The sequence below is a fragment of the Polyodon spathula genome, chromosome 30 (genome assembly GCF_017654505.1).
Source record: "Polyodon spathula isolate WHYD16114869_AA chromosome 30, ASM1765450v1, whole genome shotgun sequence".
Taxonomy (NCBI): Eukaryota; Metazoa; Chordata; class Actinopteri; order Acipenseriformes; family Polyodontidae; genus Polyodon; species Polyodon spathula.
Genome location: NC_054563.1, coordinates 7,928,886 through 8,069,644, shown reverse-complemented (window position 1 = coordinate 8,069,644; position 140,759 = coordinate 7,928,886). Strand labels below are relative to the sequence as shown.

Here is a 140,759-nt window from a genome sequence, read left to right as displayed (position 1 = left end):
CAGGACAAAGTCAAGGGAGCACTGGCAGGCCTTAATATTCTCTTTGCTCTTGTTGCGAGGACTTATCCAGTGAGAGCCGAGAGCAATGGACACCTTACCACCCTGTTTTTGTCGAAACGTGTTATCATAGAGACGCCAAACTGCTGCATGGGCCTAGAAAAAAACAAACAAACAAAAAAAAACTATATGAATCACATTTATCTGTAAAATACCCTTACCTTCTTTAATGGTATTGTACTACCACCACAATAGTAGTTCTGTTGTATAGAGAAATGGTAGCAGGAGGGCAGCATCATTGGTAGATTGGCCTCACAGCATTACGTTGTCACATTTTTACTTATTAATTTTACAGCAATGGCAGGAACCAAAGCCAGAGCAGTTGCTGTACATTGCAGTACCATTATTACCAGCTTGTTCCCCTGTCAGGACCACTGCACAACATTTGGTCGCAATCCAAGGTTGCACACAACAGTATGTATTTTTACTCTCTTTTTATTTGTCGAATTGCCAAATGCACTTTCCATGGCTATCACTAGATGGCAGCATCAAGTGAACGCCTCGTTTGAGAGGGAGTGTACAACACTCTGGTCCTGTGAGATGCTATACAGTTTAAACAAAAAAGAAAAGATCATTCACCAAAAATTGAAATGTCAAGTTGGAGGTAATGTCACAAGTAAATATCACCTGAGGGGGTTTATATTACTGTTCTTTTTCAAATCTGTCATTCAATAGCTAAACAAGTCTTACACAAATTCTTCTCATACTTTGTTATAACATTGTGGTTTGATCTATACTAGAGGAGGTGGTGTGGTCCATTGGTTAAAGAAAAGTACATGTAACCAGGTGGTCCCTGGTTCAAATCCTGGCTCAGCGACTGACTCATTGTGTGACCCTGAGCAAATCACTTGTGCTCTGTTTTTTAGGTGAGACGTTGTTGTAAGTGACTCTGCAGCTGATGCATAGTTCACACACCCTAGTCTATGTAAGTCACCTTGGATAATGGTGTCTGCTAAATAAACACATAATAATAATACTCCTAAAAACTAGATTCAATATTTACTCCTCTGCTAGTTCAGGTAAAATATCAAAATTATATGCAATCATTTTTAAACTTGGTAGACTAGACAATCAAGTGTAAGGTCTCTATTTCCAAGATAGATTTTCCATGGTCAGCAGCTAGTGACTCATTGCTCCACATGAGGCGGCTGCGTGGACTGAAAAGTGATCTGTTCTGTGTAAAAGCACCTGTGCCTTGTCTTATCTTGCACTGATTGATAAGCTAGAAAGAAAATGGAAAAAAAGGGCTCATAGTACCAAGCAGTAATTCGATTGTTACCTTTATATAAATAGCCTGCCCTCAATCACACCTATCAATAAAGCTTCTGTGCAGCAGGGCTTCAACATATAGATAGGTTGCATCCTATATGGAACACATAAAATCTAACCAAACAATACACACTGTTGGTTGACTGCTCTTGCTTGCTGTTCTCATTCTTGGGTCATGCATGTGCTTATATGATAGGGACCAAAACACAGAGGCATTGTGAACTATACACTTAAATTAACATATGAACGAAGGAATGAATGCTGTATGTAGTTACCAATGGCAATGCAGAAGCACAGGGCTAGCTACATTTTTGTGAGTACATTGGTAGAATGCTACCAATTTGAAAACACTCAGTAACTACTGTAAAATATCCTGTAGTGCTTCTTTTAAATTAACAGAACCAGAAAAATGTGGCAGTGTCTAAAACAACTGTTAATTTCTAACTACAAGCCTCTGTACATTACTTTCATTACAGGTATTTGCTCCAATGCAAAGCGTGCATTCGTTTTTTACTTTACAGTAAAGGTATTCCTTTTATGACACTTTAATGAAAAGTATGTTTCCTGAAGAGCTCTTTCATAGTTGGTGTTGACAGATTGTTTACAGGATAGTGAAGTAAACTTTGAACTGGAGTAAATGCTTACCGAATCTGTTTCATCCATATAATGATGTCCAAAGTCTGTGACAGATTCTTGTGAACTTTACTTTATATAGTTTACCTGTTAACCTGTTAAGCAAACTGGTTTCCTTCCAGCAATAAAGACCAAATATGTTCACATAATAATAAAACTGAAAATGCTCCCTAGTAAGAATTGCTGGCGTTGTACATTTCTCACAAACATGTATTAAGGTGCACTGACTGGAATTCAAACTGGATAGAGTCCAAATAACCCAGGAACAACAAAGCTCTGTTAGGTGCTTGTAAAGACACAGTAGCTGGACATGTAAAGCAGCGTCTCGCATGTGTTTATTGAAGGTTGTAGACAGGGACACAAACAGTTTGCCAGTGCAATGTTAGACTGTATCCAGACTGCCAGCGCTTACAGCAAGGGTCAGTATTACATGCATTCTTAATATCAGCCACTAGAGGGATGCTGTCACAAGACATTTACTGATTTGCTTTACATCACAACTCAATTCCATAATGTGCTTGAATCTTCCATCACTTTCGGCACTTGCTATGACAGAAAACTCATTGCTGGTGTTTAAGTGAAAAACAGACGTCTTTCGTTGTATTCTGCATTGGTACCACTGCGGTCATGGGATTACACATTAAAATCTTACTCATCCAATTGAAGGATAATTATTTTCACAGCCATACTAAAATCTTTAGTGAGCAAGGAAGGGAGTATTACATAAATGCCCCAATCCAATCATTTTGGGGTATGACTGCTTTGAAATAGTTTGCATATTTGCAAGAAGATTTAGAGATGACAAGATATTTACATTTGCATAATGTTCAGTCTAGCAGGGGAGACCAGGGCTGCCTGTCACACCTTTCACTCTTTATTATTTTCCTCAATCTGGTGCATGCTGTGAGGTTCTGTTCCTCGTTATATTGAAGAATAACTCTTCACATGCAAATTGATGTTTTTTATTTCAGTATAACTTTATTCCAAATATGATATTGAGACGGTTGAAAATGCGCCGGTCACCTGTCGCAACCTGCCTCATACTGGGGTTGGTTGTCACAAGATATGGGGTTGGTTGTCATAAGGTATGTTTTTGCCTTTACAGTAGACAATAATGCAACATTTTTAGTTTTTTTTTTTTTTTTTTTTTTTTTTTTTAATAACATAAAGTTTCTACTGTGTACAAAGACAGAAACAATTGTATTTTTACTTGTTATGTGAACATAAAAAAATGCAGACCTATATATGTTTGAAATGTTGACCCATGCTACAAAATAATACCACAGCCTCCATAGAACCAGAGGACAAACAGTAAATAATTTAAATAAACATTATATGGTGACATAGCCCACATTTTGGTGTAAAAAAGTTAAAAATATAAGACTTCTTCCTATAGGATTTACATGTGACAACCAACCCCCAAAACTATGTGACAACCTGCCCCAACCATACTTTAAATGTTAATTTAATTCTCTCAGTACTACTGGGAGGACCTACTGGTTTTGTTTTTACACCAAAAGATAGCCCATATCTGGTTCTAATTAACATGGCCACAAGTTCAAACAAACTCCCATACCACTAAGAGTTATAACATAAATAACAAGATATGCATTTTTTATTTTCGGTATGAAAAAAAATGAAATATGTGCTACCTTTATGTTAGATGGAATTGACCTCAAATTACAAGATGGTTGACTTCCAGACAACAGAACACACATTTCAGTGTTAGTATCACCTGCCTGCGCCATCTAGTTTCATAGCTATGAGCACTGTGACAACTAAGCCCGGTCTCCCTTATTTATTCTCCTCCCAGTACATCTATATCTTTTCTTCACTGTTCTACTGTCAGGAGTCAGTTGAGTGTGGTGACGTATCCCCTTGAACAAGTCTGAGATAAGATGGTGAAAGCAGACATTGTTGATGTAGTCAGTATATGTTCCACACATATTACTTTTTTGCAATGGCTATGATAATAAACTAAAGAAAACGTATTCATTGAGGATTTGTCCACAATTATAACAAAGAATTGTATAAATCCTTGTATGACAATGTCCCTATAGGTTTCCTATAGGATGATAAGACTATATATAAAAAACGTATAGCACTGCTGTCATTCCTATATAATAATCTAAAAAAAATCTTATAAAAAGTTCTGATATTTGTTTAGGTTTATGGCATATATTAAACTCAGTGTTTTCTGGATACCTCTTTGTGTAGTTAGTCGAAGTGATTGGGATTTAATTCAATACAGCACATTCTTGTGCTTAACAGTGAGAGTTAGTTTAATTGTTTTCGTTTTTGTTTTGTTTTTTTGTTTTTAATATCTGTTCAGGTGTCCATAAAAGCGAGTGTCGTCACTTACCTTAATAAGAGTATGACCAGCTTGGAATGGCAATCCCGGGTCACCTTTGATGCCTGGAGCAACCATTCCAGTACCATAGCCATGCCAGGCAACAACAAACGGATTGTCAATAGTGATCCAAAATTTCACATTGTCTCCAAAAGTCCTAAAGCAAAACTCTGCATAGTCCTTAAAAAGGTCCACTAAAATAGGATTGCTCCATCCACCATAAAGCCGCTGCAGTGTGTCTGGCAGGTCCCAGTGGTAAAGCGTAACAACAGGCTCCACTCCAATTCTCTTCAACCTGTTAATCAGGTTTATGTAGTAACTCGCCCCTGCTTCGTTATAGGGGCCGACTGTTCCATTCGGAAAGATTCTGGGCCAAGAGATTGAGAATCTATAATGTGTTACCTTTAATTTTTGGATCAAATGAATGTCCCTGTGCACATTGTGGTAGCTGTCACTGGCCACCTCGCCTGTCCCCCGATTTCCTGCGCTTGTGAAAGTGTCCCATATAGACAGCCCTTTCCCGTCCTTCTGAAAAGCCCCTTCGGTCTGGTAGGCGGCTGTCCCGACGGACCACATAAAATCATCCGGGAACATATCATAAAGAAACGCTTCGTCTTCTGGATAAGGAAGTTTTAAAAATCTAGCCCAAGTGCGGCTTCCATCGCCTGAATCGCCGCTCACACATAGGACCTGACAGCAAAGAGCAAAGCATAGAGATCTCATTCGCATGCTTGCTGCAGGCGTTTACCACCAGGTAGATTTCTCGTATTCAAACAGTGGTGGTCATCTGGTACACAGAGGGTAGACCTGTTCTCTTCTTACTCTTTGACTCACACCTCATACACAGGCTGTTATATACAGCTGCCGGTCCTATGAGAACACAGGTTCTATCAATAATTACCTAGTCCAGAGACTGCCCTAGGCATGCACAGCAGAACAAATGGAACAGAGACGGTTGGTACCCGAGGCAAATACTTTAGTTAGATGAGTATAATAAGGTGGGTTTTTTCTGTTTTTGTTCTGCGTCAGTAAAAATAATAATAATAATAATAATAATAATAATAATAATAATAATTAAGACAACAATAAAAAACCGTTAATGCTTTCATACGGTCATTAGGTGCTGCAACTAAAAAAGTGGACTTCGGTTTACATTTTTCATTTGTTATAATCGTAGCCTTAGTTGCGGTGTGTTTACTTAGAGACATTGGTGTTTTAAATGGTTTTATTGCCTAGCCATTGTGTAAGTAAAGATCAATACTTTACACCATTAAATTACATGGCAATATTAAAAGCTGAAATGTCGTTCTCCAGACAATAAAATGTTATTGATTTGTATTAGCTTTTGTAGAAAATAACAACATGTTCGAATCAGCATAGTGTAAATAAGTGGTGGATCGTTATAACCTGGAATTATAAATCACCCCTTGGGGGTGGGGGGGGTTAAAGAGTGAAAGTATTTAGATAAGCCGCTGCATCGAACATTCAAATAGAATGTGTTCAAATACTAGATATTTAGCTCAAATAAATCTCCTTCATATCTACACGTGTCCCCAGCGAGAGCCTCAGCTCCTTTTGCAATTAGGGGCACCGTCTTCTGCACCCGCCTTGAGGTTCTTTGGAATTTCTGCATCAGCTAATTCAGTAACAATGCTGATTCCATCTCATCAAATGTAATTAAAGGTGTCTGCCTTAAAATTGAATACCATTTCTTTATCACTTACCCAAAGCCATTGTACATTGTACAGTGCTTGGACCCAAACAAGCCTCAGACTCACTTTGAATGGTATTGGTAATGTGGATTTCCTATTGGCCTGAATTGTAATGCTGCCTCCAGAGAGCAGCCTATTTGCAACCTCCTTATATGAGCCAGTGTGGTCCAGCAGTTAAAGTCCAGGGCTTCAGATTTCACTGATGGTCACCATTTCAAATCTGACCTCTGTCACTTATCCACCTTGTGTTCCATCCTGCAGTTGAGGTGTTAAATCAATGTCCTATTGTAAGTGACTCTACATATAAAGCACAGTTCACAGCCTACCTCTATAAAGTGTTTTGTGATAGTTGTCCACTATGAAAGGCACTATATAAAGATATTATTATTATCAGCATGGCAACAATCTGGAAAGGGCTGGCACCAATACCCTCCAGCCCAGTTTATGTACCTTTGCCATTTTCCCATGCTTGGTATTTTTTTTATTCCTTTGGTCACAATACAGTTTCTGCTTGTATATTCTATTGCTGATGCAATGCCACTCATTGTAGATATAGGGATAGAATCACATAAACAAAATCATTACAATACACCATCCTGTGTTTATTGTTTATATTTTTTCATTTAGAAGAGGATTTTGCTTAGATGTATTTTGCGCATAAAATGTGTGACACTGCATATAACCAGGACTTAGGAAAGTTGAGGCTGCTGCTTTCTTCAGATCCAGAGGGACCCCAGTGAATCTGAAGGATTTGTTTAGGGTTAGATAGTGTTAGCACTATTTTAAGCAAATGACACCAACAGAAATCAAATTTTACTGGGGAGCTAATTCCCTGTGGCACCTTTGTCATAAAATGCATCATTAACTTATACAAATAATAACACAGATAATATGATGGATACTTAGAAAAGATATCCTGCTCAACTCGAAAGTGATTTGGGGTTGATTTAAAGACCCACCTATTAACATTACCATATACATTAAAACCAAATTAGCTTAAATGAGGACAAATCTGGATTATATATATTTGTGCGACAGTATGCTCAGCCATTGTTTAAATCTTTAAAATAGACCCCAGATACGGACACATTTTAGACTCTAATGTTCAATGTCAATGTTAAATAAACAGCACTATTGTTGTTTCTTATTTACTTTTACATTCTTGGACTGGGGTCTCTACAATATTAAACATATTAAACAAAAATGATATTGAAATAGTTAAAATGCATAATAGTGTCCACACAATTAAATTTTCTTTCAAAATGTCCCCTATATTTATAATCTGCGTTTATCAATCACACAAGACCATTATTTTATTATTATTTTTTTTTCTTACATATCCCCTAGGATACCAAATGAAAGTCTTCTGGTAACCTCACGGCAAGCAAATACATCTAACAAGAGACATGAAATGAATGATTTCCATTACATGAGAGTAGATGTTGAACATCATGCTGATTTGAACTCGGCTCTCGCCAAGGTAAGCATCAACTAAGACGTAGCTTTGTAGTAAACTAATGTGATCCATCTGCATCTCCATCCATTCGCGTTGTTTTCCATCTGATGATGTAGATATCCTTCTGTCTGGTGTTGATTGCTGAAGTGTAATGCTGGCTCCAGGGATCAGCACACTCAACGGCTGCGATGCTGGCTCCGGGGATCAACCCAGTGAGGTCCATCCTCGGTGTTTCGTTGACTAGCCCACGACACCTCAAGAGGGCTCAACAGTGATTCTGGCGTCCCAGGATCACCCCCCTCCATCCCCCACTCAGCTCAGCCCAGCTTACTTACCTGTACATGAGCATTGCTTTCTTTCTATTGTGCTTGAGATCCCAATCCAGAATCTTTCCGTCTCAACCACAGTCAGTTGCTGCTCCTTTCTGCTGCTTCAGATAAGTTCTTCACTGTGCGACGCAACTCTTGGAGAGAGAAGGCTGATCCCAATAGAGTGAGAATGTTAAATAAAAAATGATGTGTGCTCTTTTTCATTGTAAAAGGAACTTTTCAGCAATGTGTATATTTCATGAGTATATTATATGAGTTTAACTGTCGTAATCGCTCTCAAACGTAATTATTTACTGTATTATTTTTTTTTTTTAATTCTCATTTGAATTTGCTCTTACTTCAGATTTTATTGTATTTTATAACTGCTATTATCTGTAATTTGACACTTTGTAATGTCACATTTTGTAATGTGATTCTTTGTAAGAACTGTAAGTCGCCATGGATAAGGGCATCTGCTAAGAAATAAACAATAATAATCATGGCAAAACGCAGAGAACTGTGGTGTAAAGCGTGGTAAATACACCATTTGCGTATGGGAATAATACTGCATATTAAACTGCTAATTTACCACGGTTTTCTGTTTTCTGAAGGTATATTTAGGAAGGTGCATTGCAATCGACACACTCCAATAATACAAACATAAGCTATGAAGCAAAGAAACATTATTCACACTTCATGCTGTTAACGATTAAAGTGATGGAAAGAAATTCCAGTAATTTGTGTGAAACTTTAAACTGACTAAGTAAGTTACTGATTCAGAATGCTTTCACTCAGTGAGTGCAGACTATAAAAAGTATAGTAAAAAATGAGCAGGCTATGTGGATGTGGGAATTCTAGAAAGGTAAAAATACAAGGTATTATTTGTACTGTACAGCGGCTCTCAAAAGTATTCACCCCCCTTGGACTTTTCCACATTTTATTGTGTTATAATATGGAATCAAAATGGATTTAATTAATTGCCACTGATCAACACAAAAAAGTCCAAGTGATAAATAAAATCTACAAATTGTTCTAAATTAATTAGAAATATAAAACAGAAAATAATTGATTGCATAAGTATTAAAGAAAAAAATTCCTAAATATATTTACAAAATACAGCGATACAAGATACAGCTGTACCGCTGGTCTATTAATTTTTGAACGCCATTTGTTTATGCTTTTTTGGGCAAACTGAGTTAATTAATAATAATTAATAACTACTGTCTTCCATTGTGTATGACGTCAGTAGGACGACTCGGCTCTGCAGCGGAAAAAACAATACAGGCTCTCCTTAACCGCACCGCGAGGGCTCAGTACGGCACCCTGCGCGGCTCGGTGTACAGTGGAAAAGAGGCATTATTGAGTGACTATGTGACTCTGATAACATCTCCCTGTACTTCCTTGAACTTCAATTCATTTATCTGTAAATCACACATAAGCAGGGCCTTCAAATAAACACACAGCTCGTCTAATTTGACCTGTCCTGCGTCAGGCTTTTTTCAGTTTCCTGATCCAGAAAAAAAAAAAAAAAAAAAAAAAAAAAAAAAAAAAAACAAAGCTAGAACCTCCAAAGTGTGTGTCCGTTCCTTAAGTTCAATCACTGGTATTAGTCTAATCCATGTTTTAAACAGCTCAGAAACCCCTAAATGGATGTTAATCAAAGTTTAAGATATAATCTATTAAGTGTTTTTAATTGATCAGTTGCTTTAGCAATATAATCCCTGGTCCCCCTTTACTTTTTGGGGATTTGGGATTTTAAATCCAAATCCATGTCTTTCTTAGTAATGGTTCTTCTAGGATTTATAATGGGATCTCAACTATGTTTTAATAAGTGTTATGTGAGGAGAAGTACTACCTCACAGCAACATACAGCCATGACAAATCTCTGTTTGATTGAAGTGGTATTTGATGAGATATTTATGTGTCTGAGTCCATTTTTCCCATTTCTTCCTATTGGCAACTGTTGCTGCGTTTAGTGTGTGAACTGGCTGTGTGAATTGACTTCATTTCGGTGGGTGAGGAATTCATTTTGCAAAGAAATGTATTAAGATTTGTAACATAGAAAAAAAAAACTATTGTTAAAGTGTTTTGTAAACCAAAACATAAATGCATGAAAAAATCTATTAACATCATTCAAATACATTTTTAATTAGAAGCTCAATGGCTTAGTCTTTAATTCCTCAATAGGAAGTCCTGATGATCTTTGCAGAAAAGACAAAAGCAGACAATACGATAAATAATCAGTGCTCTGGGTCATTGAGTATTGGCAGAAGCAAAATGCATCTGTAGGGGAAACAAAGGAGTATAGATGAAGACATTAAAGAGATGTCCAGCTTTTGCAAGTAATCAGTTGCCTTTTTTTTCCAATAGGAATGTGTGGCCTATTGACCAAGCTTTATCTCAGTAGTTTTGTACTGAAACCCCATTTTTCATTTGAATTAAGGTTTGCACACCCCAAAAAACACCTCATCAGGCGATGATGTCCTAAAGTAATTGCACAACTACATTGACCACACATCTTTGTTTATTTGCAGGGGCAGCTAGTGGCTTATTTAGAAACGTTGCAAAAATTACGTATGATGATGTAAATATACTGATTTTATGTCTTTTTATAAATCCTAACACATTCTTTTAACTTTAAAAAACATTTCTAAACAGTGTAAACATCTGTCAAGCCAAATTTCCCCCAACACCCCCCCCCCCAAAAAAAACAATTTAAAGATGTTAGCAATCACTGGGTTCTATCGCTCCAGTATTGTGTTATTATCATGTTTCTGCCTTTAGCTGGCTCTGAGCACCTGAACAGCCTTTTTAATTTCATTCTAACTATGTGAAAATGTGATTTCAATTCTGCCCCCTTTACATAGGTCTCATAATTGAAATAGAATGTGGAAGTCTGTTCTCTGCCAGTAGATAAGGATTGTATTTCCTTTTACAAGAACTCTAACTCCCAGAACCTCTATGACCTGCACTTTGCCTCTGCGTTCCATGTGATCTCTTGAAAGAGAATGCAGGGATTTGGAATTGAAGCTTTGAAATACATTCCTGTAACACTTGGTTACAATTTGCTTCACTAATTGCTGTGAAAAAACATCCATTAAAAAAATAAATAAATACATGACCATAATCAGTGTGTCTTGATGGTAAGATTTACTTGAATTATTTTGGAAGCTCAAAATCTTTCAGTCAGTCTTATGAGATGTTTATTACTATACTAATGTTGTGTCAAAACACAACATTAATATAAATTAAATAATAAATTAAAATGTTTCCCTAGCCAACAAATTCTGAAAGAGTAAACAATTCTAAACAATAGTATTTACCTTTTAGATTTTTCTTTTTTTTTTAGTCCATTGCAGATCATATTGACTTAGCTGTAAACATGTTTTTAATTAAAGCATGCAGATATTTATTTTAAATTACAACCAACATAATGACTTTATAACAAACAAAGCTAATGAAAGGTCAGGGGTCCAAAGATTAAGTGCTTTGATATCATTTTCAGATGAATATTGTTCTGCAATCTGTTCATTTCTCAGGGGACAGGTTCTCGGTTAGAAGCAGCATTACATGACGATTAAGACTGGTTCAACCCTCCCGCACCTGGAGTGCCTAGTAACGCTGCAGTCACTGTTGCTAAGAAGCTCCATTAACAAATAGAAGGAAAACAAAGATTGCTGTAAATCGATATTTTTAACCTTTTAATTGCGTCGTTGAAAATGATGCAACCTGGAATGGAGGACCTAGATTTAAATGTCTTCCATTCTAAGTTTCCTGTGCTTTTCTCATGCTTATGCAGTATACATGTCATGACTTACCATACTCTGTTTTACCATCCCTTGCTCATGTTTTCACTACAGTTTCTGCCATGGTACACCATAGTAAACTTGTACAAGGGTAATTTAGAAGTCTTCAGTTTTTGTTTCTAATGCTGTCAGTATAGCACTCTCATTATATACTTCACTCCAGTAACTTAATCAATACATCAGTTAGCAATGAGAGATGTACGATAACGTGGTATCTTGAAAGGCCATTAATGAAGTCATGCCTGTCAGCTGGCCAAAACTCCCCTAACAGACATTAGGGTATTGCCTTCCAGTGCAATTGGGGCTTACTGTCTTACTATTCCTGTTGTACATGCTTTATTATCTATTACTTCAATACACAGTCACATATTCAAAAAATGATATGAAACACAATAAAAAAAAAAGGTTTAGGCATTTGTCAAAAATGTCTGTTTAAATTGTCAGCTCTAGTTAGAGCAAATTTGTGTGTATCCCAAAATAATTGAAGCGATGACCATCTTTTTTTGAACTCTATCAGTAAATAACATGTCATTGTGTCACTAAAAGGAGACATAAAAGTGGGATTCTTTACATTCAAAAAGCAGACATTCAAGAGAACTTTCATCTGTGTATTAAAACTAAATTGATCAATTCGAAAAACATAGCAAAGGGAGGCTAAATGTGCAAATTTGCTACAATAAATGTTTGGCGTTCATTTATAATAGAAACAGATTTATACCTCTAGCTTATTGTAAAAAGGTTTCTTGCAGTATGACCCTTTTTGACACTCATTCAGAATATCAGAAAATAATATGCTCCCACAGTGCTTTATAAATGCTATATCAGGATGCATTATGCTGTGGCCACCGAACTCATTTCAGCTGTGACCGAATGTGGATTTGAAGGATCTTATCTTATATAAATAATGTGAACAATAAGAAAAAATAACATATTTACGCACAAACTGAGTATGCATGATAGGCGCTGTCCGGATCTCAGCATGTTATTGTGAAATTGTCAATCTCATCTGGTAACACAGCGAGGAAAATAAGAATCCAGTTTGCTGGCAGTATCAGGGGGTGAAGGAAAGGAAGGTCCAGCCTGATGGCCCCTATCCCCCTGGGCCTAGCCAGTGATGCTTAAAAAACTGTCCTAAGAAAAGTGGTGATGTGTCACACATGTGTTTTTTTTTTTAAACCTTGGCAATCCATGGCTATGTTCTGGCACCCAGAATGGAATGTTCTTTTTTCTAGAATGTTGGTGTTATCATACTTTAGTTTTCTAGATTTAGGAAAAGCTCATTCCATGCCTGGAACACCCAGAGGGGGGTAGGCCAGTGCCAGCTTGGTAAAACCTTAAGTGTTAAGAAATACCTTGGTATCAAACAAACAAAACATGGCAACCAGGGAAAGGGCACAGAGCTGCATCAGGGCTTCCCCGTGATTCTACATTTTCTGTAATTTCAGAATGCTCTGAATAATGTGAATAATAATAATAATAGAGCATAGTTAAAAAAAAAAAAAAAAATTTTAAAACTTCAGCGGAATTAGCAGTGATATCCGAATGGCACAGCACATTAACAAATCCCTTTTGTGCTACGAGGGAATCTTAATGGAAATATTTAACAAATAATTACATTTAACCATCCTTGGAGATAAAACAAAGCAGAGGTGACAAGTTTGTTGTAAACCCATGTCAAAATAAAAGGGACCAGGACAAGTGCTTTTTTTTCAGGAATAATAGCACTATTGACATAGCGTGATACCTCTAGTAACCATAGCCAGTAATAGATTTCTTGAATAATGTTTTCTAATCTCACATTTAAAATATAAAACAGCCGTTGGAGGGTTTGGATCACAATGTTACATGTGTGACCTGGCTGTTTTGTATTGGTTAGAAAACTTTATTTGCTAATTGATGTGTTTGTCTGTCTTGCTTTACTTTCCGAACAGATTGCCATTGAACTTTAAAAAGCTCCATTAAAAAAAAAAAAAAAAAAAAAAAAAAAAAGAGTAGGGTTTTTATTTAGTTATGTAACCCTATAATCTCCTTTCCGACTAAGCCTTATTTATTTCTGAATACACAATACGTTTTCTGCATGAACAAAGCAACCATCTGTTTTAATTTTAGAATGAAAAAAAACAAACCATTCTGTCAGTGCCTTTTAAACTGCACCATGGTTAAATACTGGCTAGTGTCATTTCTGGGATTGAGAAGGTTAGCAACATATAAATTTTAATCAGTGTAATCAAAACACTCTTTACAATCTATGCCAATAAAACCACAACAGTTCAATACAGCAAGTAAACTGGTGACACAATGTTCCCAAGAACGTCATTCTATTTAATACCAGTTCACCTAAGGGATATGTGTCTGTTTACATCCAACACATTGTGTCAATTGATGCAACTGAAGATAGCAGGGGAAAACATCGGGTGTTTCATTCAGTTCAGGGACAATGCCTTTTAGCTTATTATGTTATGTGGACACATTAAAATGTCTTTTAAGATCTCAGATAACATCCTAGCGAGCCAAACTATAATGAACGACTAACAAGCTATTTAAAATCATGTATTTAATGATTAGTATTGTTGTGTTTGTTTGAGAAGACAGCAAAGCTATTGAAATAATACTTTTGAAATAAGGGTATCCACTGAATTTAAAAGATGTGTGGGGTCTCTTGTAAAGGCTTAGCTGCCTTGGTGAAGGTGTACTGTATTGTTTTTTTTATTATTTTTTCCTGTTCCTTAGTGATCCTAGACATTTAGGGAGGTCAAGAAATAATATTCAGTCAGCTGATTTTAACGAGCTTTCACAAGGATAAAATAAAAAGCTGAAATTCATATATTTAGTTCTGGAGTACATGCCCCGCTGTGACTTCAACTAAACCATGTCAACAGGTTGTATTTATTCTTGTTCATTACATCAGCTTTTTAAAATGATTATAAATCATTTATGAGAAATCAGCAGTCACTGGTGAGGTCAGTGTTCCAGTACATCTCTCTTGTGTATAAATAGCAATTAATTGCAATTATAATTGAATACATTGAGTGTAGGGGGGGGGGGGGAGTTATACAGGGAGCAGCACCGCGACAAAATGATAGGTGAATTTATCTACCCGACAACAATTACATCTTTTTGGTTGCACACAATGCTAAACAATGTTAAACACTTAAATATGGATGGTGCAATATGATAAAACAATGCTCTTCCCAAATGAATATTGATATGATGTACATTATTTAATTTGGACTGAGATGATAGATATTTTTATTCAGGACAATTCCCTTAACTGACGTACATGGAAGGACAAGATGTTGATGTGACTTTTGTAATGAACAGTAAGGTTGTATTAACATTGCACAAAAAGAATCAGAGTTGAGATGTTCATATCTTTATAATCTAATATCAAACGATTATGCTGCAGCCTGTCTTGTGGGGCAGGTTAAATTTTTTTTAATGTGGAAGTAAATCAGTATTTATGGCTTCAGCCACTGGATGAAATAAAATGATCTTGAAATTATATTTAAATCTTTGTGCATTGAAAAGGGCTAGGAACCTTCCAGAGTCACATTCACCTTTTGTGCTGGATTATCGTATTTACCACGTTTAACAGTGTTTCTAAAGAGACCCTTTAAACTTGGCTTTAGGGTTTTACATTTAACACGTACGCAATTTTCAAAGTACGGTAGCTTATGATGAGTTGGTTTCTTATAATAATGCTTTGGAACTAAAAAATGTATTTACATTTTTTTTTTTTTTTTTTGCATCATTAAAGTATGTAAACAACTTAGCATAACTGGGCACCACAAAACATTGAATTTAAATTGAAATACAAAAACAAGGCATAGTTACACATTGGAAATTTTATTTTGAATTATTGCCTTATTTGATATCTATATTAAAAAGGAAAAAAGGGGTCCCCAAGTCAAGAGAAGAGAGAAATGTCTTTCCACTGTTTCAGGCTCAAACTTTTTTTTCTGATATATTTATTTTTTCAATCGATTTAAACAATTACGAATATTTCGATTTACGTAAAGTTGTTATTTTATCAAGGGGAAGTTCTATAAATGAGGCTCTCTATAGTGTTTGGCTACTGAGATATACAGCCGTGAAAAAGGATGCAGACGATTTCATGCACCTCACAAAATGTCCGGCAGATTATAGTTTTTGGGAATGCAAAGCTGTGATTTTGGGTTACAAATTCCAATACTCCATGCTTTTGAAATAAGCCAGGTTTAGCAAAACTCTAAGAGTTTACTGACAGTCACCTTCACAGTTTGACATGGAATGCCCCCGTTGCTAAAGTGTGTGACTATTATGGTTAAATGGTGCGTGATGTTTTTCCCTATTCAGAGATCACGAGCTTGCATTGCAGCATCCCCACTCATGATTAAAACTAAAGGTGACCTTGAAGGGAGGTCTTTACGAAAGCTGGTGGATACCTCGGAGATAAGGAAAAACCTAAACATTCTTCACGGCTGGTTCACTGCTCACCAGCAGCTACTGTAGGTGTCTAAGAGAAACCATGAGGAGACACTATAGAGCAAGTGACTGAAATGCAATGATGCAAACCACACGGGTGGTCTCATCCAATCAGGTTTGCAGTACAGTTGATGCCCTCTTAAGTAACACAATTTTTATTTTTAAACTGCAACAGTGGGTACAGTTACAGCTTATACAGCAATAGCTTTCATAGCCTCCCCAGTAAGAATAACATGACAGATACTTGATGCAGTCTTCCATTAGAGGCTCTTTCATTCTAAAACCTCAACCAATTATCTGACAGCGCTGTAATGGATATATTAAAGCATAATTAGTTACCGTATTCATAATTAGAGTAAAAAAAAAAAAAAAAAAAAACAACAATTACTATATTTTACTATTAATCAGCTGGGTAAACAGCAAGAAACCATTATAGCTTTAACTTTCCAGCATTACTATACCTCTAGTAATACATTTTCTTTGAATTTAATTCAGTATGGTTAATAAATAACTAAATAAATAAATTGGATAGCAGTGATAATATGGCCTTACAGCTATGTAATATGCATTTTGGGTAATGACAAATAGACAAATGTGGCTATTGTTCCTTTGTACTTTCTACTCTATAATTAACTGGATCTCTCTCTCAACCCAAAGAAAAACCCACAAAAAAAACAAACAAAAAAAAAAAAAAAACAACTGGATCAGTTCAGTTCACTTTTGATTGTGAAAAGTGTTTTAAGAAAATATAAATTCATAAAATAAACAGAATGGGGAGGATTTATTTTATTTTTATTCAATTAAAACATTGTTGATTTTTTGCCTGGATTTCCATTTTCCTTTAATAATTTCTTCTTCTTTTATTGAATAGAACAGGTCAGCAATGTCTGCAGCATCCCGTAACGAGGCTATTATTTTTCCATTTACAGCTTGGGGAGGCCTGAAGAACTTTGTTCATTAAACTAGAATGAAAACCAGTTCCACTGGTTAAGCTTTGCTCTTAACAGTTGTACTTAAACTGCAGTCACGAGTTGCCTGCAGCACATGTCAGATGTTTAGAATGTCTCACTTTAATTACATTGTTTGTAGGGACCTAAGGTCTACATGTCTAAGGTGATCCCATGTTCAAAGTTGCAATTAAATCTTACAAAGCAAACCCTTCTAACTCTACACTGGCATGGAATTCCCTTGGCTGCTAACATGCCATTTTAGAAGTTCTTTATTGTCTATGATTTGTTTTTAAGTGGCTGGAACTGTTATACAGAATATTGAGATATACTAATATATTTTTATAGTGGTGAAAGATTTTACTAAGTTTTTGCACCACTGCAGTTTTCTAAAATAAAAATAAAAATACAAAAACCATAAATGAATCTCTGTATTTGTACTCAAACAGGAGTTTCTATAGCATCCCTACAACAGCGTCAAGATACCATGATGTGCTAATTAAATTAATGGATCTGTTTTTATTGTAGTGCAATACTATTACTGACAACTACTAAATTCGGCTAGTATTAGAATGTCCTGTCAATTTTATTTGTATTTCTTATGTCGTAACAAACCTTAAACGCTAGCAGTTATAACGCTGTCAGCTCTGTCTAGGATGCTAGCTATAATGCTTACTTGGTGGCTTACTTGGTTTCATCCACAACTGAAAAGCTTTTCCTGTATCTAAAACTTACATCGCAATTTAAATACCTAACCTAGGGTATACACTGTATACAATGCTCTAGATTATAAAATACATTACACATGTATTTGTAAAACTATGGCATGTTTCCTGACTTACCAAACACATTATAATGTATTAGTAGTTTATATACATAATTGTATCTAGTTCCATACTATATACCACAGTATGCATATTTTAAATGTGTGTATTTAAGAATTCACAAACCTCCCAATTTTAGGTAGTGGGTGGTAACTCCTGACATGTTGCTGCCTTATATGCAAAAGTTTACCCAATTCCCCAGGGAAGCCTCAAAATAGCAGTGTTGATTTTGACATAAGGGAGCATATTATAAAGTATGAGAGAAATAAATACCAACAGAAAAGGCAGCAGGACTAAAAATATATAATTGCAGTATTTTCAATTTCTGCAAAAGTGACAGTCAAGGCTGGTACAACATTCAGATTTCTGAACTAATTTGATACTATTGACTGGATTGTAAGGTTTGGACTGGCTACATGAAGAAGCACAACATGCTGTGGTCCACAATGGTCTGGCCACAGGCACCTGCGTATTTCTCAATAAGTTGAGTGCATGATCATTTTTTCACTCTTGATATATCACCAATTCCAAAACGTAAAATAAAATTAACATTAAACTACAGATTGATCAAAAGGCAGAACAGTAGAGTCTGGGAGCATAGAGAAGTAGGCTGTAATTAATTTAGTTACAATCAGTATTGCATTGCAGAATACTGTACGTCAGCTACCATCGCAGGTAAACACCCTGGTCTCTCGGGCACATCTTTGAGGGCCACTGTGTTAGGGATACAACATTTGACCATAACATCAAGTTTAGATATAGAATTTTATTGGTACAGCAGAATGATAAAAACTGACTGGGGGAGTAAATAAGCAAATTATTTAAAAGTGCTTTAAATCTAAATGCACGGTCGGTATTGAAATATTAAACCACAAATCCACCCCACCCCACCACCCCCACCCCCGTTTCCAAGACCTCTTATCAATACTGACGTGTAAAATGTAACTGCAAATACTTCTGAATGATTTTGTATTTCTTACATCTACAAACCTGTGTGCATTAAACAGCAGCACCTTCACACCCACACATAAAAAGGGTCACAAACAAAAGAAATACTTAACACATTGCCAAACAAAAGAAAATGCTAAAATACTTGTTCTTTAGATTTTGTTTCACAGTAAAAGATTACATATACAAAACAGACATATATTGGTTTAAGATCCATTCTTAATGTTTTTTTTACAGATAATTGGGTGATGAGTTAAAGCTGCAAAATAAAAGCTATACAACCCCCCCCCCCCCCCCCCCCCCCCCCCCCCCCCCCCCCCCCCCCCCCCAGGTTTAAACGACTATTTACAGTTTTTCTTTAGTTCAGATCTCTACATAGCCAGCGCACATCACAATGCACAACAAACCACGATTAATGATATTAATGTGTGTGGCTAAAGCTTGTGATATTAGGGACTGCAAAAGAACAGCGTCAGCTGATGCAAGGCTCCTCTCCATTCTCTATATCTGTTTCAGGATCTCCTGAAGCCTTCAGCACTGATGGCATCTCATCAAGCTTTCACATCCCTCTCTGACTGCTCATCTTCTGTCCCTTCTTGCGGGCCTACGCCGAACCTGAGAGAAAATAAATGGATTAGTAAAAAAGGATAAAAGCTGTATGCATCCATCCCATCAGACAATTACAAAGACGCTAAATTAGCCATTAGCAAAATATTATGCTTTACTAAACTAATACACTATTAGGCTTGCTACTTTAAAAAAAAAAAAAAAAAAATCAGTAAAGCTTGTTAAAAATCGAATGTAAAAAAAAGGTTCAGCTGAAATAAATGTACATAGGATAAACGTCGGTAAAACTTCAGATTTTATTTTTTACAAAAAATAATTATAAACCAGCGCTAGAATGATCTCAAATCGTTTAAAATGACTGCCAATCATCAAGACCTGCACCGACTGTGTACTTTCATTGGCCAGCTACAGAGACAGTCATTCAAAGCTCCTTCTGTGAAATGTTGTGTTGTTATTATTCGACTGTTTCATTTTCTGGATCCTGAGCTTGGAAGTAATTGTCAATTAAAGAGTGCTAATTAGTTAAAACCATTACACATCAGCTAGTTACTCTTGACTGGGTACTGTAAAATGTATTTACTTTTAATACTTCCTAAAGGTCTATATACTATGCAGGGGTGTGCAATTCATATTGCCCGAGGCACAGGACTACAAGATTTGTGCGAGGGACAACAAGTTTTGTCATTATACTTTGCCTTTGGAAAAATTGTTTTGATATTTTTTTCCTATGTTTGTTGCTAGAAAACTCATATTCAGGGTTCATACAGTTTTTCTGATGCAGATTTCAAGGACTTTTCATAACCTTCAAGGACCATTGACAATTTTCAAATACCTAATTTTAACCAATTTTCAAAGTTGATAACTAATAACCAACTAAAAATAAAGCTTTTGCATAATTTTATTTAACTGTATAATTAAGTCTAAATTACTCACTCTGAATGTACATAAGGACCAGAAAACTTTCTTATTCAACAGAGTCAGTTTTGGTACCTATACCTGTTTCATTCTAAAAGCAGTGCAACAACAATTCAGTGTTTTAATCAAATGTCAGAAGTAAGAGTAAAAGAATTGTGTCTCAATCATAGCCGCTTTTTTGTTAAAAAGTGGGCGGCAAATGGAAGGACTAACTGCAGAGCATAGAGGCAAATATATGGATTGATTAATTCAATTTTTTTTTACAATTAAGAAGCTCTAAGAAACCAAAACAAACAGTTTTAAAATTTGGTCAGGTGTTTCCGCATAAAATGCTCACTATGTACTTGCTGAGCATGCATTAACCCTTAGCGGTCCATTTATTCAGTGCTTGTCAGGAGTGTCAGGTCCAATTTATTTTCACACATGTGTTTTACTTCCATGCGCTGTTTAAAAAAGGCCCTGCATAGCAAAAGGACATCAGTACTGCATCTCCAGCAAAGCCCCACCACTTGTTCGCTGTACCTCTTTACAGACGTGCACACTAATATATCCTCTCCTGATCACTCGTTTATCACCAAACTCCTCAATAATGCGATCCAAGTCATTATTTTATTACTATAACATCTCAGCTCTGCAAATGTCTGCGATATTCTTTGTGCGTGGAAAGAATATCGCAGCTATCTCCTTTTTTTGTGTCCATGTTCTCTGTGGGGCTATGTATTGCTCAGATACTTGGTTTGATTGAATGAATGAATGAACACAAGAAACTTAATATGAAAGCTGAAATGAATTTCAATAAATTCAAGAATGACAAGTTCTTATAAAAACAAAATAAACAAAAAAAAAAAAAACAACATTCCAGCCTACTTCATTAGAGTAAAAACAGGCTTTGTTTTGAAACACCAGTGCTTCAGATTATTACCAGTACTTACCAACATTTTACTTAGAGGAGTTGTTAAGATTAAACCCGTTCATGACCCCGCAGCCACATGAACGTATTAACATACTTATTTAAAAAAAACACCACACACACACCCTCCCTCCCTCCTCTGGTTAATAAAGAACAAAAAACAAAAACTAAACAACTATCTAGCCTATATTTAACCATTTTTTGTAGTCTCCAAACTGCCCAGCAACTTCTCTTGCAGACATGTTGCTACGAACATCAGCTGTAGAAAGCAGTGCAGTTCGGACTACGGGTCAGAATCCTACAAGTTACATTCTACTTTTTTGCGTGTGTTTTGTGTGACGGGAAGGCGTCAAGTAGATTTTTCTAGCATTTTGTTCCTTTTTTTCAGAACTGTACATCCCTGCTATCTGTACCTGCACCTGAATTTAGGAGCTCTCCAGCTTTAGTATGTTTATAGTCTTTCACTATAAACATATGCAACACAGACAAGAAAAATAAGTTTAATTTGAAACTACTTTCTCTTGAATGTAAACTGTTTACAGCTATGATTACAATTGATTCTACGTGGACATGCTGTAGGTTTTAAGATTTCCATGTGGTCCCCTTTGGGGTCTAGGTACTTGCTTTAAGCGAGCTGGTTTCCTCCTCCTCCTCCTCCTCCTCTTCCTCCTGCTGCTCCTCTGCCGGCTCCTCCTCCTCCAGTCGAGTGTCTTCGACGCTCTCCTGAGACCCGTCCATCTCATCGGCTGAAGTGTTCTCCTGGCTGGAAGCTGCTCTTGTCCCGCGTCTAACACAAAAACAGGTTCAGACATCTAGCCCAGGCAGCTCTACATACACCAAAAGTTTCACTTTCCCAAGTCAATTTTAACACATACACAGATTTAGGTCTTCTCCAATACATAAAAGGGTGCTCTTTTTATATGCTTGCAATTATTTAGTGGCTGTGTCCCTTTAGTTAAATACTGAAATCTAATGATCTTTCGATCAAGAGGTCTCGTTTACAAGGACAAATTTATGCAGGATTCTTGCCTAGTAACATTCCCTTTGTTGGGTTCTGGTAAATACCTGCCACTTTACAGAAACACACATTTCCCAGGGAGGAGGGGGGGTGTTCTAATTCCTTTAGCAGTGCATGGTTACTTTATCCAGGCCCAGTAATTCAAATGACCCACTTTAATTTTAACCAATAACTGCAAAAAGTTTAACTTGTAGTTGGCGGAGAGTATAGCATGTCCTTATTCACACCAAAGGCAAGTATAATTACAATTATAATACACCACCCACTCAATAAATCGTGGGTGTCCAACATAAATACACTATATATCGAGTGACCCAAAGAAAAACAAATAGGCCAACAAATACTGTACAACCATTCCCTCGTTTTATCGGGTGTGTCAGGGTCCAGTATAAATCCTCTATGCAACCTTCTTTTTCTCATTTTTCTATAAAAAGTAGCACACCATTTTAATTCATACAGTGGAAGATAATTGCTTCTCATCAACTTGAGTCTCCAATTAATTTCATGAGTCTTCCTCTCCTTTCTCAAACACACAAACCCGCAGCACTGAAATAATCCAAAAACATAGGGGGCTTATTGCTAGGGAGCCGACGTCAGTTCCCCGTGGCTTTTGCTAGTGTATAGCTGCGACATGTGAACACCTTGTTGGCTAAAATAAAAACCCTTCAGCAAGGAGATATTTAATTTGTTTTGTGTTATTGTGCAATGCGTGTGTGTATGATAACAGCACGATATTAATGCTTTGCTTTTAATTGTTTTGTAGATTGTTGTTTGTGATGTGCAGTACGAAACAAAACGAACAGTAATTCTAAGTGCCTATGTATATTATAGCTCAGGCATGCGCAGTTAGACAGTATAAATGGGGAGCCAACTCCACGGCCGCAATATATATACAAATCCGCAGTATAGCGGGGGGCAATATAACAAGGGGTGTACTGAAATTCTCTCTCAAATTAGCTTTAGTTTCTTTTTGGTAACACACACTTGAAAATAAACAAATAAAAATAAAAAAACATGATTCGGATTATTAATGTGGTCAAGAACAACATGAAATCCAAGGCTAGGACAGAAAAAGACATCAATACTTTTTCCCTTGGCAACCAATTCATTTGTATATTCAGGTGTACTCAGGTTTTTGGCCTGCTTAAGTTCACATTACGACTGAAGACTATAGGAATTTACTTACACATTTTTCCTTGGCAGGGATTGTGGCGTTTTTGGTGGTCTTCCACGTCTCTTCTGTGGCGTCGACTCTACTGACTCATCTCTAGCCTCAGTTGCTTCCACCCTGTTTTGAACACAAAGGAAAGATGAAAGGCATATGGAAAGCACCATGGAAATTACTTTCTCTGCAACAGTGATTTAGCGTTGAATAATACAGTACTAGGAAACATCATAAATGCATTTTCGAGTTTAATATAAATGCAGTAAGTGCCATCTGGTTAGAAAATGATATATGATATTCTTCTGCAGGTCTGTCTGTACAAACCTCTGTTGTGACCTCCTTGGTGCTCGGGCCTGCTTTCCTCCTTTTTGTTTCTGCTCGACATTTTCACTGTACCCCTCCTCCTCTTCATCCTCCTCCACCTCTTCTGAAACAGGAGGAGCCGCCTTCTTCCTACCCCTCCTCCCCTTGACTGGCGCCTCCTCCTTGGGGGTGGTGCTGCCAGCTGCCTTGGACGGCCGCCCCCGCCTCACTTTCTTTGGTGGACTGTTCTGCTCATCCTCCGTTTCCAGTGCATCACCCTTTATCGTCTTCTCATCGGGCCACTGTTGCTCGTCTGCTTCAGCGGTACTGGTGTTCGCTGCCCTCTTACGACCTCGCTTGGGTTTCTGCTCCAGACCAGTGTCTTCCATCAGTGACCTCTCCTCCTGATCCACAGCTAGTGCCTTTTTCCGACCTCTGGGTTTATCACTTTCCTGTTGCAAGAGGAAAAATAAAAACTCTAATGAGTGTTTGGTTCATATTCCCTGTGGTTTACGATGGAACAGCGTTTTCTAGACTGTTTAAAACAGACTTGAGTGTGCGGACTGGTACCAATCACTCCAACATAGTATTTACAGTAAATTTGTAAACTTTGTAAAATACATCATTTTTGACTTGCTATGGGTTAAAAGATGGCAGATGACTATCTTAATAAATGACAAAAAAATATATAAATCATCATTGTAAATGTCACTAAGGGCATCGTTAAAGATTCGCTGCTGTGAAGAGCAATAAAACTAGAAGCCCTTGTGTGCATGGAGTCATACGGGCTCACAATTTAACCCTGATAGCCTGCTGGGGTTTTTTTATTATTTTTTTTTAGATCAGCTTGCAGAAATGAAAGTGAAAAGTTTAAAAAAAAAAAAAAAAAGCTGAAAACTAGCAGGAATCTGGGATCCACTGCCATGTTGGATTCTTTGCTCAGGAACCCAAATTGAATGAAGTTAAGATTCAGATTACACCTGAAATAAGAATGTATACCAAATAAGTCAACTTTAACTGCTGGTTTCACAAACCCAGAGATGCCAAATACTTGAGAATGAACAAAACAGCGCCTGCCAAGCAAAAATGAGGTAAATGTTTTTTGGGGGGGGGGGGGTTTTGATAGGTCAGTTCAATTGAAATCTATTTTTTCTTAAATAAATGCTGTACAGCATGCCATCTTTTTTGTTCTTGTTCGTTTGGATCTCAAATGCAACTTGTTTACATCAGAAAGTCACTCCCTATTAATTGTTAAAGGGCAAAAAAGAACTATGTACACTTTCAATTGTTCTTGTTAATTTCTATTTTTGTGGCACCTTCCTTTCCCCCGTTTGAGCTTTAACAATAACAACGCCTAAACACTGAACCTACAAAAAAAGCCACACAAAATATTTTCAGTGCACACACAAGGCAAGAGCTCTTGAACTTGAGCTAATCATCCACTCATTTGGGCCTACTTGCAATACTAAGCATTGAATATTGTAAATGTTTATTTTAAGCATTTTCCGCTTCATTTTATGATACAATAACAAAAGTACGAAAATGTAGCGTTAATAAAAACAAACACTAATTGCTTAAGTAAAAAAAAAAAAAAAAAAAAAGGTTTAAAAAGAATCAGTGTACTTTAAACAAATCTTAATATTCTGTTAATAAAAAAAGTTTAAAATGATCTCTTGATTTTTTCACTCTGTGTCTTCTACGGAAATCAAATTAAAATATTTTCCATACTTTATTATGAATATAAAAATGTATCTTTACCAACTACATTTTGAAGCAGCACTTATAAATTGTATTTTATTTACTTATTTTTACATTTAAACAAAAAGGAGAACTGGTTCATGCTAGGACACAAGAGATTTGCAAACTCCAAAAACAAAAACACTTTGCCAGAACTTTTTCATCACTAGAGGTCACTGGAGAGTGTTACTGGGCTTTGATTTGAAAGGATTAAGCATTTCTTGTGGAAAACTGTTTAGCTTCCCACAGTAAAAAAAAAAAAACAGTGCAGGGTGGACACATAGAGAGTGAAATAAACTGTCCAAAATAATAACGCCTGCTAAACAAACGTCACTATTGTGAACGCTGCACTGGAATTGGTACATCGAGCAGGCTGACATGTTTTTGCACACATGCATTTTTTTCACAGTAATTTCACTCCATAATAATAGGGTTGCTTAACCTTACCCTTGTACTTCATGCCAGGACATTTCAGTTAAGGGCAAAATCAAACAGAATTTAAAAAAAAACATGCCTATAATAAAGCTGCTCTACCAAATAATACATAGTCTAATGTGTTCACAGTATACAGAATAATACAGAACATGTTAGTCAATTGTAACATATAAAGCATACCCTCAAAAGATCAGAGTCGTCCCTCTTGTCATTCTTCTTCCCTGGCAGAGGAGAATTCCTCATTATTGTGATGTCTTCATTTTCAGTGTGATCCATTTCAGTGCTGTCAAGTCTTCAAGCAAGCAAGAAAAACATATCTAGTTACATTGTGTTTAGAGAACCATAAACAATTAAAGTAATAAACCAAGTCCAATCAGCAAAGTCAAGGTTCAGGAGAAAAAGCCAGATGTTAATGTTTTGTACAAGTTCAATATCAAGTATTCAGCCATCTTAAAAGTTAAAGCATTCATAAACACTCAATAGCCCGGTTAGCTCATTACAGCTTGGTGTTTCAGCCGAAGAATTTCCTCTATAGCCCAATCATGTCAGCCAGAGAGAAATTATTTGTCACAGTATATAATGATCTTACAATCTCCTACATATACTAGGAAGCACAATCCTGGAGTCAAGTACAGATTTTCTGGGTTTTAATTATTCTATGAAGAACAACCAAGCACATGTACAAAACAAGACTGCTACCTTCAAACAACAGATTGACCGTGATTACACTACCTTCCTTTATTTCTTCCAGGAGAGCTGGGATTGGAATTGCTGCTGGCATTGCTGATTGTCTCCATCCGAGAAGACTTGGTCTGTGACTGCTTGCCTGCAGCCACGAGGGGCTTGTTAACTGCACCAAGAACATTGGCAGCCTTTGGCTAGGATGTTAAATTAAAAAAAGAAAACAAATATTTTAATTCTCCCATGCCTATCTTCAGTACGTATAGAGTGGATGCAACTGTTTTTAGTAATACATAAATGGTATTTAATATTGAATTTTGCACTAGTTTATATACAAGAAGCGATCACTTTGTATTGCATCTTACATTCTTCATGCATCCAAAGAATGCATGAAGAATGTAAAATACAGCAAGAGAAAGAATGCTTAAGATTGCAATCCCTGATTAAAAAAAAAGGGGAATTAGTTCCATCATTTAGTTATTCACCAATAGACTCATCCTATTTGTTAGCTTAGAAAACCACAGACACACATCAAATGTAATGAATCTCAAGTGGTAGTATCTTACCTTTCCAGGTGTGAAAAAAGATTTCATTTCTGAAGGCAGATAATTCTTTGTATTGCTGAAATTCTGTAATTAAAATCATTTACAATTTACTAAATACATGGGATTAAAAAAAACAAAAAAAAAAAAAAAAACACATATGGTTTGAGTAACAGCAGCTAAAATAAAATATATGAATTGCATACAACTGGGTTCAAAAATCCAATGTTAAGTGTGAATCCCTTACTGTTTCTGACACTCTTACAGCAGCGAACATCGCACGGTGCGACGATACAGAAGTTCCTAAAAGACTTTCTGTAATACACATATTGAACGGAGCTTACTTGAAAGACGCACCTTGTCAGACTGAGTGAAGTATCTGGCTGGCAGAACTGGGTCCTTGGGAGATTCCAGGCTGTACGTTGTACTCTTGACCATGATGATGTTCATGGCCACATCACACACAGTGTACAGTTTCTAAAGGTAATTTAATGCAAAATTAGACAAATTCAATGCAAGGAGTTGTATTCATTGTCAGTATAAAATCATTGGGTAGTGTTTTATTGTTGCATTATAAAAAAATCTTTAATTCAAATGCCACAATATAGCACGTACCTCGTTTAATTTGGGATCATCTGGCCCTTGGGCATCTTTTGTCTGTTTAATGTTTTCCACCATTTTTCTAATGAAAGCATGACTGTTGTTTTCGTTTTTTGACATCAAGATTTCTAAAACAAACCACAAACACCTGGGGATAGAAGAACAAGATAATGAGATGAAGCTGAATGTTTTTAGTACTGCTGTGCATAAATGGCATAATGTTATGAATTACTGATATTTAGAGGTTGTGGTTACAATGTGAAGTTAATGCTGCTGAACAAAGATTAACCTCTTTACAAAAGGTATCAGTTCTACTATTGCGATTTGTTACAAGGAATTTTAAAACTCACTCTTTGACATCTTTAAGTTGCTCAATATCTTGAACCTTTACATAATCTGGATCATGTACGAGCAGGTGGATTGTGTATGGGACCACATATTCTGGCAGGAGTGAAAACAACTTATCTAGAATAATGAGGAGGAAAACATTATTAAACATTTTATGGCACTTTGTTACAAATGCATAGCCTTTTTAGCAAATCCAACTTTCCCAAAAAAGTGTGCCTGGTGGTGCATTTGTAAAGTCTAAATACCTAATATTCACTGAGGATTCAGTTTCACTTGTGATCTAAACCGGATAAAAATCAAGCTTTAACCCTTAGCGGTCCATTTATTCAGCGATTGTCAAGCGCGTCAGGTCCAATTTATTTTTACATGCACTGTTTAAAATATTTTTTTTCAGAGTAAAACAGGTTTAAAAAGCCCTGCATAGTAAAAGGACATCAGTACTGCATCTCCAGCCAAGCCCCACCACTTGTTGGCTGTATTTTCCACATACCTCTCTACAGATGTGCATACTGATAAATCCTCTCCTGATCACTCGTTTTATAACCAAACTCAACAATAATGCGATCCAAGTCATTATTTTATTACTATAACATCTCAAAAAGCTCTGCAAATGTCTGTGATATTCTTTGAGTGCTGGATGCGGAAGCAGCTATCTCCTTTGTTTGTGTCCGTGTTATCTCTGTGGTGCAGGGGCTATGTGTATTTCAGACCCGTGTGAATCATGCTTAAGACATAGTTTAACCACAAGCAAAAACTGGACAGGGAGTGACAGCTGGATAGAGCTGCGGCATATTCAATTCTCCCTCCCAATCAGGTATTGCCGTATCATAGTTTAGGGCAGGAACAGGAAACTCCAACCCCGGAGGGCCAATTCAACTTCATGATTAACAGGAACTATAATTACTGCTCCAGGATCTCAATAGAGGCTGAATTGGGTAAATAAAACTTCTAAGAACATCACTGTAAATAAGACCTGGCATGGAAGGGCCAGAGTTGCTCATTCCTTGCATAAGGTATTAAAATAATAATAATAATTCCAAAAGCTAAAAAATGATTTGCACTTCAATGATTTTGTCCTTACCACTGATTGCTGCATGTTGCTTCAGGTACTCCCTTCGGACATTTATGTTTTTCACTAGGCACTGCCTGGCATGTGCCCTTCTCTCCTTCACTGGATCTTTTGCACAAAGAGCAAAGATTGCCAAGTACTCCAGTGGTAGCCGTAACCTACAAAGGCCTTTGTGAAGCTTCTGTGCAAACGCTTGTCTCACTTGGTAACATTCATCCTACAATATAGACAAACATTATTCAACTAAAATTAAATATAAATGCTCACTGGATATCTCATTAATCCTGTGTTTATCCAGACCAGAAACTCTTAACCCCATGTAATTTACACAAACATCAACATCTATGTAGCATTTAATATGCCTACTTGTCACATAAAAATAAATGTGAAATTGGATTTATATTTTAACACATAACTAATGAGGGTAAAGTTTAATCCTGACAAAAATTGATTTCCAAAAGTGATAATACATATTACAAAGTGCTACATTATTAATACTGCATTGAAATGGGATGGGGGTATATCACAGAAATGTGTTTAATATAGCCTGATTTTATTACCGATGAAGTATGATAAATTAAAACACACATATAATAAAAGGATGAACAATTGGAAATGCATATAGTGCATATAAAATGATACAAAGGGTGTGACATTATATAGTAATTGCCTGGCCTGAACCACAATTACTAGTAGCGCTCCCAATGCAGTTGTGATTCATTGGGTAATTTACTCTCCAATTTAGACAATGTGAGTAAAATGCAACATTACCTTGAAGTCATGAGTGCTTTCAATAAATACTGTACTTGCTATACGGCCTATGCCTTACATTTTAACTGTAATGTTACTTTGTACTACTGTACAAAAACTTGGTCTTCCAATAAAAACAAAAAATGATTCACATATTTGCTTTATTCACCACAAACAGTACGTCTTTAAAAGCAAACAAACACAGAACAGAACTTTAATTCCAACACTGCAGATGGAACACACAGTACTTAACAAAAGGCCTGCATATATTTATATTTGTTTTTTAAAAACTTTACCCATACTGCACTAATGCAAATAAAGAAACGCATAGCAGGTGAGTGGATTCAACTTTTTTTTTTTTTTTTTTTTTAAACCCAAAAGTTATTGGTCACGTGATTCTAGCAATTCCCAGACAGGCTACATGTCCCAGTATTTCTATGCTCCTTTCTCTAGCTTCAATTCACAACTGAACATTGAGACGCTGGCTAAAGTACGTGAAGAGCCAAAAAAGTACATTAAGCTTGATAACATGCGAGCTGAAGCTGTGCAGCAAAATTGCTATGTGTATTCGTACATATCCTATAAGGCTCACTATAAGGCTCTCGGTTATAATGCGCCACGGATATGACGCTCCTATAGCATGTCCCCCCCAATTCCCTATACGAGTGATTCACGCAATATTTCAACAGTAAATACAGTATTGGTGTTGTTCAAACTATAAAATTCTCAGCCTAACTTCCGTTTCTGTCTCTCCCTTTTGATACAGTATCTGAACTGAAGAAAAGCTGCCCTGGCACTTTAACACAGACATCTTATTCAGCATTCGTTTTATAACTAAATAAAATTAGGCATATTGTGTGGTTCTCTTTCCTAATGTATTTAGTTTTTTACTGCGAGAGGAGCTACGGCTTTCTCCGGGAGATAAGACGCTTCAGCCCCGCTCCGGCTGCCAAACCTGGGGCGAGCCCATTCTCTCTTCCCCACCCCCTCCCCCATTTATAACACTCTTCGGATACAATGCTCATATTGTCCCGTTTCCCCCCAGAAACCTGCGTTATAGCAAGTGTGCTCTGTATCTGGGGGGGGGGGGGGGAATCACACAGTACAAATCAGGAGTCTATAAAAGGAAAAAAGCAATCAGCTGCTCCCTTACGTTAATGACTAAAGCACACAACTGGTACTGCTCCAAGGTAACAATTTCATGATAACATGGTTCTTGTGCTAACTTCAGGACAGCACATCCAGCCGCCAGCCTCAGACGTGACATATCGGGTTTGCTGCAAGACAGTGTGCAGAGACAGATGAGTTAATTTAAAGGAAATAGCTGTTCCATTGTGCTGCACTGCCTTATGTTTTAACAGGCGATTGTGTGCATCAGGAGAGTGCAGCTTGCAATCTGATCAAATTCAATTCAAGCTTAATTTAATTTAGACATTAAGCTGGATGTTCACTTTATCACCACCAGTGGGTTTAAATTATCATTCCTGAGGGGGAGATAATGTTTTACTGTTATAATATCTTGGAGTTTTGTTAACTATTCTTATGGATAACAGGACTGGTATCATTTCAACCCAGTAGGCGATTATAAAATTTGCCTAGCAGTAGTACATCACTTCACCATTATTCCTCCTTATCCACTTAGTACACATACCTCATTTTCCCCTGCTCGGTCAAGTCGCCATCACTGTTTAATATTGCAGTTAGCATCCTCAGTGTGGAGTTTCCAGACTTGCTCAGGTTGTTTTTCATTCCCAACAGCCATCGTACCATCAGCTTAATACCCTGGATCTAGCAGGTTTAAAAGAGATTTCAAATTTTAAATAGTTAAGATTACAATAATATTAAATTCATAGACATTACTACATTTAATAATGTTGAAAACAGACATATTTCAACGCTAAATAGTTTATTATGCTTCAGCTTGGTTGCTACTCCAATGGCCAGGCTGGGATTCTGTCCAAAATGTCATTGAGACTGAGTGAGGGAGGTGTATAGCACTGTGCTTTGAGAGGTTAGCTTTTTGCAAAAGACGGTAAATAAATCAAAGAATCAATATTCCAAACCTGCTTGTATCTACCAACTCCTTTGTGCAGTGAGCCAAACATCTTATTACTTTAACAAACTCACTGTTGCAAGAGGTCATACATTACCATTTTGGTCATTCAGGCTTGCCCAGAGATTGGGCAAAAAGCAAAACATGCTGCTGAATTCATTAAACATGGCAAATATATTACTCATGAACACAGAAATAAATGATGTATTAAGACATTACAAAATGGCAGAAAATAAAGATTTAAATATTTGACTAATTCAGGAGGGTAAATAAAACCAGCCACCAAAAAAAAAAACAGACAACTATATCCTCTTAAAACTTTAAAAGAGTCTGATCACTGTAATGTATCTTTTTTTTTTTTTTTTTTTTTTTTTTTTTTAATAACATTGAATCACAGCAAAACTCACATTGCTAAATGAAAATACTTACCTTGACCAGCGTTTCTGAGGAGACCTCATCATCAGGAACCCAAAGCTTAGTTGTCTTTTTGCAAGGAAGCTATTAAAAACATACACTTAAAAAAATTAACAAATACAGCATGACACACAGCTACCTCAAACCATTACTGAAGGCTTTGCATTTTCTGAACATGGTCATGTTAACTAGGCTCTCTAACATACTAAAGTGGATTACCACAAATACAGTATAAAACAGGACACACTTAAGGACACAGTAAGTTTTAGGTGTTAGGTTGCCATATACCTCTTAGGCCAGAGTATTCTTGGTTTCTGCTTTTAATATAAACACAGGTTAGGGCAGACCTGTTCAGCTGCTAGTCTGGTTACTTACCCTGTCATTCATTAACAAATCCTTTACTATGACATTTGCTACCAAGGACTTCAGGGGACCTGAAAACTGTTCTGGTGCCAGCATAGCTAAGTGACCTATAGTTGTTAAAGGTGTAATGAGTTGATCAAGATTTGCAGGATCCAGGCTTTTATGCAGTGGCTAAAAAAGACAACACAAAAAAGAGACCAATGATTAAATACATGCACTTAAAACTAACAACATCTGCAGTGCTGAAGTTGAACAAAGACATTTGTAGTCAACTAAAATGATGTACATGGATTTACATTTGTCAAATTTATGTATTTACTATTTTAAACAAGCAGATAATACTACTACTGCTACAATAACAACCAAGTTGAATTTCAATAGGACTTACCTCAAATATCTGTGCAAACTGTGTGTCTCTTGAGGAGAATATTGCATGTATACAGTAAATAGCATATTTAGCCTGACGAGGTGGGCCCTTTTTAGCCTTCTGTTGTAAAACTGGAAGCAAAACCCTGGGAACAAACGGCAAAAAAAAAAAAAGTTATTAAATGTCTCTATTGACTGGTAAACTAAGAATTCTAAAACAGATCACTTCATGCAAAACCCTCCCATCTCAAAATAACTTTTACTCTTCCTCTTTCTAATATCAGCAATTAGTCTCTGACAGTATGTTTACATTATTTCAAGTCATCAGAGCATTATTTCTATAGCAACTGCTAGCAGTGCTTCCTTGTGAAAAGGTTTTTTTTCTTGTTAATTAGAGGCTAGGGCTTTTCACTCTTACACAAGAATTACAAATGCACTGTACTTGTAGCAACATTTAGAACAATTTACATTAAAAAAAAGCTATCATAAGGTTATTAAAATATATACAGCAGCATGTTGCTTTTATAACCAATATTGGGGACACATACTGGTCATGAATGAATGGTTTGGCGCTATTCCTGATAAATCTCCTAAAAAGTCACATCTTTTTTTCCATTTGGAAGAATACTCACGATTTGATGTGAGGAAAGCTCTCTTCCATTTTGCCACCCGTGTTTTTAAAAATCTGCAGTGCAGCTTCTGCCACCTTTTCATCATCCATTTTCAGGCAACCAAGTAGGGACTCAAAAGTTTCCGCAGAATGGAAAGAGACAGGGTGAGTAAATGAGAGCACCTGTAATGAAAGGATGTGCACCAGCTGTTCTCATGACAAACACCCATATTCTATTTTTATTCAAAATAGAAGGTCAGAAGATTGAGCTAAATAACAGCAGAATCACGCAAGGAATTGCAATCCTAAAAGTTTACCTTCAACAATTCAAGGCCTGCCCTGATTGCCTGTTCTGTAGGTACTCCCTCATCCTCATCATCAGCTGTGCCATCTATCGACTTGTTGACTTGTTTGACAAGGGCACTGAGAGGAACACAGAAACATGGCATTAGCAGTCTTCTATGTGTTGCGATAAGTGAACAGGAAGGAAAGGTATAAACTCAGTAAAATGTACCTAATAGATCCAGTGTCTATGTGCACCGGAGCAATCCTCTCCAGGAGGAATTTCACCATTTCTAGAAACGGGTTGCTTGGTTGTTTGGGACTTCCAAGTTTTTTTGTGATTTCACGCTGCAGAAGAAAAAAAAACAGGAGGATGCAACTAAAACATGCATACGTGCTCAAGGTATTTAACATATTGACCGCAGGTCTATACACATTTTGAACAAAAGCACCTTTCCAGACCTATAGATTGACCCACTGTACTACAAACACATATAGTCAATAGAAGTTATTTCTATATAGCAGTAAATGTGTTAGACATGTGTGTATTGAAACCAATACAGCATTTATTAAGGTTTACAACATGCCTAAAGCTACTTCAAAACTTACAACACAGCCCTCAGCTTGCTTGCACGAACATTCAGGGCTAACGAGCGTCTCCAGGTGGTTCTGAATTCTTTCATCCTCTTCTAAAACCTGAGCAAATTTCTTCATGAAGTCTTGGGCCTTCCCTGGGTCTGGCAGATTTCCTATTAAATAAGTAAATACACTTTTAATTTTACTTTCTGCAGCATTTGCTTAATTTAAATAGATTGATGTGGTTCACAGAAAAAGGTCAAGGGAAGCTTATGCAAAAAACTTACTTGTAATGACCATCACTTTGGAAAACACTGCTTTGCTAGAGGCATCAGACTGAAATGTATAAAACAAAAATTAGTCAATAAATCTCAAAACCAAATGTTTCAGAAGGGTTGTACTGCAGTCTGCAGAAGGATTATATGACATTGCACAGACAACAATTGTTTTTGTCTAACCAACTAGCCCGCATCAGGCCACAGTGGAATTCCAAGGTGTTTATGCAGCGCGTTGTCAAGGAAAAAAATTCTTAGCATTCACAACAATAATCTGCAAACGCAAATCTAGGATACACAGGTTCCCATATATTCATGGACAGATCAACTTCCTATGCACACTCCAGATGCTGACTGTTTAAGAAATTTTACATCAGTAATATTTACATGCCAAAAAAAGAAAGAAAAAAAATTGGCAAATAAACCTGAGTTAAAACTTTATACACAAGCCCTTCTTCCTACAATGAACAGCACATATAGCCATAGATCTGCAATAAGTAAGACACCCAACTTACTTTTGGTTGTTTTATTAAGTCAAGCAAATCTTTAACTTGATTCCTCAACATGTTTTGGCATTTCCACATTTCATTCAGAGCTCTGAGAGAAAGAGATGGGATTACACTTACTTGTGTGAAACAGAACACAAGTAAACCACTACTTTTGAAGGATTGATGGGTTTACCACAAACACAATATAACAAAACAAGTCGTTTAAGAGCAACTTCCCTTACAGCAGACAGACATGCGATGCCACTACATATTCTACAACAGCAACAAGAAATCACTACTCTTCATGTGTAACTTCAAAATGAGACACTTAAGCTAATCACTACCCCACCACCTTGAGATCGATACATCTTTCTTAACGAATACTGTGCAATAAATAATTAAATATACACACACATTAACACAAAACAGCCTATTTAAATGCACATGCACTTAGAAGAAACATACTTCACGGCATTGAAGTCCAGTGTTGCATAAAGGTAATAGAGACACTTCATCCTCTCTGTTGTCTCCAGATTATGGGGAACCATGTACTGGGCAAAGATACGTTCCACAAGCAACCTGGAGGAAAATATGTGAGGATCAATTGAAACAGACTATAACCACCATAAGAGTTTCCTACTACTGTTCAAACTAGAATTTCACAGAAATAATTTCCTTAATTGCTGTGGAAACACTGTAGGTGTGACGTTGTTTAGACTCCACTTGGCAGAATTTCTTTTAACGAGCCACATTTTCCAACAAGTCTATTCCATGGAGAACCACACTAATGTAGAAACTGCTTTTCTTTTATTATTTTATACAATGTAGCCTCCCTCAATGAAACATATGCTGCCTTAATTCCCCTTTGCTTCAGTAAAAAAAAAAAAAAAAAAAAAATGAAAAAAATTATGTTTATCTGCTGTAACACTTTCCAACGAATAAGACAATTCCCAAGTTTAGAAATCTGTTATACATTTTTTCATAAAAATGTTCAGCACTTGGTGTATGTGAACTCCCGTTCAATTGATTAATCTTCTAATCTGCCAGATGCAAGGACTTAAATGAGTTGGCAGTCTACTGGACTCTGAGCCCAGTAATCTTAAACTGACAATTCATTGTTGTTGTTAAGGTAGTTGTCTTTTGATCTGCAAACAATGTTTACACATATAACACTGTTAAACACCAATAACACAGGTGCTTGTTCTTCATGTCCCACACAACTGACATCTACTCCCACCTGTCATCGATACTGTTCTGATAGTAGATATGCAGGAGCTTGTCTTTTATCCAGGAAATCTGTTTTGTAGCTTCTTTTCCTGCTTCTCCTTGCAAAGAGTACTTTTTGTAGATCTGGGCCAGTCCCATCATTGCCTCTTTTCGAACCCTCCACTAGTAAAATAAATAAATAAAATTAATTAATAATAAAAATCATACATAAAACTAAGAAAAACAGCAATGACAGATTAAGTAGACACTTAATAGGGTCTAGGAAAAGCAATTTCATAAAACTGGAAACAATTGAAAAACACAGCTGTGTGCAACAGGAAAACATTTGTAAAAAACGCATTGTTTAAAGAAAACGCATTGTACAGAATGTCTCAATGAAGTCATTTGAACTGTGTAATATTAAGAGAACTATTACACAGGGGGGTTAATCCACTTCATTAAAAGATGCAGTAAAGCAGCTTAGTAGAAATATAAAGTTGCAGGTACTGTATGTGTAAATCCATTCTCTAGGTCAAAGTTCTATTGTCTCTATGCCACTAGTACAGAGAGGACCCACCAAATAGCAACTCAGAATCAGCTGAATTGTGTTCTGTATGTATTACAAGATATTTAAGATAAATCTTACCCTCTTGTCTAATGTTCTTTCTCTTACAAAATTAAGCAACTGATCATTGACAAGCGAGAGATCCTTTTTAGCAGCAGTAACAATAGACACAATGACATCGTGTCTAATGGCTTCCTCAGGATCATGGGACCTCACTTTTAAGAACTCTGCAAGATAGTATCATATTTGTATTCAAAAACACACAAAGGTAATGTATCTGTTCAGTGAATGAAAGGGTATACATTTAAAAGGACAGCTGGTTCAATAAAAGTGCTGTATGTTGCACATTTCAAACACAGGGAGAATGCTTTGATTTTTATTTTTTTTTATAAAGTCAATATTGAACATAAGAAATGTTGCTAAAAGAAAATACTTCATATGGACTACATTAAGCATTTTTACAATCCTCCAGGTCCAGGAGGGTAGGTAGACACCCCTTTCTCAAAGATATCTGATAAACTGTAAAATTATAAAACATTTTTAGGAATATTCATTGATATGGATGAAGTAAAACAGTGTTGTTTTTAAGAATGTAACTAGCAAGATCTATACAGTTAGTACAGTTGGGGCACCACCTGAGGGGCAGCCCATATGCATTCAAGTTACCACTTACCTGAAGCCAATTCATGCTGGTTTTTAATCTTAGGGGGAGGGGGGGGGGGAGGGGGGAGAGACATATATATTCGTACCCGTTAGATCTTTGGCTAAATCCGGGTGGTTCATAAGGCAGTGACTTGCAAACTTCACACATTCAAGACGGATCGGGACATGTATATCATTGAACCTGCAGAAAGGGTATGCAATTAACACACTTGAGCAGATCCAACATTCAAATACAAGTTTAGAAATGCTGTTCCTCCTCATTTCAATAAAGGAGACAGGAGGTTCAAAACCTATTTTGTTCCTATTCATTAGACCTCTTACTTATTCTAGGGATAAAGAAGGGCGATCAGGAGAATTTATATCAGCGTATTCTATAGAACTAATTTTTACTCTGAAGGGGCATACTCTTTCTCATACTTGAGCTTGAGAAGTAAGAAGCCAATATCTGAAAGAATTAGGTCTTCATCATGTTACAAATATTTCAGCTATTTCATAGTTCAATAGTAAATGGTACTGTTGAGAGACTTTCATGAGAAACAGAGAACTGAAAAGATGAAGTTGGCATCTAAAAAGATATTAGCAGTTGCGACAGGTTGATTTAAAAAAAAAAAAAACACACACACACACCTCTTCTCGCATGGATGCTTAAAAACAATTCCTACCTTCCAAGGTAACACTGCCAAAGGGGTTTGTTTTGAGCTGCCAATTCAGAATCCTTTGCTCCAAACATTTTTGCCAGCAGCTTAACAACTTGCAAACGTTCATCATTATCGTTGCTCTGCAAATAAAACATTATATAACTGAATGAAGACTATCAGGACAAATGTGGTGAAACTGTTTAAACCAGTACAAAATTATCAAGGTAGGGTAGTGAAAACACGACTAAAATACCTTTAGTTTAAATTCTAGCTGTGGTAACACAGAAAGCAGCAGATGGCAATCAATATTGTACAGCTCTAGAATCAAGTCAAAGACGTGCTCTGATAGATCACTGACAGAGGTCTTTCCAAGCATCAGCACCAGGTTAAAGAACTGTAAGACAGAAGAACAAGAATCACTTGAAGGGACAATGCAGTTGTCCATTCTGCAAAAACATTGTACAAAATCTATAGTTTGAGGCTTTCAAATTAAAATCAAGATAAAAATCAGTTGACTGGATGAGTTTTGTAGCTATGACGATGTTCTTGCACTCAACCTGCAGTTTATGGTTGTTACTGTGTCCTTCAGCTCTTGTATAACGCAGAAGTACCCTATTCTATGTAGTCCAAGTATTGAACCTTGAATAACAAATACGCATTCATGTGATCTTTGTAATTATCCACTACAGGCATTCAGTATGTAACGCAAACATCTAAAAAGACAGAACAGATTTGGATTATTGTCCTGAAACTACACAGAACCAGCAAAATAATTCTAGTAAATTTGTATTTCCATCACTTTACAGATCTCTAATCTTCCTTGATGGTAAATGCAAACCGAATTAGATTTTTTGGGGGGCATTTCTTTTGGTTATTAATGAACAGCAAAGTTATACAAATCTCTTTAAAGATATCTGCATTTCTGCACATCTGCAGCGTCCCTGCATTGCACTTCAAGATGTAATAACGATTACATGGTCAATGAGAACACAGGCGTTACTGGAAAAGCAGCGTCACGTTCTAGCTCTCCATAGCCAATCGCAGCTTTTGCTATGGCTTGTGTGTTTTCAACATCTCTGCGTTTCTTTATACGACCTACTGAAGTGGAATGCAAGTGTGACAATGAAATATCTTCAAGGAGCGACCAGTACATTTTGTTTATTAATAGCTTTGAAAAAAATAAATAAATAACAGTTTACACAAAATGTTTATCTTTTCTACAGGAAAACGTGCAAACTATAAAAACAGCAATTGACATTACGTAATATGTTCTAGATTTATTCCAACAGATCTATGTACAATAAAGTTTTTTTTTTTGTTTGTTTTAAAACGATATGCAATTATGACACAAGCCGGGAAATATTTGCAAAATAAAGAATCTTCCAAAATGCACACTTAAATTAGAACCATGGGCAATTTTTCCAAGTCAAAACACAATGTCTAGGAGGTTTAACAAGGTTATAGCCGATATTAAATTCTCCTTGAAGTACTGATGCATCTATTCCTCGCAGAGTGCAGGTCATCAGATACAATATAATGGATTTTTAAATGCATGAAGAATAAGCAGGGGTGCCTTGTCATTGCTGGTCTGTTTAATTTGAATATATAGTTAATGAATACTGATTTAATTTAAATACAACTTAAAAAAAAAAAAATAATTATTGGGGAAACAATCTATTAATTGTATTTAACTTGTTTATTATTATTCCTAAAGCTCAATACTAATTATATCTTGCATCACTTAATCAGTGGTACACAACTTCAGGAACACTACAATGGCAAATCCCAGATCTTAACTCAAATGTTAATTTCAACCCCCTAAACTTATGAAACAATTCAGGGTATCTCCAATGAAATCTTCGTGCCACTAGGGGGCAATCCACACTATCATCATGAAAGACTACTTCCAACCTAACCTGGTTTAGATGCTGAAAATCACTACTCTTAACAGGTTCATATTTAAAAAAATAAAGATCACAGAAAGCAGACAAAGCACAGATCAGTAGTCACCAAACTATACCTCCACTATTATTATAAGTGATATTTTAGCAAAGGCAGTTTCTGCAGTACATACATACTTTATTTATATATATATATATAAAATACAGCAGGGAGGGGGTTAATATCCTCCCTGCAGAAAACGTGTGTATGCACATTTTTGTTAATTGTTTTATTATTAATTACCCCCTGCACCTGGTAGCTATTGTTAATTAAACCCAGGTGCAGGGTATTTAAGAGAGGCAGCTAAACTGCTCTTGACTGCTGAGTAGACAGAGACAGAAGGTGTGCTCTGTTTCCGAGCAGTCGAAAGAAAAGTACGGAGATTTGCGCTTAAACTCCATTTCTGGTGTCCTGGGTCCTGAATTAAAGGGGCAACGAACCGTGCGAGTTGCGGAATCTATTACAATATATATATATATATATATATATATATATATATATATTTTTTTTTTTTTTTTTTTTTTTATTTTTAAATTCAGCATGATATGCTCCACTTTCAAGCAGTTATTTTGGTAAATTTGAAACTACCGAACAGCATTAAGTGATCAGAATTCATCCATTAATTTCCACAAAGAGCTTAAACCAACATATGCAATGAAAATGGTGTGCCAAGTTGTTTAGCAATGTGTGCAATACTAAAATATATTATAACTGGAACATACCATTTTTATTGGAGTAAATAAACCCATATATCCAAGGAATGCTTCAGATTACTGTGCTGTGACTGATGCTTTTGAGCAGATTGTCAATGGCTGCATTATGTGCAGAGAAGCTTACAGTTGTTTAGCCATCCCATCTTGGAGTATAACAAGCCCATAAAAATTAAAAGTTTGTTATAGCTAGGACTACTTACATTAGTAATGTATGGTTCAATAGCCTGGGCTGTCCTCTTCAGCAGAGCTTTGGCTAAGTCATAAGCTTGTTTGTTTAAATTCTGAAAATCAAAAATATTTTATATATATACACACATACATACATACACACACACTGTATATATACTGTATATTAAAATCTATTTGTGTCTGTAATAAACACAGGCTTTGGGGTTTTTGTAACATGGTCTAGGATGACATCATCCTCATTTCATTTGTGACCCGAGCCAGGTTCAAACTCAGGCCACAAAAACTGAAATATGCCCATTTCATAAAGACTTGTTTTAGATCACATTTTGAAATGTGAGCTCACCACAATGTAATCAACCTTCCAAAAATAGGCAGTAACTGCTGGAGGCTACAAGGTAAAAAACAGCTATCATCGTAACATACAACACAAGACAAAAACAGACATTTATACCAAAAACATTGGTAGTTACCTTATGTGCAGGTACTAGGTTCACTAGAACTGTATCTAGAAGCTCTTGAGAGACTGTGTCACCTTCACAAATGATAGAGCCCATCAGATCCACCATATGCATGTGAACCTTCTGGTTATGGCCATTGCTAGGAAAGGCAGAAAAGATTGGCATTACCTTCAGGAGTTACAATAGGGTGCTGTACAATACATGTGGGAGAATCACCTGAGGACAGAGTGGCTTTCAAGGAGCTCTGTCTTCAACAGCTTGTATTCAGCACCCTATGGTATATTTTTAAATAGTATTTTCGGTTAAGTGAAAAATTCCACATTAAATCAGTATATTGATGTTGTAGGCATGCAATACAAAACATTCAAAACAAAAGCTAAAAGTACTGTTTAGAGGACATCTACTGGAACCCAACTGGCTGTGATGGTGCCTGAGCTTTATATTAAGACGGGACATATGGATGTTTCACACTGGATATCAATGATCTATATACAGTATACTATTTTTCTGAGCCTTGAAGACTATAGTCTATGCAAAATAACATTTTACTATATTTATGTGCTGTGTAAAATCACTTACTATGCATAGAATCACGAGTGTTTGTTTTACAAAATCACATGCAATAGAAACTGTTAACAATTCAATATTTTGTTTCAATGTACTTACTTTATCACCTGAAAGAGTGTTCGATACAGCTGTGTGAAGATCTCATTGCAGTCTTCCAACTCAAAGCATATGTTGTAAGACTTTACCCAGGCAATATTCTATGAGAATTAATATATATTTTAAATGAATGTCATGTCTTAGAACACCCCCAAATCCAGGGTGAATTACAGGAAGTCATTTAAGACTCCATGATAATTCAATTTTGTATTGCATTATGTCTCTCAAGTATAGGAAACCTTCCCCTAGAAGTATTTTTTTTTTTTTTTTTTAAATACAAAATTAAAGTGCATTTTAAAGCTCCATAGGCATTCAAGCTTAACCCTGAAGGACTTATTACAACACGAATAATTTGGCTTCAGCGATTTTTTTTGTTTTAAAAGATACTGGCAGGGACATTTATTTAGTTAATGAATTCAATTTTCTCTGAACAAAATAACATTCCCTTTCAAATTATCCAGCTGCTCATATTTTTGTGATGAATAATTTAAGAATAAAAGCCAATATTTTCAGTGCCTCAAATGTCCAACATTTAAAATCATACATTTATCAGAAGATGGAAATGTTCTTATAGCTCTCAGAATATACACAAAACATAAACTTACCTCAAGTAAATAGAAGTATCTGTTGAACTGTGGACTTTTTGTGTCTTCTAATCCCTTTAGCTGCCTTGTTATGAACATAAATATATCCTACAACAGCAAGACATATCAAAACCAAAATCACATATTATGTATGTATGTATGTACTTAATACTTAAGCAATATAGCACAAGACGTAACTTCAAAAAGTAAAACCATTATTAAAAAAAAAAGCCAACACAACTGTACTACTCATGAGTTTCCGAGATTATCAAACCACAGCTCATGCCAGCATTTACCAGCAAGAGGCTCCCTGAAAATTCCTCAGACAATTTGGTCTGTGCTAAATTTGACCCTTTTGCAATATCTGCAGACCAAAAAAAAAAAAAAAAAAGGTACCTTCAACTTGTCTGGTGATGTGTAAGGAGCCTCTGGGGCATAGATTCTAAAAATATCAGCTAAACAACAGGCAACAAGCAGTCGGACATCTTTATCATGGTGTTTGAGGAAAAAATCTGAAGCAAGATGCAGGGCCAGGTTGAGGTACAGTTCTTTCTCTTCCTCTGAATCCTGGTCCATATCCATAAAGGTTTTCACAACCATCTGAAAAATAATGTCCCATCTGTTAAATGTTTTGTTCTCCTGTTCAAGAGCCACAGCTTGGTACACTTCAAACTTAAACAGGACATGTGCCCAAGATGCACATGGTAAAGTGAGGACATGATTTTTGTGCCATGAGTGGCACTATACCAATTAACCTAGGTGAGCCAATGCATGAAGTAGATTATAAAGCACTGCAAATGTTAAAACTCATAGCCTTGTATTCCCACTTCTATTTACAAAAGTTTTCGTTACAAATCATCATTTACTAAGCCTTTTGTTGTTTGTGCTCTTAACCAAACATTTCTATCATGATTAACCAGATATGTAATGTTGTTACACCCACCCCTCCCTCAATACTAGCGTGTTTCATGGGGCAAGCTGTTGTGCATCTACACCGTCTACCTCCTTGGCACAAAAGGGTTCATTTTACATGTGCAATACCCATGACTGCACTTTACTTACATACTCATACTATACAGTTGTGCAAAGAGTATTAACCCATCTCAAAGCATTAGATCTTTGGAAACAAAAAAGTATACATAACCACAACATGCCAGCCATCTCAAATCACAGGTCATAGTGAAGGATGAGATTACATATGGAGGGAAAAAAATCAACTTAAGCAGTAAGGGCCTCTCAGTTCTGGATTTCACTGTTAGTCACCAACATTAAAAGGACGCAGCACATGGATTAACTGACCTTTAACCTCCGAACCATCTCCTCTTTTGATATTTTGTCCGAGATCTCCTTGACTCCCGGAGGGTAGGTAATCTTTCCATCGCTGGCTCGTGCCTTGGAGTGAGCCATGGTCACCACTCACTTTTAATCTCCCTAAAAAAAAAAAAAATTGAAGTAAACAGCAACACAGCCCGCAGTTTAATCTGTGGTTATGAATGTAAAACTGTGGTTGCATTTTGAATCTGAGAATTGTGAGAAGTAACAGACTTAATTTTACACCTCATTACCGCCTGTGTATCTGATGTAGTGAAGAAGTAACTCCTAGATCATTGAGCTGGATGCAGACAGGATTACAATCTTACAGTTTTAACTCACCTCACTTCCTGGTTTATCAATAAAGCTTCTTGAATACAAGACCCTTCAATAACTTTATACAAACAATTGGAAAGCAAACACACACTACTGCAAAGCACTAAAAGCAGAATACTACTAAAAGCATATATATATATATATATATATATATATATATATATATATATATATATATATATATATATATATATATATATATATATATATATATATATGTGTGTGTATGTACTTAAACGGATAACAGATAACATCGTATCCAGGCCAGTAAACACACTAGCTCAGTGGCCAGTAGTTAGAAATCTAAAAGTAAAGCTTACTTATCTACACTAGTTTAGGATCATCTTCATCATCATTTCCACACAGTTAAGGGAGGAAATGTTAGATATCTCAGCAACTGCAAGTATGAGAACATCTATTACTCTCTACGTATAGCCTACACTGAAAACATGAATTATAGAAAACAAATTTATACACACATTGGAACCAAGGCACACATTTCTTACACAGTGCTTCTATTACTGAAACAGCTACCAGTATTCCTGAATTATACCAGCATCTAAAAACAAGAGGACATGGAAGGGTAGCATTCACTTACAGTATCTGATTTAAAATTAATCTATTTAGAGAATCTAAGTCAGTTTTTTTTTTTTTTTTTTTTTTTTTAAAATCATAAAAATACTGGTTTCTAAAAACATGTTTAATTGTATAGATTTATTATTATCATTATCATCATTATTATTAGAAATTGTTTTAAATATATATATATTTTTTAATAGTAAAAAGTAAAGCAGGTTGTGAAACTTGCTTGACTAAAACCTGTTTTGTTCCAAACACTTGCACTACCAAAAAGTGATGCATTGTGAGCCTCGGTACCCATCATGAAGCCACTGCCAATGCACAGCCCTAATCCTCATCTGAAAACACTCCAATCATAAAATACTGGTTTATAGTTCTAATTTTTATAATTATAATTATTAACCCAGGACACACACTAAAAACTTTGCTAGTTTCTTTACAATTCAAAGCTCTGATCAGATCCATAATTTCCATTGAAAGATTATTCTCCAACATTCTAGAAATACAAGACAAACAAACAGACTTCCAGTTAAACAAGTCAGCTGTAAAATTGAGATTAACTGATGCATGGTTATCAATGTGACAGCATGGCTATCAAACATATCAGCTACATGGAATAAATTTGCAAGATTTTTCTTTTACTTATTTACCAACTTAACATTTTAGTTGCAGATAACTAGGAATTCCATAAGATGGAAAGAGAGGTTAAAAGGGGTCAGACAAAAAAAAACAAACAAAAAAAAACATTTTATTCCAGTTGCAAATTTCAAGTATATCTTGACTCTAATTAGCATACTGTAGTCTTTTGGGACATAACTGGGAGATCTCTGAAGATTATACTCCAATCTGTTTTCTTGCAGCAACATGCCTACAAGGAGAACACAGATTATTACTGGACAAGAGCACATATCCAAGAGCCAAACCTGCACGAGTCACAAGCCAAAATCTATGATTATTCATAAATGTCTAAAATAAACCATGCATAATTTATTTTTCCAACTCAAGTGAGCTACTACTAGCACAACTGTTTTGCATTAACATTTATGTAATGTCAAAGCACTTTTGGATCAACAGGATGTTTATTAGTTGTCCATGCTCATTGCAGATACTATAGCTTTAGTGAATGCATAAACATCAATCCTAGCATTGCAGCATTTCTTTCCTAATTTGCAGATGTATCACTCTACGCACCTGGATGCTACACCATAAGATCAAGGGCATAAAAATGTGCCTCTATACCCAGAATGCAGGAGGTGCAATTAATTTTCCAAACTTAAATCGCAGTACCCGGTCTAAGGAGTGAAAAACGAGCAGCATTTCTCCCCTCTCTTGGTGCAGAGGTGAATACGTTTCATAATGAAATGGGACCGCAAACATCAATTTCACATTTCTGCTGCATCTTGTAAATATATATGCATCGAGACAAATCCCCAAGCAATGCAGGTTAGATTAGGATTTCGCCAAGTACGTTTACAAAAAAAAAGGCGTGGTCACCGGCTAGGAACAAGAACAGTTTTAACAACAATCATACGTAATTTGAGAACGTTTATGTGACGTGAACATGAAATCAGACAACAGATTTTTCTTCAATTCAAAGGATTTCAATTATTTTGCCCTCAACCACAACAAGTTATACGTACTAATACACATTTATTATATTTTCCAAATAGCCGTTCCTTGCTATTAAAACAGGTGGCATCACACACCTTATGTAAAAAAGTACCAACAGTACAAAAAAATAAATTGTACAAGAGAAAATATAGTAAACCTCATGTTATTACTTTATGAAAACTGTCAACTGTTTACTACGAAAAAACGGCAATGGCAAGGAATGAAAACAAAAGTAATACATAAATAAACAAACAAACAAATGTGTTGTCAACTTTATGTACTATTTATTTCAGGAATAAACATAAACAACAAACTGCTATTTGGCATCCTTTGTTTTGTTGTTAATTCACTGGAGTAAAGTAAGGCCTACACAACTTATTCTTTACTCCTGGGATATTTTTCTACTTTCTACTTTTCTACTTTCTGAGCGATTATCTTAATATGAAATCCTGTGTTAGTCCCAGCATTAAATACAGTTAATCCGTTAATATACAATCCAAAAAAGTTGGAAATTCTCGTCATGCTCTGAAGTCTCAAAGACGCTTCCAGTAGCTTTTGCACACACGTTAGATTGCAAATATTTGGATTTATTATGGAGTGCCAAGCAATGGTAAATGTATTAAGCTTTTTATACATTCTGTTTTACTTTGGTTAAAAGTGTTTTTGCTCTGCAATAATTAGCAATACAAACTGCAGCAGAGCAAGTATTTTGGAAATGGACACAAACAATCAACTAACCAACCAACCAACATGAGGAGATTGAGGACAGAGCTGCATTTTTTGTATGCATTTTTTTAAAGTAAAATCATTTACACAGATAAGATTTTTTTTTTTTTGTGGTACAGGGGTACTTCGCATGTGTTGTGAAACAGCAGCTGCAAAACCAGCCTTTTGCATGTAGGGGTATTCAAATTACAATTGGTCTCTTAGTATTAAGCTTGTTCATTTTAAATACATTGATTTTATTTAGGACCCCCCTCCAACCCCCTTTTAATTACACATTACAGAGCACTTCCAGCACTGGTTCATTTTAAAAGAAAGCAAACAACATTTGTTTTGTGACACTTCTGGACAGCTCCTCTGATGGTTTCCTGTTCAGTTCAAGCAAGGTTTCCACCTTCATACAGAGAAACCTACGCTACTGTAGCACATGTACCAATACTTACAGCAGGGCAGGAGATTAAAAAGGTAGTGACATATCTGCTGACAGGGTTTAGTTGCTAGTGGAAACCAGCCACTAGATTAACTGCAAGCAACCCAAGAGGGCAAGTGGGACAAATCTTTCCTTCCAACCAAAGACTGTCTGACAGACAAGTTGATTCCTTAACCTGCATAGCCCTGGCTGGTTTTAAGCCAGGGGAATAACCAACATACAAAACTTTTTCAGGGTTAAAATTACAGGCGGCTTCCTGAGAAACTAGACTAGTGTGACACTCTTTACAGATTGCAGGTCTGCTGCTCCACCACAGTTATGTGGAAAACCTGAGTAAACAGGGACTTTCTATCCACGCAACAAATTTACTGTATGTAACTATTTCATGTTTTGTACTTCAAATTCACACCAATGGTCCAGCAGCAAATCAGACCATGTGACCTACATATACTAAAATATTATCAGTTATGAGTTTGTCGAACAGAAAGCCCTTATTGCACTGGGTTGACAAGAAGCAAGAATTATTACATAGCATTGAATAGAAAGTGAACTCACTCAATCAGTTAGAAAACATCTGAAGCACACATTACTGATATTTCAAGTTTGTGTATATTACGAACAGCACAAGTACAAACATTTGCACAGCAGGATATCTCATAGCTAGGTCCTGCTGTGACACTAATACTCAACCCCAGTAAATAGTAATGAAATAAAAGCAAAATACTACCACTGTTGGTAGTTCAGTTTTCATGTTATTATCAGAACTGAGAGCTCAATTCTGGCAGACTAATGTCTCGATAGACAGCAAACAAACAAATGAATTTATTTTCAATTAGGTGTGCAGTTTATTACTCTATATGATACGTATTAGCATTAGAATGCAAAATTAAGCATAAGAAATAAACCAACCAAGTAAAAGATTAAAATCTGTGCTGTTTTGAGGTGACAGGGCATTTATTGGCAGTTTTGAGAATTGGCTCAGATAATTATTTGATTCTCACAGAATATTTCAACACATGTTCATTTAGTCATAAAGGCTTTTTTATAGCTTTAAAATAATATGTAAAATAGATTTATCTATGGGATTGGATAAAGCTAGAAGCCAATAAGGAATGTAAGCACTCAAACAATATCTCAATCAAATTGTGCCAAAATTAAAAACCTAGGAATAAATTAGCATTGATTTAGTCAGTATTAATCTGATATTTATTTTAAATACCTTACAACTATTTACTCAGATGTTTTATAATGTAATGTCAGTGGTATTGGGGGATGGATATTAAGCTTGCATGGGTTTTAAATGACATCAGTTACCCATGGGTATTCTTTTCTAGCAGATAAGGACTCGCTGGCAGCTAGTAAAACCTTCTCCCCAAGAACCGCATGATTTGCACATGACTAAAAATCAAAGTGTCCTCAGAGTTAGCTAGAAGTAGAGGATGTCTAGTAACCTACTCTTCGTTTTCATCAAGAAATAAATAAATAAAAATAAAAATCGGTAAATTCTAAATTAAATGCAATATTGTGGCTAAAGAAGGCATTTGTGCATGATTTGCAAACAATGAACCGGATGTAAATAACTTGTGGAAGACGGAAGCACCTTTTCGTTTTTTGGTAACTCCCCCCATCACTCAGTCACTGCCTTGAGTGATTTGCATTTCCACACATACACTCAAAAGCATCATTCAAAGCATACATTTAAGTCGCCAATTATGTTTTGTATATTCACCCGTCCTTAATTTGCTTATGCCCAACTGTAGCGTTTTACTGAGCTGTAGAATATCAGGACAAATCGTACCAATTAGAATATTATATTTTGGTTTATTGTAAAAGCTGGTATTGCTTTGAGGGAAATACACCGGAAATGCTTATCATTTCTAACACACAGACATGGTCAATTCACACAGAAGTGAAGACAAAGGACACTTGTTTGAAATTTTACAGTTGGTCCCGTATACATAAAAAAAAAAGAAAGAGCCACACCACACACAGTCGAGGACCTCTGAGAAAATGATCTGGGGTAAAAATGGTATAAATTCAGAATCCACTTGTCTGTGTGGAGATTTAATCCTGTGTGAAAATCTTTACCTACTCACCCACGCCATATACGCTAACCACAACCTCCAGCCATCCTTTCACTAACCTCTTTACTGTTGCCAGTAACTACATGGGTCACTACGGATTTCCTCAAAAGAATGTACAGGGTGATCAGAAAGTAAGTTTACCACAGACACAGTAAGACACAGTACGTTGATGTGGTAAACTTACTTTCTATTCACCCTGTATTTTAAAACCAGCCATATAACCTTGCTCTTGCATCAATACAAGTCTGTTTCACATGTTATCTTCAGATGCACGCTGTAACCCGATGTGATGGGTAGCTCTTGATGAAGGTCAAGTTTCCTGTCATGGATGTAATGCAGGAAATATCAGCCAAAATGTCATTAAAATAATTAAATCACCAGGGGCCGTATTCACAAAACTGACTTAAGTCTAAGACCAAAAAAAGGGGCTTAAGTCGTTGCGCTGCGATTTAAGAAAAAACATTGTTATATAAATATAAATAATGTCAAATTTATATATTGTATTATAGAATTTTGTAATTTTCGATAGAAAAATATATCGTTATAGTTTTAAACTGGCCTGTTGAATTATTTTACATTAGTTAGGCTCTCATTGATTATATATATATATATATATATATATATATATATATATATATATATATATATATATATATATATATATATATATATATATATATATATATATATTATATCACATGTAATTACAGTGAAATAAAACAATGCAGAATGTTATGTAATGTACTGCATTTAATTGAATATTTGTTAAAGTATATTTTAAAAATATTTGTTTAAATGTCTATCTTTCTGTTTGCTTTTAGATGTGTATCCCTTTAAGAAAGACTCTCTTGATTTTTAATGAGATGCAGGCATTTTTAGAAATGGGATATAGTTTCTGGAGTAACCTGGCAGAGGGGAAAACGGGAAGAAACAGTAGGACACACGAAAAGAATACACAGGTTGTAAATTTGTTTTATAGCCGAGGAAAGCTCGAAATACATTTTTGTTAAAAAAAAAAAAAAAAAAAAAGCCACACAACAAAATCAAACTCTATAAATAACAAACACAAAACTACAACAGAGCTGGTATTACGTGGTATGTTTCTACCTCTGCTAATGAAGTCTTCCTAAGTACAGTTATAATGTTAACGGTATGATATACATTGCAATAACATATTTAATACTGTAATAGAATAAATGGGTTTCAATTGAACGTCTGTTAAAACGGTTTCGGCTTCTCAATCAATTCTCATCTGGATGATCATCAAATAAATCATATAATATCACCTGTCGAGCCACGGGGGGAGGGGGGAGTTGTTTCGGTGGCAGATCTGGACCTTAGTCTTAAAGTTAAGACCTTACTTAAGACCAAAATTCCGTTAAGACTCGTTCCTGAAGACGACTTCAGTCCAAATTGACGACTTATGACCAGTCTTAGACTTAAGTCAGCTTTGTGAATATGGCCCCAGGCACGATTTATTAGGCACAAAATAGGGGGGCCCTAAAAAGTGAGCCCAAAGCGACTGTTAGCACAGCCAGTCAACTGTAAATCAATGTAAATCACAATATTCCAGGAAACAAAGAAAGAGATTAATAAATCATGCTTGATCTATTAATGCTTGCATTTCTCCCCCACCCCATAAGCAGTATATCCTTAAAATAAGAATTTAACAAAAGTTGTTGTAGTAGACATTGCGTAGGCTATGGGTAGAAGTTATAATACGCAATGTTTGACAGAAAGTGGCTATAAAAATGTTAACCCTTTCAGGACCAAGCATTTCTCAGTGAGAGGCTCCCCCCAGGACCAGGCATGTTTTTTTTTTTTTTATTTAGTAGTCGCCAATTATTTTTTATTGTTTTCTCCCCAATTTAGTAGTGTTCAATTACCCCTACCACCCCTGACACTGGAGGGGTGAAGACGAACACACTCTGTCCTCCGAAGCGTGTGCCGTTAGCCATCCGCTTCTTTACACACTGCAGATTCACCATGCAGCCACCCAGAGCTACAGCATCGGAGGACAACACAGCCCTAGGCAGCTTACAGGCAAGCCCGCAGGCGCCCGGCCAGACCACAGGGGTCGCTGGTGAGCTGAGGACACCCTGGCCGACCTAGCCTTCCCTCCCCCCGGGTGGCGCTCAGCCAATTGTGTGCCGCCCCCTAGGCACTTTGTTTGCTTGTTCTCTTAGCTGGAGACTACTGTACTTTTTAACAGTTGATCTTCTGTAACATACTGCTGTGCCACTGCAGCAACACAAGTGGTAATAGTTGAAGGCTCCACATATGTTTTTGCCACTCAAGAGCCTTTCCAATGTAAGCACTGATCTATTATTTTAATGTATCTTTAAATATAACTTGTTGTACAGTTTATCAACCAGTGTCTTTAGGTTAGAAGCACCAGTTCTATTCAGTGAACTCCTATTGGGATCGAGTTTTCTTTGCTGGATGAGGCTTATTAACAAACATTAAAGCCACTTTGGCTGATGTAGCCTATTTTACATGTCTATGGCTGGCAACTGGAAAGGCAGAGCAACCTGTGAAATCAGGTCAAAGAAACTGGAGTAGTTGCAACCAGAACCACTCAGAATAATTGCTTTACCTCATACAAAGGAAGGGGCAGTAAAAATATTACAAAATAACCATTTACTCTGGAAACAATCACAAGTAGTCCTAGTTAAGTGCCAGTGTTGGATCATTCACCAGCTGTCATATGACAGCTGGTAATAGAATTCTACTTAGCATGGGGTTCTAACAAAGCCAACACTTAACTCATTTTAAAAGAGAAAGACTGGTAAAAGAACTGTTAATTAAATGTTCAAAACAATCACAAGTAGAAGAGTTTTAAATATACAAACTGTTGGCTGTCATCATGTGCAAAAGAAACTGGGGAAATATGGAAAATCTCTGTCTGTTCATATGTTACACACACAAAGAGAAGTACTTATTCAGTTGTTCTGAAACTTGGTTTGGATATTCTTTAAAAGAACTTACTGAAAAGAATCTGATGTATATGGAGTCATAACCCCTCTGTATGCAACATATTTTACAGGTACATGTATGGATATAATTAGGGGTCTACATAAATCTCGATTTCGCGGAAAACTGGAAATTGAGGGGTCACCGTAAAACTCTTTTAGGGGCCAATGCATACCAGAAAAGTACAGAGACTACTGCACAACACAAGCGGTTAACGTTCTTGTTTACTGTTCAAATGCCAATGACGTTTTAATCAGGGGTGTAAATTGTTTAGAGTTTAAACGTTAGTAAAGCGTCAAACGTTTTCAAATTTTGTTTAATTGTTTAAACTCAAAAAATATGCACGTCAAAGTGTCTGCAAAGTAAGATAAATTAGCGATTTGGATTTGTGCACCATTAATGCAGTTGATATTTGCCCTCTAATCAAAACAGACCATTATCGTACAGCCGATGCTATTATTTTTTCACATTGCTTCAACAGTTTTTTATAAAAAAAATTATATATAGGGCTTAATTTAGTAATTTATTTTGATAGAATTTAGTTATTTTTTTCGATCAAACAACTTAATGGGCTTTTAAATAGGCCAAGCCTTTATTTTTCACGTATATATGAGATCGCAACATGTTAATAAGGGACTAATATTTATTAAAGCTAGAATTAAAAATAAAAGCGTTTTTCTGGACACACTATTACAATCGTTATGACGAGTAACTATTTAATAAAGATGAGTCGCTTCAGCATTTAAATGAACAAGTAAGACTTGCCATTTAAAAGCCCATGTAGTTGTTTCATAGAAAAAAAAAAGTAAATTAAACCAATTTTACTATTGACGCATTTCTCAGTCGTGATTGAGCTACACGAACGGATTAACAGGTATCAATCGTAGGGCTGCTACAATTAAATTGAAAATCGATTCATTCCTCATTATATACATCAATAAATATTGGATGATCGATTCAATAATTACATTTTTGTAACACACATAGTTAATAACAATAGTTAAGTTTATCAACGAAAATGCACTGAAGCCTTGCTATTTACAGTATTTCTGCCAAAGACAAGCAGTGGGCATGCTCTTCTCCTGTTCGTGTTAACTATCATCGGATTTGCTGGTTTCATCCTATCAGTTTTGAAAATGCTTTGTAAGTTGTTAAACGCAATTTTGGAGTAAGGATCAGCTGGCGGGTATGCATGTTGTGATAAGTAAATTAATTTTATTATTACTATTAATATGATGATGCCTTAGGCAGATATTTCCATTCTGTTTCACAGATAAAGTTAGGTGGTACAGTATTAACAAGATGCAATGCGTGATGCTGCAGCTGTCACTGAATAGAGAAAAAAAAAAGGTTTTCATAAACTCATCTACTCTATATAGATTACATTCCAAATTGAATATTCCTCACATTAAATTGTTGTGCACAACAAAGCCAAATTGAAGGAAGTTAAGACTCAGATTAGCACATGAAAATTAGAATGTATACCCAGGGCTTGAATTTCATTTTTGTGAGCTGGGGGGGGTGGTTGTGGCAAAAAAAAAAAAAAGGTACTTTTGCATATAAAAAATAGACATTTTACTGCACCTTCGTTCACACTGGTGTTGCTTTAAAATAAGCTGCTTTCAGGGAGACCCAACAGCTGTTCATCCCTGTGAGACAGAGCACTCGCCATTGCTTTTGCCATTTCCTTGACGTGAAGTTTTTGCAGCAGAAGAAAAAGGTGCTTTCTTTTTAGCCAGCACTCCATTTCTTTTTTTAACTCTTTACACTCAGTCCTATTTCTGCCTGTTTTTCATTGTTTTCATTCATCTATGTTTAACTACTGGATATTCTGTACTGCATGCTTGTAACATATCAAATGAAAAGGCCACAATTTCCTTTCATATTATGTAAGTTGCAACAGGATCAGGTATACTATGTGGTAGAGATACAGTACCGAGTGTCCTTTTGCGATTCAATGCCTTTTAAACCTGTTTTACTCTGAAAAATATATATTTTAAATGGTGCGTGTAAAATAAACAGGGTGTGAATAAACTGGACTGCAAAGGGTTTAATAAATAAATAAAAATAGATAAATAATATTTGGTCACTGCTATACAAGTAATCAGTTGGCTCAAAAAAACAAAACAAACAAAACACACTGCACCACTGAAATTAACATGGGGGGAGTGGTGGGGGTGGAGCTGAGCTTCTAAGCTTTCCAACAAATCCTCCTCTTTCAGTCAAGCTACTACAATAATGGAGCAATAAACTCAACAAAACCTAAGCTATGAACTCTGTCACATGAGAGGCTTAACTTCAGGCAATCGTAGTTCCAGCTAGGAGTACCACATACACACAATGAACATGTCTTTGGAAAGGCCAGAGTCTGTACTTTTAAACAAGACATGGTAGGTAGGTGGCTTACGAATTGCAGGAGCAACTTGGAAGACAAGCAATTCTCATGCTGAAATTCTAGCCCTCATTGGAGGTAAAATATATATTTAGTTTCAAGTGAAATCTATTTTTTCTTACCTGTGCACAAGGGCTGAAATAAATGTTGTACGGCATGTCTTATTTTAATGTTCTTGTTCCTTTAGATCTCAAATGCAACTTGTCTACACCAGAAAGTCACTCCCTTTTAATTGTTAAAGGTCAAAAAAGAACTATATACACTTAATTGTTCTTGTTAATTTCTATTTTTGTGTCACCTACCCCATTTCTGAGCTTTAATAATAATACTTAAACATTTAACCTACAAAAGCAGCCACACAATACTTTCAGTGCAGGCACACACAAGGCAAGAGCTCTTGAACTTCAGCTGTCATCCACTTTTTTGGGCCTATTTGCTATATTAAGCATTTAATATTGTAAATGTTTATTTAAGCACAAAGTTGACATTTTCTGCTTCATTTTATGTTACCATGGGAAAACAAGTAACATAGTGCTAATAAAAACAAAACAAACTGGTTATGTCAAGTAAGTTTAATTAAAAAAAAAAAAAAAAATTTAAACTTTAAAAAGGGTCCTGTACAACTTAACAAGTGAAACAGAACAATTGTGTGTGTGTGTGTGTATATATATATATATATATATATATATATATATATATATATATATATATATATATATATATATATATATATATATATACACACACACACACACACACACTTTTCACCAGCAAGCAACCTTCCTTCCACTCCAGTATTTTGGAGTTTTCTGCAATGTGAACTGTAGAACGCACCATCTTATTCACAGTGCTTTTTTGTGGACCAATGAAATTGCAACTGACCAAGAAGCCATCTGCAAGCACCAATGAGGTGTGTAATGAAAAAAAAAAACAACCGCCTTAATGAAAATTGTGCCCTATGTTTTTTTTTTTGTTTTGTTTTCAGTATAAAAAATACAAAACCTCGCCAACTGTCAAAAATGTGTTAATAGCTTAAAATAAATAAACACACAACACGGGAACTTTTTCATGCGGATCTGCACTGAACACATCAATAGCCCCAGGGGACTGAGCAAAAGCGGGAATTCGCCAATTAGCTGGGATTTTTCATCTGTGAACATGACAACTAATGTACTACATATATTGACTTTAAACTATGCCAGATGATTTCCACATCAGTAGAACTTGGCAAAGCTTTGCCTTGCACTTTCAACCAATTCAGTGATGCACAACGTGCAGTCTCAATGCATGGCCAAGTCCACACCAGACAATGTTGCATGCTTGCCTTTAACAAATGACAGCACTCTGCTTTAGTAAGGAAGCAAGTACCACTATTTTAGGCTTTTATAGTGGTCTAAAATACTGTCTACTTAGGTTTATTTAATGTTTAAAACAGGTTCACTAAATGTCCGCGAAATCGTAATTTTATTCCATATCCTACCCATGATACGGAAATTTACCATGATTTAAGTAGACCCCTAGATATAGTAAGATACAGTGAGAGCTCCAAGAAAATGTGCAGCTGTAAAACTGAATTTTACAACCGAAAAAACAAACATTCTGGACCGTGAAGCATAACGAGCACTAGCACAGGCATGATCCCCCTAGGGTTGAGTATTAAATCCCAGCTGGTTATATGCAGCAAGTGGTACCATTGGTCACAAGTTATCCTTCAGTCAAGGCACTCTAAATTTGCCTAAAAGCCCATCTTTGTAGCGTACTTGAAAAACAGTTTGCAGCTTCATGGAGGTGAACTGGGTATCTTTTTACAGTGCTTTTCTTGATTTTAGTATTGGTCTTAATTATTATAAAAACACATTTTAATCAATTTTAAAATTAGAGACTTCCTAGGGTAAATTTTGTTCATACTTTAAATCAATTGCCTTTTATGTCATTTAAACATGTATTTCTCTTATCTGTGTATATATTTTCTCATTTACGTACATTTTACATGAAGCACTCCGAGACACCTTTAGTGATTTGAAGTGCACTATATAAATAAGCATGGATAAAGGTTAAATGGAAATACAACAGAAAAGATACAGCATTTTAAAATGCATGACTCAGATTCCAAACTACACAAGTACTCGAACAGCAAGGCATATGTAGAGGCTGCTGGTTTTAAAATAGAAATTTCGGCACAACGCAGCGGCATCTCTAATTCCTCCTCACTGGCAGTATTAAATCTAACCATATAAAATATATTTAAAACAATTGTGCATATTATATTTTAGGGGTGGGCAACGATATGAATTGTAGAATGATACTGTGCACATATAATATGATATTGTGCACAGACAATATTGAAGTGTTCCAAAACACAGAAAAATATAATATGAAACACAGACGTTAACAGATACGTACATGAAAAGCAATAACTTACGCCTCTTTCACACTGGCACTTCTACCCAGGTCCTGGCTATCCTGGTCACAATTCTGCGTAGCGTGAAACCACATGCCTGGGTCGTACCTGGATTAACCCGGGTCCCAGCGACCCACCTCAGGATGTGGGTTGACACGCTTTGACCCGGGCTGAGCGGGACAAAATGCTTCACGGCCGTTCATGAGCCGACACAGTAACAAACAGCTACACCTGCATGAAGTTTTCATTTTCACAAGGAATATTTCTGTAGCCATATTTTTGTTGACTGAGACACAGCATAAACCAGATTGCAGCAGGGACGTTGAAACATTTGCTCTTATCAACATTTGGGCAGGCAGTTCGATCCTGAGAAGCTTGGATGGATGTCTCAGTAATAAGCTGCTCTTGTGCACTTGCGTCTGTTATCCAGGTCAACCATGCTTTATCAAAAGCAGTGTGAAATCGTGTAACCGACCCGCATGACACTGGGTCCTGACCCGGGTAGGCTGTGACATATGTAGACCATGCCATGTGTGAAATGGGCTTAAATGGTGCTTCACAATATCCATGGAGAAAAACAAGGTCTTGTTATATTGTTTTACTATTCCATCATCAGCCACCTCAAAAACTAAATATTTCTATACTGCACTGCGCAGATTTCAGTGCTGTTCATTTTCTAGCCAATCCAGAAGTAACTGAGTCTTAAACTGGTGTGAATGCTATCTCAAGACACCTAAAAGGGTTAAGTATGGTGCTTGCTGCATTTTGCATTATTTTGACATTTTAAAAGCACAACTCAGTTATAATAATGAAAGTTCTCATTTTAAAAATAGCACAATGAACCACTGCTGCATGTGCATCAAAATAATGCCAATTGTACCTAAATCAATGGAATAAAATGGTTAAATAATACTTCAGTGTGAGACTGGCAATGATATGAACAGGGTTTGTTGTATGTTAACATAAAGGCAATTATACCGGGTTTGTATTTTTAGCAGTACTTCACAATAAAAAGCATGTCTCTGCAAGTTTACATTATTTTATTTTCTTTAAATCCCACAATATGGAAATTATCGATATCATATCTAATTTTATAGCTATAGATAGATAGACAGGAGATACACAAAGGCTTATATTTCCAGATGCTTCACACACAGTGTACTGTAGGTATCTGGTCAGCAGACTGTTGAAGCTATTCCTGGTTCCAGGTCAACTCCAAGGTCAACTTTAACCTTTCAACTTAGCCCTGCGGTGCCCATAGGGCCTTACTTGGTATGAACTGTTGACAAAAACGATTTAAAAATAAATAAATACGTTGTATCCTACTGAAAGAATACAGGACTACATTGTTACGTGCTTGCATGTTGTGCCCACAACTTTATACAGTCGTTCCAAAGCAGTGCCAGTCTATACACATTACACTATACAATATTACATACATAACCTAAACTACACAACCTTCAGTTTCAATTAAAAAATAGCAGGTGTTATAAACTGAAGATCTCAAACCTCACGTTTACAATCATGTATAGTATGAAATAAAAATCAATGCAGAGTTAAGCTACGTAACTCCTCTATCCATGTATCGATTCGTAGTGTAAAATAATCTGCAGCTTTAACAAAAGAGGTATAAGGCGTCCTCAAAAGAAAACCCGCTCAATGTTTCCAAAGCCAAAGACAGACACCGACAGGTCTTCATTTCCATCATATACATTTAACAACATATACTCAGACATCTTAGACAGTCGGTATTTGTTTAAAATTATATCAGCTTTACGCATGTTAATTGAATTTAACGAGACAAGTGGATCCCACCTTTGAGTTTTAATTACAGACAAATGGCAAATACTGTGAATGCTTTTGTAAATACCGCATTGTACATTCAACACTGAAATACAACAAAGACAAATATTACGGAATAAATGAGCAAATTTACTGAACGACTTTAGGATTATTTAATAAATAAAAAAACTACATTCTGTGTTGGTTTAAACAAAGCCCGAATGTTTAGCGAAAGAAAGTTAAATAAAAAGACTTATCCCACAAAACAAAAGACCAACGGACCAACAGCAACTCTCGACACTGTTCCACAAAATCTAACAATTACCAGTTTAAAACACGTATTTTGAAAACAATATAAATCCAGTAACACGGGCTGGGTTGATCAGTTATCAGCACACATTGTTGTTGTACGGACCGTATAGCATGCATGCAAGGCCACATTGGCATGCAAAGAAAACACTCCACGAAGAATACCAATGAAAAAATAAATTCGATACCTCGTAAAGGAAGTATGTATGTATGTAGTCTGTGTTAACCGGAGAAAAATAAAAACAGCCTGAAAATTAAATATTGCAATTGTTTTTGCAAAAGAAAAACTGAACCAGCTCTCTGTCTGTCTCTCCCCCCACTGCAGCAGCAATAGTCAGGCAGAAAAAGCGGTGCAGCTCCAGTGAGAAAAATACACTTCCTTCTATCGGGTTTCCATCGAGTATTTTAACACAGGTACAGAATTTAGACGAAAACCCATTATCATACACTTTTTAATTGTGCATTGGTAGCCTTTGATGTTAATTAATCCTACCTTTATTGATGAATAACAGCCAATCGTCACCTCTTCTACAGCTCTGATCCTCCTCTTAGCTTCAAAATGGCGCCAATTTGCCTTCGGCTGCACCAATCGAACCGCCGAGAGCATCTAAACGGAGCCACAGTGCCACCTACAGGGCTAGTGGGACCCTGCATGAATGTCAAATCACAGGTAGAGGGTTGGCGCCCCCTACGGGAAATTCCGGATTGCTGCTTGATAGCATCTTCTAGGAAACTGTCAACAAATGCAGTAAGTGCGAGTATAAATATAAATTAAATAATTATGATTTATTAATTTGAATGCATACTTTTAGTAGTGAAATGTCGATCTCATTGGCATTACATCAAGTGACACTTAAATAAAATATACAATTTTACAAATATGTGGTATATGTTTGTGATTTAAAATAAGAATAATGTATTTTTATATATATATCGAGATTTATTTTTTCAACTCACAAATAGTGCAATTGATTTTGTAGCAAGTCATTATATATAAAATACAACAGAACAAACCTGGTATACATTACTGTGAACAGGAGAGAATGAATCTGAGCTACAAATCTACTCCCCTCCCCCCAACCAGGACGGGCGCTAAGGTTAGTGGTGACGATGGTAGGACTGAAACAGAAAGTGGCCATTTTGGTGAAAGTGAGTAGCTGTGGGACCATAAACAACTTCCTGTTGACAAACTGTGGTGAGCACGGCGATTGGAGAGAGCATGGCGCCGTGCTAATCACCTGGAGGGGTTTGGCAGTACAAAAAGGGGGCACAGATATAGACCGGTTCTGCATGACATCATAAACAAAAGCCACTGCGCATGCGCCAGTGTTGTTGGTCCACAGGAACTTCAGGTTAACTGTAAATACAGCATTGTAAATCAGAGCGAAAATGTAGCAAACTTAGAAAGAAATCCTTACAGGGGAAAAATTAAGGACTAATACAACCACGCTACCCGATCCCATTGATGTGGATGTTAGGGCAGGGTTGTTTTGAAGTGATTTTAATTTAAAAGGCTTTCCGGAGATAACAAACCCAGACTTGTATCATTACTCTATGGAGTGCTGTACCCCTGAGAAGCTGTAGTCATGGAAGCCTCGATTCTTACAATTACTTTCTGTAGTGGGGAAAGGACACAAAATTAGTATAGATATTTTGTGTCACGAAAAAAAAAAAAATATATATATATATATATATATATATATATATATATATATATATATATATATATATATATATATATATATGTTCATAGTTGCTTTTTTTAACCTTCACAGGAAGTAAGAGCTAGAAACTAATCAAATAAGTTGTCTTTTTCCAGTTTAACTTTTGCCATGCATAAATACAAAGCAGAAAGACATTACTTTTTTTTTCTTTTTTTGTTGTTGTTTAAAAAGATTAAATATGTAATGACGTAGAATAAATTTGATGATCATCCCTCTACATTTAATGTGCTTTGAGTAGAATACAAGCATTTTTTTATTATTTTTACTATGTTTCATGTACATTACCATTTTATCGTTACATAGCTTTAACAATATTGTTTACATTCAATGTATTGATAGTTTATCGCCTTTTTAGGTCGACCCCAAACCAGTGTCCGTGATACATTTCTCAAAGCCTAGAAAACAACAACAAGAAAACAGTACCGAACTGGCGCAGAAGATGCCAGTTTCCACTTGTCCTCTTTTAAAGGTAATAGTTCAGCAGAAAGGCATTTCAAGGCTTTAAAAGTAGTTGTGTTATTACTGTAGTGTTTGCATTGTGATACAATGGTTTTTATGTTAACCAGAGTTGCTCACTGCCGGGGAATAGACCCAAGAGATTAATAACATACTAACCATTCTGAGGCTAAGAATTATTTAAATCTAAATATAGAAATATCTAAATATATAAATATAAAATTTAGATATTTAGATATTAAATATCTAAATATATAAATATAATTCACAGTATCCCGTGAACATTTATTAAATAAAGAATAATAAAAATGTAACATTTTTTCAAGGAGGGAATTAATTAAAGTTTGACATTTTCATACACATAAAAAATGGAGCAATTTTTTTTTTTTTGACAACTCTATAAATTAATAAAAGTTCATACTTTGCAAATACATTTCTGTTTGTATTTCTCTGCTAATTCCGATGCGATTGAGGTCATCAGTCATGGCGAGGATTTATAAAGATTACAAGTAAATGTCATACATTAAATTAATGAGCACAAAGTTTAACCTCGACAATATGTACTTCGGCACAAGAGGTTTACTCAGACAATGTTCAAGGCAGCATATTATAAGAATTTTACCAGCGGTGGCTAGATCACTGTCACCACGGCGACTGATCATGGAAACTGGAAGGACGTTGCGAAGAATGTGGTATTTTATAAATCTTCCAAATGCACGCTCCACATGAATCATATCACGGCACATGATCAGACACCTCTACCCCAGATAACTGCTTCTTGCTGTGGACACTAGTACGACAAGCTTAACACCTTTTACAGCAAAATACTCAGGAAAATTAAATCCACGATCAGCCAGAACTGCATCCCCTTTCTCAAGTAAATGAATGTATCCAGAATTCTTAGTTATTATTTTGTCACTAGCACGCCCACCCCATATTCGTGACAAAAAAGTAACAGCCGGTAGTAGATGTACACCTAAAAGAAATATGATGGTATTGTGAGATTTATAATTAGAGTACATCAAAGCTACGGCATGAAGACTGCTCTGTCTCGGCTCTCATTAAAGCCCCGTCTTTCGACTCTCAGACGTCATCATTTGTTTGCGCAGTTGTAATGAACACAATTTTTGGTGACGTCCGTGAAAGAACTTATTTTAACTTATTTTATGTAACAAAGCAATCAATCAAGTGTGTGTATCTGCGGTTTGTTTGACTTTTTTGTGCTTGATTTCTTTGCCCAATCATGTCGGGCGTGTATTATTTTAGCAGATCTATTTTAGATGTGTGCATTGCAGGATAAATGATGTACTGGAATGGTACACGCCTTGACATTATTATATTCTTATATTAAACCTTGTCAAAATCTTCTAAAATGTTATCAGAATAAAAAGAAAAAAACAGAATAAAAACGGAAGTTTACGAAGACAAGAGCCTACTTCTGCTAGCTTATGAATATTAATATTAAATAATTTATATGAGTACGGCCCCTTACGCTGACACGTTAACGTAGCCGGCACGCTGGTGTGTTGTTCTCCTCTGTTTCGTTGGCAGTGTTGCTGCCGAGAAGTAGACCGGGAGCTGAATCTGCGGAGCCGGCACAACCCCCTGGAGCACAGATGCAATGTAAACATCGGAGAACTATTTTCCTTTTGGAATTGTTTCTTTTTTGGGACTGCAACCCACTGTGTGTACCCCAGGTACCATTGCTGGTAGAGTGGTCTGAATACCTGAATAAATAACATTTGTTGGAACTGTAGTCCCGGTGTGGATATTCTCTCCCATACAACATTCCCTCCAGACCATTACCAACACAAATAATAGAAACATTTAAACAATTGTGTTTAATTAAAATGTTCATTCTTTCTTTCTTTTTTTCTTATATAATGTTAAATCAAGATTCAATAGTGATACTGTATTGGAATATGAGAAATCTACTTTTAAATACCAAGTTATTTGCTATTATATGTTGTAGCGATAACTTGTATTTAAAATACCTGATTAAGGATACCATTAATTCATGTGTAATGGTTTAATTTAATTAGAACACTCAATTATATAATTGAACAATAAATCACACAACAGTGCTATATCTTTTAAGAATTTTAACAGAATATTTTTGAAAATAGACAGGGTACAAAAGTAGAAAAGAAGATAGTATCAAAATAGAATAAATCAGTACACTACTTTTCAGCAATCAATAATATTCAGATAATGTATCTGCTTCAATGTAAATATCCATTGAATGGAAAAGAATGCAGTCATCAATTGCGTAATTTATATCTATAGAATATCTATAGATTTAATGCTCTTAAATCAGCAAGCAAACAATGTGAATAGGCAAGCAGGATAGGTGTCTGAGTAAATAACAGTCAGTAAATGTTAGATTATAAATTCAGTGAATTCTAATTATTCCTAAATATTGATTGGTCGATATCCACAGTTCCTAAATATTGATTGGTCGATATCCACTTCTGTGATTTAACTCCAGTAGTCTTCTCCTTGGTAATATCTCCTAGGCTTTTGGGAATTCAACACCTCATGTATATTTGACACCTCTTCAAAATCATTCAGCATTCTTTGGATTGTACCTAAAGGGACCCCATTTCCAGTTTTTCTGTGAAAAATATATAAATATAATTCTAAATATTTGAAAATTACCCAAATTAAGTAATTTCCTTTACCCATTTCCACACACTCAATGCAGTAATCTACAACAATACTGTTTTACATTTAAAGTAAGGAAAGATCAGGAATTACCCTTTACAATTTATCACTGGACTTTCCAGAATTATTAAATTGCATCACATCTAAGCCAAGGGGCCTACTCACAAAAAATTCAAGACCCTTTTTCTTTTTTTAAAGCAATGATAAAAACTAAGACCTACATTCACAATACAGTTTGTGCAAACACACGTATTAGTCCTTAAATGAACCCACAGTGTTGTTTACAAACAGTAGACAAAATTGCACTTTGGATCAAAGTCCTTGATAAACCTGGCCCTTTCTTCTACATACTCTGCAATCCACTGTGTGTCAGCATTGGCTTACATGCTGGCAAGACCCTTATAAAATTAAACTTGCAGTGTACCAGTACTGTGTTTACAATGTGTATTTATTGTGCTTTGCCTATATTGACCTTGGTTTTGAGCATGTTTATCCATGCTTACTCAGCTCTTTACTACACAAGGTGAAGGAACACTGGCACTTCTTTCAGTACAACAGGTACCTGTGCAATTTGTGAACATTCCATTTCCAGCTTGTTTCTGGTTCTCTGAAAATAACTTGATAGTCATATTCAAGAGCCTGTCAGAAAGAAACATTATTGGTCAATTCATTTTTGTTTACTAAGTGTTTTTTTTTTTAGTCTCTGATTCATTAAAACACCATCATGTGACAGTTTGCACTGCGGCCTTAACAACGGTATGTATTCTTAGCAACGGCTTTCATAAAAACATACTATAGAATAAGCGTGTTTTCCTCAGCTTTCTGAAGATCAGTTTCCACAAATTCTATATAAAAAAAACTAAAACTTGTAATCTTCAAATTGTGTCCTAACTGTGGAAGCAACAATAGTGTCCAATAATCCGTAATCTGCAGTACACACAGCCTGCAAGCCTTCTCACAGCTGTTTTCAGATGTATTTCTCATTGGTTGTGAACTTCTTCAAAATATTAAATCTATGACGAGGGAAATTATGTAAATGATAAATAAGCTGCAACATAATCCATAACCATGTATTTTATATATACAGGTGGTTAACATACCTATATTTAGTCTGTTTTAATTCTATACAAACATTCAACATGTGCTCAATACATTATGATTGTATATCTGTTAGCTGGTGTCAGATATTATGCCTCAATAAGTGTCTCGCTCTTTTCTAAGTATATGCCAAACAAGCAGCCACTTTTACTCTTAAAGGTAGCCGTAGTCTCGTTTTTGTAATTGCTTTGTAAATGGTTTTTATCCATTTATTGTACTGCTTGCTCTCTGTGGAATTTACTCTAATAAGCAAACAAGTTTAACTGCTCTTAGTCAACATAATTATTTACTGTATTTTTCTTCTTAGTTCAATTTGCTCCTATTTACTACTGACTTGTATTTCGTAACTGCTCTTACCTGCAATGTGATGTGTTGTAATGTGATATTTTGTAACAATTGTAAGTTGCCCTGGATAAGGGCGTCTGATAAGAAATAATAATAACAATAATAATAAATATTCTCATTAAATTTGTAGCACTGCAGCAGGAAAAGTCTGCTTCAGAGTTAATAAACAGGAAGAACAACCCATTCCATTTAGCTACGCAATGACCTCACACTTTACCCTACCATGGATACGTATGGTTTCATTTCCCAGGCATGGATGTTGGTATTGTCAATGATAACCGGAGACAGTCCTTCTTCCATTGCACTTCTTGCTGTAAATACAGATTTACATCAAAATGACCTCAATGTCCTGTATTACAACACAACTTGATTAGGTTATTCTGATATGGTTATGATAACTACAGTACTACCTCTCTCTCTGTTCCATGCATGTGCTTGTTTCAGTAAATATCCGCGAAATATATACTCTCCATCTTCATTTATGAAATAGTCATCTGTGCTTAATATTTCTGCAGAGCCAAACTGATTTTTTATTTCTCTGAAAAAAATTCAAAGTAACAATTTATTTAGACAGAAGAAATTCAGGGTGTGTGTATGTGTGTGTGTGTGTGTGTGTGTATATATATATATATATATATATATATATATATATATATATATATATATATATATATATATATATATATATATGTGTGTGTGTGTGTGTGTGTGTGTGTATATATATATATATATATATATATATATATATATATATATATATATATATATATATATATAAACTCAAGATTCCTTAAGGACACACAAAAGATGAGACCAGGAATTTGTTGTAAATAAAAATTTGAGAAAATGTCAGCACAAATATAGTAACTCCTGAAAAAACGGCGTGTATGTGTTCTCTTTTTCTTGCTGCGTTTGAGTATTACTTCCAGCTTCTCGTCATGACCAAGTTTGTTTATCTGATTGTTGTATTATTATATTTGCTGTAAGTGACTTCAGCTGATGCATACTGTAGTTCACACACCCTAGTCTCCTATCTTGTAAAGCCCTTTGTGATGATGGACCACCAAGAAAGGCGCTATATAAAGATTATTATTATTACACGACAAGCGTTAGTTTTAGTCGAGCAAGATGTTACTTATTTTCATAAACTTTACATGCTAACTTTCCTCAATGTAGGGTCTAAATTACAATGTTCAATATTCAGTGGCTGGCCACTTGAGCAGTTAATAGATTTCTGGGTCAGAGATAATGGGAAATGGTTTAGCACCTCCCAATAAAACATTGGCACAATTAAATTACTTCGAGACATAATCCAGTAGTTTATAAATAATTTAAATAGGTACTGGTACATTAGAATGCTTCACTATTTCAACCACCTGTTCCTTCCTTACTGTCCATCATTGTCACAGTACAGTAAGACAGTAAAGACAGTATTTTTTTTGAAATGCTAAACCAGATTGCAACCTCCAGTTTTTTAAAGCAAGAACAGTTTTTGTTATATTGTTAACAGTTGCACAAAAGAACATAAATGCATGTGCAGAAATAGTTACACTCAATTAATAAACCTAGAGATTTAAATACACTTTACCTTGCTAAATGGGATTTTCCTGATCCGGGAAGACCTCTTAGAATATAGAGTTTATTGGGTCTTTCTCGCCCGCGACCACGTTTGCGTCTGCGATTCTGTTCCAAATTCATATTTGAAAAAGCTTCAACAAAATCGTCCCCCATTGCTTTATGTTGTTGCTTTTAGGCTGTTAGTATTTTTAATGTGGAATATGGTTGTTGCCCGGAAAGGTGGTAGCTCTGTTTATGAATACGTTAACATTGATTATTTTATATATATATATATATATATATATATATATATATATATATATATATATATATATATATATACCCCTTTAACTTTCAATTTCGATTCAAGAAAATGACGTTTTCTGTTCTTCCCTTATGGGCTGTCCAAAATGATCACGAGTTACATCAAGCGTACGCAGCGTGTTCTTTCAGCCTGCATTCAGAATGTACCAATGTGCTTGCTGCTCACACTTACCTGCGAGGAAAGGGACCGAGTTCTTTTTGATGCCAACTATAGTTCGGTTTTTTTGTTGGTCCTTTTCAAGACCGAGTCTGTTTGTGTTCACAATGCAGTTTTCAAGTGAACTTGGTTGGTTTATATGGTGTGTGAACGGGATGTTTACAGTGTCCTGCAAGACAGCAATGATAGAGAACTTCACTAATTTAATTAATAAATGCATTGAATGCTGAGGAGAATAATGCAGTTAACGCAATTCTGCACAGTTCTCCTACAGTCAGCGTTAAACAAAGTAATAATAAAAAAAAAACCTTATTTAAGAACTAAGAATTAATTTTACTATTTTTGTTAGTTTTGTCCAGTTCGGTTTGGATTTTGGTGTCTGACAAAATTTCTGTCAGAGCTTCGTTTCTCCCACTGTCCAGATTTCCACAGTGAAAGACTGGGAGAATTTTTTTTTCTTCAATTCACTGACGCAGTAGCAACTCTGAAGCCGTTAAAATAACAGTATATAATAACACAATTAAAAAATTTAAAAACAGTTTAAAAATTAAACATTGGGTGAATTTATTGCATAACAACTGATTGTTTTCTTTATATTGTTATCTAGTTAAAACATGTTAAATGTACAAAAAGCCAGATTTAAAAAATTGAACAGCTATTAGCCTACCATTTAAACATATTGTAGCGATCTCGGTTAACGCAGGCTGGCGCAATCAATCTAGAACAACTGGAATCCAAGTCTTCAGGAAGTGTACCGTTACTTAAACACATAACACTGATAATGAATGTGCCATTCTCAGCTGGAGACACACAGAACATCCACTACAACATGCTCCTTTCAAGCTCAGATACATTTGGGTTTGTTAAGTAAAACAGCCCTCCTAAGACCACATGATATTAAACGATTTGCACAATTTGTGCTGTGGCATTAAAAAAAGAGAAAAGTTGTCTAACCAACTTTACAAACCTGTTGTTCTAAGAAGTAATATATAGCTGATCATGATTTCAGTCGTTATGTGAATGAATAGGCTGCTAACTATTCCAAACAAATAATAATTTTATTAACATATTCATTTAGTATGACAGTAAATGGTGTAATCACTCAACTTCCTTATCTCATTAATATACCACTCTCACTTGTGCCTTGGTCTTTTGCTGTTTTGCTTTGGTTTCACTTTAGTTGAAACTCATTTAACTGCCTGAGCATTGCAAGGTTTATGGATGCACTCTTCCCATTCGCTTCCCGTGTTATGGGACCACGCCACCTGATCCTGCTGGGTTTCCTAGTACACAGCAGAACATGTATGCAGTAGGTTAGAAGTGTTTTCCTTTCCTAGTCCCCATGCACACATTCCAGGAACGATCACAATTAACAGGAGTTTAAGACAGTGCTTGAAATGGGGCGGTACTCACTGGTACAGAGTACTGCCACTTCTCAATTTCAAATATTTCAATCCCGCCACTTCTGAATATAAAACATTTGAGTTGCACTTTGGGGCTTATCACTGACTATCTGCCCATTTTCTTTTCCAAACTGTCAGCTGCAATTATGTGACTTTCTAGCTGTTACTTTGTTGACCCAGCAGCAGCTGCAAGATTTACAGCACAACAGAGCACAGACTGCAACTCCCAGTGCATTACAAAACAACTGCAACTCCCAGAGTGTATTGCAAAACAGAGTGGGAGAATTTATTTTGAGTGGTCCAGGCCAAGTCACGATCAGACAAGATGAGCTGGACAGGGTGAGAGGGAAAGAGAGACAGCTGGACAAGGAGACAGAGAAAGCTGGACAGGGAGACAGACATAGAGGTGGAAAGAGAGAGAGAGAGAGAGGTGAACAGGTAGTCAGAGAACTGAGTACCGCCACTTTTTTCCCATTTCAAGCACTGGTTTAAGACCAATATATATGACCACCTATCCACGTCTTATTTTGTATCTTGATGACTATTACAGCAGAATATACATTTTAATTTATATGTATGCAAAATGCTTCCCTCAAGGACCCACTTGAAAACAAGACTGTCTTGGAATGTACATTTCAATAAGTAAATCACTGAATGACACTACTCCTTTTGACACCACCCATATTTATTCAATAACAGGCTCCCTAAATTAACAATGCTGTAGTATGAACACACGAACATACTCAGTATTGCAGCTCAATATTTAAAGCTGCTAGCTTTTTTTTTTTTTTTTTTAAACTAATTGTAGTTACAAAATTAATAAGAAACAACTTTTGTGCCCTTGAGAGTCTGCAAAGTGTGTTAAATGAAAAGATCTTCATGTCATCATTGAGTACAAAACAAGTGAATCAAGGTTGCATGAATGCCTTCAGGTCCCTTCTTCTTTCCTCAGTTTGTCAGTATCCATTCCTCCACTCTTCTCAAAACCTATTTGGGAAGTTTCCTTCTCTTCAACTTCAACTCTCTGCTCTGATACAGCACTCCCTGAAAAAAAAAAAAAAACCACTAAAAACCTGAAGTTCAATGTAGCTCTCTTATTGGGCGCTGCAACAGAGTTCCATCCAGCCACATAACATTTGAGCTAAAATGACAAATGCAACTTGTTATGTATGGTTTATGAAAGTGAAAAAAAAAAAAAAACAACACTGGGGGGAAAAAGCTAAAACAGTATAATGAGACTTGAAATTTAAATGGAAAATGATAGCAAGTGCACTACTTACTTAAATTAGTGCTGTTGACTGTACTGCCAGGGCTAGATTAAAGGACGTGGGGTCCCCACACTAACCCATATTCTGGGGGCCCTATGCATATTATGGCGAATGGTGTTACTGGCAAATTGGTTAATCCGGCCCTGTGTTGGGGACCTATAACAAGCCATATTTTGGGGGGGCAACTACACACTCACTCTTCCACAACCAGGGTACTCAAGGCGAAGCTTGTTAAATTATTTATGCCTTTATTGCATTGTACCATACAACAGAAATTACATGTGAGTGATAATAATTAAAATCTCACTGTTGTTGATGATCATTTACATTCAAACATCCGTGGGAACATAGAACACAAAATGACACAATATGGATCACAGACATAAAAACCTTTGCCTGACTTTTTTCCCCCTAAAATTCCAAACCCCTAATTAAAAAGGAATGTCTCTAAAATGTAGATGCATACTGTGCTCATTTGAGACAGGACAGGTTTTTAAATTGGCTCTAAAACTGAAATAAATTAATGTGTAAATTGAGCACGATTCACACATTTTATCCTGCAGACTGACACCTCTGACTTAGGACTAGCGATGGATCTCTAGAGGGCGGTGAGCATTTGATATTGTACATTCATTAACAAGAAGCTGCTTGCATGAGAAACTCAGAGACCAGGTATGCTGTAATCGAGAATAAATGCCTAGCCGTCATAAAAGAAAAAAATGAACCGAGAGCAAGTTTCGGCGCACCTCTCTTCCTCTATGTGTGGGCTCGGCCGACCCCCCACATACAGTTTTTGTAAAATGCCCCAAACAAACGGCGACCTCACGTGGATTCTGCTGGGGCCCCTATGCTATAGCGTAATTTGCGTATAGGTTAATCCGGCCTTGTGTACTGCAAATACATTGCAGAGGAAAATGATTTTGTAATGAGCTATTTATAATTCCAGCACTTTTAAAAACCCCTCTAAACTCAAGTTTGGACATACATGAAGAAAGAAAGAAGTGTAAGATTGTATTTCACACAATTTATTTGTTTTTAAAACAAGTTAAGGACACACGTGCTACAATATAAAAACAGACACATGTTCTAATGTGTAGCTAACATTTTGCTAAATCACAGCAACAAAAAAACTAAACAAAAAAAACTTTCCTTTATTACCTCCAATTATTGACAAGGTTTTCAAAGGAGACATTACACACGGTAGGAAAGTGGATACTAAATAAATAAATAAATAACACACAACATACCTTCTAGGTAGTTTTCAGTTGTAGCAGAATGGTTCTGTCTTTCCTAAAAAAACAAACAAACAGACAAATGCAATTCAATAAAATTAACAGTTTTTCGGATTATACTCAAATACAATCTGAAAGGTATAGAGGAGGCTTGGAGTCTAAAATAAAAGTCTGGAAAAGATGGATATTCAAAGAAAATACAGTAAGAGACTTTATTTAAATAAACAAAAGCCATTTGCAAAACAACAGTATTCTGTAATGGTACATTCACTAACTTAAAGACTGCTGCACACAATTCATTACTAACATGTGGACCTTGATAGCAACTGTTCACTTAAATGGCAGGGCTGTCATAGTAACACTGGTAAATCTTGCCTACAAAAAATTACCATCCCTTCTTAGGTTTACTATTTCTCTATATGAAAAACCAATATTATGGTAAATGTATATTAAATGACACATTTCTACACTTTAAAGACTTGCTTGTTCCTACATTTCTATTCTTCATAAGGAACCAGAGATTGAAAACAATTTAAGGTTTTATATACATGTTAGATATTTAAAATGGCAAGAAATGATAGATCATTGAAACTGTTTGTGCTTAATGTTTGGGGTACTATATTAGCAAAGTGCCCCCTTATTTCTAAAGAAGACATCCACTTAGTAGTATAAAATAACAATGTATTGGTTGTGAAAGATACGCCTGATGGCACATGAACAATTGGTAAACGGTTATGACCGGCATGAACATGATAGCCGACAGATAAATAATACATTAACTTTACAATTTTTAGAAATGCGAGACCTACAAAGTGGTGGTAATACATCTTAGGTAATTTTTGTTTGAACTCTTATGTACTTTAAGGACCTGCACATTTTGTTCCACTCGTGAACTTTCTTTATTTCTTTTAGTGGTACCACATATTAGTTCTTGAGATAGTGTATACTATAAGCTGTATAGAAGGTATTGATGCCTACTGGTGTCACTACAATATCTGCCTAAGGTAGGGTTCTAACACAGAGACCACAGTACAACCAGCGAATGCAGCACTCTCACCATACCTCCTAATGGATTTTACCAATTCAGTTGATTTTATACAGCAACAGCACAAAGTTGCATGCTGTCTTTATAAATCACCTATATATTTCTTAAAGAAAGAAATACCTCTAATGATTTCTTCCATTGCGAATGAATTGCTTCGGATAATTCCCAGTCCAAGGAAACGTCATATTCTTCTGGTAAAAAGGAATCTATGAAAACATAACGTAAGACATTCATAAAGTATCTAGCAACATTCTGATTCATGCTATAAAATATTTGGCTAAAACAATGGTTGCAGTTGTAAGGATGTATTTATTACTGAACATTATGAGTGGTCTAAACTAGACTGCTTTGCTGCTACAAATCCTAACATATTCTTAACTCTTGCTATAACTTGGTTATTTCAAACTATTTATGCTGCTTCTATATATAACCTGTGTATTAAGCTGATATATTGCTATTAGTGTGGAGTTTTAGTTGTATGTATTTGATTTTGCTTTTTAGCCAACTTACTGCTGCAATAACTTGATATTATGTTTAATAACAATAAACCTGACTTTACTATTCACTGTTAGCATGTCAAGTTGTGTCATTACAAAGGTTTATTGTACAATAAGTAATAATTTGAGTATGGGTAACATATTGTAAACACTGAATACTGCAGTTCACTTTTTGGAGATTTAACAGTTAATGCTACAGTCAAACCTGGTGAAAATGGTTACTCAAGGTATTATCTAAGTGATCTTCACAGATAGCTTTCTAGTGCAGGTTCTTAGTTTCCACAGTGCAGCTTACCAACACCAGGGGCTGGGGGTCCAAACAATTTCACAAGTTGTAAAGCCAGCTCCTTGGACAACCTCAAATGAAGGACAGGGAATCTTCCAGGAGGGATGTAGGCTTCCTGACCTTCACTCCGATCTTGCTCTGAACCACATCTCTCCTGTTTCCCTTCTATTACTGTATTAAGCTGATCATCATTATCCTTAAAATCCAAAAAGGTTTTAACAGACGCATCCGTAACAGAGGATACAATATCTGGCTGACAGGATAAAGTCTCCCTGTCCGCCTTACTCTCATCAACTTTCAAAATGTCACTGAACCCATAAAACCAAAGACACATGTCACCTTGTGTCCATTCAGATGCTGCAGTCATATTTTCTCTCATGGACTGATGAGGTAATTGTTCTTCAGCTGACCATTGGTCCTCCCCCAAGTCTATTAGATTGCCTGTGTCTTGGGTATCACCAGTCATGGCTGTTCCCTGCGCTCCATGTTCAAAGGTAATAAAACTCCATTCAAGCATGTCTTGAAGCAGACTTGAGGGAATGTCTTCAGATACTTGGGATTTGTTTAGTACTTCCTCTTCAGTTTTTTCTTTTATTTGTTTACCACTCTCGCCACATGCTTCCAAGTATCGTGGAAGCTGAAACGTAGGTGCTAGACTGCAAAGCCGTTTCAATCTCTTAGGAGTCAGACTTCGGATCATATGTTTCTCATACGAAAGGGCAATGCTGCACGATTTTTTTGTATCTACATGATCTGAATGCGACAGGCGTGGTTCATGATTCTGCATTTCTGCAGGACTTTGTTCTTCTACATGTAATGATATTGCACACTCTAGAGCATCTTCTATTTTGGAGTTACATGGCATTGGTTTCTTAGCATGGTCTTTGGTCCATAATTCATTAGGCTTCCAAGGAGCCAGTTCATAAGACACACCTCCAATGTCCTGCTTTTCTGTTCTTGTTTTCTTTAAGATTTCCTTTTCCTTTGGCTTCACATGGTTGTAGCACCCTCTGACATTTGCTTTAGAATAAACCTCTTTTGAGGCAATAGTTATTTTCTGTTTCGTAATGCAAGCTTCTTTCATTGCGTCAAATTGTAGAAATCCATATGCTGTATCAGAAAATTCCTTATCAACCAAAATCTGACCTAGCCCACTGCTAACAGTGAAGTTACCACCTGTTGACCTTGCAAGGACTTCTGTTTGTGGGAATTTAGAGATGCCACATTGGCTCCCCAAACTATTTTGATTGTGATCGACTGTTTCCTTGCAAATGCAAACAAGATTCTTTGGTTTTAATTTTCCTGAACATTGGGTTACAGTCTTTTCAATGTAGTTATCCAATTTTTCAAAGATTTGGCCACTATTTCTTGTAAAAATACTGTCTGCAGTACTTTCTTTGGTCTCTATATTAGACAAAGAACCAAAGAGAGTGTTTTTTGAAAAGTATGAAACTTCTGCATTGTTACAGTTTTCCTGTTTGTTGTCACTTCCAGAGCTGTCTTTAGAACCTAAGTCTTTGCATGTAGGACCCCCAACTGGTGTACCTTCTTTACCATTGTTCAAACTCTCTTCTTCAGAATTTTCAACCTCAGATTCCGAAGGACTCTGGGTTTTTTCTGTTATCTTCTCAGATTCTTTATTCGGGCTTGGTTTGGATCTCCGGTTTCTTTTGCGTTTTCTATTGTGCCTCCCTTTGCCCTTGGATTTCTGCTTCAATTCATCTCTAAAAGCAAGAACAAAGGACTGAATTAAATCACAGACAGTTTACATATAAGAGTCAATTCTGTCCAGCTAAGTTTACGACACGGCGTAAAGGAAAGATACTAGTATCCGATGTCAACAATAAGAAAGCCTCAGCTGCAGTATGGCTGACATACATTTGATTCACTGTGATTTTCCTTAGCTTGGAAATCTCTGCATTTGGTCAGCTGCTGGTCAGAAGCAAAGACTGCATAAAGTAGCAAAGCCCCTGCAACCTGTTGCACAATTAACATGTTTTATGATGTTTCAATAAAGAACTTGAGATGGCTCAAAAATAATTATTTCACTCTAAATGCAGAGTAGTATTTTGCGAGCCCCTGAAAAATATATTGAAAAGGAGCAAGTCTACATATAACCCCTGCCCCAGTTCTAAACATACAATTAGAGCCATCTGCACCCTAAAGTAAATCACTGTAACTTACATCCACTACATGGGAAAATGTAATTGTAACAGACAGACAGACAGACACCTCCATATACCCCTTACTAAATTATACTAAAGAACGGCCTAACTGTCCTAAGATATTCCCTAAATATATGAACAAATATAAGTGCAACATATTATGACTGACAGACACGGCAACCTAATATACCCGAAGATTTGAATAATATCAATTCTTAAATTAGCAAGTTTCATCACAACTGGATAAGCGGTCCTCTAGACCACTAACTATGTAGACAAGTATGAGGAAGAACACTGCAACAAAAAATGACCACTTTTCCAACATCCAGTACCAGTCTTTTTTTATATTGACTTTGCTATGTACATCTTACAAATCACATTTGAAGTATAGTCCTCTGAGTGGGGATAACAGTAACATGATCGCATGGCACAAACTAGAAATAAAGTATTAGCCCCTTCTCAGGCATTTTCATTCCAGAATTTTTTTTTTTTTTTTTTTTTTTTTATTGCTTCCGCAGAATCATACCTCATTTAATCACAAATATAATAAAATATTTTTAAATTAATACAGAACATAACAAAAAAAGGATTACCAGGACCTGCATCCACTCCATGTAACAATGACACGCTGACCGGTTCACCCATACTGTATGTGTCAGATCCATTCTTAAAGAATGCTGTTAAAAGTTGTATCCCAATTAAATATTTATTTCATTATAAGTAATTAAAAATGACACACCCTATAGATCTACTAGGACCTCCACTACACCCCCAGCAGGGAATAATAACATACAAGATGGTCGGCCCTATTCACAAAACTTTTAACTTGTGAAGTTTTGAAACTTTTCCTCACCGACCTTGTACAATAAGTTTAGAACTTAATTCACAATGTGATCTACCAAGAACAAAAGAAAATGTACCACACTTCATATTGTCAGTGCCACTTAGAAAACAAAACATCTAACAAAACAATTTAATAGTAGTTTTGACCCAACAGGAAAATCTAACTTTCACTAGTTTAGTGCATTATAGCATGTCCTATTGAAGCAGCCAAGATGAATAGTGTATTAAAATATCAATGTGAGTTTGTGTTTAGAGATCACTTAAGCTGAGGGAACACAAAGCCACTTTTTCAGGAACACCGGCCTGAAATCTAGCTCCAAGCCACAAAGTGGCTTCGTGTTCTCTCAGATTTATGTACAGCACAATTACCCCTACCCTTGTGTTTAAAGAAGACTACAGACATTTTATCTCAACTATTCACTGCAAACTGTTGGAAGCCTGAACTTTGTGGAAACCACATCTTTTCCATCCTTCAATCCATCTCCAGCACCAAACTATAACTAGAAATTGGAGTTTTTGTGAACAAAAACTAAGCATCCCAGACGTAAAATCTAAAGGGTACTGTATGTCATATCAGATAAAATGGTTTGAAACCATGAAGTAAAATGGAAATGTGGAAAATAGTCTTATTGTTATCTAGAGGTTAAAAATAATACAGCAGTTTATGTTCACTGGACACCAGCTCCGTACCAACTATAAAAATCTTATACCAAAGCAATAAGTATCATTAAAACAATGCAGTGGTGCAAGGTTTCTTTTTACTGGTAATGGAACTAAGTATGAAAATAACAAAATGCATCCACGTACCAAACATTAAGAAGATAACTCTGTGTACTATCTCTAAGCAGTTGTAACTTCAAAAGTAACATCACCTCAATATGGTGAATCTCATGGTCAGCAATACATTTAGAATGAAGAGTTTTAACATGAAAATATGAAGCCGCTACCTCAAACGGTTTCTTAGATAAAATGCGGTAACGGCGGGATGACAAACTTATACAAGCTCCCCTGATGCAGATGTTTAATAATAAAATAAATACAAACCTTTAAAATAGTAATACTTAGGCAGGTACATCACCAAGGCAAGTATCCAAGTACAGTTCAGAATCCTGGGCTTTCATGCATTTAGGTTTGTTTTTCTTGAGGCCTAGCAGCGACTGGGTTGTGCATTTAATCACATAATTAACATATATAATTAAATAAAAAAAAAAAAAACTAGAGGTTCTTTAAATAAACAAAAAGCTCAAATCCTGTTACTTCTGGGTAAAATGACCAGCGTCAATTAGCATAGGATGTCTTTAACAAGGCATTTCATACGTATCTCCACAAACAATAAAAATACATAAATGATATTGAAAAAAAAAAAAAACACACAAAGTTTGCTTAAAACAGTGACTCTTACCTCCTGAAGAAAGGAAAAGCATATTCCAAAAAATGCATTTTGGAAGATATACATCTCAGGGATGGAAATAAGACTCCTAGTGCATAGCAGATTCACCCATTCCAGGTTTAACTATGATCTTGATCAGCCACAGTGTATATGCTGTATCTTATTAAATTCACGGTAAAATGAGAACTCGCTCAAACTGCTATGCAATGGGCGTCTTAGTGCCAACCCTGTATCAATAGTCTTTCTACATCTTGTGTCTTTATGCACTGAACAAATGGATACAGGTTACACTGAAATAATGGCAGGCTAAGGTAAAAATAAATAAATAATATTTACAGTTATTCCAATTGGAAATTTAAAAGACATTTAAAGACAAGCATTTCATTGGTTAAGTTTTAACCAATGCATCAGAGTGTGGCCAAACTTGCTGGTTGAAACACATGAAGGGTTGAATTTATTGAATGTATTTGTGGAAGGAGGCCTAATAGATAGGCGCATGCAGGAAACAGACAAACAAACATGGCAAAATCTTTCTTATGCAAAATATATCACAGGACAGACAATTGTCTTGCCCCGCTGATCCGAAAATTTATCTTTAATATATCTTCAGAGTTTAAACAGTGTAGTTACTGTAGCTTGCTGTTGGCTATGTCTAGTGATGAATGCATGTAGTCTAAATTGTTAAAAAATACATTGCATATAAAATAAAAATAATAAAACCATAATACACATTACAACTTAAAATTGAAACCGATTTAATTGTGTTTGCATTACAAAAAAGTTTAAAATTCAACATTTCCTAAAAATAATGTACATTATATACAAAATGAATAAATGGTACGTGTAAAATTTGTTAAATTAATTTCTGCATTAAATCTGAATGTGTGCAGTTTCAGCGTGTATTTACCAAACCAACATCCGTTTCTCAGCCTAGAATATTTGGGTATTTTATTCCATGTGCTCTGCCTAAAAATATCCTTTAAATCAATTTCCCCAAGTCTCATTAGCTTCAATACCACCATCGCTGCTCCCCTGATCAGGTGAACTTTTGTGTTTGAGTATTTTTTAATCCCTCACACAGTTCTAATTTAGGTGACAGATATTTCAACACTAGAACATAGTCTGAAAGTGTGTGTTTAGTGTTATGGTAGCTGTTTTAAAAAAAGGAAAAGTTCACCTGGACATGAAAAAGGGGAGCTGTGATCATGGTACTTAAACATATGGAAGACAAGTGTGGGTCAGGGTGAACATGCATACCTTCAGTCGCAATGTGCTCCGGGAGCAGAGCACAGCAGGATGTAAGAAATGATCAGAGTTATGAAGAAAGGTTTACGATATAAGACTTTGGGGTTGGTCTGATCCTCTTATACCAAGCTGGACTGTTCTGTTTCACAGCACAAGGGAATTCCCCTGGATTGCATCAACCACCTATCTGTTTCCCAGCTGAGGCTTATCCAGGTTGGGCATAGGTTGATCAAATCAAACCCTTATTCTCTTTTAAAATCATGTAGAGAATAAAAAGTGGACCCAGACAAAATGTTCACATAGCTAGCATGTTTAAACAAAAAAAAAAAAAAAAGCAAAGAAAAAAATACTAGAGCAAATATGAGGAAGTAAATTATTTCATGCAAAAAAGATAATAAATGCAGAATTACAGTTTAGTTCAGTTACAACTGAATCAATGAGCCTAATGATATAAGAAGAAAGCAGGAAAGTGGACAAACCCAACTATAATTGAACCTGAAGGTTTTGTATTGTTATGTACTTTCAGCAGTATCTTCCAAAGCCTAAAAGAAAGCCTAAAAAACATACAGATAGGTAAACAGAGGTTTTGAGGTCAGAAAAAAAAACATCCAGATTTAAATCTAAAAAGTCCTTAAAGTAAATAAATAATAAAGTCACCAGGACTATTGTTGTTATAAATATTCCATTTAAAATAGCTGGCCACTTAGGCAGATAAACACTATAAAACTATATTTAAAACAAAAACAAAACACTATATATAAATAAAAAAAAAAAAAAAAAAAAAAAAACATTGATCATTATAAAATGTATATTTATACAAATACACAGGGGACGCTATTACCTGCACAAATACTAATTTTAAAATCAATACAATGTTACAAAACATCACTTTGTCCACCAAATTAATAAATGTTCACCTCTAACAATTTGATTAGTACTGTATAAAAACTGGTATATTAATTACATAAGAAACAAATGTCATGAAAAAAACAAAAAACTAAGCTGTAGCCTTCTGTGGCTTTATACGTATACAATTAGTTTAACCAGTTTGTAATCAGGACACTAACTACATATAAAAAAATAAAAAATAAAAATCAGCAAGTAACTAACTATGCTGTAACCCTTTATCATTCATACTCTGAGTACAAGATGGACAACATCCTAAATAGATATCCAGATGGGCAACGGATCTCTGATTTACTGCATGGACGGAAAGGGTTAATGTAGCTTTTTTTTTTTTTTTTAAGATTTCTCAGTATCTGCTTTTCCACCCCACCTCTGTTTGTGTCGTGACAGGGGCCTTGGCGAATTTTTATAGGAGGGTTCCTGTGAATTCAAAACAATATCTATAGACATCGGATGTTCAAATCGCTCCAACATCTGAGCGATCTTCTCCTGTGGGACTCCATGCTTGTTCTTCCTGCAAAAACAAAAAAAAGTTCAACAGCATGACACCAAATTTCTTCATCACTGTTTTGACACAGAAGTTGTAAAATTGGTTAGAAAGGTGTGTGTGTGTGTGTGTGTATATACAGCCCCAAATACTTAACGTTGTGTTTGTGCGTGCATCTTTTCTATTACTTCAAAAAGTTTGTGTAATATACATATACACACACACACACACACACACACACACAATTAAAATATTCACGGCACTTATGGCCGCAATTCAAGTTAACAAAATTATTATTTAATATAAAATAATCAGTCCTTAAGATTCTTACTTCTCCAGCTCCACAGGATCAAACTTCCAGCTGGTATCAGGTTCACGGAACTCAACTCTGTAACCTCTTTCCAAAGCCTGCATAACAGAACATACATCTCTATAAAAAAGCAGCTTGGAAACAACCATAGCAGTTAATGTACAAACACATTATTGTAGTTTCACTTTTATAACTGTGCAATAGGCCTCAACATGGTAATTTAATCTATACCGACGTGGTGATCAAACACATAACGTATTCCTCTATGACATTAATCACTTATTAAGGAGGCCTAGTGTTCCAGTGGTTAAAGAAATCTTGGCTCAGCCACTGACTCACTGTGTGTGACCCTGAGCAAGTCACTTAACATTGTGCAACGTCCTTCGGATGAGACGTAAAACCGAGGTCCTATAGTAAGTAGGGATGTGTTAGATGGTTCGTTTGCTAGCTAGGAATTCGAAGATTGTTTTAAACCTTCAAAAAGGTACGTCAGGCACCATTCACGCACTGTTCATGTTTTTTTTATTCCCCTCTTAACACAAACCATTTGACAATGTGTGAATACTATAAATCACACATTAAATGTCACTTGTAACTAAAATTCAATCTTTTGATTTGTATAATGCATATTACTTTAACAAAAGTTGTTGTACTAAAATCCAACACCAAATCGTTATACATAGCAACTCTACATGGCGCTGCTGCCATGCATGGAGCAGGGTTAGGTATCCAAAGCACTGAGGGGGTACCTACAGCGGTTGTAGTGCTTCAGTAAAACATGTACTGAATGCCTAGTGTACAAGACAGTGTAAGAGAAGTGCTATGGTAGAATAAGTTTGAAACATACAAAACATATGCTAACACTAATAATTTCAATTTAAAAAACTGAGGACCGTCCTCCCCTCCCCTCTCCAGCTCATGTTATCCAAAGGCAAACCTATAATGTCTTCACTTCGACAGCAAAGTGTTGGATAGCGTAAGCTGTATTGACAGAAATGCCTCAAAACCCCTATGATGTTTGTAATTTTTTTGTTACATGCCCAGATGACCAAAAAAAAGTTGATTGCAAACTGTGCAAGCGACTGTTGATGTATCATGGGGTACAACCAATATCCGGGGTCACTGGACAAGCGTAAGTTCATAATATTATTATTATTACTATAGTAGTAACATGTGACTGACTGATAATCTGCTTGGAACGGTGGCTGTTAAATTAAGTTTGTTTTAAATTAAGCCTGCTGCAGTTAGTGCTGCTGCAATGCAAACTTACTCACAAGCAGCATCAATTACATGTAAATAAACAGTGTGTATTTTTATTTAAATTATAAAGACTTACTGTTCTATATGGTGTATTTTTAAACTAAATGTGAATGTTTTATTCCATTTACATGGATTGCATGTAAAATAATAGGACTTTCAATCCAATACAAACTAGCAGCTATGGTGACGTCACAAGTAAATTATGCAAATTAGTACCATCGAAGGTCTGAACCTCCCTTCGATAAAGTGTTCTGTACCTTTGTTGCAGCCTTAATAGTAAGCGACTCTGCAGCAGCAGTTGTGATGCAGTTTACCCCCTAGTCTCTCTAAATCACTTTGTACAAATAATAATAATAATAATAATAATAATAATAATAATAATAATAATAATTTAAAAAACTCAACAGTAGACCATAGAAATAGACAAGACAATCGATGGTTAGCTCACTCATTCGCCCAAAGCAAATTAAAACTGATGAAGACTAGTTGGTGTCTGTGGTCGCAGTAGTGCATAACAAAGTGTACAGATATAGTCACGTTCACAGGCTTGCGTTTCAAAATGCAGGAAAAGTAAATTTTCTAACGGGGTGTAGCAGTGGTGAACAAACTGTCGCAAGTAACGCTGAATCAGCTCGGCTGGTCAGTAAAACATTGAATTCCTTTGTATGGAGAATCTCAGTAGCTAAGGTTCATGGTTCATCAACTGATTCAGATTCAGTTGTATTGTGTCTGCCAACTGATGATGTGAGGCAGAACAGTAATTGGATACCAGAAAATATGAATAACAGTGAGTTTTGGCCTTCTTCAATATTCTGAATGGAAGGTATACCTCGCAAAGTGACCTTGTGTGAGCAGAAAGAAATGTATAGTAACAATGTGTACAGATCCAGAACTATTGTACATGGTGCAGAAGTAACCCTGACACATAAATTAAAACATAATCCTCTTGTTAATTGTGCATGTAATATGTGCCAAAGCAAGTCATCAGCGACTGGGCCCAGACTTTGTCCGGCATGCAGTCATTTGGCTAAACACTGTAGAATCTTGTTTGAATGCAATGATTCTGTAAGAGTTTCTTTCTCATTTAAATGTAAACCCAAAAGATATTAAGAGGATTGAATGCATGAGTTGTGAAAGGGTCACTTAGTAAAATGGGCACATCTGGGAAAATTAGAGTGTGAGGAAGGTGTCCCTGCTAAGCGTATACAAGTGTCTTGTAGGTACAAAGTCAAGGCCATGGCGACTCACACCTGTGATGCGGGACGATGGATTCGAGAGCCTATTGTCGTGTTCACTGAGCCAACCCGAGCTGAACCTGAGAACAAAGTGGAGTCCTGCTGGGAGCGAACTGAAACCCTGGACATGGACTGGATGATTTAAAAAATGAAATGTATTAATGCAATAATATGTGTTATAACTCTTTGTAGTGTTTGTATAATCTTTAGTTTGGAAAATTATGTAAGTGTGTAATCAAAAGTAATGCTTAATGCTGTTTTAATCAGTAATTGTGAAAATTATGTATTTTCTTTATATAAAATCATGCAGTAGAAGCTGGTACAGTCTGATTCGAGTGGCTAGTTTTGGGCAGTTTCTTATCAAGATGGGCTTGATTCCCAGAATTGAATGCTAAGTTTCTACAGCACCCTTTTTAGCCTAAGAAAATGTTGTTAAATGTTGATAAGGTTTAATATGCTTGCTTTTTATTAAAAAAACTATTTCTGTGTGTAATACCATATGCTTAACACTGCCTGTTATAATAATATACATGAAATTGTTTCTCATCAAGATAAGTTTACATTTAAAATAGTTAGTAATCGTGTGCCATAGGGAATAAACTGTCTAGTTTGACTCTGAGTTAAAAGATGATGCAACATAAAGAGATATATTATTGAAGCAGTGACCCGTGAACTATGCTGTTTAAAAAAAATTAAATTTATAAGTGGGTAACACTATTTTAAGGGCTGCTTTTTTGTTTATTAACTGTTAACAAACAGCTAATAAACATGTTAATGTACATTATTTTCTGTTAACTGTTAGTTAATAATATGTAATAGGCCAGCTAAACCTGCAAACACCAGAGCCCTACGGATGATCAGTCAAACACTAGAACCCTATGGATGATCAATACCCAGTCAATCATATGCTTGAACTCAGTTCAAATTGTTACTGTAGTAATGTTTAGCAAAATAAACCAGGTTTTTATTAACCCTAACCTAAGAATGAAATGTTTGTTAACAGTAAATAAACAAAAAAAATGGCTCTTAAAATAAAGTGACCACAAAATGACTAGCAATAACACAAACACACAGTTCCATTATTGAAGCTCAAATTAAATTTATAAGTGGGTATATTTTATATATGTTATCTAATATAATATATATATATATATATATATATATATATATATATATATACACATATGCTTGAAATCGGTTCACACAATTAAATACACATATATATATATATATATATATATATATATATATATATATATATATATATATATATATATATATATATATATATATATATATAATTACATTATGTCTAATGACTGTTTGGAATTGCTACAAATTTCAACTGATCATCAGATATAAGTGAAGTAAATAAACAAAAGCTCACCAATTCCACATATGGTTTCATTTCCCAAGCCTGCGTGTTAGTGTTGTCAATTATTACAGGAGACTTGCCTTGATCCATAGCTTCTCCAGCTGTAATGAGAAAGCAGAATTCCAGATGATGCAACAACTTTCTACTAGTTTTATAAACACGCTTGAAAATGTGACAAAGTATGAATTGTCTTCTTTTAATAAAATAGTTAAATACTCGTATGTAGCTGAATAATCTTGCAGCTGAATAAACCATGAAACACTTTACACAAGATGACTGCAAAAGCAAGTTCAGCTTGCGGAAAACACAATGTAATACACCTGTCCTGAATTCCTCTAGCAGCAGTTTGGTCAAAACTATACCCTGATACACATTTTACAAGAAACTGCTATCATGTCAACATTTTTAAGGTACTTGCAAGTTGACAACCTTCTGAAATGATTTGCACCTTTAAATACAGCAGATGAATTACTAGATCAATGAAGCAGATTGTTTTTATTTACCTTTCTTTTTATTCCATTCATGAGCATCTCCAAGCAGGGAAGAGTCATAGGAGTATCCCTCTTCTTGGCTGAAATAATCATCAGTGCTTAACACAACAGCAGCTGGACTAGCGGAAAGAAGTTCTCTGTAAACACAACAAGAGAACCGTTGTCAATATACAAGCAATGATCGGCTAGTTTAGGGTCTGCTGTACAAATACAGTAAAGGACCAGCCAGTTTTTTAGTACAGTTAAACCTCTACAAAAGACCTACTTTGGAGGTAGCTCACAACATCGCAATTGCTTTGCAAGTCCTGCTCTGTGAAAAAATGACATCAATCACATATGAGAAATCAACCAATCACTGTTAATAATTTGACAATTGTTTTGTTTATAGATGTCACCTATCTTCATACAATAATAATAGATAATATCTATTTTTATATAGCACCTTTCATAGTGTACCACAATCACAAAGCACTTTACAGAACTGTACATATGCAGAGTCACTTACAATAGGACATTGATTTAACATCTCATCCCCAGGATGGAGCACAAGGAGGTTAAGTGACTTGCTCAGGGTCACACAGTGAATCAGTCAGTGAATCAGTCAGGGGTGGGATTTGAACTGGTGACCTTCAGGTTACAAGCCCTGGACTTTAACCACTGGACCACACTGCCTCCTATAAGAGATGCATTATCTTCTAGAAACAACATCTCAAACGCCATTCCAGAACCTTTCATGAGCACCACCTTCAATCACTACATATTTCTAACTGGTTTTCACTTTTGACATCAACACCAACAAACAGTATTCCACTCACTTCGCTAGTGTGGACTTTCCCGAGCCTGGCACTCCCCTCAGAAGAATTAGAACTGGTTGGGAGTTCAACTGCTCTTCCTCATATGGTAGCCTTTCCTGGTGTTGTTCATATGGGAAACCATTATCATCTCTTGGTTCAAAAGGTTGGGGCCAAGGTCTTTCTCCATAGTCACAGAAGTCACTGTCATTTCTGTTGTGGTAATCTTCATAGCCATCAGGTGAATAGGCACCATCGCTACAACCCTGCATGACTCCATAATACGCACCTTGACTGTCATAATGGGAGTAATAAGAATTATCATACATCTGTGATCCATCCCAATTACAATCATAGTTGTTGTTAAAGAACGGTGGGCCATCTTGAGGATAAAAATGATCCTGTGGTGGTGCATTAAAAGGTGGGGTGTTAAATCTTGGGTATGGAGGACCCTGGGGCACAATGAAAGATTGGGGTGGCTGCCACTGATGCCCATAAAAGGGCTCGGAATTGTTCCAATTTGGATACTCTACATGATCATTAAAGTCAGGTCTACACCTCCCGTTACGCCATCTATTTGTCCTTTTATTCTGGTGCGGTTCAGCACCATAGTACGCTTTTGGTGGATTTCTACTGTAAGTGTTAGGCCTGCCTTCTACCCTCCCCTGTGTGTTATTTCGGCCATTTGTCTTGGTTGACCTTGTCTGTGAACTTTCCCCTCCTGACTCTCTAGTGTCACTGGGCTCAATCTGTTCCAGTTCTTTGTAAAACTGGCTCAACTTGTCTTCAATCTCTTTCTCTTCACCTTCACAGACAGGTTTGCAGCTAGGTCCTATAAAGGAGGTGCTTTTGATTGCCCATTCACCCAAGGAGATGCTGCTGACAGAATCATGTTTGACAGATTCTGGTTCATCGCTACTCATTGCTGTCTGTGTAGAATCACGTGTCACGCAAACCTCAGATGCTGCATCAATTAAGTTACCATTGTTCTGTTTGTTTTCAGATACGTCACATTTGATATCTGTTTCAACAAGGTCATGTATTTCATCGCTAGCATTTGTATTAGAGGTCTCTTCTGGCTTTTCAACACACTCCTCTACAATGGGTGACGAGTCCACAGAATCACATTTCTCTTTGCAGGGTTCTGAAGTAGACAAGCTCTCACTTTTCCCCTCAAAAGGTCGGCAGATCAGTTCACCAGCAGTTTCTTCTGTGGATTTCAGTTTTTTAAAGCATGGTTCTATTAAGTTCACATCTTCATCTGAAGGGACTGTTTTGCTGTCAGAATTAGGCATCTGTTTAGCAGAAAAAAAAAAAAAAGATTGAAGTTAAACATCAGAACAGTAGTACCCATGGACTGGAACTTTCAATACAGTGTCTAAGATGAACCATATTATGCAACTCGAGGCTTTCTTTTTTAATGTTTTATTAATTTTAATTAGTCAATCTCTTTAGTATCACTCCTTTTAATGTCAATCACATTTTATTATCACCACATTTAAATGTCCAGGCAAGAATATAATGGGATTCAGCCCCTGATAATTCAACTTTGGTTACTGTCACATCCTGGGTTTATAGCACATTTATCAGTCTTTTTTTTTTTTTTTTTTATTTCCACCTTGCATAACATTTAAAAGCATAATTTGATGGTTTACATGCAAGTTGTTTTTACACAATTTAAATGTTCGACATATAAAGTAAAGTATACAGAACCTAAAAACCTAAACTTGACCTCGGTAGAATATCAGCTCTGGTTTGGACGCTGGCAGCAGCTGTATATCGAAAAGAAATGTTAGTAATGCTCACTGTTGCAACTAATGCAAGACAGTGTATACTTTGAGTTTCACTGTAGAACTGACATATTGTTTACAATTTGTTTAAATAACCATTAAAAAAATATACAATACTAAAGTAAACGTACTCTGTAATTTCACCCATAGCTGTTACAAACTGCGCGTTTTTTTGTTTGTTTTGTTATTAGTAAAATAAATCAGTTAAAAAGGACAAACTACTGTAAAAAAATAACCACACAATGTAGTCTATTTCTAGTAGTAATATAATTACTATTATGTCGTTTATACACGCGATAGATCACATGGAATAACCCTACATTTCAAAAGGATCCAATCCAACGCATCGGGTTCTAGCAATTTCTAGAGTCACACAAGAGTCAAAGCAGCTTATCAGAAGTGCCGACACAATCACTGTGACGTTTTTAAATAACAACATTCACACGAACCTATTACAAAAAATGATTAGGCCACACACAATTTGTCTTCTAAATTAAAACATTATCCAACTACAATTTTATAAGCGGGTCAAGATAAACCAATTGTATATGAATGCAGTACGTTTGTAAAGCATTACGACGTGCTCGTTCCAGTGTTAGTTACCACTGAATCCGGGCCTAACTTTCGCTTCTACTATTTAAGTGTCTTTCGACAAGTACTGTTTGCATGCGATACATTTTTATAAATGACGCCATCGACAGCATTCAATACCAACCTTATTTATCACGAAGAAAGGCGGACACACTTGCACATTATTTCAAGTACTATACTTCTGTTCCAGTTTACTCTGCAGCCATCTTCCATGACAAAAACATCCCGGAAATGTTGTAGCGTATGTCCTAGCTATTACAGGCAGTCTGGGTGTTGTAGTTTTTCATTGGTAAAGGTGACGTTTCAATAGCAGGTTTCTTTTTCTTCACTGTCACTTTGGTGCTTTTTTGTTCAGCATTGTGTCTTTTGGCTTGAGGGGTATATAATTATATGTGTTTCCTTATCACGTGGTTACAATGACGTACATTCTAAACAGCATATGACATATAAATAGGCGTATTATTCATTTTTGCCAGATGTACGTTACAAGTTATCCAATATCCAATTGGGATGTAACATTATTTTTCAAAAAGTTTTACGAGTAACACAGTCCTCATTGTAAATTGTATGTGTTTTATTATCCTTACTGTAATCAAACTTAGTTTCAACATTGTTTACCATAAATGAATGAGAATCTCGGAGTATGGGGATAAACAGTACAGGGAAACACCAGTTTATCCATACATATACCAGGGTTTCAACAAGTGGTAGTAGGTCAAGGCAAGGCGTTCTACTATTGTGTTGTGGTATTTTAACAGGAACCGGGGTTGAAGAAAACTCTGCTGAGGTACTATACACAGAACCAAGCTTTCTGGGAAATGTAAGGCATTACTATGCAAAATGCAATTGATATACGTTGTTCAGACCTATAATATTATATGCAAATTAGGAATACATGCGGATCTTTTTTTAATCAAAGCACTTGTTTGTTTTTGGACTTTGGTGAAATTGTGCGTGCATATAGGGATTGGAGTAGTAAACTAATATACTTGAAAAACACAATTCAAAAGGTATAGTATTTATTTTTATTTAAATGTTTAATTACTCTCCACCATAGCCGCTAGGGGGGAAATTATTTACTCCAGCTCTTTAGTATATGCCAGTGTAGTTCCATGGATTTTAAGTTTACTGATGCTTAAGGTTTCACACAACACCACCACCACTACTACGACTACTACTAATAATAATAATCTTATTTCAAATGGCAATTAAAATACCACAAACGTATAATCATAAATAGCACTTAATAACAACAACGTATTTCAAAATGACAGGATGCATATGTGCAAGAGCCCTCATAACACCTTGTCACTGCTTAAATACAAGCCATGCTGTATCCCAATACTTGCTGGAGAGAAATAAAAGGACAGTATTGGTGATAGAAAGCCTGGATCTTGAGAAAGTTCACGTTGCACATTACAAGCTTGTAGTGCTGTATCCCATACTATATTTTCTATGTATGAAAAATGTTCTGTGCATAAATAAGTTACGTAACAACCATATTTACAACAATTACATATATACTTTAAATCCAAACAAATACAGATTCGCCTTAAAATCTATATTTACAGTGAAATGTATATACAAAGACACAAAAGGTATAACTGCAGATTGTCTTTGTACAAAAAAGTGTCAACGCTTTCGTTTTTTTCTCGTTTGGAGTTTTTGCCGACAGAGCAAAGGGTCAGCACTTTTATTTTGCTCACTGTTTTGCAATGCTTCATCTTGGTTACCATTTTCAGGAGCTGAAATTGTGGTTTCTGGTGGTTTGTAGCTTTTATTTTCTTGAGCGCCAACACTTTGTCTACTTTCAAGCCCTCTTTCTGGAGCTGGTTCGTCTACTGAGAAGTTGTTCTGAAAACAGTCACTCTGTATCAAAGTGCTTCTTGAAGTCGTAGCATCTCTGATATTACTTTTCCCTTTGATGTCCTCCCCTGAACCATTCAGCAGTTCCTGCGTATTAATCATTGCAAGTTCCTCATCATCCACCCATTCATCCCCTGCAAATGGGTTGGGAATAGCCAGTGTCTTACAAGGTGTAGTTTCACTGTTGTCAAGAGTAACTCCTGGATTTTTATTGGTTACTGGTGTTTCACATCTCCTTGGAGGCCGAAAAGCTTTATTAATGGCTGGAGAGACAAAATTCCTCACTGGGGTGACTGAAGGCGGTAACGGGATGCAAGAGAGAAAGTCCAATCCTCTTCTCCTCTTTAGGCTTTTAGGGTCCTGATTTTCAGCAACTCCAACACATGGGGTTGATTTCGTGCAGGCTGGGGAATTAAACACGTAAATGGACGGCTGTGGAGTCTTGTTGTCCAAACAAGAAGGCACCTATGACCAGAGAAAAAAATACTGGTTTAATGCCATAACCAACATGCTATCAATACTAATAGCATCTACACCAATTGTGTCAGCTCTACATAACATGAAGAGTAGGTTTTCTGAAAAGAAGATTCACAGTGTTAGGCCTTTTTTTTGTCTTTTAAACTTAAACAAAACTAACATGTTATATTTCGAACCACAAGCCCATGGTTCAATTGTCATTTTTGTTAACAATAAACTCGTAGGGTTAAGATTCTGCTGCTGTTTAGATCAGAGAAAAAAAAAAAAAAAAAAAAAAAAAACCATCCTGCACATGCCTGTGCCCAAAGGTGGCTAACAGTGGCTATGCCTAATCCAGACTGGTACATGCCCAAGTAGTGTAATGCTTAGTTTCCACTGCCCTTTCCCAGGTATAGCTGAGCTGCACGGTCTGGGCGAGGTGTAGTTAAAGATGGCTGTCTGCGTTCCAGTGTAATTTTGTCAGGTCTAGCTAACCCAGGAAGTAGTAGTGCCACAGTAAAGGTCATAGTGCGGTAGTGAAAGGTCACAGATAGATTGTGGGATTGATTGAATACAAGCAAACAAGTGAAGATGGATGAAGTTGAACTAACGTTTGTGGATGTTTATAATTTTGGTCTTTACACAGTTGTAAGTAGTCTTATTAAATAAGCCAGATCACCCAGCTCAGCTATACCTGGGGAAAGGCAGTGGAAACAAGGCAGAATTAGAGTGCATTTTTCAGTATTGCCCTACCATCAGAATGTTGGCATGGTTATTTTGTAGCACTGATGCAGATCATTAAAACAGATGTTCTACACGATGAGGTTTTAATAGATATAAGTAATATTTTGTTTATTAAATATCATGCAGTGCATTCACTTACCAGATTTCTGATCTCTGATTTGCAATTAGGCCTTTTTGGATTGGTGCAAAATTCCCTTGGGGAATGCAATGAACTTGCACCATCTGTTTTTATGCTTTCGAGTTTCTGCTCACATTCTTTACAGAAATGCTGAATATCCTGAAAAAAAGCAGTAGTTACTGTATTACACATACATCTCTCTCCAGCACGGCTGTGGTGGACAAAAAAGTGTTGAGCAGTTGAAAGTGATTGGCCAAGAAAATCCCCAGACTTGAACACATACAGTAGATTAACAAATGCAATAACACGTCATTTTGCAGCTCTGATAAATCCAAAAGGGGGCTGTAACAAATCTTCAAAACACAGAATTGGTGTCAGTATACAATGCCTTGATAAAGTTTACCTGCACAGTGTTCTTCAGTCGTAAGCAAGCGTCTTGTAGATAAACTTCTTTGGGACTTGTAGAAAAAACAGAAAGATCCCCGGCATATACTGTCGGAATAACTGCTGCTTTACTGTGTCTCCACTGCAGATTGCTTGCCGCCAGTAAGGTCAATGGCTTCACAATATCCTCAGCTGCTAGTTGCTTCAGACTTGTCCATGTCTTCAGTGCTACAAGATTCTGATTTTCATCAGCTAGATATATCACTGGGGCACCACCTGAATAGAATGAAACTAGTTCAATGAATGTTTAAATGTATATGGTTTTTCTTTTCTACCTGTTTAATATAATGTGTGTTCCCTACCCTTTTCTACTGTTTTTGCTGTGATCATTATTTGCCAGGTTTACTGGCTACTCTCCTTTTTAATCACTAAACTTAGGTTATTTTAGAAATAACCATAAGGTGATTCTGCCCTCTTGTTAGCAAATGGAAAATCCCTATTATACAAAATCACTGTTTCAGTGAGGGCAGAAATTACAGCTACACAACCTTCTGCTTACCTAGTGGTCATTTTTCACACCACCTTCAAAAATGCAGGTGGTTTAAAAAGAGATTTATTTGGTATGCCTGGTAATTAAATATCAAATTATACAAAGATGTTCGATCTATTTTTAAACATTTTGTAAACTTGCAGTGCCTAATGTAGTCATCTAGCAATCTAACCTTCAGTGAAATACATAAGCTTAGATGAAAAGTCACATGTTGGTTATTATGTAGTTAGGACAGCAGTACAACACAGTATAAAGATGTGAAGATATTTTTCAAAACTATTTTAAAATGTCTTATTTAAAATTCTGAGAAGCTTTTTCTAAGATATAGCCTGCAATGATGCAGCCAATCAGGTGTCACTGCAACCCAAACCATCACGACAACCTACATTCATAGTAATGTAACATTTCTAATATACAATGAGAGTGTCAGTTAGTTCATAGATATAGCCTTTCGATTGCTCAGCCAGTTAATCAGGTGTTGGTAGTGTAAAAAACTCAATACAGCCTAGATACCCTGATAACTTCTGCTAAAGATACATTATTTTATATTATATTATATATATATATATATATATATATATATATATATATATATATATATATATATATATAAATAAAACACAACACATGGCAATCAGATGGGATTCTATCAAGATAAAAGGTAAAACTGTGTGATAAAGATTCTCAAGTGTGCTTAGCTAAATGCTTTTTGCCCATTGGATAACTGCATGTTCTGGTAGCTAATCCACGTACCTTGTTTTCCTTCAATAGAGATCACATAACCCACCAAGTCCACCTCTGCACAGGGTGGTTGGAACAACGGGTCTGAAAGCAACCTGAAGTTCACAGCCTGCCTAGGACGGTAGAGCAGGGACAGGCTTTCTGGTGATGCCTAAGGAAACAAACAAAACACGTATTACAATTTAACAGTGGAAACCATACTCATCCATTGTACATTGGAACCAAATCTTAAAAGTCAAGTAGAGCTACATCAGTAGATGAAGGCAACGTTGGGAGATTGAAGGAAAGAGGCTGCTCAACCTGAACCAATGCCCCGATGTGTGGTCTATTAGGTGGCCATTAAACATCCCATGCTATGCCCACTTCCCTACCAAAATGCACAGCAACATTTTATTGCTCAGGATCCAATCTTACAAACTTCTCTCCACTAAAAATGGGGACAGGATATCACTATGCATTTCAATAGAAGTAATGTAATAAATAAGAATTGTACCTGCAGCTGCTGAAACTGTGTTTTCTTGGTGGCTGTTAACTGTACAACACAGCTGCCAGATAGTCCCTTGGACTGTGATGTTGAAAGCTGGTAAATTCTATATCTACAACCTTCTTTTATTAAAGAACGTAGCTCCAGCATTGGGCGCCAGATATTTAACATGTAGGCTGCAATGGAAGATTACACAGAAATTGATAAAAATTATATAAAAACCTCAGTATACAACAATATATCAATTGGGAAACTCGCGTGAATCCCATACATTGCACTAAAGAATTACAACATCGGATCACAGCACTATAACTCTGATTAGAGGGTCTAACTGTAAGGACGGTTACCGAACAAACTACCAAATACCAATGCATGATAATCAGGGGTTTAACACTTAAGCATTGGTAACTCTTTCCAGTCCAGCTAGAAATAAAAGGGATCATTTTAACATCAGTAATGAGTACAAATCCAGGTGGTTACCTCTGTCACTTTGAAGATCTCTGCAATCCACAACCTGCAATTTCCAAACAGGAGTAACATCTCTTCTGGAGCAACCGTTTTCACCCTCCTTTGCAGATTCTAAAGCTTTTCTGAACTCTTCCTGAAGTTTGGCTTGTTTTTGTTCATTTATTACTTGTCTATGATTGCTCAAAGCTTTGAGCTGCTGGTCAGTTAAGCAGGCCTTAAAAATAAATAAATAAATAAATAAAAACACACACACACACACACACACACACACACACACACACACACACACACACACACACACACACACACACACACACACACACACACACACACACACACACACACACACACACACACACACACACACACACACACACACACACACACACACACACACACACACACACACACACACACACACACACACACACACACACACCTGGAAGGGTTTGTTGCAAAGCTGTTTACAAGATGTAATTTTTATTGCCTTATTCTTTACCTCAAGGTAGCCAGGATCGCTTGAGCTCTCGATTGCCTCATACAGTTCTGCACCATCCTGTAAAGACTGGATTTGCTGCCTGCTAAACCTCTGCCTTTTCTTGTCTTTGCTTTTGCATTTTGCTGTTTTAAGAAAAAAAAAGTATGCATAATCTAGTCTAAATATATACAGACATTCTTTTCAATGTTTTAAACAATATTATTGTACATTTAAACAAAAAAATAAATCTAGCTGGATAAAATTAACAGGAACATCTGATTAGAGACGCTATAGGGCTATTCAATGAAAACAGTACACTTGTTTACATGGGTTATGACTCAGAAATTCAGAAGTCAGCATTAATTAGCTGTCACATTAAAACTAAGAGTCTGTCAAAGTAAACACTTTAAACCTACACAATCAACATTTTTTACATACCTTCATGTTCATTTTCAAATTCAGCTTGTAGTTTTGTAAAAAGGGCTTCCATTTCTTTCTGTTGACTTTCATCTTGTCGTTGTGCCTCTCTTTCTTCTGCTCGGTCATTGCGGAACAAATATACTCCATTTGGCTTCTTCTCCATCCACTGTAAACATAAAATAGGTATTACAGAATAAATGCTTCAACCTTGGAAAGGTGCACTACATAAATACAGTGCTGATATTAGAATCTACAATCCCAAGCCAAATTACTGCTCTACAAGATTTTAATAGGGTTAGGAGGCATATACTATGCGTTGTGATCATTTGAAGCACTGTACCTGTATAGGATAACTTCTAAGGATGATTACATCAACACATCCAACCGTCCCACCATCACTGTAAAGAGATGATAATGGTAGCCTGAAAGGCCGAGGGTCACGGTGAAACCCAAGCTTGGCATACCAGCGAGCAGGCCGAGTACTGTTTGCTGAAATCTGAAGTCAGAAAGTAGTGTCAAGTCATATTTTATTTTTGCTGTTTAATACTGTTGGAATCATGTCTTTAAGCCAGCAGTACAAAAGGAAACTTGATACACTATTGCTGTTTATTAGATATATTTTAGGAATTTCAGTAAGAACTAATACCTATATCAATGGCTGGCAGCCAAAAGTGAAGAACAGTTTCTGAACTAAGGCCAAGCAAACTTAAATAAATATAAGAAAAAAACAACACCAATAATTGCAAACATACTCTACTTATGTTTAAGTAAAAAAAAAAATGTTATGCTTGAATATACAGAAGTACTTAAAAGGTCCATTATCCTTTGTAGCCTGAGTGCCTTTCCAGTTTTCCAATACAATATTGTACTTTCCATTCGAGACCACACTAAACACAAGAAATACGAGAAAGGTACTACTCTTAGGTATAAAATATAAATCTAACAATATTACAAAATCTATAAAAATTGGGTTATTATTACTTTAATGCTCACCTTAAGCATAAGAGATTCAGGAGCTTCTAGGGGTGTGCAGGCATCCTGAGAACCAACCAACTCGGCTCCATGTGTCACAATCTTATTACCAACGGCCAGCTTTCCTTTCTGCAGCAGCGCTACAAGTGGAGGATCTAACAGAACATTAATGCCATACCATCCATCTGTTACTTCTATTACACCAACCGGCACTTCCTTCTTGAGGTCTTTGTTCGGGGTGGCACCGTTATCACACTTTCTGTTGCTATGTGGAACGGGTTTTGAGCCTGTTGATAGTATTTTACTAACACAGAGCACCAGAGTCTTTGCAGCTGTATCATCCCTTTCGGTTATCTTCTTTATTGCAGATCTCTGGCTCTTATCAATTTCCACATCATACCTGCAAGCTCAGACAAATAAAATACAATTAATAAAATAAATACTCATTTGATTAATGCACCTATAACAACACACTGACTGAACTGAAACATAGAATTCAATCTGAAACGTATAACATACCTGTACTTAAGCTGAAGAAGTAGTCGTTCAGGTGTCAGACACTTGCTTCCAAACACCTTGGGGAAGGCTTTTTCCATGGCTGCCAGTTTCCACACAATCCATCTGAAGTGGTTATAGCCCCAGCGTTCACTAATAAGCTTTGGATCAACTGTAGGGGTATCACACAAGGCTCTGAAAAAAATAAGTTAAATATGGTACAAATTCATAGGGCTTGAGTTTGATTAAACTTTCTATCAATATCAAATGTTATCAAATTGAAGCGAATGCATAGCTCCCATGGAATTTCAGGTAAATATTGGCAACTGCACAGCTAGTTCTCCCGATTGTAGGACTTACTCTATGCAACACCCTGTCCTGCCTTTATCAGGTGATACATAACCATGAATATAAAGTACAGGAGTATAAATTGAACATTGCTTAATTGCCCTATTAAACACAATGTATAGTTATGTAGTAATACCTGTAGAATTCTTCTTTGCCTGCTGTTCCTTTGTCATTAGGTATTAGCTGTCCTCCATCAGCAAGTTGCACTCCATTACCAGCTTTAATGAGAGCTCTGCTGAAGTAATCTCTGCAGTCAAATCTGAAGGATTCTGCATTCTCACTACATATTTGTAACGTATGTCGACTAACTCCAAATCTGTACAACTGTATATATAAAAACAAAAACAATAATAATTCTGACAATGTGCATTTCTGTAATGGGGGCTATGAAAATTAAATGTTGCCACACCAACCTAACAGAGTGATTACAAAGCCTCTTTACTAATCAACTGCTGAAAAATCATTCACCCCCCAGGAAATCTTTGTACAGTAGAATCTGGAGGTACGAAATGTGGTGAAACAAGATTCTAGAATAAACTGCCTAATATGAGCACCCTTTCTTTAAGAAAGGTACCTCTGCTGTATGGCATCCTGTCCAAACTGTCTAGATGACCCCCCCCCCCCCCTCCAAACAACAGAGAATCCAAAATACAGTTTAGCAACTGATTAGTTAAAAAGGTAGCCTGTTGGTAAACATACTGATAATGAAAAAAAGGCAACAATTTCTTCCTAAAACAAAAAACGAAAGATTAGCTGTGCAGTTTTTAGCCTACCACCTGCTAACAATTTTGAATGAAACTGTATTGCAATGATGGTGCATCCTATACCTGTTCAGCTGAATAAAAAGCAGGGGGTTTCGCATCTACAGCTGTATGCACGGATATCCTTGCAACTCCAGACGTTTTTGCCATGAAAAGGCTTCCTGGCCAGGGCCTAATGTTTTGCCGCTTTTTCTTCCTCAACCTCATTTCTTGCATATCCCTTGCACAGTGAAGATTTTGAACCATTTGTTCATCATCTGTCAACAAAACATCAAAAATAGAAAAAATAGAATCGCGAGTGATATAAAAAATGGTGATTATAGCTTGACAGACAAAAAGTGTAGAGAAACAGATTAAACCTGATATATTACCTGTTTCAAGGTCTTCTGAGGTTGACGGTTGTGGGGGTGCGGGGGTGCTCACAAGCATACCATTTCCCGTTTTATCAACTGCATTTGTCATGTCTGTGACAGTCTCCTGCTCATTACTTGTCCAAGGTATGTCAAGAAATGCATCTGCAGTATATTCACAATCTTTTGAAGAGCCTTGTTTTGTTTTAAAGGGTGGGACAAATGTTCTGGGCTCTTCATTAGCTTCCTGGAAGGTAGTGTTTCTGTGCTTATTATCATTGGCTTGGTTAATGCCCACAGAATTCTGTTTCAACACCTGTGAGGCTTGTTTTATTTTAAAGGGAGGGACAAAAGTGCTTGCCGCTCCATTAGCTTCCTGTGAAGTGCTGCTCCTGGGAATTTCGGAATTTGAATGTGTGCGAAATGGAGGTACAAACACAGCAGTTCTGACAGTTTTTGCTTCGTGGAATGGCTTATCAGGAACAACACTCTGTGGTTCAAATCTCTTTGACGTCTGGCCATTATGTCCAGTGCTTTCTCCATAACTATGGTAAAAAGAAATGTATAAATGTGCTCTTTAACACAATGCTTTGCAAAGTTAATAAATATTAGATTTTTCTTAGTAACAAATTCTATCGAGATACATGAAAAAACAGGGGTGATGATATTAAAGGTTATGTTAGTACAATGATAATTTAATTACAACCCATTGATACTTTTGACAAGGATAACAAGATATAGATTTCTGGTTTAGGAATAGGATCTGCTGACCATTTCAGATTATCCTAATGACAAACTATATTTAAAGCAGTTCATTTTCTATATGTTCAATCTTGCTAAAGATGGTTGTCCTCTAGCTCAGTATATACAAAGCCAACATGTAAAAATGTCAGAAACATCCCATCATCTAAATCCAAAAATGCGAATTATACAATAATAAAATATAAAACTTACCTGAAGGGATGAGTGACTATTGGCTTGAGAGGGACACTATATGTGAATGTTCTTCGGTCATTTAGTGCAGCTAAAAATCATTTAAAAAATAACAAGTATTTTATCACATGCCAAGGCAATGTGGTCTTTATTTTGTGAGAGCTGAAAAATAGTAACTGCTATGCTTTCCATCCAATATTCATCAACTTTGTACTGATATTAGTAAATGTATTTGTTTTAAAGCAGACTTCATTTGGAAAGTTTAAACAAATCAACAAATGGTCATCATATGACCCCCCTCATCTGACTCATCAAATTCTTCTAGAATGGGTTTAGCTTCTTTAAATGGCTTTTCAGAAACAGACACCCTCTTTCCACTAGCTGTACTGAACCCAGAACAGTCTTTTGTGTTCTTACCAGAACTTGTTGCTTTTGAAGTTAATAACAAGATCGCTGATAACAGCTTCATCAGTCGTTTAGCACTGTTTTGGCATGCTGAAGCGTCTTTACAGGAAGACACCCTCTTCCCACTAGCAGTACTGAACCCAAGCCAGTCTTTTTTGTTTAGATTTTGAATTTGAACAGAAATATTGTTTGTTTGATTTCAGCCTAATTTATTGTAGTGATAGTGGATAATGTACAGGATTAGGCACATAAACCATTACCAAAGGACATAAGATCTTTATAATCCTGGATTATTATTATTATTTTATATATATTTTTTTTTAATTGTGTTTTTAAAGGGACTCCAAATCATCACTTTTTTTTTATAGGGGTCTTTCTTACCTGGACTGCTGAAAAATGCTTTTTTCATAAAATGTTTTCCTTGTTCAACGCTGCTGTTAAATTCGGCCAATAGTTGTCTTTTAAATGGTGGTTCTTCTGGAGTAAGACAAACATAAAACACAAAATAAAATTAACATGGTCTGTCTTGGTTATGAACGATATTAAAGACCTCTGTGTAATTTATATAACGAACTACTTGACATGGTAATTTTATATATACGTTTTTAAAAGAACTGTAATTACAAAGATTATGATCATAATGTTCTAGAAATATTAATTACTAACCATAACCTATTCCAAATTCATTTTAATCTCAAATGTTAAATATTTCTTCAAAAAAACAAAAAAAAACAAACAAAGAATCAGATTACACATTCTCAACAACAATATTGATCTCAATTCACTGTCACTTTATAGGAATTTTGTTTAGGGACCAATGCAATGGAGAGATCTACTTTAACATAGGACTAACCTTTTAAATCTTGTCCTTCAGATCTGATTCTCTTTCCATTTCTAAAACTTTTCACCAAAGACGACAGGCAGCTTGTTTCATTAACACCAGCGGTTCTGCCAGTTTGATTCCTTTGGATGGGAAGAAGTTTTTCATCAGTCAGGTCCACATCATCCATCAAAGCCTTGGTGCACTCCATGGCTTCTTGCTCTATGTATCTCTGCTGGGTTTCAGTACATCCATTAAGACAATCGGTGTGTAAATTAAGCAGCGATGATGACCCATCTTTGGGGAGACTAGATTGATGGTCTGAAACAGCAGCTTCCAAAATCTTATTTTTAACACCTGATGCTGTTGTCACCGCATTAATTGTTTTTTCTTTGTTCATTTGCAGTACAGATGACGTTTTATTTGCTTGTTTTGATGACCTTAAATAGCCAAATTCTTTTGGTGTTTGTTCGTTGTTGTGAGGTTCCTTATACTTAGTGTTCATCTGCCTGCTTTCAGCATCTACTTCTCCCTCTGTCTTACTTATATTACTGATCTGACGTTCTGAACTAAGTGATTTAGAGTCACTGCTACTTTCTTCAAATTCTTTTAACACAGTTTTCGCTTCTTGAAATGCTTTTTCAGAAACAGAAACCCTCTTTCCGCTAGCTGTACTAAACCCAGAAGAATGGCTGGTTGCTTGTGCAATTTCTTCTTTGAAGCTGGTACTTGAATCACTGGTAACGTTTCCATCCAATTCTTCTAGCATGGCTTTAGCTTCCTGAAATGCTTTTTTAGAAACAGACACACCCTTTCCACCAGCTGTACTGAACCCATAACAGTCTTTTGTGTTTTGTCCAGAATGCGTTGCTTCTACAGTTTGTTCTGTGAAGTTGATATTGAGATCATTAGTTACAGTTTCATCACAGTCTTTTAGCATTGTTTTAGCTTCCCAAAGCGCCTTTTCAGAGACAGACACCCTCTTCCCACTAGCAGTGCTGAACCCAGAAGAGCCTTTTGTGTTTTGACAAGAACGTGTTGCTTTTGGCATTTCTTCCTTTAGGTTGGTACTGGGATTACTAGTTACAGGTCCATCACAGTCTTTTAGTACTGTTTTGGCATCCTGAAGTGCCTTTTCAGAGACAGACACCCTCTTCCCACTAGCAGTGCTGAACCCAGAAGAACCTTTTGTGTTTTGACCAGAACGTGTTGCTTTCGGCATTTCTTCCTTTAGGTTGGTACTGAGATTACTTGCTACAGTTTCGTCACAGTCTTTCAGCACTGTTTTGGCATCCTGAAGTGCCTTTTCAGAGACGGACACCCTCTTCCCACTAGCAGTGCTGAACCCAGAAGAACCTTTTGTGTTTTGTCCAGAACGTGTTGCTTTCGGCATTTCTTCCTTTAGGTTGGTACTGAGATTACTTGTTACAGTTTCGTCACAGTTTTTTAGCACTGTTTTGGCATCCTGAAGTGCCTTTTCAGAGACAGACACCCTCTTCCCACTAGCAGTGCTGAACCCAGAAGAGCCTTTTGTGTTCAGTCCAGAACTCGTTGCTTTTGTAGTTTCTTCTAGGAAGTTGGTACCGAGATCATTGGAAAAATATCTATCCAATTCTCCTAATATGGGAGTAACGTCCCCAAATGCTTTTTCAGAAACAGACACCTTCTTCCCACTAGCGGTACTGAACTCAGCACAGTCTTTTTTGGTTTGATTTTGAACAGAAATATTGGTTGTTTGCAGAGTTTCTAAACTTTTGGTAAATGAATCATCTTCCCCGAATTCCTCACTCCCCAACTCTAAGTCAGACAGATTTTCTCTTGCATTTTTTAGAGATTGCAAACTAACTGCAACTTTTCTACTGGCAGTTGCAAATCCACAAGGTTGACTTGTTAAAACGACACCAGTATCAAGATCTCTTTGTGAGCGTTTAATTGCCTCTGCTTCCAAAGTTGAATCTTTACTGGCAGTAGTGTTTTCAAAGGAGGCATCTTGACAACTGCTTAAATCCATACTTGTGCTAAACAGGCAATGTTCTTGTTGGTCTGTATTTGATGGTCTTATACTGATGGAAGAGACCAGCAAGTTGTCAGAATAATTTGTAGGCTGATTAGAAGGGAAGTTATAGTCTGGACTGTTTGTTTCTTCTACGTTCATAGTTCTGTTTTGTTCAGACAGCATATGCTTCAATTTTCTTGAAAAATCTATTTTGGAATTGAGATCATATTGCAATTTAGAATCTGGCCTATACAATTGCAGTGTTTTAAATTCAGACCCATTAAGAACATTTGAAATTGCTGCTGATTCTGCAGTGTTTTTGTTTAGTTTACTGTCCAGGTATTCATCTTTAAACATATCTTTATCTCTTGTTACTTCTGTTGTAACTGAGACAAATTTTCCTCCAGTAGTTTGAAATCCACATGAATGCATATAGTTTGAAGTGACTGTATTCACTTTTGAAACCAATTCACTTCGCTGATCAGTTTTCTTTGCCTCAGAATATATGACAAAATCACTTTTGTCTTTGACGGTGTGAAAGGCTGGTCTTTTACCAGTACTGGCAATCACCGATCTAGTGTTCTTGGGAGTGATCATAGCATCCTCAGTTATAAATCCTTCAGGGTTATTGAAACAGTTTCCATGACCAGTCTTGAGAAGCTGGTATTCATCAGAAAACAAAGCTCCAGCTTTGGCCTCAGAATCTTGTTGGACTGTATCTCTCTTACCACTAAGAGTTGTAAAACCATCAATTCCACCATCACACATTTGTGCCCCTATAAAGTCCTGATTTACAAAAGCTAAACTTTGTTCATTGGTAATGTTTATTTTGCCTTTCACGGTCTGCAAATCATCTCTTAAAATTACAGTATAAGGAGTATCAAGTGATACTCCTGAGGTAGTTTGGTTTGATCCTGTGGCAACTCCAGTACCATAATATTCTTTAGGATCAGAAGCATGTTTCCTTTCTAGCATTTCAGGACTATATTTACTTTCATTTTCAGTAAAACATTCTTCAAAATAAGCATTTGCTTTATCCACAGCTTCTTTTGAAAGGCTGAACTTCCTACCACTAGCAGTGTGAAAACCTTCTAATAGACCTTCTTTCTTTATAGTCCCAACTTCCAATTGTTCACAATGGTGATATTTGGAAACAGTTTGCTGTATTACTTTGGAAGTATTACCAGCATCCACCATCTTATCAACAGGTAAACCAACTGAAAGGTCTGTAACTTTCATATCAGAATCAAATGCAGGTTTCTTCAGTGGAACACAGCCAACATCAATACCATCAAAGAAACATGTCCCTTTTTTAAGAAACTCCTTTGAGGCATTTATCTTCATTCCATTAGCTGTGTAAAATCCATCAAAATGTGGCAAGTCAAAATGTCCGTCTGAGGAAAAGGTTGAAACAGAGACTTCCTCAGGGAAATAATTGTTTGTTGTCTTTTTGTCCAACACTGGATTTAGAATAGACTGTTCTTCATAGCCTGTGTTAAAACTATCATCAAAATCAACACCTTTTAATATATCAGAAATATCTGCGTGAGAACAAGCAAGCTCTGGGTCATTGGTACTGCAAGACAGGTCTTCACCAGTATCATGTGCAGCCTTTTTTGCTTTCCTAAACTGTGTAAACTCAATCTGGCTATCAGCTTCTTCCAAAAAACAGCATAGTTCTGCAACTTCTGCTTTTTGACTAGCTGTTAAAATACCACTTGCTTCAGGTATGTTTTGTTTATTTGCAATTTGCTCACAAGGGCTTCTGATTTGATCAGTTTGCGTTGGGAATTCTATTATTGTTACTTCAGCTTCACTGCAAAGATATTTCACTTCTTTCTTCTCAAAGCTCCTACTGTCTGAAGAATCATCAATTTCCTTAAACAACAACTTGGCTTTCTCAAGGTTTGTTGAAGACAAGTGTATAGTGCTGTTAGAGGCGGTTTTAAAACCTGAGAAACTGGAAGAGCCATGGCTTAGAAAAGAAAGACCACTGGATCCGTCCAAAGATACTGACAAATGATCTGACATTGTGTTTCTCACAATGCCATTTCCTGACAAATCAATGCATTCACTGAAAGAGTCCTTGCATGGAGCTTGGTGTTGTGTTTTGAAAGATGCTGATTCTTCAGGGTTGGACATATCCATTACAGTATCTGCAGAAACCTCATCCAGTAGAGTATTAACATTTTCAATAGCTCTGTTAGACACCAACATTATCTTATTGCTAGCAGTATTAAAATGAGCAAATGTGGTTTCTTTCTGTTTTTCTTTTGCTCTTCTTTTCTCTATATTAGATTTAGTCCCATACTGGTTCAGTTCAGCTGATCGAGAGCCTTTTTTGCTGTTATGGATATCATCAATGAGGTAATTCTCAGAAATATCAGATGGCAGCACCACAGGATGATCATGTTTAAAATTTGTTTCTATCATCCTACTTTCTTGATCAGATTTTGAAGCCTGCAACTGATTGGTCACAGATTTATTCCTTAAACATTCAGCTGCTGAACAGCATGCAATCACTGACACTGTATGTTGTACTTTATTGTGAGGATGACCCCTACTGCTTGAGGCAGTTATAGAATGATTTACATCACTGTGATTAACTGAAGGGTGAGAAACCTCACAGTATTTAGCTGTTAGAGGAAGTATTGCAGTAACTTCATCAGCAGAAACTTCTGGGTTTGCTTGGTTATTAAAACACCCATTCATTTTGGCTTTGCTTTTGGTTTCAGCTGAAATGGGTACAATAGCTGCAGGTGTTTCTTTACATGACAAATCTGGAGGGAAAAAAAAAAAAGTGAAGAAATGTGTAGTTACAAAGCATTAATTAAAAGACAGTTACAAAAATATATATGTTTTTATAAAATTGTATCTATTTTATCTACTATTAGAATATAGCAGATCTTTTTGTTAGACATTCTCAGTTACAAAATACACATTAAAACACATTAACTTTTATAATTGGGCCTAAAACGAATTTCCCCAGCTTATTTTTTGTGTAAACTACAATTCAAGTAATCATAATTTCGTTACATTTACAGTTGAAAATTTCCAAAATGAAATGGAATATTTATAGGACTAATAGTTTATCCTTACTCTGATGCATTGCACGGCTTTTTGGAAACAGTATGAAAATCAAAAACAATACTACATCACCCTGCTCTTGCCAAGCAAATATATTCAGCCTCAGAATTGGGGTGGACGGATTGATACCAAAGTAATCTATACTTTCAATACCACTTTTTAATATCTGGTATCAATATTTTGGCGAAAGAATCGATTACACCCTTTGTAAAGGTGCTTGAACCTTGTTATAAGATTCCAAATAGGAGATCTCTGATGAGCACTGAACTCCCTCAACTATATGATAAAGTTAAGATAGAAGTGAAGAGATCAATGGAAGCTGCAAGTGAAGTTGTTCTAACTTCAGATACGTGGACATCAAGGGCAACAGGGGCATATCCAACCGTCTCATGTCATTACATAGATATATGAACTGGCAAATAAAGTCCTACACTTTGAAAACATCACACATCCCTGGACAGCACACTGGAGATAACATTGCTGAGCATCTAACAAGAATCACAACAGAATGGGACATTAACTACAAAGTCCAAGCTTTGATTACAGATAATGGGGCAAACATGGTGGCTGCAGTTCACAAAGCAGGATGGAAACATAGTCCACGTTTTGCGCAGACTTTGAACTTAGTAGTTAAAGACTCACTCAAGGTTGACCCTAGCTTGGATTCCTTTCTGCAGAAATGTAGTGCCATTGTTATATGGTTTTAATTTAATGTCATGTTGTTTAAAATGAATACCAATATTGGCTTTGGAGCACACCACTGCACAGTTACCGTACATAATTACAACCGTCTTCATGAAGCTTTTTCAGATACATGGCCCCAGGGGAATGACTGGTTTCAAGATATTTTTTCTTTACTCAGTATATATGCTTCTGCAGTAATTTAAACTGCGAGTGGTAACGGTCATGTTGCTTTCTGACTGAAACATGCCGGTTCTTGCAATGTCATGTCAGCCTTTCTCTTTCACAATTCTGCCTAATTGTGTCTGTCTGTCCATCCGACTCTGCCTGTCACACTCTGCATGGTGAACATAACTGGTTTCATTTTGCACAAACCTTCAAACTTTTATCATACAATCCTAGCCTCGCATAGATGTTTCAAATTGCTTTGGCTGTAAATTTACAAATATAGCAATTCATACAAGTATTTTTACCAGTACATGCACTCTTTCACACTTTTACGATTATTAGGACCCACTGGTTACAAGTAAGTGGCCACAGGGACAGCAGCTGGACATGTTAGGAGGAAGCAGGTAAAAGACGGACCAAAACAAAACTAAAACAATGCAAAACGTCTTGAAAACTACACCACTCGATTACTTGGTTTCTATATTTGTGTGTGAATACATTTTGCAAACCACAAATAGTAATTTATTTTCTAAAGAAAATATTCACACAATAAATCACTTGAAGAAACAGGATACGTATTTATCTAGCACAAGGTGTAGTAATACTTGTTTAGCTTGTATGCCGGGAACAAAAAACTGCTTCAACCTAATAAAATAATACTAATAAATAAAAGATACTTGCATGTCTAGATAATAATCTCCATAATAATGACATTCAAATTACACAGTATGTATGGGAAAAAAAGTGCTATTTCAAATAAAACTTGAAACAAATTATTCTACAATAGTGATGTATCAGTGCTTGTATTTCTTGTCAAACGTGATGTGTTCTTGCAGAGCTCCGCACGTCACTCTGGTTTGGACAGAACATGCTGTGTTCCGAGAAAAACAGTTTCTTCAGGTGACCTTTTTGGTGCACCAGGAAATTATGTCAGAGGCCCAAAAACTGCAGTTTACTGCAGTTTAGTAAAGAAAACTGGGGAGTTTGGATGCAAGGGAGTTAGACAATGATTTGTTTAAACAGCAAGTAAGAGACTAAAGATGACATCACAGAAAATGTGAAACGTGCACAAAGTTAAGCACAACAAAAGTCAACTTTTATACCTATCAATATTCCCTTTAAAGCATATTCATGATGACATATTTCAATGCTCTTGGATCATATACATAAAAACACATGTAACATTCAGTACAAGAACAGTGGATGACTGGTTAAGCAAATAAGTCATCAGTGTTGAGGAATCATCACATTTTAGCCAAATTTTAACCCCTCCGTTTCTATATGATTATCCACACAGAAAACACAAAGTTAACGTACACAAAAAATATATATTCCTAGAAACTTACCATTTCAAGCAAGTAACATTCAAAGCTAGAATAACATACCTGTAGAAGCAGCAGCAGCTGACAATTTGCATGAATCGCTCTGGCCTGCAGTAAGTTTGGGTTCATCAGTGTTGAGAGGGTCCTGAACGGAGTAAATACATTTCCTAGGGGGTTTCTTTGTTGTTGACATTGCTGAACCGTTACACAACAGCAGCTGTTCTTGTTTTAAAGGATCAACATTATCTGAAGGAACATCTGTAAACATTTGAACATTTTGCAGCAAATCATTTTCTTTCATTTCCACATCTTCATCTTTCTTTTCAGTTTGTTCTTTTATTTCAGGCATCTGGATAGTTAACAGCAGCAAATCTGTTGGGGAGTATTCAGGGAGTTGCTTTAACAGCACTGCACTTGTACGATCTGATGTGTTCGCTTCATTATGAAACACAGTACCAGTTTCATTTGTCTTAATGTATTTACCACAGATTACATCTGAGCTGTTCAAAATTGTTTCATTTATAGATAAAACTTCAATTTGTGCAGGGCTACAGGCATTTTCTACAGATCTTGCAAGGGAGTCTGTGTTTATTTCTTTTTCACAGGGTTCATTAGTTTTTGATGAGCAAGGTACATTGTAGCCCGTTTTCTCAAGCTGAGTAGCATTTAATTCTGAAATGCTTAGCTGCGACCATTCTATGTTTTCAGAGATTCTGACTTCAGACTGACTTTGTTTAACAAAATCAGCGCAATCTGTCACTTTTGTTATATGTGGACCTTCTTTCTGAAGTGCTACAGACAAGCCAGCCTCTTCACAGGATTGTGTCACTGCAGCTGAAGGCAATTTCAACTGAACATTTTTCAGTGAACAGTTCGATTCCCCCTTCCTGCTATTTCTGGACGTCACCCGCCTTAGTCCTGAATTAGTACTGTTTCTAAAAAATACTGACAAAACATCTTCGGCTCCGTGAAGCACACTAGCAACAGTCTTGCGTACTTCCCCATCCTGCAGGGCATCCGGTAGTGTCTGTTTCCAAGGTGTACTTGCAGCGCCTTGTCCTTCACCTTCAAAGCTTTCACTTGTGTTCAAACAGTCCGATTCCTCATTCAAATCTACCAAGATAGAGAATGAAAAGGATTCTATTTGCCCGTGTATTAATATTCTACTCTATGCACTGTCCTCCCACAAGTATTGTCAGGTGAATAAATACAGGATGACACTGGGCAATTCATTTGTTGCCCATTTTCTCCACTCTGGCCCCTTGCTAACAACATATATTTGCATGGCTGAATATAGAATATGAATCATTTTTTTATGCAAAATATGACCTCAGACTCAGCATTCATTCTCCTTCCCCAATACAGATAGCAAATAAATGGTTTTAAAAGAACATTATTGACAGCTTACTTTTTTAGTTATCATTAAACAAACATCAAAACAATAGTGACTCACCATAGCTTTTGATAAAAGTGCTGATTTTTTGTTCATTTTCACGTGAGACAGGGATTACATTGGACCCAGAATCAGCTGTACTGGTTTGGTAGGGGAAGAGTTTGCGCACAAACTGAAATACATTTATAAGAAAACAATGTAAAGCATTCTGAAGATGTGTGCATTCTCCTTTCCAAATGCAACTAATATTTTTCACCTCATTTTCCTGAATAACTTTTAAAATTAAACAATTTACGTACAAAACAGCAAGCATCTGAACACCACTTTTCTTCAGCTAAGTCATAAAAAGTTGGAAAAAGAATTGCAATTTTGGAAGATCTGTTTGTTAAGGAAAAATCTTAATGCAGCAGATTAATGGCAAATACGATCTAACCCAGGTGAACAGTATTCTTACTTTTTTTTTTTTATCCCCATAGCTCTAGACCTTAACATTTTTTTTTATTTGGTCAGTACCAGAAGTCTCAGTTTTGAGAGATTTTTTAGAGTCAAAATCAATGCCTTTATCATGAAAATCCATTTCAGTCATAAACTAATTAAAAAATATCCCCAACAAATTACTTACAGTACTAGGTTCCTCCTCAGAAGACCTTTTTTGACAAATATCCTCTTTTGCCTTAGCTGAAAAAAAGAAGAAATGTGTATTTTTTATTTAAGGAAAACTTCTTTTCAATATTGTTATAAATACAAGATAAACAGTCCTAGTGTGTACTCTTACACAGTATAAGCGTAGGTGTCATAGTCGTAGGCGTGTTTAAGGAACTACTCCATGACATGTCTGGATCCACAGTTACTCCTAGACTTTCAGAAATCCGATTTGCAGCGTCAACCTGAAACAACATTATGTGTTCAACAGTGAACTTCTTATCAGAAAAATATTTCAGTTTTAGTACAGCCTTCATGGATTATCAGTGCACATATGCTTGTATATTTTGTAACATGCAGAGTTTAAATCTGAAAACACGAGATTTCAATAAACTAGCTTGCATAACTGCATTGTATTTTAGACAACTGTCAAAGAAGTGTTTACAACAATGTAAAATATGATGCATTTAAAATGATTCCTTGTCTTAACGATTTGTAGGTATGACAATGGTACTTACCAAATAGATTTTTGGTGTGTCCAAAAGGCATCCAACAGCATCTGAAAAGATTATTTAATTAGGCACTTATTGCTATGAAAAAATACCATTATGAAATACACATACATACTGTTATATGCTGTTATTAGCTCCATGTTGTGTAAGAACCAGGTATTGTTTCCATAAAGGCCCTGGCAAAGATCTCACACATTCCCCATAACAGACAAAACAGTTTAAAATACACAGAGCTACACCACATTATTGCAGGACGTGGAACACCATTGGAAGTGGATGTATGATTCTATCTGAATTTACATATTCTGCAAGAATTTAATTATTATGATTTTGTTATACTGTGCAGATTCAGATCCTATTACACGGTTCTATTATTGTATGGAAACAATGAAATACTGTGATCAGGTAGTTGACTGTCTGGTAAAAATGCAACACTTACCATAGTTATTAGCACGCCAAGGTGATTTACAAATATTTCTTAAAAATGCTGGGCTGCAGATTAAAAAGAAAATTAGATTTGCCATGTATTGTACAGTTCAATAAATCTGAGACTTGAAATGGCTAATCCTTTTATAAGCGAGACCCCAAAACACAGTTGACAGATGGAAAAGAGGAGAATAAAAAAAAAAAAAAAAAAAAAAAAAAAAAAAAAAGCTTTTTTTATTATTATTTTGCACAGAAAGAGTTGTCGGACATGTAAACCAACCTGAAGGTGAGTGTTGTCTTGTCTTTTGCATGGATAATTTACCTTATTCATTTAAAAAAAAAAAGTTTTCAATTTCACTTTCAATCATATATAATATATGCCTTTCTATGAAAAAAAAAAAACATTATACACAGACCTAATAGAATATAATTAAATTACCTTTCTTTTGACGAAGCATTTAAACAAGGGCTTGTGTCATCATTAAACTGTTTTCTTTGTGATTTTGTAAGAGCTCCTGCAAGACAACAACAAAGTTCAACAAAATATACTCTGCATGAGTAAGTACCGGTAGTATTTACAGTAGTTACGAACACATTGAAAATAGATGGCTATCAAAAGCTTGAAAGGTCTTGGTGTAAAACAAAATACAGTAATGGTAATTTCATACAGTACAGTGTAACTCTTACAGTATCTTGAACATTTTGTGGTTTACCTCTTTCCAACGTGACCCACTCTTGTTCCGTAGTAAATGTTTCAGGTGACAAAATGCCTTGTCCTTTGAATATTTTTGGTGTAGATGCCATCTGGCTGTCTAAAGTCAGTTTCTGCCATGGTGTACTGAAATAATCTTTTGTGTCACAATCGGTTTTATAGTTTCGAGGGTCTGCGTCGCTTTCCTGTTCACAACGTGCAAAAGCCTCTGCTGTCAGTTTTTCAAACCAGTTTGAACCAAGTGGTCCCAAATCTTTCAAGAAAAAGAACAAAAACACACTGAGTATTAACTAAGTAACTAACCTTAGTTTTAAATTGTCACACATTTATTTATTTGCCAACTTTGTCCTCCCTTACAGTAAAACTAGTACTGGCTCTAACTGAGCTGATCATACCAAATACTGAAATATAGTACCAACTATGCCTTGAAGTCACTGTAGGCATACAAGAGGCGGAACTTAACATTATGCCCTCTGCCTGTCCCTGAAACTCATGGGTTCAATTAACATCCTCCTGTGGGGATATACTTCCAATTAACAACATTACATGTTCAATGCTTTTGTGCTCAAATGTATTTTAATTACCATTATTCTCATAATATCTTTAAAAAACAAGGTGATAATGCAGTAATACTTCAGAATTGGTAGATGTGACATACTGTCCTGATCAAAAGCTTGCAAAAAAAAAAAAGATTTACAAAAAGACAAGGGGTGGTGATTGTATTGCCCATTTTCCTCACTCAGACCTCTTACTTACTACAGTAAATACCCTGGTATCTGTAAATGCATAGTCATTTAAAAGCATGCACAATATTTTAATGATCAAGACATCTCACAACAGAATGGTACCCCAAAATGTTCTCCTTTTTCTACGAAAGCAGACTGGGGTTGGGGGGGGTTGGGGGGGGGGGGGGGCGGGCGGGATGCGTTTCGGGTCATTATCTTGCTGAAGAATGAAGGACTGCCCAACTAGCCGTAATCCTGATGGAATGGCATGCCTATGAAGTATGCTATGATAGCCATGCTGGTTGAGCTTGCCACGGACTTCGTAAAGATCCCCAATTCTGTCACCAGCAAAGTAACCCCAGACCATGACACTGCCGCCTCCATGCTTGACAGTGGAAACCACAGATGCAGAACTCATGCGCTCACCCTCTCTGTGTCTTACAAATACTCAGCAGTTGGACCCAAATATTTCAAATTTTAACTCATCAGTCCATAGGACTGACATCCACTCCTCAAACGTTCAGTTTCTGTGTTTTTTGGCCAAGGCAAGTCTCTTCCTCTTATTCTGTACTCTTAACAATGGTTTCTTTGCAGCAATTCTTCCAGTTAGGCCAGCTTCACACAATCTCCTCTTAACAGTTGATGTTGAAACATCTGTAATTCTAGTAACATTTAGCTGAGCTTGTATTTCAGGGGCAGTTAATCACCGGTTTCACAGACTTGTGACTCGAATTAACTTGTTCTCTGATTCTGAGGTCACCCTTGGCCTGCCTAACCTTGTTCGGTCCTCATGAGTGCCAGTTTCTTCAAATCGTTTGATGGTCTTGGCCACAGCAGTTACAGACAGTTAATGCGATTTGTCTTAAAGACTGACCTTCATTTCTTAAAATAATTACAGTGTCTTTTTTCTTTGATTAACTGAGCGTATTTTGGCATTTTCTGCTCCCTTACATTCAGGAATGACAAACTTCTGCCTATGCTACCTATATTTATAGTAATCATGGACCCTCACCTGTTAACAATAATTGGTGACAAAAGGTTAATTAGGTAACATGCTAGTTAACTCAGAGAACATCTAACAAAGACACTTTTATACTTAGGCCAGTGTTCTAACACTGTGTTATACACATTTCAGACTTAACTGACTTGGGCTTCAGACTGAAATCACCTTGCTTTGTGTGACCATTTCACTGAAGTTGACAAGATTTACATTTTCATTTAAAAATAAAAATGTTTAATGTAATTCACTTATGATTATCAGCTTATATAAGTACATGAATCATATAATTAAATATTAAATGTTTATAGACAAGTTTATACAATTAAAAGCATAGACAATCATGGAAAACCTGGTTTCAAGCAGGTGTACTCAAACTTTTGACTGGTACTGTATATTCTCACTAAATATCTTGGTATCCCTGAATAGAAAATGGTCTTGGCTTTAAAAATATGCAAGTGATTTTAATGAATAGTTTCTCCCATAAGTGTCTTGGTACCCCAAATATGATGTACACTGCGGAATGACGGTAAGACATTTTCTTTTCATTTTACCCTAACAAATAGGTTTCTGTCTAAGGACTGCCAAGGATAACACTGCATTGAATATTGCACCAGACTTGGCAGTTCACGCTCAGTAAAAACATTTTTTTAATAAAAAACAGAACAAATGCCACACCCCGTGATTCAACATTGTTAGTAAATTAATCATATTTAGGGCACCACTGAATTTGTGAGACGGATTGCTCATTAAAATCCTTGGCATAAATTTAAAGAGGAGACAATTATCCATTCAGGGATACCAAGATACTTAGTAAGTAAAGGGTCTGAGTGAGGAAAACTCAGCAAACAATCCCTACCGAGTCCTGCTGTAAATCACTTGTTGTTTCCAAACTTTTGAACACTACACAAACATAGACCCTTACACCTTCTGTATCTCTTACCATTACTGTACTACACATTTTGCATTGCTTAAACATTTAAGATGAATTTCAGAAAGGACCCAAAATAGACATTACCTGAACTACAAGAAGCATTGAAACGTTCAAATAGGCCTCTTCTTGCAGGATTTCCAGCCATTTAAGCATTAAGAATATATTTATGTATAAATCCATCAGGATCTTGTTTACCAACAAAAAAAGAAGAATAAAAACATTATAATACAGGAAACAATGTAATTCAGTAAATACATTAATTTATTGTTATTTTTAAACTACATTCCACCAGCTGAAAATACAACTTGAGCTAAACAGGCTCTTAGTAAACAACTTTCTTCACAATTTAATTATTTGTATAAGAGGTTCTTACGTATAAATCTATACGTGTGGGCGCATGGTACCTAACTTACAATATATGCTGTACTGATTGCCGTAAGTGCCATTACTTTTAGTTTATTATTCTAACACTATTTTTGACTGCTTTTAGCTCTGAGGGTTTGTGCTATTTTTAATTGTGCATTAACTTCATGAAAATGAGCCATGTGCAGGATTTTCTTTTTTTTTGTAAACTAAACAGCGGCACTAGTAGTAGTACCGTACATTCACAGACAACAGACTACTGTCAGAATTGTGTTAAACAAAATGTAGATGTACAGTACTAACTCGTACGCAATCAACTAATCACACACTAGATGTGTTCCCGACAGACTCAGCAAATAATATTACGTCTGATTATGAGTTACGCTTAAAAATAAATATATAAACATACTACGTTATATAAGTGTAAACAAAACAGCAACAAAAAAGTTTTTCAAAACAAAACTACAGAATAACGACTATTTTTTTGTTCGTTTTGAGAATGTGAACAATAGATGAAGAGTGGAACATACCGATACCTTGACATTTCGTAAATACTTGAATCTGTAAGTTTCCAAATGAATTATAGTTTTTCTTATCCTGGGAGCTTTCATAACCTACAAAACATTCAGACCTCTCGCGCCAGTTATGCAACGTGACAGGCGGAAGATCTGCTGACGAGCCAATCAGGAGCTGTCCTGCTGCCAGTACACAAAGCTATGCGTGTGTGTCTGTAGTGTGGTGTGCGCCGTGCATTCACATGGCGAAAGAGGAAACTATTCGAGTAAAATTGAGGGGTCTAAAATTTGCAGTGACCAAAAGTTAACAGTGGAAGACGATAATATTACCTAGATCATTACGATAAACCCCAGGGACTGCGTGTTGACGGGGCACATGGTACAAGTCTACCCTTCTGTGCACTTAGCAGACCTTATTTACTGTCACGTTTGTTTACATTACTAACCCAGTTTTTTTCGCCCATCACTACTACGGCTTAGGTTTACTTCCGGTGCTGAACACTTATTTCCTATATGACAATTGTATTATTCTAATGCAATAAAAAATGCATGCTACTCCTACCACTTGCACACAGTTAAAGGTAATTTACATGCAAGATACAAAAGCAAAAAGAAAACTGTCTTTTTTATTTCCATGTATCAGTCGATCTTTATTTTATATAGCACCTTTCATAGCGGACCACCATCACAAAGTGCTTTACAAGATGCAGTAACAACAAGAAAATCCATAATACTTTAAATACAGAGAAATGCATAATACATGCTATGCTATACAGTAAAAAAACAAAACAAAATCAAAAACAAAACAATGCATAATACATGACAGTAGCATAATACATGAAATAGTAGCAGCAACACAGCAGCTAATAGCAGATATCAGGCTTAAAGAGCATGGAAAGCAAAAGAGAACAGGTGGGTCTTGAGAGTTGATTTAGAGCGAGCGAAGGTGGGAGCATCATGCACCAAAGCTGGAAGAGTTCCAAAGAGTCACAGCCATGAAGCTAAACAAGTGTTCTCCAAGTGTGGTGCACTTTTGTCAGGCCAGAGTCGGAGGACCTCATCTTGTGTGCAGGGACGTAGCAGGTCAGCAGGTTGAGGAGGTACTTGGGACCTGTGTGATGAAGGGCATTGTAGGTGAGCAGGAGAGTTTTGAAAATAATCCTGAACTTTACAAGTAGCCAGTGCAGCCGGGCAAGACGGGGGGGTGATGTGATCATGTTTTTTACATCTGGTAAGGATCCTGGCAGTGACATTCTGAACTAGCTGCAGTCAGTTTATGGTGTGTGCCGGGAGACCATCATATAGAGAGTTGCAGTAGTTGAGTCGAGAGGAGACAAATGCATGACAAAGTATCTCCGCATCCAGAAGGGAAAGGTAGGGACTGACTTTGAAGATGTTTTGAAGATGTTAGAAGGAAGATTTGACCACGGAGGAGATGTGGGCATCAAAGGAAAGGTTGCTGTCATGAAGTACACCAAGGCTTCGTACTGTGGGGAAGGTAGCAGCAGACAGTTTCCGAGGTTCAGGGCAGCTATATTTAGATTCTTAAGTTGAGTTTTAGATCCGACAAGAAGGAGTTCAGATTTGCTAGTTTTAAGTAGAGCTGGGTGTCATCAGGATAGAAGTGGAACATGAGGCTGTGTTGACGGATGAGGTGACCCAAGGTAAGCATATAGATATTGAAGAGAAAGGGCTCAAGAACAAATCCTTGGGGGACACCACAGATCGTTGGGGGACACCACAAGATGACTAGGTTTGCAACGCCACTGCGTCCAGCATAGAAAACAGACTGCATGAGTCCGGATAGGTAAGAGGACATCCAGGAGATACAGGTTACAGATTCCAGTATACTTCTTAAGAAGAATGCCATAGTCGATGATGTCAAAAGTGGCTGTTAGGTCAAGGAGGACAAGCACAGGGGGAGCACCAGCATCAGCATTGAACAGGAGGTCATTCACAATCCAGAGCAGAGCAGTTTCAGTACTATGATGCGGCCGGAAATCACACTGTAGAGCAGTGGTGCACAACTCGGACCTGGAGGGCCAGTGTCCCTGCAGGTTTTTATTCCAACTGCACTCTAAAGTAATTTAATGGACCTTATTAGAAGCGTAATTGGTCCAATTAACTAATTCAGGGTATGATTAGAACAAAAACCAGGAGGGACATCGGCCCACTGCTGTAGAGATTCAAACAGATTGTTATCTGTGAGATGTTTCATCAACTGACTAACTGGAAAGTTTCTGAGAGAAAAGGAAGATTGGAGATGGGTTGGAAATTAAACAAATCAGCCGGGTCAGAGAGGGTTTTTTTTTTAGTACTAGCATAACTCAGGCAAGTTTAAGGGCAGCAGGAACAAGTATGTTTTTTTGAGATTGATAAAATTTGAAAACATGATATGTTAAAAATAATATAAATGTTTATAAGTTTAGTTTAAAAAAGAGCCATTTAGATCTTAAAAGCATTAACTAGGAGCAATGAAATATTGACAGAAGAGGAGAAATGAATATAATTCAATAGGGATTGTAATCAAGCACGGTTCTTCTAAGACAGTATAAAGCAAATACAGTGTTATTCCTTCATTATACTTCGATTTAATAAAAACACTTATTTTTAAACAATAGTCCTGTATAGTTATTCGGGCAGCCTACTAACGAGTTAATAACTAGACGTTTTGCGAATTTGGAAAGTTAATCACAACTAATTAGCACTTGAAAGACTTGCTAATTGAATGCCATATATACATGGGACGACAGATAACTTAATTATCTGATTGCAATGGAGGGGTTTATGTTTTCACCGTACAATTTTTATCCCGGCTATGGGCCCTATGGTAACCCGAACCAAAAACCAAAGCAACCGAACTGGAACAAAAAAGGCATCAACTCTTACGTTGCGCCCGAGGCCGTGGATTATTTTGATCTCTGCAAAAGAGCTCAGCTGAAAGCAATACTCTCACAAGTAAATCCAAATCTCACGCCTCGGCTCAGAAAAGCGAACACTAGGGAAATCGGGGTCCAGGTCAACCCTAAGGTAGATGCCGTCGTGCAGTGTTCTCTGGGACCGAGAACCCTATTTTATCGCCAGACAAAGGAGCTGACCCTCAGACCCCCTATGAAGAGCCCTTTCTTGTTTAAAAACAAATTTATGCCAAGTACTCCGGTCAACGACACTCGGTTTAATCGACCCATTGCAGTCTATTCCCCGATGTTTGATCGTAGGTTTTTTACCCTCACTGTTAAGGAGAAACCCGCTGAAAAAGAGAACAATTCGGACTCTGAGGACGAAACGCTAAGCGAAAGGAAACAAAAAAACGCTGAGGTTATTAAAACCAACGCGGAAATAAAGCGCGAGGGAAAGACAGCCGCCGGGGAACATGAAAGCGCACAGGAGCAGAAGAAATTCAGGTTCCAGGTACAGTGTGTTCTACCCGTTGAGATTAATCTGTATACATTATTCGTTTACAGTCCATGTAGCTTAAATTGATAGAGCTCAGTCTAAGTGCGCGTAACTATAGCCTACTTGCAACGCAATACTAGTCACAGCTATATATTTGCACTGTAATTGTTAAAGTATCTGCTAGACATTGATTGTCTATTTCAGTTCCTGGAACAGAAGTATGGCTTTTTCCACTGCAATGATTGCAGTATCCGATGGGAAAGTGCTTATGTGTGGTGCATTTCAGGAACCAATAAGGTGGGTTTGACTTTGAATTATTACGTTCAAGTGAAATAGGCTGCACTGCAGCTGCTACAGTAGTTTTGCCGTGAGCTCCGTTGGCGTTCTATACAAAGCTTGGTACAGCATTAGTTAAGCTTTATCGCTCAGTGTTTGATCCTGGCTTTCAAACTAGACCAGGGTGAGAGTGTGGAGTCCAGTGAGCCAAGCAGTTACAGCAGGGCATTACCGGGTACCTGTGCCGATAATGTCGGTAGGAAAGATATCCAATTATATAGCTAATGTGGCAGTAAGCTACAGTGGCTGTTAACGATTGTGTGTGTATGGATCGTTTTTTTTATATATATTTTAACTTTCTGGAAATGGCCATGTCTTCTGTAGGTGTACTTCAAGCAACTTTGTCGCAAGTGCCAGCAGGGATACAACCCCTACAAGGTGGAGTCAATCCAGTGCCAGGTAAACTTTATCAGCATATTGAATTAATTCTCTGAACAAACTGAGGCTTGTTCTGGTGTAGGCTGGGACCCTAATGATGCAGTATACTGGAAGGATGTGAATTGGTGCAAGGAGTAATGCAATTCCAGGGGTGTACAGCACTTTCTCCTGTTAAAATATAATAGGACTAAATTCTGGAACTCTTCTAGAGTGTTTCTGTATATTGACCTCTTGTATATTAATTGATGTATCTAAATTTTATGGTTAACATATCATTCTAACACTTGGAATACTACTTGGACATTTTGCCTTCCTGCTACTTGCACTACAAACATGTAATAGACCACCTATAGCAATGCTAAGGGATGAACAGTTTCTCCCCTTGTTTAATGCATAGCCATAGCTGCTTCTAATGCAAGGTCTCTTTCTTCAGACTTGTTCTAAGAGCCGCTGCAATTGTCCCATGAAGAAGAGGCACATTGACATTAAGAGACCCCACCGTCAAGAGCTGTGTGGGCGCTGCAAGGACAAGACAATTTCCTGTGAAAGCACCTATAGCTTCAAATACATCGTTTGAGCCCAGCGGGGTGCTGCTGCACTCTGTACAGTTTTTGTAGAATGGTGTAGGTTTTTTTGACTGACTGGATGATGGCTAAGTTTTTTGCACTGTTTGTATATTGAAATAAAGTTTTGTAAATGTTAAATTAAATTATTGATGCAAACATATTGTGGCTTCATTTTACTAGTGGAGAATGAATGGTGCTGTCCCTCATGGAGGACATATTCCAGCATACCTTGTGTGTGAGGAACAGTTGTGACAAACTGAAATAAACCTGAAACCTCTGTGGCAAATGAATTGACTTACTGCCATCTAGTGAGTGACACAGATATGTGTTTGTGCAAATGGTATGACATGTGTTCTGAGAATCTTTTTCTACTTTTATGACTGGCAGTTGCTGGTAAGTGCAGTATCTTGGTCATATGGACCGCTGCCATAGTACGAACAGCTTGTGATCCAAGCCTCATTTCAAAGTCACTGCCAGATCAATGGCACAAGTAAACGGGACTGATTTGTCACCAGACCCTAAATTGTTGCATACTACTGTATTTAAACATGGATGTTTCTAAAATAGTATATTTCATTTAAAGCCCTTCTTGTTGAGCTGAAGTGTGTGTATGTGTAAGGAGTCATTGTAAGCATAGCCTTGGACTATTTGCATGAGTTTGGTAATTTACTGCTGCTAATGCTATTCTGGCAAAAATAAAATTCAGATGTCTTGTGGAAACTCTTACAATAAATCTTACCGCACTCTGCTTTGACTTGTGACTGCAGGACTGTCAAAGTCTCGAACCATGAGGTGGTGATTTCATATTTGCAGGGATATATAAATCCTGCATGTTGAATGTGTTCTGATGGCTGTTATATTGAGGTCATGTGACTTGCATTTCTGCTTTGTAGGGACTATACTTTTTTGAGTTGGTTTCACAGCCCTGGATTAGCCCTAATCTTGAATAACCTAGTGTTACCTTAGATGAAATAGTCTAAGATTGGTGCTAAACATCGACGAAGAAACCAGTCACGCACATGTGTTGCCACTTTTAAATTATAATTTTTTTAAATATAAATATCTGCTGTACAAGTGATATAGGCTGCCCACTTTGATGTAGTGTCTTTCTATTTCGTGCAATGCTGTATTCTATGATTTCTCAAAGTTCCATGGCATAGCTGGTTTCCAGTCTTATTTTTTCTGCCTGCCGCTAAACTCAAATCAGATCAATGTAAATATAGTCCTTGTTTATTAGAAACCTGAACTATTATGGCCACAAGGAACTGCACTTGAGAACCACATAATTTGTTTTTATTTAAAACAAGTTCAGTCTCTACAAAATGTGGCAAGTGTAATTCCTTCAAGTGTATAATTACTTTAATAATGCGTGACTATAGAAGCGATGTGCAATCTTCTAAAACTGTTTGAAGTTCAGCAACAGTTCAAAGCGTGGGCGACTGCTGTCTGAGGTCTGTATCTGTCAAATATAGTACCAGTTGTTTTGTTTTTTCATGGGAATGGATTGACCTCCCTCCTCATTCCACTGGGTTACATTGAGTGTGAGAGCACCATCACCCATGAACTGTTGTCTGAGGAAGCAAACACAGCACGTATTTTGATGCTGTGATGGACTCTGAACGTTGTCTTATTTATAAACTCTGTGTCACAAGTATTTGAACATCACAGCTATATTCTCGCAATTCACTCACAGAGAACTTAAAGAGCACAATTCCCATTTAACATTTGTATCTAGTTAAATAAAACTTACTGTATTCTATTTGTTCAAGTTTTGTTCCAAATAAATAGTTTCTTGACAAGAGGTCAGTTGAGTATTGCAACTTGAAGATATTTATTTTAATTAATTCAACTTTATTTTGTGATAGTGTGTGTGTGATGTGATATATATATATATATATATATATATATATATATATATATATATATATATATATATATATATATATATATATACATTTGTGTATATATATAATACCATATATATATATATATATATATATATATATATATATATATATATATATAATATATAGTTACATGTGTACAGAACACCAACCCAAGTTACTTCACAAAGCTGTAAAAGAATGTACACGCTGAAAAACTTACATAGATACTCTACCTAATGGAAGTTGAAAAATGTGCAACATTTTTATTTATTTATTTATTTATTTTTTTAGATGCACACATTTTTGTACTTCTTGACAGCAGATTAAAAAATATAATCTTACCAGCATGAGCAGAGCTCCCCTCGTATTATATACAGACGCATCTTGTGAGTTAAAATATGAATCATTTTTTTCAATGATATTCTATAACCCAATTCATAGTATATAAAATATGCATGCTTGGCAGTTTTAATAGGCAGAACATGAGTATTTTATTCACATCCTAAAAAAAAAAAAACACAACTTAGTTACGCTTGCTTTCTTTTGTCATACAAATAAAAAAACCAGAAGAGCAACTACCAAGTAGAAAGCAGCCAACACAGTTAAAAATGCTGAGGACCAATTATATTTAAGTCACAATAAGAGACCGCAATGTGGTTACGCTGTTTCTGAAACAGTAGCCTAGCAACATTGTAAGTGTGCTTAACAGCAGCTTAGTGTGAGAAGATACTATTAGCATGTTAGTGTGTACAGTATAATAAATAGTAGTCAGGTTGTGGTATGGTAACAGGCCCTCAGATTTAACCAAACCATCAAGTCATTTGTTAAAACTCAGCTTCATTCTGCCTATACTCAGTTCATCAATATCAAGTAACCACAAGTTCCAGAAATTCAAAATCTTTGATTCTTTTTTTTTTTTTAAATTGAAAGAACAATTGCACTTTCCCTCCTAACAATTACAACAGTAAATATCTGATGAATAATAAGTTAATATAACTTTGGTATCTCTTTGTCAGGTGTGGAAGTCATTAACTCAGTAGCCAGTGGTAGTCATAAATTAGTATTAGTGCAATAAAAGCAGAGTTACTTTATGTCGGTTGCTTCATGTTGCTTCTGCTCTAACAGTGTTGCTGCACATCTGAAGACCTGAAAACCTCATGAAACTCTCAAAGGTAGCATGAGTGAAAACTGCTTGTCCGAGTTTCCCTAGAAATGAGAAGACATTGAAGGACTTCACTCCAGCATTGCAGCACTTGCAGGCCGGACCAAAAGACCGGCAGACAACTCCTCCTGTCAGAGACTAATGCCGGAAACGCTGGAGTCTGGGAGGAAGGCTGTGAGCACCCGGTAATTCTGAGCTCTGCAGATCATATCCCGAATCTCTCCATTCAGCTCCATCAACTTCATGCAGATCTCAGACAGGTCCTGATTGGAGCCCACCAGTGCAAAGGTACCCGTCTGCCCCAGGGTTTGGTGTCTAAAGTAAATGTTCAGCAGTGTCTGGACCTCGTCCTCGGCGCTGCTTCCAAAGATGTCATTGGGCCACACACTTCTGAAGTTTTTAAAAGACATAACATTCAGTAACCAGCATTATAGAAACATACAATTTAAAAAAAAAAAAAAACATTAGGGATATAAGAAGCTGGTTAATGCAAACCTCAGCTTATCTAAAATTTAGACGGTTCTGTTATTTCTTTGTAGGTTACCTGCATTACAGTTAAACGACTTTAAGGGGATGTTTTTTTGTTTTGTATTTTTTTTTTTTTTTAAATGAAACCTGAGTAAATCTTTTGAATATTTTTAAACACTTAAAGACACATTTTATTATTCAGATTTAGGTTATTATATTTCAGAGTGAGTATTTAATTGTTTCATTTTCTTCAAAAACAACTCCCTTTGAACTAATAAATGCAGAAGCCAAAATATTTTCTGTATTGAAGTGAACATTTTTTGTCCCTTACCTGCAATCCCGGATGTGGCGCACAGCTGTTGAGAACTGTTTGTTGCGAAGGCATTCGAGCACAGACTGAACAGCCGCCTCGGAGGAGCTGAATGCAGGCTCTGTGGTGGAACTGGGCTGTTCATTCACTGCAGAAACAGATGCAGCCTTTAGGCTGCTCTTCAAATCACTCAGTTCCCTGGACATGTTCAGGAGCTAATTTTCAGAGGTGAAGAAAAAGTGTGGTAAGCCAGATAACTATTACTATACACCAGATTACATATAACACTAATGTAAATGTTTTAGGCTGATATGGGTGGGGGTGGGGGAGTCTACTCATTTGTTACTTGGTTGTCAATTAAACAGCACATTTACACTTATAGCTGTCTTTTTATATTGAAAAGCAATAACTAGTCCCAGGCTTTCATCATTAAAGCCGTATTATAACGTCTCATTATTTGGCTTCTTAACTTTTGAGCTATTATAAAAAATAAAAAAAAACGGATCCCGCTTCAGTCAGAATTGGTAAACAAACACTGGACCCAACACTGTACGTTTGATCTCTCTGTGGAACCCACTGTAGGCATCAGGAAGGAAATGTTTGAAAAGGTAAATAGCTCAAAATACATACCTCTGGCACAGAGCTTATTGCATGTACCTGTCCTATGAGTTTGCAGTAGGACTGAAAAAGCAGCAACAACTGAAAGTGGAGTTTGTACAACCGCTGACACAGCTCCAGTTGCTAATCGAACAAAAAACAACAACAAAAAAAGAGATTCAACTTAAGTGTAAAAGGAAAATGCTTTGCAAACTGGTACTAAATTCAATGAATGAAAGATACATCTATAAAATGGATATATGTTGAAGTCCAACGTTACATTGTATAGAACTGATTACACTCTATTCAACCTTAACATCTGCCATTTCAAAACAAACTACATGCATAAAGTCTAGATACTGAGGTAAATTTATATCCTAAAAATTGCACAAGATGTGTATTATTATATGTGTGAAACCACTGTTGTAGTGTTTAGGTTGTCCTCTTTCTGATTTTATTACGGCTTTCAGACGTTTATGATAATTCTTAACCAGTATATTACATACTTTAGTGAAATCTGAGCCCATTCGGCCTTGCACATTTCCTTCAGACTGGATACAGTCCAAAGCATTTCTATTGGATTGAGATTTTTATTTCATTTTCAGGAATTCCAGAGTTTTTATTTGGGTAATTGTCGTTCTTTTCACCTTCACAATTACCAGATCTCAATCCAAGCATTGTGTATCCAATCTGTTCTAGCTGAAGGAAATACACAAGACAGAATGGGCTCGGATTTAATCAACAGGATGTAACATACTGTTTTTTTTAATGGCTAAGTGTACACGTTTTTTTGAAGACAGAGACAAGAGAGCAGGGCATTTAAATAAGACGTGTAATAACAATTAGTGGATCCCCGCACAGTTTTAATTATGGGTTCAAGAACCATGCCAAAAAGGAGGCAGTATTCCTTATCAAGAGTCAAGAAGCATGACCTGGGTATTTTGAGTATTGTCAATGTAGTAATGGATACCCATTCCATGCTGGCGAAGAAGACAACACAGAAAGCGTACATTTAATAACAGTGGGCACAAAACTGAACCCTGGGGGACCCTGGAGGAGGGTGAATGGATAAACACACATCAACAGAAAGGGCTCTCTGTTGAGCAGATGAGAGAGCAATAGTAGATATATGATACTATTGAACCCCTATCTGTTCAATAAGGGTCCCACAGTGGACAGTGTTGAATGGGGGCACAGAGATCTGAAAGAAAAGGAATCAGAAACGACAGGCAGAGGAACCTGAAACAAGCTGTCTCTTCTCTGTGGAGTGGTTGAATAGCCCATTTTGACCACCACCTAATCTAACAGCCAAGTTATTAGCGAGTTACAGTATTAATTAGAACACCAACACAAAGGAATCAGTGAGTTTGTGGGCACTGTGTTGCCAGATCAGACAGTAGAAAATGTTGTAGATCTAATGGGCTTTTTAGTAAGATAATATTGTGTTTGCTGTTCAAGCCTAATATTTAAATTTCCACTCCCAGGTAACCTTGCAGTGTAAGGGTAGCAGGATTAGATACACGAGGATAAGGACGACCCTGGACCCTGCTTGCACCCCATAGCCTCCATAATCGCTTCGTTAGGTTGTTAATTAGGGGGAACAGAAACTATTGAAAGCTACTTAGTATAATATGTTATCAGGTTGATTCTCAACACATACTTTGCTCTAATTCAAAATGTACATGACTTTGTAGCACTTCCTAAAGTGTACACATTTTGCGCTAGAGCAAATACAGTTAGCAAAACTGTTAATGCCAAGCTCAACCTTTTTTAACTGTAACACTGTGCTCTGCAATAAAGGGAAAAGTTACATTTGAAACTTTTTCTTTTTCCATCTGCCAATCGACAGGAAATATTGAAAAATGTTTTAACTTACTGCCAGCGATTCCATTTGCTACACAGCAAGCATGTCACAGGATAAAAAAAAGTGAAAGGAAGAAAATATAGAAGATCAATGAAAAGCATGCACTTTATAGCACAGTCCCAGTCAGAGCAAAAACAGTGTGGTTGTCATAAAATGTTTTAATTTTATAGAGCATGCAAAGAAAGACAGGTGCATAAAACAGGTGTGCAAGGACAGTGACCCTCACGCAGGCCCTTCTATAGCAAAACAAGAAAGCAACAAAACCCCAGCTTTGAGACGCACTGCGGAAAAGAAAAGTTTGTATTTTTCTTTTCTGGGTTGGCACAATTAAGAAAATATGTTGGGGGTTCTTAGTGGATGAGATCTTCAAGGAATACTTTGAGAATCTTAAATTTTTCTTAACAAATATATAACCAGTATGGGTTGGTTTGACAAACTAGAAAACAAAGTGGAATTTGGGATTAGGTGTCACAGAAGGCTAATTTGCTAACCTCTCTCGCCTTTCTTCTAGGGATGCCTTGGTTTTAATCCTGCTCTTGTCACAAGAAGAATAAGTTCGGCGGTGTCAACCAAGCCCAAAGGCAGCAGACATTAGAGTCCACATTACAAAACTAGCACACAATCTTGGCACAACCATGGCTTGACATCAATGGCAGGGGATGTTCAGCTCACAACTGCAGTGTGCTCACAGAGCTGTGAGGGAAAGCTCCCATCCTGCCTTATTGTCCACCATCCACCCAAAAAAAAAAAAAGTAGCACAGCATATAAAAAGATAATATGCCACTGAACTAATGAAGGTTACATGGGTGTATTGGAGCAAAAAGCTATTCAAAGTTGTGAATAATATATAAAGGCAATACTTTCAAGAGTTCCGTCTTCTGCAGAATTTCTCAGGACATAAATCTGTTACTTAAGATGTATTGTGAATTACGTATTCAAGAATTGGATGGACTAATGCTACTGTCTACAGAGAAGTACAGTGCTGTCTGGTGCTGTGTAGATGTCCATAAAACCCTGTTACTTTTTAAAAAAAGCTAATAATTGTGCCAAATCATCCTGAACTAGATTCAAAAGTTAAGACCACCAAACAACTCACTTTGTGAGCCACTGAGCCCAGGCTGAACCCAGAGATGAAAGGCTAGTGCATTCACCCACACTATGTAAACATTCATGCCTTCAGCTTTTTTAAGAATTAAAGAAATCACTTAAAGTTAGCCTTGAGAATTTGAATGATAAATGCTTAAGAATTCCCAAGGACTTTCCATAGGGGATTACAAAAGCTATATTATGAAGAATGCTTCAAATTGTGCTAATGAATGAAACTTATTTTGTTATATCCAATTAATCTAATATTTATAAAAGGGCTTCATAATTAAGCAATCTGTGGTCCCTTTGTCGTGGGCAGGGGTTTGCTTCTGTCCATTCCCTTGTGCTTTGACTTCCTTGCATGGTCAAGCCAATCAAATTCACTAAATACATATTAAAAACACCACAAATAAGATTTTAAACAAGACGGTGCAATGAACTAACTTAATATAGATTTTTTTTTTCCTGATGATTTGTGTCTGTTTAAAATTGTTGCTGTGGTTTTATTTTATAATGTTTAATTTAGTTACATGTCTATACACATTTCAGTGACTTGCAATGAAGTAAAAGAAACACTGTAGGGAAACATTTGCAATATTTCTGCATTACAGCCAGCTGACCCCTGTGATGTAAATGATAATAAAATAAGGAAGAGCATTTTCTGTATGCAGAAATATTGAAGAGGTTATTCATCATGACAACAGTATATGAAATGAATTCAGTATATGAAATGAATATCCCACAGTAATCATGCAATATTTAAGATTCTGTCTCAAACTGCTTCTGTGATATATACCACCACTTGTATATGATTCATCTTGCCCTTATGTCTCCACTGGCAAAGTTTTAACTCTTAGTTATTTAAAGTCTGGTTTAAATGATTGAATTAAATTTTTTTTCTGAAGATGCTTCCTAATCTATTTATGCCATTGAAACATACAGGGCATTTCAATAAGTAATGATTAAAAACGTTGTGGACTGGGCCCAGCCTTTCATAATCCACTGTATACAATAAACCGTATACAGATACACTTCTTTTAAGGGTAATGAATTACATTTTACAACAAAAAGCCAACCAATGATCCCTCTTAGCTGAAGCACTGTAATACTTTCAGAGTGAGCTGCATTTTTAAAAGTGTGCAGTTTTCACTTCTAGGTGTTTTTTTTTGTGTGCTCATGACAGGGCCATTCACTGCTTACCTTCTCCTCCAAGTCCCCCGGCTGACAGGTAATCACTCCATCTCCGGGACCTCTTGGAAATGTCGCCTTACAATTTGTAAGCCACTGTTTCACAAGAAAGAAAAGAATAACTGAAGGTCACAGTCTGGAGCTACTTCACGCAGCTCTACTTAAGCCGACAAAAGGTCCCGGCAGAACGAATCCCCTGAAACAATACTCTAGGGCTTCGATTTGAAAGCAAGCCCTCATTCAGGTGCTGTGCCATTTGTTGGCTCACGTCTACATCTGCCTCATAAACTATTTTACTTTGGCGTCGATTTATTGGCTTGTTTCCATCAAAAACACAGGAGGATTCCAGAACAGTCCCAATGAACTGTGTATCCCCGTCACAGTCGCATGGATTACTCATGGAGAAGTATGGGCTAGATATGAATGTGACTATACTAGAGCTGTGATGGTGTGCGACTGGTGGACCCGCCACACCAGAAGCATCTTGTAAAGGTAAGTGATTCAAGCATTAAATGATCAGATGAAAACAGGGAGAAGTTTGTGAATTTCACCTGAGAACATGTACTGTATCAAATAAGTTATATGTGCAACATACAGTTACGCAATTATTCTATATAAAATATATACATACTACATTACAGGGTCCAATACCACCAGAAAGCACAGTATGTTACTACTGAATAAAAAACAATCTGAACCCAGAAAAATATTCATTACTGTAATAATACTCTCAATAATGTACTCCAACGCAATGGACCTGCAAATACCTAATGCAACCAATTAAAACTATTTAATTAAGAGCAGGTACTCACTGAAATGGCAGCCACTTTTCTGTTGTTGTAGGTATCCAAATATTCTTGAAGTTCGAGAACACTAAACTTCATTTTCTCCAAAAGCCCGTAAGAGATAATCTGAAAGAATAATATTGCAACATACGCATAAAACATTACTTAATTAAATACCATATTGTACATCATGGCTTTTCTTCAATTTGCTTGGCTCCATCTGATGGTCAAATATTGAAACTGTTTTTAGAAAACTGTAGAATGAGAAAATCGAATATATATCTAACTTCATTATCCACATTAATTTATAGCACATCATTTGTAATATTATCCATAACTGTACTGTAAGATATGTCTCATGGATAAGACAGCCTTAACCATTTCAGTGAAAATGATTTAATACACTGTCATGACATGAATTGCTAAGAAAAGTGTGTGATAGTGTGCAATTACAAAAGCACAGCCTTCTTCTGGTTACGTGGCGTGGGGCCGTGTTGGTCATAGGCTATTGAATAAAACATCAGCACTTTTAAAATGTATGTGCTGGCTTGATTTAGTGAGATTCTGCTGTAATTAAGCTTGATCATCTTCTTAACACTGAATATTTTATATTATATATGGAGAGTTGTAATTTCCCATAAGGCTTGGTGAAGCTTACAGTCTTATTACTAGCATATAAGTGTGTGTGTGTGTGTGTGTGTGTGTGTGTGTGTGTGTGTGTGTGTGTGTGTGTGTGTGTGTGTGTGTGTGTGTGTGTGTGTCGTCACTGCCGTGGCCTGTAATCGATTATAGACCCAGTCAGAACTGAGAAAAAATGGCAGACTCTAGCTTTCTAGCTGTCACTGAGGCTGAGGTGGATAGTTTTATTCAGGAACAAGACAACAAAGGCACACAAATTCTAACATTAACATTTATCACAATCCTCAGTAAAAAAAAAATGTTTCAGCTTTACAATGAATGTTTGTTTAAAAAAAACAAAAAAAAAGTATTTCTTCAGGTTTACAATATTTGTGTGTGTGTGTTTGGTTGATTACAGCTCTCCATATATAAATAATGAAGTATTGGTGAGTGTGTGTAATCAATACTTGTAACATACATTAAATAATACTGTACAATTGCTTAAATGTAATATAGAATATTAACTACAGGTAAGTGTGTGTAATAAGCCTGTTAGGGCTTCTCGGGTTCTGGGTTACGGACTTGACGTACAGTCTAGTGGCCATGATGTCCCATAACCCCCTGAAGCCCTTAGTAGGCTTATTACACACGCTTACCTATAGTTAATACCTTATATTACATTTAAGCACTTGTACATTATTATTTAATGTATGTTACAAGTATTGGGTACTGTTCTCTTGTAGATTACATTCATATTTAAATCATCTGGTCGTAAAATGAAAGGTACCTGGTCAACAAACTGAAATTAACTGAAATATGTACTGAAAGAAAATACCTTTTAGTAGCAAACTTTCTACTTACTGTTTCAGCATCTACAAACAAAGTCGGGCACTCTGAACATGATGTCAGCATCTGTGAGGACCGGACAAACTTGCTTCCTATTCCTCGAAGGCCATCTCCAAGGTAACCAGCAGCATCACAGGTTAAGGAGCAGAATTTGTTTTGAATGTTCTAGGATGCAAAATAGTTGAACAAGGTAAATTTGTCGAGGTACAAATTACAGTAAATTCTCATTCTCATTCTCATTCAAACAAACATATTTTCTGCAGTCCCAGCCAAATTTAACAGTCACTTATTGTAAATTACTTAATATAATTAAAATTCACTTAACTCAAAGTCCTGTTTGTGCAAATTATTTTAGCACCCCTCCAGGGAAGAAACATTAAAATTAAAAGGAATTGCCCTAGGCTGAACAGCTAAGTGTAAAGGATGTTAGGAAGTGTATTAACTAGCTTCCAGAGTTTTAAAAAGGCCCGTGATTAGCATGGGGCATATTTATTTAAAGTGTAGTTCATTAGCATGTATAATTTCACTTAAAACCATGTTTTTAACAAAATGCACAATACTTTTAAATTTGATACTTTTCACTGTAATTAAAATTTGAGTTCAGTGTTACTGTAACTTCAGTAAAAACTGACAGTATGCATTTGGCTTAGACTCCTGATAATATGAATTACTGATTTTTTTTTGCTGGTCCTTTGAAATTGGTATTAATGAGAGCTGACTGTATATTATTTATATTATAGCTCTAATACTCTATCTGTGGCTCTAAGTACTTAATAAATAAATTAGCATTTTTCCAACAGTAACTATTAAATGTTATAGGCATTTCAGAATTAAAATGAAATGCAAAAGGCTGAGATTGCAAAGAACTGCAGCAAATCCTCATTTAGCAAAGGATTAATGAACAGCACCACATTCATGTAAAAATTATAAATACATGTAAAAAATGTATTTGTTGTGAGGAATAACCTACACAAGAAACGCACTCTAGGCACATCAACCATTGAGGATGTTACAGAAACTGTTTTCATATTAGTCTTTACAGGTTTTCTTTGGCTAACTTCAGCAAGCATTTACCTGAAACAGGGAAGAGAACACGTGAAAGGTATAGACTGCGCAGGAGCCGTCGGAGTCGGACACCAGCTGATTGATGTGGTTGCGCCAGGCTTCTTCTGCGTCATCACAGACTGCGGGCTGAAAGGCAGCCAGGATAGCAGAGAAGAATGGGGAGGGAGGGGGGGAAGCACGGGCCTCCTGCAACCCGTCCCTCTCTTCATCTCCAAAGCTGAACATACAAGCGACAGAGAGTCACAATATACAACATGTTACACACAGAAGTCACGATATAATATATGAAAATATAGCCATAAACTCTCAATCATAAAAAAAAAAAATCATATTGTATTTACAGTATATAAAAAATAAATCATGTTTAATTGTCATTCAAGGGCCACTTCTAGCAGGTTTCTTTTGGTTATGATCCTCGATCATGAATCATTTTTACACTGTTCGGTAGGTATAAAGCTTCCAAAACAAACTATGAGAGCAGTTACTTTGAATTTGGAATTATGAGCATTGCCACTGATTTATTTGATTTTACACATAGGTGAGCTTAGTCCTTGTTAATTGAGCTAAAATGTGGCAAATCTTAATAAAGACAACACTAAACAGACCACAACAGTTTTTTTTATTGGAAGGGTAAATTCCTACCTTGACAGTCCTGCGTGGTCTTCAGTTTCTGCCATCTCTAAAGTGAAGCTGTCGCTGCACTCAAAAGCTGCCGGTAGTTCACTGACAGACAATGAAAGGTCATCCTCATGAACATTTGTGTCCTCCTCTTCAGCTGAAACTTCAGCCTGCATGAAAAAAAAAAAAAAAAAAACACTGAGTAAGGTATAAAGAATCACAACCTCAAACAATTCAGCAAAAACAACGGCCATCTAACTACCCTGACGGCAGCAATCAGCAATCTTGACAGATATACAGAGGCAAGTAATGTAAATAATTGAAATGGTTGTTCTGAAGTGAATCCTTTAGATCTGAACCTTTAAAAAATAACTAAATGAACACAGTTTAAAAAAACGATAAACAATGTTATATAATTAAGACTTCCATAGATCTAGTGATAATAAAACGCTATTGTTTTCTAGTTAAAAGAATATATAACTGAAATAATAATGGTTTCACTGACCTTTTCCAAAGGACAGAAACAATCCGTGTGGTAGTTTTTTGATGCACCCAGCTGTGCTTAAATGATGCCAATTCAGCAAACTTTAAAACCAGCTCAATATTCTGGTCATGTACCCAAAGGCGTGGGCTAAGGGCAATGTGTACAACTCCTTTGTGTTTTCTCATATTCCCATAGCATATTTTATATGCAGCTGCCCACAGCATAGTTGTGCACATTGCCTAGTAAAAGAGTTAGTAAGACCCTAACAACCCAATCAGCAAAAACCTCATAAACCACAGAGCAGCTAAAGAAATAAAAAAGGGATCAAAAAGCCAAAACTGAGAAAGTGCAAAAAGTTTTTAAGTGTTAAAGCACTGTTTCCACTGTACATGCATGCAGTTATCCCATACCCTAGAAAGGAATGGTATGAGGCCTGTCCACAAGATACCGTCTACCCCCTCCCACCACATCCCACCACACCCCACATCAATTTTTCCCCACAGAGCTCCCTATTCCCAAAATGTTCTTCTAGCATTAGCAAGGTATGCCAGTATAGGGGAGTGATATGGATAAGGATTAGCATGCTCCCACAGCTCTGTCACATTTAACCCCTTATTCACCCGCTGATTAGTGTCATCAGGAAGAGAGACTTCGCAACTAGGAGTTCTCGTGTTTAAGGAGTGCGGGTCGGCAGAGGTGGAGAGGGAATCCATGTGATTTGTCTCCTCGGAAGGGGAGAGATTTATAATCTGAAATAAAACAAATTGACCGACCGTTAGGTGACAGAGCCGTTTAGGGCAGGAAAACTAAAGAGTTGTATGGACTAAGCTGTTCAGAGTTTTACCTTGATAAAGACATTGTGCTTGGATGATTTAGACTTTTTTTGTAAAACACAATGAGAGAAACTGGATTACACTTCCATTAGCTACAAAGGTCTCAAATGTGTAGTTTTGAAAGACGAACACATTTTAGTGCTGCTGTATTTACATTTTACCTCAGCTGTGTCTTCTGGGTCAAAGCATGTTATTGGCTGAAAGCATGTCAGTCAATAGGGGAAGCAGCTGATTGGTTATTGACAGCTGCTGAAGAGGTGGGGATAATTCCACTCTTCAGGTGAAATGATCCAAGAAGGCAAGACAATCTAAATGCATAGCTTGCAAACTATAGCAGTATCAGATATCATGTTTTACTGCGAAGACACTTCATGGAACTACTTTGTTAGCTACAGTACGATTACTTTAAACTCTGCAAGTAAGCCTGCTAAATAAGGAGGCAGCGGCGTGGACATTTCAATTCTAAGATCTGAAGTAAAAACAAATACAAAAAGCAGTAGAGGCAGACTCCAGTACAATACATGCAACTACATTACTCCAGAGAAGCTAGCAAACGCTACAGCAAAGCAAGTAAAACAAATACAGCGTTAAAAGTGGCCCAATCTTTTATCAGATTGTAAACATTCTGTCTCTGCTTTGTAGGGTGCTTGTGCCTCTGTACCACAAAAAAAACATTCCCAGAAACAAAAATGTATAAAGTTCCAGTTCAGTGCAAACCAATAACAGCCTTTATTTACACCAGCAAGTGTATTATTTACACAGAGGGATGTTAAAAAAACTATTTTCACTTTAACTTTATATTTAAATGCCTTCTTTAATTTACAAAAAAGGCACAGCGCCACCAAGTAACTTAATGTTGCATAGTAATGCTAAAGATTGAAAAGTCAAACCTGAATTTCCACCATACACCTATAAATTCCATATTCTGTATATTTCTCAAATTAAATGAAGATAAAACAAAACAAAAAAAAAACCTTACCAGGTGGTGGGAATGTGCCAGTATCTGACTGGCTGTGAGGGCCTCCTCCTCTGATGACTCATCAGAATCCTCATGGTTCATTTTGCTCAGGCTGGGTGTGCTTCCTGAGAGCTGGCTCTCTTCAAGCAGCTGCATGTCACTCTTGTCCAGGCTGTCTAGAGAACGGCGGCGAACTCCCCAGTTAAAGTTATCCATGCTCTCGCCCTGCAAGAGACCAAACCCTTCAATTACCAGCGCCGGGAAACAACAGAGCTTGTATTTGCAGGATGAGAAATGAATAAAACTTCAAATCACACACTCCACTCCAGCATCTTGCTGAATGTACTGTGCAAAAGAAAAGAGATTTTCAAAATGAGCTAACGCAGGTAAAGAACCAAATAAAAAAAAAACAAAAGGCTGATGTTAGCTTGCTGTTTATCGCTGGTCCATTAAGGGCACGTCTTGCTAATTAAATATTTCTATTCCCTAAATCCCAAGAGTCCATCTGCTGTACAGCCTGTTGTTCTGACACAGGTGATGACCTCTTACAAGGACATGGCTTGCAAAATCAATTTCCTGAATATCCAAGTAAAAACTTGTAAAGTATTTCAAAACACAGGCTCCAATTTATATTAAACTTTTTTCAGTATCAACAAGTAATAAAAAATGAGGCATTATTCCTTAATGAAACTTGGTCGTTTCTTGCTAGTTTGGTAATATTCCCATTTTTACATTCCTTCACTTGCATTTAAATCATGAATTTGCAGTAGAACGACTATAGAGAATAATGCACACAGTGTTCTGTAAAGACTGCTTTAATCTAAAAAGTGAAGGTCAATTTAAACAGGCAACATAAATGATGCTTGCCGCCAGGCAGATCTTTTTACGAAGATACAGCAGAATGGACCCACTGAAGATTGACTGGATCTTAGGGGTCACATTTGTGTATACTACCAATTTGCCAAAGACAGTCCACCCATAGCACTTCATTGAAACAAAGCATGCATTCCAGCCTACAGCTGCTGAATGGCAGCTGTAGAATTACAGGTTATAAACAGGCCTTGTGTTGACATGCACTCTTGCCTGTGACAATTAGCTTGGTCTTTATAACCTCAATGTGTATCCCGTAATAGCCAAATCAAAATAGCAAGGCATTTGCTGAAAGCATTCCCCGATTTAAGCATGCACAGAATAATAACATGTATGGGATAATGACACAGATCTTGGCACTGTGCAAAAATAGCAAACTGATCAAAAGTGACAATGCGACACAAAACGTACTGCAAACATTTCACCACTTCAGAAAACCATCTTCATTTGACACATAACTGATTCTTACCTGAAGCTCCTGGGTCGCACAAACAAAAACAAAAAAAGAAATGAAATTACACATAATCAAGACAAGCTATCCAGTTTAATCAAGTATAATCTGTTGCATTGATTTGCAAACTCTGGAATAGTTAACACTGGTTGTTAAAACAATAACAATATCACTGGCCTCCCTAATACCTCCTTTTCACGGCTAACTTAAAAAAACAATGGCATTTAAAATAATGCAAACATAATGACTTAGCAACAGAGGTGTTATGAGACCCAAGTACAGTGAATGAATTTGCTCACCAACATTACAAATATATACAAGTAACCTTCTGATTTGCTTACTAATAATTTTGTTTTTCTGTTTAAAAAATGTGTGCGTATGACACTTACAATACATTGATACATGTATGATAAAACTTTCTTTCCACCGATAAAAGCATAGGCTGAAATGTTTGTCAGCTTGACCTTAAATTTAAAGTTACAGATAAAGAATCTCAGTAGTAAGATATCTGAAGCTGCCAGGTTGACGCACCTCTCCATCCTCCAACTCCACGTCCAGAAAATCGAAGTCTCTGAAGACTCTGAACTGCTGCTCACTGGTGGTGTCGTCCATGTTCTCCTGCTCCCTCACGCCATCCTCTGAGGACACCAAGCTAGCCTGGTGCTCCATCAGATCAAGATCCCCACAAGAGGAGAAAATCACCTGCAACAAACTCTCCTCTTTAACAGTGACCAGCGCCCTTTGGTGTTATTAAAACAAAAATGCATGCACTGCCATGACAGCATGCACCAGCTATTTTTATACCGCTGTTCTATTTTTAATATAGAGCACAGATATCAAATTGCGGTCGGCTAATATAACAATAGGCAGAGCATTAACTCTTCCACCATCCGTTCTAATGCAGCTATTCAAACCCTCCTGCTTTATAATAGTAATCCTTTTACACACCAGTTCTGAAACTCTGCTTCTCTGTTTCTATGTGATGCAAAATAATTGACAGAAATAATAACAGCCCTGTAAAAAGAAAGTAAATACTACATTCTATTCAATCCACGGTACACTGTTTAGTACATTTCAAAAGTGAGATTTAGGAAGGTATTTTGCTTTAATGCTAAAATGAATACTGGAAGGGTACCAAAGACTTACTGAAGGGTTTTTGGTTAGCCCCACTTCTTGTCCACATAGAGAGAGGACATTAACCAGCTTTTCCCTGGTTCGTTTCTGTAAAACAGAAATATCAATTATATATAATGGGCGTACTTTCCCAAAGCTAGTAAAGTGCTTCTTAAAGAGTAAGACCAGTTTAGCATTAATTAAATAACTTTACCAACATTCAAACATTTATATTCACCTACGCGTTTTGGAACCAGTATTATATTGCTTAGTACGGCAGAGCCATACCATATTTGACGCGTTGCTCTTACCTGTGAGCACTGTGGCCTTTTCCAGCTCACAGGCACCAGGACATTGGAGTTTGAGCCTGACGACGTTGAGGAAGCACTGCGAGTGACAGCTATGGCTCTGCTTTTACCGTCTCGCCCTGCCGGCCCCTGCAGGTCATCGTATCTCCTCCCAATGACTGGAGTCTACAGACAGGGAGAAGGGGGTCACTTTCCAAATTAATCCCTACTGTACACCAATGATTTAGGACACAAAATATAGCAGCACGAGACTACTTGGTGTGACACTCTAAGTCCATTTAGATTTTAAATTCTTTAACATTTCCTTCAAAGAGTTTTTGGTAGCGAATGATGCTTGTAGGGATAATTACTGAGTGGTTCATTCATTTTTAATACTTGCTTTAGTTCTCAGCAGTATCTTACTGACAGCTCTGGGTAGCTGCAACACTAAAATCCACATCACTGTTCTCAATACAAATAGCAATAGAGAATTAGACAAATAAAAGCATTCCGGTTGTTTCAGTAGTTACCAGATTAGCTGATCGACAGCAATAAAGACAACTTCAAATCCTCAAAAGCTTTAATATATATGGTAATGTATGGTACTTACTCATTTACTTGGCAGCATCTGCAGTAAAACGCAGTACACTGTACAGTTTTTAGTTTTGTTTTTACAAAAAAAGCTAAAAGGTTATAAATATAGTTATGTAAAAAAAAAAAAACAACAAACAAGTTGCACTGCTGTTCTGCTAGTTTGTCCTCCAGTAATGTTTAACATTTTCCCTACTCTAACTATGTCTGATATAATGGGATGTTGAAAGACTGACATCATTTCCTGCAATTCACAAAACCACATAAATAGCCCTTTTGCTAAATTTGAGTTCCCACACATTAGTAAGTTTTGATCAGACAGATTAGTTACTAAGATAGAGGATTTGTTTTTCTTAGCCTTAACAAAAATTGTGGTTGTTCATTTTGTCCGCATTCAGGGAAAAGACGTACTGTTTATATCTTTAATGTCATTTTATTCCCGCTAACTAAAGGTTGGTTGGAATTCAGTAAGCTTAAAAACTATAAAAATAAATGCAATGTTATTTACTTTTACCAAACATCTTTTTTTTTTTAAAGCTCTTAACAATACAACCCTACAACATGTGTACAGATATGCTCTCCTCTCTCACTTGATTTTATTAATAGAAAAACTGTTGAAACTGAACCTGTTGGGATTTATTAATGTACAACAGAATTCACTGACAGCGAAACCCGGAGATGGTTTTTACCTCAGAAATATCAAAGTGAAAATCCAAAGTCTTTCCTGGCAGCTCCTTTGAAGAGCTGTCCCACACCCGGCTCACGTCTACGTGCGTCAGGTCACTGTGTGGGTACGAGGGCAACACCAGGCTGGCAGAACGAGACACCACCAACTTCAGAATGTTCAGGGCTTCCTTCCAGTGAACACTCTGGAAGAAAGGGCAGGAATCGGTTTTCATTTTATACCTAAACTGCACACCAATACTACACTGCCAAACAGTATGGAATGCATTGTGTGGTATAAGTAATATACAAAAGACATCCTTTAAATTTTTTATGTTAATATTCTGAAGCACTTTAGAGTAAGGCAATGCGCCAAAGTAGCTGCCTCTGTGCTGGGTGTGTCCCGGATACATTTGTCCCTTATCAAACAGTGCTGAGTAGCGTTGTCCGGTTTATAGCTTTAGATATAGAATGTGGAATATGGAAAATTGACTAAACTAAGAGGTCTATTTTAATAGCCTAAACAGAGCTACAATACCCTGTACCGTATTACTCAGTGCACGAAAGAGAAGGTTTTTAAATTTTAGGAACCTTTTTCTGCTGCTGTTTAGATCATTAAAATGAACTCCATTGCTGCTAGTGCTTATTTAGCTGATAATTAGACAAGGATAATGTGATTATTTTGCTTGCTATGTTATTGTACTTAAATTTGTTTCAACAGATATATGCAATAGTCTTCAAGTACAATGTGAACAATAAGGTGCTGTTCTGGATTACAATTCTTATATAAAATACTGGTATTGGTTAGTTTTTTTTAATCAATTTTCTCCTTGACTCCTCTATTTAAGAAATTAACTTGGCCCATTTACTGTCAGCATGAGTGATGCTATTAGTTTTTCACTCTCCAAGGAGACACTTTGAATTTAAAATGTGTTAGCTTTATTAACCTGACATAATGTACCTGCTACAGTGCTTATGTTAACACAGCCTCTTACACCAACCAACTGCCACAAAACATTACATGACCACTCATCAGGAAGAATAACTCTCCAGGCTACCTTTTTTTTAATACATATATCATCAAACAGGGCAGACTGCAAAGGAGGTCTTCCTATAGTTTTTTCCTCTGCGGAATTCAAATTAATCATCTTTTAAAATACAATTTGCGGAATAGTAATACACTGTATTCTCCCACTGTGACTGTACTTATCTGGTGCAATTTGATGCTAAAATATCTCATTTATAACTACTATTTTTGGGGCCTTTAGGAGTTTGTTCTTGGGTATTTTATTTGTGTGAATTCAACTGGAATCTACAGTACATGCTTTTATTATCTCTTAAAGACTCATTGACCTAACTTTATAGAGGGTTACAGAAACTACATTCATTCCAATGAAGGTCATTAGAAACTTTGTGTTTTACCTGGACAAATTTTTCAATGGTCTTCAGCACCTCCATGTTGAACTGTTTGACAGGAATGCCAGTGAGATCCATGTGACTGAGGAGACTGTAGATGATCTGAAGAAGAGACTGCTGCATGCTGGGAAGGCCCTTTTCTAACAGCTGCATTGGAAGTGAAATGTTAATTGCACATTAGTGAAGAGCTTTGAAAATACTTTTAACACTACATTATTACAGTCACTTAAAATAAAGTTATTAGCAACATATATTCCCCTTGTGCTCAAGAATGTCCTAACAAAGTTTTTATCACAAATAGACACGCTTGTGTTTTTTTTTTTACTTGCAGCAGTAGGATGTTACACGTAACACCTTCTAGTTCTGCTAAAACTCAAGCACGAAACAGAAATGAAACTGTTTGTCTTGTAAGCATGGGAATCATAACACAAACCTCTGTCATATAAGTAACAATATTCAATGTGATATCAGCAAACGCTTCATGAAGGTATCGGCAAACAACATTAACCCAGGTGGCACAGTCCCTCGTGTACGTGTGGGTCTTGTACAGAGTCATGACATGAGCAAGGTTCGAGAGCTTGGTATTCTTCTCTTCTATGCACACCTAGAAAACGGGAAACACAAAACAACAACTATAGAAAACAATCTAGTAAAATATCATATCATAGTTAAATCCTTAAAGACTATTTTATGATATTATAATTGAGGTTTAAGAATGAGCACTTCTACAAACCTGGGCGATCCTTTCAGCAATATCCTTACAGAAAGGAGTTGGACTGTCAAAGTGCTGAATTAGATGGGGAAGCAGACACGATACATTCAGTGGGAAACCTAAAACAGAGGTATGAACAAAAGTAGATTTTAGACATAAACGGGAGATATTACAGTTTTTCTTTTCTGTATCTTGCAAGCATTACAAGTGCAAAAGTCC

At 36.4% G+C, this 140,759-nt stretch overlaps 7 protein-coding genes and 1 long non-coding RNA gene across 12 annotated transcripts in view; 2 read left to right on the top strand and 6 right to left on the bottom strand.

Moving 5' to 3' along the window:
• The window catches only part of LOC121302611 (klotho-like), a 12,211-nt gene extending 7,092 nt beyond the window's left edge, over positions 1–5,119 (bottom strand). The window contains exons 1-2 of the mRNA XM_041232615.1: positions 4,322–5,119; positions 7–153 (exon numbers count right to left, since the gene is read on the bottom strand). Coding sequence (XP_041088549.1) covers positions 7–153; positions 4,322–5,038 — 864 coding nt within the window. The 5' untranslated portion in view covers positions 5,039–5,119. The remainder of the gene's footprint in view (positions 1–6; positions 154–4,321) is intronic.
• A 13,990-nt stretch (positions 5,120–19,109) lies between these two features.
• Positions 19,110–60,393, bottom strand: pds5b (PDS5 cohesin associated factor B). Of its 2 annotated transcripts, XM_041233020.1 has the most exons (35): positions 60,286–60,377; positions 44,161–44,292; positions 43,258–43,461; positions 42,883–42,969; positions 42,281–42,378; positions 41,627–41,753; positions 41,168–41,248; positions 38,567–38,707; positions 38,338–38,453; positions 37,762–37,856; positions 37,094–37,239; positions 36,479–36,630; positions 35,707–35,820; positions 35,269–35,350; positions 34,766–34,814; positions 34,512–34,651; positions 34,135–34,250; positions 33,938–34,043; positions 33,643–33,803; positions 33,033–33,156; positions 32,657–32,815; positions 32,297–32,365; positions 31,466–31,602; positions 30,968–31,091; positions 29,077–29,281; positions 27,998–28,112; positions 27,663–27,795; positions 27,405–27,524; positions 27,072–27,134; positions 26,557–26,702; positions 26,005–26,116; positions 23,674–24,104; positions 23,371–23,472; positions 21,791–21,953; positions 19,110–19,389 (listed from the first exon to the last, which is right to left on the bottom strand). In XM_041233020.1, the coding sequence occupies exons 2-35, from the start codon at positions 44,266–44,268 to the stop codon at positions 19,354–19,356; spliced, it is 4,362 nt and encodes a 1,453-aa protein (XP_041088954.1). In that variant the 5' UTR covers positions 44,269–44,292; positions 60,286–60,377; the 3' UTR covers positions 19,110–19,353. The 2 variants fall into 2 exon arrangements, with proteins under 2 accessions (XP_041088954.1, XP_041088955.1); XM_041233021.1 differs by lacking the exons at positions 19,110–19,389; positions 21,791–21,953; positions 23,371–23,472; positions 23,674–24,104; positions 26,005–26,116 and having other exon boundaries at positions 26,585–26,702; positions 27,392–27,524; positions 60,286–60,393.
• A 1,347-nt stretch (positions 60,394–61,740) lies between these two features.
• LOC121302566 lies at positions 61,741–64,086 on the top strand. Its single transcript, XR_005947714.1, has 2 exons — positions 61,741–61,985; positions 63,524–64,086. It is a non-coding gene; the product is annotated as an uncharacterized LOC121302566 (long non-coding RNA).
• Positions 64,060–67,990, bottom strand: LOC121302563 (NEDD4-binding protein 2-like 1). Its single transcript, XM_041232564.1, has 5 exons — positions 67,668–67,990; positions 66,490–66,617; positions 66,302–66,390; positions 65,199–65,275; positions 64,060–64,586 (listed from the first exon to the last, which is right to left on the bottom strand). The coding sequence occupies exons 1-5, from the start codon at positions 67,808–67,810 to the stop codon at positions 64,451–64,453; spliced, it is 573 nt and encodes a 190-aa protein (XP_041088498.1). The 5' UTR covers positions 67,811–67,990; the 3' UTR covers positions 64,060–64,450.
• A 774-nt stretch (positions 67,991–68,764) lies between these two features.
• On the bottom strand, positions 68,765–89,122 carry n4bp2l2 (NEDD4 binding protein 2-like 2). Of its 4 annotated transcripts, none has more exons than XM_041232984.1 (11): positions 88,852–89,122; positions 88,060–88,118; positions 86,371–87,641; positions 85,568–85,692; positions 85,077–85,165; positions 81,216–81,292; positions 80,768–80,911; positions 73,858–75,572; positions 73,186–73,271; positions 72,036–72,078; positions 68,765–70,564 (listed from the first exon to the last, which is right to left on the bottom strand). In XM_041232984.1, exons 3-11 carry the CDS (start codon positions 87,639–87,641, stop codon positions 70,449–70,451), a joined length of 3,666 nt encoding a protein of 1,221 aa, XP_041088918.1. In that variant the 5' UTR covers positions 88,060–88,118; positions 88,852–89,122; the 3' UTR covers positions 68,765–70,448. The 4 variants fall into 4 exon arrangements, with proteins under 4 accessions (XP_041088918.1, XP_041088919.1, XP_041088917.1 ...); XM_041232985.1 differs by having other exon boundaries at positions 88,079–88,118; XM_041232983.1 differs by lacking the exon at positions 88,060–88,118.
• Positions 89,123–89,304: 182 nt separating this feature from the next.
• On the bottom strand, positions 89,305–114,294 carry brca2 (BRCA2 DNA repair associated). Its single transcript, XM_041233132.1, has 26 exons — positions 114,200–114,294; positions 111,461–111,712; positions 111,187–111,262; positions 110,761–110,813; positions 110,328–110,368; positions 109,943–110,054; positions 109,790–109,845; positions 109,228–109,339; positions 107,838–108,887; positions 100,554–105,296; positions 100,082–100,177; positions 99,317–99,386; positions 98,384–98,907; positions 98,079–98,269; positions 97,388–97,575; positions 96,928–97,098; positions 96,430–96,808; positions 95,777–95,932; positions 95,455–95,602; positions 95,038–95,159; positions 94,551–94,752; positions 94,080–94,246; positions 93,599–93,737; positions 92,315–92,571; positions 91,933–92,070; positions 89,305–91,058 (listed from the first exon to the last, which is right to left on the bottom strand). The coding sequence occupies exons 1-26, from the start codon at positions 114,258–114,260 to the stop codon at positions 90,360–90,362; spliced, it is 10,203 nt and encodes a 3,400-aa protein (XP_041089066.1). The 5' UTR covers positions 114,261–114,294; the 3' UTR covers positions 89,305–90,359.
• Positions 114,295–117,119: 2,825 nt separating this feature from the next.
• Positions 117,120–119,807, top strand: zar1l (zygote arrest 1-like). Its single transcript, XM_041232761.1, has 4 exons — positions 117,120–118,404; positions 118,594–118,686; positions 119,050–119,124; positions 119,537–119,807. Exons 1-4 carry the CDS (start codon positions 117,769–117,771, stop codon positions 119,678–119,680), a joined length of 948 nt encoding a protein of 315 aa, XP_041088695.1. The 5' UTR covers positions 117,120–117,768; the 3' UTR covers positions 119,681–119,807.
• Positions 119,808–121,702: 1,895 nt separating this feature from the next.
• LOC121302610 (protein furry homolog) overlaps positions 121,703–140,759 on the bottom strand; it is a 51,838-nt gene continuing 32,781 nt past the window's right edge. The window contains exons 16-34 of the mRNA XM_041232614.1: positions 140,562–140,659; positions 140,262–140,432; positions 139,835–139,975; positions 138,439–138,618; positions 137,183–137,344; positions 136,905–136,979; positions 136,290–136,460; positions 135,777–135,785; positions 134,459–134,662; positions 133,267–133,395; positions 132,187–132,332; positions 131,554–131,761; positions 130,495–130,644; positions 129,043–129,141; positions 128,243–128,326; positions 125,969–125,986; positions 124,126–124,236; positions 123,517–123,710; positions 121,703–123,107 (exon numbers count right to left, since the gene is read on the bottom strand). Of these exons, the coding sequence (XP_041088548.1) occupies positions 122,849–123,107; positions 123,517–123,710; positions 124,126–124,236; positions 125,969–125,986; positions 128,243–128,326; positions 129,043–129,141; positions 130,495–130,644; positions 131,554–131,761; positions 132,187–132,332; positions 133,267–133,395; positions 134,459–134,662; positions 135,777–135,785; positions 136,290–136,460; positions 136,905–136,979; positions 137,183–137,344; positions 138,439–138,618; positions 139,835–139,975; positions 140,262–140,432; positions 140,562–140,659 (2,609 nt within the window). The 3' untranslated portion in view covers positions 121,703–122,848. The remainder of the gene's footprint in view (positions 123,108–123,516; positions 123,711–124,125; positions 124,237–125,968; positions 125,987–128,242; positions 128,327–129,042; positions 129,142–130,494; positions 130,645–131,553; positions 131,762–132,186; positions 132,333–133,266; positions 133,396–134,458; positions 134,663–135,776; positions 135,786–136,289; positions 136,461–136,904; positions 136,980–137,182; positions 137,345–138,438; positions 138,619–139,834; positions 139,976–140,261; positions 140,433–140,561; positions 140,660–140,759) is intronic.

Bases quoted from the DNA above. Each gene is read 5' to 3' on its own strand.
- pds5b (XM_041233020.1), bottom strand. From the start codon at position 44,268: ATGGCTCACTCCAAGGCACGAGCCAGCGATGGAAAGATTACCTACCCT. The intron at 35,351-35,706 runs GTATGTTTCTTC...TCTTTCTCTCAG, and splicing joins CTGGACTTCAATGCCGTGAA to AGCTCTGAATGAAATGTGGA. The intron at 33,157-33,642 runs GTGAGTATTCTT...GTTTGTTCCCAG, and splicing joins AGCTTTCCTCACATCAAATC to GGTTTTGCTTCCAGTTTTAC.
- brca2 (XM_041233132.1), bottom strand. From the start codon at position 114,260: ATGGCTGGAAATCCTGCAAGAAGAGGCCTATTTGAACGTTTCAATGCT. The intron at 111,263-111,460 runs GTAAACCACAAA...GTTGTCTTGCAG, and splicing joins GTGGGTCACGTTGGAAAGAG to GAGCTCTTACAAAATCACAA. The intron at 92,071-92,314 runs GTAAACTTTATC...GCTTTTTTTCAG, and splicing joins GACTGAAGAACACTGTGCAG to GATATTCAGCATTTCTGTAA.
- LOC121302563 (XM_041232564.1), bottom strand. From the start codon at position 67,810: ATGGGGGACGATTTTGTTGAAGCTTTTTCAAATATGAATTTGGAACAG. The intron at 66,391-66,489 runs GTAGTACTGTAG...CTGTATTTACAG, and splicing joins TGCATGGAACAGAGAGAGAG to CAAGAAGTGCAATGGAAGAA. The intron at 65,276-66,301 runs GTAGGGTAAAGT...TCTTTCTGACAG, and splicing joins TGAAACCATACGTATCCATG to GCTCTTGAATATGACTATCA.
- zar1l (XM_041232761.1), top strand. From the start codon at position 117,769: ATGGAGGGGTTTATGTTTTCACCGTACAATTTTTATCCCGGCTATGGG. The intron at 118,405-118,593 runs GTACAGTGTGTT...TGTCTATTTCAG, and splicing joins AGAAGAAATTCAGGTTCCAG to TTCCTGGAACAGAAGTATGG. The intron at 119,125-119,536 runs GTAAACTTTATC...CTCTTTCTTCAG, and splicing joins TGGAGTCAATCCAGTGCCAG to ACTTGTTCTAAGAGCCGCTG.
- n4bp2l2 (XM_041232984.1), bottom strand. From the start codon at position 87,641: ATGCCTAATTCTGACAGCAAAACAGTCCCTTCAGATGAAGATGTGAAC. The intron at 81,293-85,076 runs GTGAGCTTTTGT...TCTGTTATGCAG, and splicing joins TGAAACCATATGTGGAATTG to GCTTTGGAAAGAGGTTACAG. The intron at 70,565-72,035 runs GTATGTTGTGTG...TTTTTTTTTCAG, and splicing joins AACTGAAAACTACCTAGAAG to GGAGTGCTGTATCAGAGCAG.